This window comes from Zonotrichia leucophrys, chromosome 4 (assembly GCF_028769735.1).
Source record: "Zonotrichia leucophrys gambelii isolate GWCS_2022_RI chromosome 4, RI_Zleu_2.0, whole genome shotgun sequence".
NCBI classification, from domain to species: Eukaryota; Metazoa; Chordata; class Aves; order Passeriformes; family Passerellidae; genus Zonotrichia; species Zonotrichia leucophrys.
In genome coordinates, this window is record NC_088173.1 from 29,210,357 (window position 1) to 29,354,535 (window position 144,179).

The 144,179-nt window shown below is 42.2% G+C and overlaps 2 protein-coding genes and 1 long non-coding RNA gene across 4 annotated transcripts; 1 reads left to right on the plus strand and 2 right to left on the minus strand.

Moving 5' to 3' along the window:
• Window positions 1-22,107: 22,107 nt before the first annotated feature.
• LOC135447369 (uncharacterized) lies at window positions 22,108-24,087 on the minus strand. Its single transcript, XM_064712304.1, has 4 exons — window positions 23,965-24,087; window positions 23,700-23,862; window positions 23,313-23,451; window positions 22,108-22,579 (listed from the first exon to the last, which is right to left on the minus strand). The coding sequence occupies exons 1-4, from the start codon at window positions 24,085-24,087 to the stop codon at window positions 22,150-22,152; spliced, it is 855 nt and encodes a 284-aa protein (XP_064568374.1). The 3' UTR covers window positions 22,108-22,149.
• A 1,141-nt stretch (window positions 24,088-25,228) lies between these two features.
• On the minus strand, window positions 25,229-39,054 carry PITX2 (paired like homeodomain 2). Of its 2 annotated transcripts, XM_064710963.1 has the most exons (5): window positions 38,964-39,050; window positions 36,647-36,702; window positions 28,834-29,097; window positions 27,938-28,143; window positions 25,471-26,172 (listed from the first exon to the last, which is right to left on the minus strand). In XM_064710963.1, the coding sequence occupies exons 2-5, from the start codon at window positions 36,690-36,692 to the stop codon at window positions 25,609-25,611; spliced, it is 1,080 nt and encodes a 359-aa protein (XP_064567033.1). In that variant the 5' UTR covers window positions 36,693-36,702; window positions 38,964-39,050; the 3' UTR covers window positions 25,471-25,608. The 2 variants fall into 2 exon arrangements, with proteins under 2 accessions (XP_064567034.1, XP_064567033.1); XM_064710964.1 differs by lacking the exon at window positions 28,834-29,097 and having other exon boundaries at window positions 25,229-26,172; window positions 38,964-39,054.
• Window positions 39,055-49,270: 10,216 nt separating this feature from the next.
• Window positions 49,271-96,426, plus strand: LOC135447354 (uncharacterized). Its single transcript, XR_010440079.1, has 4 exons — window positions 49,271-49,410; window positions 80,680-80,762; window positions 95,010-95,158; window positions 96,084-96,426. It is a non-coding gene; the product is annotated as an uncharacterized LOC135447354 (long non-coding RNA).
• The last annotated feature ends 47,753 nt before the right edge of the window (window positions 96,427-144,179 follow it).

Below are 144,179 nucleotides of genomic sequence, written 5' to 3' on the forward strand. Positions count from 1 at the left end.
GCAACCCCAACTCTGTCAATCTGTCTTTACAGGAGAGACACTCCTGTCCTCTGACATCTTTGTGACCCTACACCAGTTTTGGTCCAACAGGTGCACACCCTTCTTATACAGGGGTGCAGAGCTGAGCACAGTGTTTCTGGTGGGGTTTCCTGAGAGCAGAGCAGAAGGGGAGAATCCCCTCCCTCACCCTGCTGGCCATACTGCTTTGGATGCAGAACACAGTTTGGCTTTCTGGGCTGCAAACACACATTCCTTGGTCATGTTTAGCTTTCTCATCCACCAACACCCCCAGGTCCTCCTCCTCAGGGCCACTCTCAATCCATTCTCTGTTCAGGCTTTGTGCTTGGGATTGCCATGACCCAGGTGCAGGACCTTGGCACTTGTCCTTGCTGAACTTCATGATGTTCATGCAAGACCACCACTCAAGCCTTTCAAGGTCCCACTGCATGGCATCCCTTCCCTCCAGTGTGTTGGGCACACTACACAGCTCAGTGTTGTTGGCAAACTGCCGGAGAGTGCATGCAATCCCACTGCCCATGTTGCCGACAAAGATGTTAAACAGTGCTGGTCCCAATACCAACCTCTGAGGAATGCCACTGCTCATTAGAAATTAGTGAAAATGCAAGTTATGTTTCAAAAAGCAGCGGGCACTACCGTGATGAATTAAAAGGCCAAACATTCAGAACACAAGACAGTCACAATGAGCTTGCATACATACACATCTGTATAGAAAAGGTGTGCTGGATTCTGGCATGATGGCTGTTTTACCTCAAGCAGTTGGTTGCTATTAAAAAAAAGCTTCCTAGCAAAACCAGGCATGTGTAATTTGCAACAATCATAAATGTCCATAAACTCCCTAACATCATTCTGAGCTATGTATTTTTTAGCTTTTTTTTTTTCACTGATAGCAACTGCGGCATTAAGAAGATATTTCATCTTCTTCAAATTTGTCTTTCTTTTTAGATGTACACACACAAACATGCACACACACTTGTGCTTTGAGGGACTGTGGAAACAACCACCTGTGATTCTGTGGAGTGCCCATGCTCAGCAAAATGCTGAGGGATCATGGCAGGATCCAAACAAGCTTTGGCTGCCTGAGGTGTGGCTGGGAATGGCAAAGCCAGGCAGTGTCCCCTCACTGTTCTGCCAGTAACCCACAACAATGCCCTTAGCATTTCCAAAACAGGCTTATGTTTGTTTTTTTAATCCATTGCTTTGGGGAGTCAAATGTTCTTTTATTCCTCACTGAAAAGAAGTTAGGAAATATTTGTTTAAGAAGCCTGAACACCTGCCTTTGAGTAGTTTCTTCATTTACAGAAGCAGGACTCATCTACCACTGCCTGTGGTGGCTGCTCTCCTGCAGACATGGCTCCGCCCAGAACCCTGGAGAATTGCTACAGTCAGTTAAGCTTTGCTTATAGAAAATGAACCCAGGTTCACAGTCATGATAGTCTCTGCAGCCTCAGCATTCCAGCAACACTTTTGCAGCACAGCAAAGTGAGGCTGGAGAGCAAGGGAGAGTTCAGGAATGCTGTCTCAGGCAGGACAGCAACAAGGCATCAGGTACCTGTCCCTCTCAGCAGCACAGGGCAGCACCTGGCACAAGCAGCGCAGCCCCTCTCCCTCAGCCAGCCAGCCAGCCAGGCTGGAAGCAGAAGCTGGCAGAGGGATGAGCTCCTTCTCATGGCTGGCCTACCATGGGCTATGGAGAACAGAACCTTGCTCCCAGTGGTGGGACAGTGCTCACCCTGGCAGGTCCCTATATGCTCTTATCATGTCTGCTGCCTCTCCTCACACCTACCTCTCGCAGAGCGTGGCCTTGCTCTTACACAGTCTGAGGGGGCTGAGGCCTCTTCCAGACTCTCATCTCACACCAGTTGAGCTGCTGGTTCACTGTTTTAAAGAATAAAGCTTCTCCTGAGAGTGCAGGAGAGGCCCTGTCACTGGGTCACAGCTGAGTGGGTTCTGTGGCCTGGCATTCCAGGCAGCTGCACCCCTCCAGCACCTGGGGTGGCTCTGGCTTCATCTCCCATCCCTGGCTCTCCTAAGGTCATCATTGTGAGGGAGATAGATCTCTTAAGAGTCCAGGAGCCTGCCAAGAGTTTGTGTCTCCACATGGCAGGCAGGGCCACGGGAGGGAGAAGGAAAGGCCCTGCCAGCATCCTGGTAGGTCTGCAGCACACATTGCCCTGCACCAGGCTGGGCAGCACCAAACCTTGGGCAGATCGAACCCCCACACCGCTGGTGCACCCGGGAGGGCAGAGGTGGGTGGCCGGCTGCTCTCCTGCAGCCACTCATCGGACCTAATCCAATCACCCGCTAATGAAATCAGGCTGTGCCGCTAATGAAATCACCGTGCAGCAGCCAGCCGGGCTTCACAGCGCCGCCGCTCTCAGCACAGGCTCGGCCGTGCTGGTGGGCACCCAGAGCCCCCAGGGCTGCCCCGGCACCGCGGGCTCCGGGCCTCTGCCACAGCGGGCCCCGTCCTGCCAGCAGGCACAAGGGAACAGAGAGCAGGATGGCCCCGAACAAGACACCAGTTTCTGGTTTTACTTCCCTGCGAGCGTGGGTTTGCTCGGGGAAGCTGCTGGGAGGGGACACCGCCTCGGCAGAGCCCTCCTCAGGTGCCACACGCCTCCCCAGACCGTGTGGCATGGATGCGCAGGGAAGTGGCTGCTGTGTGCAGCACTCGGGCCATGGCACAGCCGGCTTTGGGGTGATGCTGCTAATGAATGTCTCCCACAAATTAGCAGAGAAGCATCCCAGCACCCAGAGCAGCACCCCGGCCTTGGCCTCCCTGGGATTTATTCCCAAGTGTTTCCCGAGTGTTTATCAAAGCAAGAAAGGGCAACCTTTTCCTTGTGCAATACTTTATTTCTGATACTGTCATGCCAACAGGCTAGAAGGGGATAAAAAGAATGCTAATGCTGTTTCCTTTAAAATATTTTTTTCCCTCAGGAGACTTTTGAAGATGCCACAAAATATGCCATATTAATGATTCTTTTTTACATTAAAAGCTGCTGGATGCTGGGGAACAAATTCATCCAGATCATGTTTGAAGCAAGGTCTACCTTAAACTGGAAGTTTGTTTGGGTTTTTTGAGCAACTTGGACCTAAAAGAAATAAAGGAGATGGTGATAACAGTATTATTTGTATGAAACTTATTCATAGCAAAGGCTTTAGCATTCAGCAAGCTAGTGTGCTCCTCAAAAGGTGTGCTAGTTAATTGGTATGTTGTTTAAGGGAAGATGTTAATGGTGTAGGAGGCATAAGCCTTTGTAAATAATATTATCTTAAATGCAGAAGGCCTTATCATGCACTCCTTGCTCAGGCAAGTCCCCTCTTGGGATCATCGGGAGTTTTGTGTAAGAAGCACAGAATCAAGTCCATAATGACCCAGCTGCTTAATCAAGTGGTACAGAGAAACACGTTCAAGCAGTTTTCAGACACATCTGCTAGACATCAGTACTGCCGTGATCTCACTAGAGGGAGCAATTTATTTTGAAATATTAGTCAATATTAGCTCAGCGCTTAGCTGGGCCACCAGTGGGTCAAAATTAAGAAGACTTTTCTCAAGCAAATACACATTTTAAGATACAAAGATAAACAAGGGGAATAGAGAAATGAAAAGACAGTGATATTAAAAATCCCAGCTTCTGAAACAATGAGTTGTAAACAGAAAAAGGATTTTGTGCAACATATGGAGATGATTTTTGTAATGTTTTTCCTGCTGAAAAATCTACAGTAGAGGTTCTGTTCCTGTTTCCAGTAGAAATTCCTGTTTTCAGGAATTACAAATAATTTTGGTTGGCCCTGGATGTGAGATTTTAAAACATGGATAAGCTATTCCCTTTTTTTATCAGAGGCTGTAAAAGGAAATAAATTCCCAGATGCATCGAGATTCTGAGAAGCATTGCTAGCACTCAGACTCTGTCAACATTTCCATCTAAAACTATTATTTAATGTAGAGTCATAAACACCTTTCTGTAAACATTTATTTAGTGCCTGACAAGATCTCCTCTCTAAAGGGGTGGGGGATGGTGTTGTTCCAAAAAACCAGAGGTTTAAAACATTTTTAATGATATCTTTAAAGGCTGCGTTCTAAATCTGTCACGGTTCAATACTGTCCTTATTCAAATTCTATATTGGGGTAAGTTTGTTCTGGACTCATACAGTGCCTGGCACAGTAAGGTTCTCAGAGACCCAAGGCACTGCAGTGAAAGCAAATAATACAGATTTAATACTGACTGTGTTTATGCAGTCTGACCCTGAGTACTGCTTAGCTCCTGGGTTCTGCTGTCTGGCTCAGCTACGTCTTGACTCTGTGTTGGGGTGAAATGTGGGAATGTGATCCCTGTGCTTTGCCCCCTGCCCACTCTGGAGGGAGGAAAGGGGGTCTGTGGACTAGCAGGGAGCCAGAGTGACCCCCCTGAGGTACAGTAACGTGGAGCACCACTGTCCCACAGGCAAGGCACAGCCACGGGGATTTAATCCCTCCTCACAAAGCCCAAATGATCGGCTTGTGCATCTGTGTGAGCAGGAGCTGGGTCTTTGTTTCACGTGCTCAGCAGTCCCTGTATGCAACATCACCGAGTCTGTTTGCTCTGGTGGGTTTTTGGTTTAAAAAAGCCCTAAACTTGCACCAACTGTGTGATACAATTTGCAGGATGAGAGCTGAAAAGTTATGTTAGTAAATGAAGTAACATCACTGGCACCTCCCAGATGTATAAGCCAGAAATTATTGTTATGAGCAGAAATTACGAGCATCACAGTTAACTGGAGATGTTGTCTGTGCCTTATTGAAGCAAAAATCAGTTGTTATTTTCCAGATCTGACACACACACACAAAGGATGGCTCACGCCCATACCGTTGCTACATTTTGGGAGGCTGGATGGGGGTACATGCTCCACGCTCCCCCAGGCCCTGGCCACGTGCTGGTGCAGGGAGCACAATGGCTTGCTTCAGGAAGCCCTGCTGGCCATACAGCAGGATCCTCCTGGATCTAGCTGCCATTTATCACAGCGTCAGAAAGCGATCCCAAGGAAGGGAAGAGGAAAAGGAGGGCTGTGCAATTTCAATCTCTGTCACGACCTGCAAGAAAAGCCTCGTTTTAGCTGGTGCTGACATTTTACTGTTGAGAAAATCAAATCTCAATTTTCAGTGGAAAATTTTTAAAGAATGGTAAGTGCAAGTGAGTGCAGATGTAAGGCTACCTTCAAACGTGATTGAATAGTGGAAGAAAATAACTTTCTATAGTTTTAATCTCTACTAATCCACAAAGATGGGGTTTACTCGTTGCAGACTAAATGTTTCTGGTAATGCTTTATATAAAAACATCCATCCTCGTTTATTGTACTTGCTTTAGTCTACAGGTGAATAGAGATTTAGTAGATGTTCTGTCAGGCAAGGCGGAGGCAAAATCTGACATACTGGCAGAACGTGACTAATAACCAGCTCATACAGAGTCTTTTTGTTAACCTTGATGTAACTTCTTTGCTAAAGAGCAGGCAAAAATCTGCTTGGTTCTTTCAGCAAAGCACTGAAGCACAAATCTAACCTTAACTATGTGAATATCACCAAGCTTTTATAAGTATAACTAGTGTCAGAAATTTCAAAATATTTTCATATTCATTTAATTGCTGAGGGATCTCCCATTGCTCCAAGAAAATTTCCAGAAAGAAAATTCAGAATATTAAAGGAGATTTTAAAATATTGAACAAGCATGGGTACAAATTGCCTTCACATGCCTGCCTTCAAGTTTACAATAATTTCTGGTCTGGTGGTTCCTGCTAATGCGTATGTGTGTATATATATATATATATTTTTATATATATATATATATATATATATATGTATGTATTTCTGTTTTCTTAGAATTACCACTGTGCCTATCCTTATTGCATTGGATCAGACAGTACTGATGTAATTGAATGGTAAGTAGCACATAGGAGACCATGTAATATCTAAAAATTCCTTTAGCAGCTTATCTCAACTGAGGCAGCAGCAGTAGCCTGGATTCTGGAATGCTTGATTTCTATTGAAAATCCTGAGTGGCTTAAAACCCAATCTAAACAAGTATGTATGTAAAGTGCACTAAAGTGTACATAATCCTTTAATATTCAATAAATCCGTAATATTTAGTTGTCCATTTCATAAGAAACTTCTTTGTGGACGAAGGTTCCCTTGGACTAGCAGCAGGGTTAACAGGATGAAGTTAGCTCTTAACCAATTTATGATTTTGTTTCCCATTAATATCTGTTGCCAAATTAATGGAGACTGAGATTCATAGCATTACAGGCATTTTAGGAAAACATCAGAGGGCTCTGTATTGCTATTATTTTTAAATGTTTGGTATTACATGTAAAGCCAAACATGTTATGTGTAAAAAAAATAAATAGAGATATTGCTTTTTTTTTTTTTTTTGCAATCCTCAACTTAAGCATAAATTTCTTCCTTTCCCACATTTGGTTGGAAGAAGGGGGGTTAAGCCTCTGTATCCACCAAACTACACCTAGTTCACATGAGCAGATTGCTGTACAAAATCCACAAAGGAATCCACTAATCAATTCTTTGGAGGAAAGTGGGTTCATCTATTTTTGCTACAAGGAAAAGTTGTCCTTTGCTAAAAGCCCTTTGCCCTTCGCCAGGTGAATTAGAAGTACACTGCTGTTAGTCTAAGTGGATTAAAAAAGAGCAAAGACTCCTGGTCCATGAAAGCCTGCTCTATAGCTAGATTTTGTACAAACGTAACTGTGTCAGTTGTGTGAGAGACCTGGAGAGGGGGAAGCACAAGGGGGGTCTTTTAACTTCATCTACAGCTCCTGGTATCAATGCACTTACAGTGGCAGGAAGGTGCTTGCAATTCATTCCTTTTCGTGGTGAAGAATAACAACATCGGTATGGGGTCTTTATGTTGGAATAATGGCAGTCACGATATGGGGCAGAGGGGAATGGCTGTGTTTGTGCTCTTATGCTCCAGTGGAGGAAGAGGCACAGCTCCTGTGTGCAGACACAGCCGAAATAATGTGCTTCCCAAGGAAGGCAGCAGTGCTGTTCTGCAGCTATAAAGTGCTGGGCTTAAGAATTTTGCTTGTGAGCATATCAAGGAGCTTGGCATGCTGACTAGATAAATGTTTAAAAATAAGTCTAGTGCCCAAGCTGACAAGCTTGTGCCTTTTTGAATATATTAATCTGAAGAAGAAAATAGATTTATCTGGAAGTTTGTTTCATTTGACTGAGGCTCTCATCAGGGATGTAGCGTGTACTTGTCTTTTTTGTTACTCACCTGAATATTTTTGGTATCTTGAAGCAGGGAAGATAAAGAGAGTTGTATTCTATTAATCACCCTTCTCTTTGTTCTCAAGCTACCTCTGCTCCTTCTATCCTTCTTCCAATCATACCTCCCTTGCCAAATCTTTAGAAAAAAGGTAATCGCTGCTATATTCTTTCAGGGACTCTAGCACTTACTGGTACAACATGTAATTCTTGTGTCTAATTTGCTTTTTTGTCATCTGACTGGGAGCCAGTAAAAAAAAAAAAAAAATTCAAATGGAATTTTATAAGTAACAGATGTGAGGGGTTTTTTTGTGTGTGAAAAATGTTTGGGTTTTAAAATGTTCAAAGTTTTTAAGGAAAAAAACCAATCTAATTCTGCTTGCTTATTTTGATTTTTCTTCTTTTTCTTTTGTTCTTTTCTCTACTCTCCTGAGCTTAGAGGGCAAATAAAATTTTCCCAGGCAAGACAAAGAGGAAGAGTATTGTCTTTGGTTTTATCATGGTGAAGTAAGCACAGAGAGGGTAAAGTCAAGAATTTTCCACAAAATTGGAATACCAGAGAGGTTACATTGTGTTCTTCAGGTACTCACCATTACATGGTACAAATTCCACTGGCATTATTCACCGGTAGCATGTCTACCAATTATTTTCACTGGACAAAATAGGTTTGAAGAAGAATTTTGGAGAAAATTGTGCAGCTTGGTGTTACCTTAGGATCAACACTTTTGATATCCTCCTCTTCTGTATGATTATCTGAGGGGCATTGATTACAAACACCCTCAAACCCCAGTTCCCCACCATTCCCTTCTCTAGCCATCACAACAGTGAGTTGTAATTTCCATGCATAGCTATAACACTGCTCTTGTATAGAGATATAAGCTTCTAACAGCCAGTGCTGTCTCCTGGCAGAGCCACTGTGTGCCCTCAGGACTCCATCCCATGGTCTATTGCTGCTCCATGCCAGGCATGGGAAGTATTTCCCAGCAAGGTCCTGATGTGACCTGGGCTGAGGACATCTCTGGGACAGGTATGTGCACAGTGTGAGTCTAAAGAGTGCTCAGTCCTAAAACATGTAGGTATTGTGCTTGTGGCTGAAGGCTGCACACCAGAACTGCTCTTCAGCCCCCTCTTCCCACCCATGAGTAAACATTCAGCTTGAGGCTTCTCACCTGTGTAGAAAATCCTGTTTTCTTCTCCTGGGATAAGAAGAGAAAGACAAATGCGGCCCAGTTTGCCACACAGAGGGAAGAGAGAAAGGGGTGGGCTGGAACTGGGCTCCTGTGTGCAAAATCCTGGGGATGGAATAATGTCATTCCCAGACCAACTGATAGTGACAGTCTGCATCCTCTCCACATCATCCCTGAGCCCTTCCTGGGTGGAAACAGCAGCCTGGCTTTGCATGGCTGTGGCAGAGGTGATACAGGCAACAGGGCCCACTCAGGCTGAGCTCATCCCCCAGCATGCTCTTCACCATGATGATGGAAAATCTCCTTTAACCAAACTCACTATTGTTGCCTTCATTATCTGTGCTGATTGCCCACTACTCGCACTCACAAACTCCAGACTGGATTAGAACCCATTGCAGTTCTTCCTAATGCCACAGTGCTCTTGTCTGTGCTGTCTCAGGCTGTCATGGTCTTGGGCTGTGAGTGTTCTGATTCAAACAGTGTTTAGTTCCCCACCATCTCTACAGAAAAAGTGCTCAGCCCTCCCTAAATTTCAGCCTGGCCTGGATAAATTAATTCTTTTGTCAAGTTCTGCTTTATAAAAAGTGGTGATTCCAGCTGTCACTTGACCACAAACTCTCTTTAAGATCTTCCAAGCTGGCCAAGGAAAAGCCTGCCCAGCCCAGTGGAGCCTGGGGTGGGTAGCTGGGGTTCAGAAGGACAGCCTGCGGGTCTGTGTGACAGATGCCTGGGTGGTTCCAAGCAGTGAAGCAAGCAGCAGCCCTTGCCATCAGCGCAGGGAGCCGGCTGGGGCGTACTGCAGCCGCTTGCCTTTGTAACACGTCCCTGAACGTTTCCTGCAGCAGCCACAGTTTGATGCATCTACAGGGGTACCACACAAGTAAGCTTCAGATAATTTAGCTCCCTAGCTCTAGGAAGTCTTGCTAGAGTACATCCAAACTAGAATTTCAGAAATTTGACTGATAATATTTGGGAAAGGAAAGAGCATGTTCCTCACACCAGCAGAACCTTTTCAGCAAATTAGCATCCCTGCTCCTAAGCATATATAAGCCATTGCCTTGCAACAGGATGAGTGTTTTTCTCTCTTTGGAAAAATGAGCCAAATTAATTAATTAGATTAATTTCATTAGCCCTGGAAACACTGTATGAGCCATTTATGTTGAATCTTTAACCAAAAGATACAAAAATCAGCAACCAAAGACAAACCACCATCATGAATATTTTTCATATGAAGGAAAGTATGGAAAAATTTTTAAATAGTCATTTACATGAGGCAACTTTACATTCTAATGGGCACAATGTGGTGCTCTATTTCCCAATAACAGCAGTTACTAATACAGGCATCTGTGTCACACCTTTTACTAAAGCACTTCTTCAAGGAGTATATTTCACAAGTAGTTTTAAAAATTATCTCACTTTTCTTAATGCATTAGCAGTGAATATAAATATGCTTCATAATGGGATCTTCCCCCAGCTGCTGAGATCCCATTAGCCAAAGAACCTCCTGTGTTCCTCTCCCCTACACAGGGAAGTTAAGCTGTCCCTATCCTTTTCCTGTTTTTCCCTTGCAAGAAACCAACTGAGTTGCAGGCAAAAATATCAGTGGCTGCTCTGAGGGCGTGAAGGTGTCTAAGAGAATCAAGTCCAGTCTGGGTCTTCATAATAGACCAGCAACATCCTCCCCCTCAGGGGTTTTCAAAGCAGCTACAACCAGCAGTATCCCAGGAATGCAGTTTCCATGCAGCACTTCTTTTTGGTGCAGCATCTAGTCTACTGAACATGATCCTGTAGGACTCACAGCTCACTGGGGAGAAAAAACTTCTCCCAGAATCTTCACAAGCAGATCCCTGGAAGGGTCAAGGGTCTGGATCTGTGCCAAAAGAAGTGGAATCTTCCTGTGAATGAGAAATCATTGTTGCCTTTTGCATATAGATGCATTGAGGTGGGGAGCTTAAGCGACATACCCAGGGTTACAAAGCAACCAAGTGGTAGAGCAGAAACAGACATCTGGCATCCTGACTCCTATTTGTCTCTAGTTTCTATTCTCTCTTTCACTGATGCTTTCAAATCTGTAGTTAACATTGCTGTAATGCATTTAGAAATGAGTACAAATAAGTATTTTTTTCTAGTGGGCAATAAAGATGAGATGATTTTGCACAGTTGTAAAATTCTGTTACATATAAAGGATTCTTTATTTTATAATAGCTATTAGAATGTTTGTTTGTGGGATTTTCTTGGGCTGGAAACTTCAGATGGAGCATTGCTTTGAGCTAATCATTTAGCAAAGGACAAAGATACCTTAGATTGCTGACTCGTCCTATAGTTAATGGTTCTCTCAGGCTTTTCTCTGTCAAATGTGGCAACTATGACATCAAATGTTATCTCTGTAAACACATGCCAACTCAAAATAGCACATGGGGGGGGCAGGGAGGGAGAAGGACAAAAAGTTCCTTATCCTATATTTTAGCCAAGATTATGGTCACCAGCATGTTCCTCTTAGCACAGGAAAAAAAAATGGACTTCAGTTCACCTACACTTCACAGAATATAATTTTCAAAAATAAATGACTGATTTAACAAACCATTTCACTTTCAAATTAGCCACATTAGGGGATCATGCCCTAAGTGCATGAAGTATGGAATTCCTACTTCTGGGAGGTCAGAATTTGAGTTGTTGTATATCACTTGCAGAGGTACACTACAGGCATGAGGACAGCTACAGCTATTAGAGACCTTATTCTAAAGATTTCCCAAGGCAGTAGACTGGCACTTCAGACAACCGGACTGTTTTGTTGATCTGCCACTGATCTGCCATGTGACCTTGAGCAAGTCTTCTCACTTTCCTCTAGCTCTGTTTCTCCTCCTACAATTTGCCTTATCTATTTAAATGGCAGCCTTTCTGAGCAGGGAATTTCTCACCTTGTGCTAGCTAGCAGTGCTTAGCTGAATGTGAACCCGTCTTCCTTGGGATTACTGTATTGCAAAGCCAGCAAGTAACTACCAATTAAAAGCACTAGTATAAAATACTAATAAGGTATTTTTCCAGAGGGGATGTTAGTACAGTCTGAGAAGCAGTGATCCCTCCTTCTCCACTATTTCACTTCTGTTGCTACAAGATGAAGCAACCAGTGCTGCCACTTTACAGTCAAAGTTTCTGGAGGCAAGCCTCAAAACCATGAAGATGTGGGGTCTAGCAGCATGAGGCAGAGCTGGCCAAGCTGTGGCTGCTGAGCTGCACTTGGCTCAGGAGCAGGTCAAATCCACTCCCATGCTGAGTTTTATCAAGGAGGATGAGAGGTGCTCCTAATCCTGGCTGTGAGTGAAAGTGAGCTTGCAGAGCTGCCAAGGCTCTGGCTGCAGTGCTGGAGCTCAGCCGCCCGTGCTGACAGCCCTGGGTTGGCAGTGTGTATTGTCCCAGGGGCTGGGTACCTCTGCTGATGGCCAGCTCCAGGGCTCACAGGCACACAGCCGTGCTGAGCTACAGACAGCAAAGCTCTCTCCCTGTAACCTGCACACACAGTGGGGAGCGGCAGAGGACAAATAACCCAGGTGGTTCCCAGCCCACCAAGACCTCTGTGCCTGAGGAGGTAACGTAGAGGCAGCTGAATGACATGACTGCTCAGCAGCGAAAAGCCACAGCCTGCCCTAGCTTTTCCAGTGTGGATAATTGTCACTGGCACTGTCTCAGTGAAATACACCATGAATAAGAACAGGTACAGAGTGTAGAGGCCTGCTTTAGAGTCCTGGGCTATGGTGCACCTCTCCAGAATTTGTAAGCAGGAGCCTCGTGTGTCTTAATTTACATGTGTGACACCTGTTCCTGAACATTGAAAAAAGTATAAAATTAAACCCTAAATGGACTTTTCTTCATCTTTTGTGGCTTATTATCCCAAGCCATCTCCAAGCAAACAATCTGTACAACCTGTAGAATCACATCCCACCAGACTTTTGGTTAGGGACTTAGATCTATAGACCAGCAGTGCAGGGAAGCTCTGTCTTCCCCCAGAATCAGTGGCATTAAACCCCTTTTGGAGTAGGGAGGTTGTCTGAGGCTGAACCATAATTTTTGGAGGGAAGGTGGCTTTTGGTGGTGATATAATATGTGCTACAGCCTATGTTGACTTTGGCAAAATTTATTGTCCTAGCTAGGAGCTGTTTGTAAGTTTGTCCAAAAATATGGAATGTATTTTACAAGCTAGGTGCGAGTTGTCAGCTTGCAGCACATCCACAGTAGAGCAATTTCCTTGGCATTCTTCCCATAAATTAGACAAATGCCCAGACTATCTAAGGCAGCAGTTCACTGCAGAGAACAGGATTTCTTAACACAGGTATGAGGAGAAATGTGCCTGCCTAACTCATCTGCACAATTTGGGAAGCTGAGGATTTCTCCCAAAAGGCTTGTATGGCACACACTCCTCATGCTCACAGCATCCATTTCCCAGCCAAGCAGACACTTTCCTCCTCCATCTGCAGGCTGGGGAGAGTAAGCACAGGGAGTGAAGCCTGTGCCTGTGCACACACTTGGCAAATCCCAGAGCTTTCTGCCTGGAATCCCCGAGTCAGTAAGCAGCTGGATTTGTATCCCAGTCAGAAGGCAGCTCTCAGAGGAACATCTGGCTCCAGTCTCTATCTTGTCTGCTGTTCCTTCACACATCTACTTCCTTAAAAAGAGCTTACTGGGGTGAGCAAAAGGGAAAACTGGCTCCAGGTCCTTTTGGCTACTTAAAGAGGACCACCCTGATGCACTGTCAAACAAAAGTTATATATTTCCTACAAAAAAATATAATACTTAAATAAGGGAGACAATTAGATGTAGTTGCCTATTGCAATGCAGTTCCAACATCTTTGGGACGACTCGGAAGTTTATATGTGCAAGAATGTGGACTGCTGCTCGCCTTCTCTTCAGTTTGATCTTCCTGGCCGTTAGAGAAAGGGCTCTGCACAGAAAGGAGTGAGTGGAACTTTTGGGTGCTTGGGGGGATTGTGTTAAATATTAAGCAGGGATGTCAGTCTGCCCAGACTTCCAGATGACACCCTTGTTTTGCAAATTGCCCCAAAAGAGGTTAGTGGCAGTATTTTTAGAGGCTCATATTGCTTAGTGTGAATGACAGCAGTTGAGTGTCTTCTGTGACAATTTCCAAATAAGCACAAGCCTAATGAGAAAGGAGAAGAACAAAGACCACTGCTGTGGGGCAACAGATTTGAGGGGAAAAGCTGTGATTTTGTGGTCAGTCAAATATGGAATGTGCTGATGGTTCTGTAAGATTTTCTAATGGAAAAATCATAAGCTGCAAATAGTTAAATCAGAGTTTCTGTTTCTCAGCAAACATCTTAAATTACACATAAAAAATCTCTTAAACACTTTAGCTTAAGAGAGGCCCTGTCTAGCTCTAGATCCTTTGCCTTTTGGGAATTTTGCAGCAGACCACCCACTGGGAAAATGAAAAGTTGGCATCTCTACCACTGTGGCACTTTTTCTGGAGATGAGCCCCTAAAATGCTTTGCACTTTTCCTTGGGAAGACTAAATGAAAAGGTCTGACTTGGTCAACTTGGTTTGACAAAGCAGGGAGGTATCTCATGCCACAGTACCTAAACTATTAGGTACTCTTTTTACATCTGTTTGGACCAAATGTGCTGCTTCACCCCACTACTTACATGTAATGTAATCAGCTCACACTTGTCTACAATTTCACAGAGAGACATGCTGTAGATGCCTTGTCTCAGATAATGAGCTAGTTGTACTAATTATATAAATCTGTCCCAGCCTATTAGAGTCTTTCCTTAATGATATTGCAGTGAGGTGGCTGCTTCATTCTGTGTCAGTTTTTCCTGTAGCTGTGCCTGTCTTTTTGATTGAAACCTTTTGTGGTTCCTTAGTGAAGGTGGCCAATTTCCAGTCTATAGGCAAACAAGCTGCTTTGTCTCCAGATAATTTTATGAAGATTACGTTTCTCACCAGAATAAAAGATATGGAGTTGGAACACTAATCTCATGCTTTAAAAACCCAATAACAACAACAAAAACTAAAATTAAAAATAACTTTTAAAAAATCCACAAAAAATAAAGTGTGCATTATGCATAGGAAGTAGAAGTAGATAGAAATTAGGGATTTAATTTGTCGGCCATATGCTGAAATGCTCTTACCAAGTCAACTGAGCATTTCACAAACACCAATGCACTTTTATCTTTACACCACATGGGAGACAACTGTTGCTCTAGTTAGGCAATTGTTGCTCAAAGGGTAGCTGAAAAAGAACGTCTGCATGGCATATGAACTACACAGGACCTTCCAGGTGCCCATCTCTTTTGGCGCACACCAAGGACCTTATGAAAATACACTGTAATTCCCTCTAAGCTTGCTTGCATGCCTGGGTTCCTTCCTGTAGTTGAATACGTAGGCTTGTTCAACATATTTTTGACTGCTTAAAGCGTTACACCAGTCTAGATGATCAGAATATGCACTTGGATCTGAAGGTCTTGAAGCATCCCAGATCCTTCAGTTTAAACACCATCTTGTCCATGTGTCTGAAACATGAACTAGTGCTGATGTCCTGCATTTCACTGAGTTCAGCATTTATACAGCCTATTTGCAACCTAGTTAGCTAGGCTCAGCTTCAGAACCTGCCAAATTTTAGGACAGGCCAGTAACACCATGGCCAAGGGCCCTCTGTGTAGAAGGATCCAGGAGACAGGGTGTGTCTCTCTGACCCTCTTTGTTAAAGGCAAGAGATAGGGTCACTCTACATTCCCATAGTATCCAGCAATTGTTTCACCCTCTTGGTACTGGGGCCTCAAACCTAACTCAGCCACCACGTCCCTTGGGGTTTTACTGCTTGCTTACAGAGGGAGTTGGTAAGAAGAGTTCATTTCCAGAGATGGAGATGTCCCGTCCATAAACACTTCACAGGGGAATATGAGAGAGTGGGAAGCAGCTGAAAGAGCGTTTACTACTGTGCCTCCAGTCAACAGCAACTCTTGGCAGCAGTCTAAAACAGCAAGAGCCCCTTGGGGTACCGTGTCCAACACCAGTTACTATGCCAGATTGCATGGCAGCAGTTTAATCACAGAGGCCACGGAGCCAGGATTGCATGTCTGATGTCCTGCCTTTAGCAGTTCAGCAGTGCAGGGCTGTAGCATTGTGTGTAGATGAGTGTCAAATACTGTCTTGGGTTTCTTGCCGAGATATCAAGAAATGCTCTTTGCGATTTTATACTTTTCACTCACTTGGCTGAAGTCCATGTTTCTAGCCTCAGATTGCGCATCTCCTAATAGACAGCAGGAGCCTTTTCTTTGTACCTCTCGGAGACCTCTGCACTGAGAACAAATCCTTGAGCAGGCACCTTCTCAAGCACCCTGCAGCTGAAAAAAATGGCAGGACAGGACTGCATTATTTCTTGAGGCTTGTTCTAGGCTTTGTTTTTTCCTTTGTAACAGCCTGACGTTCCTAATCCTCTGGGGTAATCAGGATGGGCATTCTGCCCACAACACTTCACACACTCTGCTGGTATATACATGTAAACTAAATTTTGCAGTGAAATTTATCAGAGGCCATGAAGAATAACAAAGAATAAATTCTGAGTATCTTCATTACCTTTATAGAATCTACGTTTAGACTACCAATTTAGCTGTCCCATTTTCCTTCTGCGGGCTTATTTCAATTAGATTTCTCTTAAGAAAGTGAAAATGTGCCACTAAAATAAATCAGTAAAACAAAATTGCCTGGGTTACATCACCAATGAATTAGATTCAGAATTATCACTCTTGTAACTTACCACCCCTGAGCTGATCTAGAGAGCATACAGATTTGTCTTAATGACAGCACATTGGTTTCGGTGGCATTGTATTCAATTGAGGTTTCTTGTGACAGTCACTGCACAGGACATCTCACAGGAACCAGAAATACCAGAAAATCTCCCACAGGAACCAGAAATACCAGAAAACCTCTTTTCTTCTACTCAAGCTGTTTCATCTTTTCTTATTATTCATTCTTTGGCTTCATTTCTCCAGACAGAAGAGAGAAGTAAGGGAAGCACTCTGCAGCTTCTAATGCAACGTGTTTCTAACATGCATCTGCATAGTGTCTGCTCATATCTGCAACCTCCATACAGGGTCAGCATGGTCTTCATAGCCTGGGCAGGATGGTCTCTTCCTTCCCCCATGAAAAGCCTTCACAGAGTTCCTTTAGAGGGTTTTCTCCATTTTTAATTCATTTATTTCCCTAAACATGAGACATATTCTGGTTCCAAACAGCTGATTGATTTCTTTGGCCAGAGATTAAGTAATCTTCCCATAAGATTAAGGGATTTTTTTTTTTATTCTAGGCACTGTAGAACCTCCAGTTATATTCTCCTTACCCAGCCATGCAAGATTAAATGAGCATGTCTAAGTCTACAAAAAGGGAACCTGTTCCCAGTCCTTCCTCTCCAGCCTTGGAGCCTGGTCCTGAGTCAGCATGTTCTGTGGGCACATGCTCCATTCCTGCTGTCTTCCAGTATGAGTCAAGTAGTTCTCATCCTGTTCAAATGCCATCGGAAGCCAGTGGGATTTATGTATATGCATACATGACCCATGTATTGGATCAACAAGCACATCACAGCTCCTTCCAGCACAAGGAGGAGAACACTACACTGACCAGTGTAGGTCCATAATATTTTCATGCAAACAATGCTTGCTTGGGCCTCCAAGCTATGTTATTTATGTCCCCAGAGCTGCCAGCTCTACCAGAGGGAATTTGAGTGGTCTCAAATAGCAGTGCCTGGCCATCACAAGAATTAAGTACTCCATTGTCCTGGAAAGAATTGTTAGAGCTGTGCTCCAGTTTCAGAAGCCTTTCTGTTCAGAAGACAGAAAAATGCAACATGTCCTGTGCCCTAGATAATTCAAAGGAAAAACCCCCTAAGTTCCTGAGAACCTACAACTGTCATTTAATGAGCAATAAGACCACTCTTTCATGTAATTAATATCCCTTTCTGTTTTGAAAAAAAAAACCCCAAACCAAAGTAAAACAAAACCACCCTGTCAGTAGGAGCCAATGTTTCTGCTTTGTGTCAGAGGGTGGGGTTTTAAACAGCATCTCAGGTGCATGGTCCAGGACTAAAAAACTGACCTGTGCTATGAAACATCCCTCCCCAAGTCCTTTACTTACTGAGCTACAGCTGTTGACATGTGAGAATGGCTGTCGCCCTGATCGTGTCACGCCAACATTATTTGTCAAGGATGTTGCCAGTCACCCACTGATTACAAGCTGAAGTCTCTGACCTCCTGGCTCAGCCAACAGCTACAAGTACATCAAGTAGGACAAAGGTGTCCCTTAACTTCCAAATAAACCATGAGAATAAAGCCCAACTGCCTGTTGGTGTTAACAAAACACATGGAGTATTTTTATCTCTGGAAAGCTATTTCCTATTTGTAATACTACTTGAAACCCTTTCCTAGTTTTCATTTGATGTTTCTTGCATTCATATATTTTATGTATCTTATTTTCATTTTCCAAACATTATTAAAAATGTTCTCAGAGTGACGGGCCTTGTGGTAGGAATTTCTGTTTTGGGAAAAGAATGCCAGAGTTGGAGGTTTTTGCCAGAAGGATGGGAAAGCTGAAGGAAATAACAATGACTGGGGCTAGAGATTTGTCACAGGGAGTTAGAACGTGAAAATTTACAGTCTGGCCATGAGAGAGTCCAGGCTAAAGCCATGAATTTATAGGAACCATTGCCAAAAGCTGGATGCTATTATTTTGCTCAAACTGTTTTGCTTTGCATGAAAAAAAAAAACTAAAAAAAATTTTGAGAAATGCCAGAGACTTTGGCTCTGCATATAGAAGAAAGAGGGCAGAAAAGCCACCTCAGTCTCCACTGCTCTTCCCATCCCAGCTGAAGGGTGGGAAGCACGCATGACCTTCCCTGGAGAAATCATGGGAATTCAACCACCCCAAACCTCATAGGGAGAGTTTCTGCTTGCCTGGGAACTGCCCTTGCACAGAGCACTGCCAGCTCAGACTCTGCTGACTTCAAAGAGCACCAAACGGGCTGGCACCCACTCACACCGACACGTCGTCCCCCAGCCAGGCAAGAAATTCCTTCACTCCTTAGTTCTGCATCCACCAAAGCAGATGCAAGAGTTTGTGGCTCGAAAGGCTGAAAACTGCATCGGCACAGGCTTGTAGATTCCTGCTCCTCTCCAGATAATGCAGTCTTGAAAGTGCCTATCAAGGTTCTACATAAAGGAAAGGCTTTATACTCCATTATGCTTTTACATAAAGGAAAGGCTTTATGCTCCTTTATGCTTTTATTGTCCCAGTGACCTTAATTGTTGGTGGAGTTGGTTTTTTTAATTGAATGAAACAAAGGAGTTCTCTTCACTTTTATCTTAAAACTGTGAGGTCTGGATCTGCTGGAAAATTACTTGTGAGACCTCTGGATCTCTTACTTGCACAGAAGTAGCCACTTATATTTATTGCTTTACATATGGCCACAATCCAGCAAATCACTCAGGCATGTGAATAACTTTCAGCGTGGAAGTAGTCCCCCGTGAGGCAGCGGGACTAGCACCACACTAAATATACGCATCAAGTGATGAGCTCGGCTCCACCCTCGTCTTTTCCCGAGCGCTGCCACTTCTCCATATACACACCCAGCAGGCCAGGGCGCTTGTTCCTCGGGTTCCTTTCCAATTGCATAAATCCCAGTTGCGGATTTGAGCTGTGGGCTGCTGCCCTGATGGCTACACTCCCATTGATCCTTGCCCGCGTCTGCCCACCGAGGCTATGCAGTCCTGTGCTCCAATCAGATTAGATAGTCTTCCTCTTTCTCCTTTAATCCCAAGAAAAATACGTAACGAATTTGCAGGGGGGAGTTTTATAGAGCCTTGCTGCAATGTATGAGTAGCTCTTCTTATCACAGGCGCAGAGACACAGACCCCTGGAAGGGCGGGAGCAGCAGGGACAGCTGCGGGCAGCCCCACCTTGGCTGGCCCCGGGGGATGGGGGCTCCTGCCGCCCTGGAGGGCTGAGGGCCGGGCCTGTCCAGCTCCTGTTTCTCCTCGCCGTAGTTTAGAGGGAGAAAGGCGGCCCCAGCGCCCCGACGGTGGCGACACTCGGTGGTTCCCTGTGGGGCTTCACTCTCCTCACGGGGAGGCGACACTGCATCCCAGGGCATGCGGACCCAGAGTTAGGACCGCAGCCAGCCAGCGGGATTTAGGGGGAGAGGAAAGGGGGCAGAGGAGGGAATGGCAAATACTGCGTGGCAACGGTAAGACGTGAAGCCGAGAGCACTAAGTGCATACCAGGATTTATAGGTGGAGTTTACAGGACGTTTTACTACAACCTGGGAGATGATTCATTTTTATACATAGCCTGTTACACTGCGGGGCCGCTCCAGCCGGTTAATGTTCAACGCGGGCCGGGCTGAGCGCAAGCCCGCGGCCGGGGAAGGGGCTGCGGCCATCGGCCTCGCCACGGCCCCTCAGCCCCTGGATTTGAGGGGGAAAACCTCAACAAAAGGTCAAACAGCAGCAGAGACTGAAAGGCGATCACGCCCCGCCATTCCGATCAGGCGTGGGTTTCACCGTCGGGGTCTGTGCGTGGCCAGTCCCAGCCAAAGCCTCTGGAGCATCCCTCTCATTTGCGGCCAGCGGCTACAGAGCACGGCCCGCACAGCGCTCTGTGTGTGTGTGCGCACATGTGTCTGTGTGTCGGTGTGTAAAATACTCACGTGTGAGCAATAGGTACGCCTGTGTGTGTTACACGTGTATGTGTGCGTGTGTGCGCGGGAGTGAACCTGAGACGCTTCCCCGCTGCATCCCGGCTTGGTGGGGAGCCGCGCTGGGCCGGGGCCGGGTCTCTCGCACACTCTCGCACACTCTTTGCACACTTGCGCACACACAGGGACATGCACAGGGCTCACATGGCTCCTTCCTCAGCGCCGTGCCGGGCAGGCGGCTGCCTCCAAAGGGCGCTCAGCTCTTCGTCACTGCCGGAGCGAGGCACTCGCGGCCTCCTGCTCCGGGTGGGCTACTGGGCAGTTTGTGGCTTTTTTTTTTCTCAATATCTTTTTTTCCTTTTTCTCCTGGTATTGGGTTGTCCATCAGCCGCGTCCATACCCCGCTCCCGATGGGAGCCCAGCCCCGCGAATTGCGCCTCTCGCCCCAAACTCCCAGGGATACACCACTGTGGAGTCGCGGCCGCGCAGGGCCTGCCGAGCCGCGCCCTCCCCGCGTGGGTCCGGCCCCGGCTCTCGCCGAAGCGGTGCCGCGGGACCTGTGCCCACCTGGGTGACGCTGCCTCCCTCCCGTGGGGCCGCCGACCCTGAGGCCCCGCTCGCTCGCTGCCACCGCCGGAGCTGCCGGGCACAGGCTGGTGGCGACCCTGCGAGGTGGCGGGGCCGGGGTCGGGCCGGTGCCCCCCGCGCCGTCACAGCCCGCCCCCCGAGAGGGCAGGCTGGGCTCGGGTCCCTCCGGGGCTGCGGCAGCGTTTGCCCTGCCCCGCCTGGCTCCGCGGCGGGGGGAGCGACCCCCGCTGCCCCCTGCGCTTCAGGGCGGGCCGGGGTGGTCACAGCCGCAAGGGAGAAAGCGACCAAATGAGCCACCTCCATCCCTGAAATCGCGGATCCACCAGAGGGACGTTCGTCGAGCGCGGCCGGAGAGCTGGCTCCCTGCGGAGGGGCGCGGAGCGCTGGCTCCGTTCTGCCTGCTCCCGTCCCGCGGGTCTGCCTGGCACAAGTGGGGCCGAAGTCCCGAAAAGCGGCTTCAAATGCCTTTCTTTTTTTTCATTAAAAACCCCCAACAAAACAAAACATACGCACGAAAAACAACAACAACACCCCAAACAAAAAAATTATTCCCTTACAGCTTAAAATTTGCACGTTAGAGTTTATTTTATTTCTCCTCTCTTCCTCTCTTAGAAGTAGTTGCAGGAGGCCGGAGAAATTAATTCCAAAAGGGGTTTGCATTTAAAAAACTTCAGATTTAGCAATCAATTAGTCCGGCATTGTATGGAGCTCTGAAGGTGTAAATCCTTCCAAGTTTCTGGATTATTGACTGTTCCGCTCTATCGGGTGCCTAATATCCAGACCTACACATGTAATACGCGTACCAAAGCAGACATTTAGCAAGGTAAATTATACGTTCCGAAGAAGCGTGTTAGCGCCAGTGCCGTGAGCCGGTCCCCTGTCCTCCCTCCTTGTTTTAAGCCGCCATGTGAGACCCCCCCGCAGCCCCGTCCGCGGCGGCGGGGGAAGGCGGGCTGAAAACCTGCAAATACCGTCGCCTCCGCTCCAAAACCGAGCATTATTGAAATAAAAAAAAAAAAATGCCCCCGAAACGCGGCTTTATTGAAGAAAAAAAACCCCAAACAACAAACTCTTCCCCGGGCTCAGATGTCAGCTATTTTTCAAAGGAAGTTGTTTCCCTCCAAAAATGCTAATGAATGTCTAAGAGGGAAAAAAAAAATTATTTTATTTTATAGGTAGAAACAACTGTACAGGTATGTAAAGATCGGTATCTCACTGGTTTGGGAAAGTACACGCGGATAAGCGCGGCACGTACGAAAAACAAAGCAGGGAGAGGAGAAGGGGAAGCACAGACAATACCCAAAAGGAGATACATCCATATCTGCGCGTCATTTTGACCTTTGCGGGGCGAGGCACTCCCCTGTGACGGCCGGGGACTCGGGCACGCCGCGGGGGTTCAAAGTGCGGGAGACACCGTCCGAAAACAAAAGAACGGAGCCGGGCCGGGCCGCGGCCCCGGGGCGCCGGTGGGGAGACGGAGCCCGAGAAGCCCGGTCCCGGCTGGAAGGGGCGCGCTCCGGCTCCGCGGCCGCAGCTCCGCTCGGGGGCTGTGGGGGCTGCGGGGGCCAGCGGGACTGTGGATTGGGATGTGGATTGCGATGTGGATTGGGAGGCAGACGGCGCTGCCCGCTCGCACGCCCGGCGCGGGGGGTGCGCAGCAGGCGGCCTGAATCGGCCTTTCCGAGGGGCGAGGGGGCTGCGAGGGGGCGTGAGCCCCTCGTCTAACCACTCTCCCCCCGCCTCTGCAAATAGGTATTTTGCAAATTCCCCATTTCGTTGTGGCTTTTTCTCCCCCTCTTGGCGGCCTCCATTGTTCCAGGTTCACGCTGCCACCGCCGATAAGGAGAAGGAAAGCCCCCGGAAAAAAAAAAAAAAATGAAAGAAAAGAAACCCCACCACGACCCAAGATTTTGATTTACGACCTAATCAAAACATTATATCTTTGGTCAAGTGGCGCAGAAAAATGATGACCCTCAAGGCTTCAGCTAGGGGGAGAAAGAAATTCAGACTACTCTCGGAGTGATTTATGTCCTCTCTGAGCGGTCACGTTGATTTTTCATCGTTTGAGCCATTACACAGTAGAGCGAAAAACTCTGATCCAATTTTTTTTTTTTTTTTTTTGGTCCGGAATCGGTATATATTATTCTTCTAAATGTACATGTGTATACTATGTGCTATATATCTAATATTTCTCCACGCACACACAGATTCTACACATGTATATACCGATATTTTTTAGATACATATGTTTATATTTATATTTATAAAAGAGGACTATAAATAACCAAAGCCACCGAGAAGAAACGAGAGCCGAAAAAAGCGTGTAAAATACCGTGCCGATACCCGCAGCGATCCGCTCGCTGATTTCCAAGCCCGTCCCGCCGGGAGGGTTTGGGCAGAAGAGCTCTCTCGTTTCTCCGGCTCCTCTGATCCCCGAGGGGGCTCCCGGCCTGCCAGCCCTGCGCCGCCGGCACCCTCAGACCTTTCTCCCGCAGCCCGGTGAGAAAGAGGAAGAGAAGGAGGAGGAAGGGGACATTTCTGGCAGCCCCTGGCACTCACCCGGGTGAGGTGTTGACATGGTGCGGAAAAACCGAGGGGAGCGGCGTGGGTCGGAGAGGCGGCGAGGCCGGGCAAGCAGGGGGGGCCTCCCACCTCCCCCCCGTCCCGAACACCGAGGTTCTTTCTCTCCACCGACCCCCTGGCAAGAACACACAGAGGAAAAGAAAATAGAAAGTCGCGTAAAATATTAAAATAATTTTAAAACCCCCAACCTTGCAACAAAATAAGACAGAGAAGAAAGAATCTAATAAAAAAATGGGACGAGGAAGAAAAAAGGGCGGTAAAGAAAATAAAAATAAGGGGTGTTGAAAGAAAATTTAAAAATGATGGGGAAAAAAGTGGAGGCTGGGGTTTGCCCACGCTGCAAGCGGACCCACGGGACAGTACCCTGATTTCGTGTGGGGAAAGCATTGTCCTCGTGGGAAAGCGCAGGGCGCTGACCTCTCCCCTCTCCCTCTCTTCTCCGCTCCTCTTCCCGTGTAAGCGCTGGGGGAAGGAGCCCTCGGCCGTGCCCGCCCGCCCCCGGGCTACCTCGGCCGCTCCTCCCGACCTCACAAAGGCGCGCAGCGAGCGCGCAAAGGCCGCTCCGGGATCACGCTCGCTCTCACCGCGGTTTCCTCCCTGCCGTCCCCTGCGCCCCTCGCCAGTTTACGCGCCTGCGGAATTTCTTCGCGTCTCGATATTCCCTCCGGATCCTGCGGCTGCCCACCCTCTCGGCAGCCCCTCCTCGCCCGCCCGGGGTGTGAGCCGATGGGAGGGCCGAGCAGCAATTCATCTTGATTTGTTTCAATTGTCTGGCGATGGCAAAGTTATAATCCTGTATAATTTCACGAACAAGCAGGTTGAGAATGAATGGGTCAATATTATTTAAAACAAAACACACGAGAGCACGACCTTTCCCTTCAACGACGTGTTGCAGCACGAAGTCGCAGGAAACTCGGGCTAACCTCTCACCCCCCGCGCTCCACGGGGTTGCGGTTATTTGGGCTGCTCTTTGTTTCTCTTCACGTCTGAAAGGGGGATTTGGAAATAGAAATGTAATAGTACATGAAGGATCTGCCCGCTGAAGGGAGAGAAGGTGAGCGCAGGGGGCGGCAAAGGGGACAGATTATTTTGAACGGGAGCAGTTTGTTTGCAAGCTGGCTTTTAAAATGTTTTTCTCCTCCACTCCCTTTTCTTTAATGTAATAAAAGCTTCTTTCACAGCAGGACAAATTTAGGCTCGAGATACAGCTGCTTTGTGGCAGGTAATTCTCGAGTCCAGCGATGTCAAATAATGCATTTTCTCGGGGCTGTGCGGGGAAATAAAAGGACCCAAGGGGTACACGTCCCATGTTTCTCTAGTATGCAACGTTAGAGCTAGAGATTTTTTTTTTTTTTTAACGCGGAAAAAAAAAAAAAAAAAAGCGCCAGCATTTATTTGCATTGCAAAAGTACTACCCCGCGTTGCCAGAGAACGAGATCCAGTGTCAACTATCAGTCAATCATTGCAGACTAGTTGCTACTGCGCAGCTTGGCTCAGTAAATAAAAAAATCCAGACAGAACTGTATGCTGTATATTTTACTCCCATGAAATAAAACACATTTTTTTCATGTTTGCTGAAAAGTAAAACAATAATATTGTACGAAATGTTATACACAGGGCATGTTTTACATTGCAATATCAGAAACATCATTGCATCCACCAGAGGTACTATTCTAAAACTGATATTCACACAATTTTTTTTAATAATTATATGTTAGAAACATACAGTGTCGCATTTAGTATATACATTCCCTTGCTCGCAAGCGAAAGAATCCTAATCGCTTCTGTGTAACATGCTTTATTTTAAAGCCTAACCTTTTAAAAACACTGTTGTGATATTACTAACAACTGCTTTTATAAAATTAATTTGACATTTCGATATATATACATCCTTTCAGTCATTTTTATGTTAACAATGCTAAACTTAAAAAATAACAAGCTTATAGTAACATTAAAATGTCATATCATATCCAGTCAAACATTTGTCCATATATATATATATATATGTCCTTGTAACTGTTGAAATACTCTTAGTGAAAGAAAGATCTCCGAATCTGTAGGAGGTCCTTTGAAAACAAAGGAACTATCTTATTTCAGTGGTTTCCTCTTTTTTTTATTCTTCCTCCTCTCTCTCTCTCTTTCTCTCTCTTCCTCTCTGCCTCTGATTTTTCCTCCTTTCTCTTTCTCTCTAGTGCCCATTACTTTCTCGTGAAATTCTCAGTCTCTGCGGGAAATGGGGAGGGATTCCCAGGCAGTTTCCTACTTGGATGTTTCACACGGGTCTGTCCACCGCGTACTGGCAGGCGCTCAGGTTGGAAGCGGGGTTCTGCACACTGGCATAGCCAAAACTGGAGTGCTGCTTGGCTTTAAGTCTCAGACTCGCCAAGCTCGAGTTACATGTGTCCCTATAAACATACGGAGGTGTTGGAGGAGCATAAGGACAGGCTGGCGTTGGCACTGCAGAATTCAGGGAAGGATTGCTCAAGTTGTTCAAGTTATTCAGGCTGTTGAGGCTGGAGCCGGGCACCCCGGTGACTGCAGAAGGTACCATGCTTGAAGACATACTCATGGAGGATATGGAGTTTGGAGGGGAGAACATGCTCTGAGAAGACAGAGGGTTGACATTCATGGAGTTGAAAAAAGGAAAGCTTTTGGTGGAGAGGGAAGCGGAGGTGAGGCCCTTGGCTGCCCAGTTGTTGTACGAGTAGCCGGGGTACATGTCATCGTAGGGCTGCATGAGGCCGTTAAACTGCGGGCCGAAGCCGTTTTTGCAAAGCTCGGCTTGCTGGTTCCTTTCTCTCTTTCTCCATTTGGCTCTGCGGTTCTTGAACCAAACCTTTGGAAACGGGGGGAGAGGGAGGGAGGGAGGGAGATGCGAGTTAGTCAGGAGCCACCACCACTGCAGCCCTTTGCAGGTTCTCGGGGGCAACAGCCGAGCCTGTCCATATAGAAGTCTTTATACATAAAATTTGTACGAATATATATGTATAGGTTCACCTCCTCCTCTGTGGAGCCCTGCTCTGGGCCAGGGTGTGCTGCCGGGACAGCCGAGCATCCTCGGGGCCGCTTGGCTTTAGCAAGGCAGATTCGTGGCCGCACAATTCCACCCTCACCACGGGGCCCCCCCACTCCCCGCCCGCAGCCCTCCACATAATTTGTGATGCTCTAATTCGCTCCACAGAGGCCAACGCTTCCTTCTTATTCTCTTCCTTTTCTCCTGCCCCCACCCCTTCATTTCTCTTTTGCGTTTTTTTCCTCCCCTTCCCTTCTCTCTTGGCTTTTTCTGTACTGAAGCCACCCAGGAAAAATACAAAAGTGGAAAAGTGAGAGTAAAACGCCTGGAAACCCGCGGAGTATTTAAGGCAATGGTACGAGAAAGGAGAGGGAAGCCAGCAACTAATAAATCCTGGTTTCAGTTTGTTAAAACTACAAGTTCCTCTAGCGTGAAAGCTTCCAGAACCCAAAACCACTTTCTAAACAAACACGTTTCATTGCTCTTTGGAAAAAGAAAAAAAGGGAAAAAGAAAAAAAAGGAAAAAAGAAGGGGGAAAAAAAAAATCACCATTTAACAAAGTGCTAAATGAGATCTAAGGGACCCTCCCCGCGCAGACAATGGGAAAAGCGTGCCCTTTCCCAATCCACATCTGGGTGTCTGACCCATCGGGCAGCCGCCAGCAGCCGCCTTACCGTGTGTATTGAAACCACCCGGGGGTGTTTGTGGTAACCCCCACCCCGGTGGAGCTGGGCGCGGCCGCCCGGGTGCTCCGCGGGGACGGGCCCGTCTGGAGGCCCCGCGCGGACCGACACAAAAACCTCCGCGGCAGCCGCACCGCGACCGGCAGCGCTCCGTGCTCCGGGACACACCGGGCTCGCCCGGGCCCCGCTCCCGCCGGCCCGGGGCTGAGAGCCGGCCCCGCTCGCTGCCGCCCCCGGCTCTCACCGTTTCGCTTTCCTCAAGCCACCTCGGGGAGAGGATTTGTGGGGGATCCCCGAAAATCTGAAGGTTCGCCCGTTTATAGGCTTCTTTTTGGGAGTGTGTGTGTTGGGGTTTGTCGTTTTTCATTTTCCCCCCCAGCGCGGTGTTTGCAGGCGAGCAGGATCCGGCCGCGGTATCTCTGCAGCGCCGCGATGGTCCCATAAATCTCAGAGGGGGGTAGAGGGTGGAGAGAGACGCTCGTCGAATTGTGAAACCCAAAGAAATAGAAAATGCAAGGAAGGGCACGTTGGGAGTGCCTCGGAGTGAAGCAAAAGCTCTTGTGTATTTTACATCTTTTTCTTATTAGACACAGCGCAGGTTGCAGCCTGTTCCAAGTTGCTTTCTTGACTAATGTTTTTATTAGCGTTTCGATCAAAAGGAGAGGGACGCATTGCACGGTGAGGGCGAAACGTGCAGCAAACCATATTTCAGACACACAGAGAGAGATCCCAATCTGTCTCACTTTGACAGAAATGTCCTGCTCTGCCCTGCTTTTGTGCAAAGGCTCTGGAGTTTACATACAAGCCGAAATCGAAAGCAGCTGCAAATATTTCAGCCCTGCTTCCCATTCCCAGCCCACCCTGACCCCCGCTGCTCCGAGCCGGGGTGCCGTGTCAGGACTTACCCTAACCCTGGCCTCGGTGAGGTTGGTCCAGACGGCGATCTCCTCCCGGGTGGACATGTCCGGGTAGCGATTCCGCTGGAAGGTGGCCTCCAGCTCCTGCAACTGCTGGCTGGTGAAGTGAGTCCGCTGCCGCCGCTGCCTCTTCTTCTTGGAGGGGTCCTCGGGCCCCGCATCCTCATTCTTGCTCTGTTGGCTCTTATCCTTTTCTGTAAGTGGGGGAAACAAAAAAACAACAAGGCGGAAAACGAGGGCGCCTCAGCCTCCTCTCCAGCGGCTGGGGAGAAGCGTGTCCCCAGCGCTGCTGGAGCCCGCAGACTGCCCCGAACGCGGCTCGCTGCTGTAATGATTAACCCGCGCCGGCCTCCCGCCGCTGCGGCTGCTCCGCGCCCCGGGCACCCACGGGCGGCTCCTCCCGGTGGAGCAGCCACCGCCGGGCAGCGGCACGGAGCCGCCTCTCCGTACGCAAGCTTTCTGCCTATGTGCATCCGTGTTATTCTCCCGTCTGCATACACGTAATTCGTTTTATTAGCTTACCTACACTGGTGTTACTCGCCCGCCTGTAACAATATTCTTTGTCCGTATATACCCCTATTTGTCCGTCTGCATCGGGATTACTCGCCCATGAAATCCCACGTTATTTGCCGATCTGTATCCATGTAATTCGCCTATCGGTACACATACTACTCGCCTATCCTTACACATGTCATTATCCTCTACGCCGTCACACAGACACCGCACGCGAAAAACCACGAAACGCATCTCGGCTCGGGTGCGGGGTGCTCCCGGGCGGAGGGGCGGCGGCGCATCGCGGTCCGCGGGGCTGCCAGCCGGGCCGGAGCAGGACAGGGCTGCGGGGCGCCCGTCGGGCCGGGTCCCTGCCTCTCACCCCCTCTTACCTGCGGCCTCGGGGCTGGAGGTGTCGGAGATGGTGTGCACCTCCAGCCGGTGCTTGGCGGACTCCAGGGAGGAACGCGCCTGCCCCGGCGCCAGCGCCGTCGCCATGGCCAGCGCGGGCTGGTGGTGATGGCAGGATGATGAAGAGGAGGAGGAGGAGGAAGGTGAGGAGGAGCACAGCTTATTCCCGGCTCCCAGGCGCTCCAGGCTTAACGGGTCCTTCATGCAGTTCATCGGCAAAAGGACGCCAAAGTCTACGTGCGCGCCTGGGGGGTCGATAGGAGAAGGTGTGCGTGTGTCTGTAGGTGTCGGTACGTGTAGGAGGGTCCGCGCAGCGCCCCCTCCGCTGGCGCGGAGCAGCCCCGTGGCTCCGGGGGTCAGGGCTGCCGGCCGGGGAGCCGTTCCTGGGCGAGCGACGTTCGACTAGAGCCCAGGAGGCACGGCGAGCCTCGAAGCCCCCGCCGCCCGGGGGGGCGAGGCGGCGGCGACAGGAGAGCGGGTGAGTCCGGTCCTGTAAGCGCCGTCACGGCGACACGGCAGCTCCCCGGCCGGCGGCCCGCGGCCCCCGGCCCGCCGCGGGGCTCCGCGGGGCGGGGGCGGCGAGGCGCGGCGGCGCTCCGCGGGGCGCTCCTCTCCGCTGCCCGCGCATGGACCCGCGCCGCGGCCGGCCCCGCACCGCATCAGCTCAGCCGCTTCCCTCTTGGCCTGACATCTTAAACCGGCGGCGGCCTTCCCCGCGCCTCACGTCACCCGCCACGCCCCGCCACGCCCCCGCCCCGCCCCTTCGCCGCCCGCCCCGCCCCGCCCGCGCCCCGCCCCGCCCTGCGCTCCCCGCGCCGCCCCCCGCGCTCTCCCGGGGACGGGCGCACCCGGCCCCCCAGCAAACCTGCAAGCCCCCGCCCGGTGTGCCCCGCCGGGCCGCCCGCGCCCCCAGAGCCCGCCCGCCGCCGCCGGCCCGCGGGGCACCCCGCCCGAGCGGCTCCGAGCGCGTCCGCTCCGCGCCTCGCCGCGCTGCCAGAGCTGCGGGGCTGGGAGCGGAGAGCTCGGCACTGCCAGAGCCGCTGCAGGAGGGTGGGGGAAAGCCCGATTCCCTCCTCATGGAGGGGGTGGAAAATAAGCGGGACGGGGGCGCGGCCGGTTAGACGGCAGACCTTGTGCCGGTAACAGCGACATTTAAACACAAACGACAACAACCTGCCCTCTGCCACACAGCTACGGAAAGCTTCACACCGCGCTCGGAGGACCCTGACCCCTTCTAGTTCCCGTGCCCGCCGGCTTTCTGCCCTTCCTCTGCCCGCACTAAAGGCGGGGTACAAGGGGGAAAAATCCTTTCCTTGGTTCCGCCATTCCCGCCCCTTTCCTGCAACCGGGTTCCCAAAAGTGACCCCCCAAAGGAGGCTTTCTCACCCCGGTTTTACCACTTACTTGCACAATACTGCGCGGGACCATTCCTCCCTCTCGGCGTGGACCCCATCCCGCCCCCGCGGGGCGCCCGGAGCAGCCCACGAACCCGAGCCCACGCAAGCCGCTCACAGAATTTGGCCAAGCCCCACACCGATCCGCATGCCAGCACACAACCTTCTCAGACCCCTCTCCGAGGTTTGGGGACAGGATTGGACCCCTCTCCCGGGCAGAGGCAGTAGAGGGACGGGCTACCCTGTCCCGCAGTCCCCGCTCGTGGGACCGCTTGTGGCGCCGGGATGAGGCTGCTGTGGAGCCGTGTCTCGCAGGAAGGAGGTGCGGGGCTTTTCCACGCGTCTAAGGCGGGGACAGGTTGCCCTGCCATGCTGGACAGGTCCTCCTGGGGCAGAGGAATCCGACCCCGAGCCCGCAGAGCCGACACTGGCCCAGCGGAGCTGTGGCCGTCTTAGGGATGGGGATTCCGAAGTAGCCCAGGAGCGGGAAACGCAGGTTTGCGTCTCTATCTTCAATTTATCTGGCTGGTCACTGGTACTGAAAAGTTAGCGAAAGCTTCCCCTTGATGTGGCCCTACACATCCACATCCCAGAGCCCAAACTTTTTTGTGTCCCGTGCCCATCCCGTCCGCCACGTCCCACCCCCACCTCCCTCAAGGGTCTTCCTCAGTCGCTGATTCTCGTTCGAGGAACGTATCATCCGTCGCAATCTTAGTTATCGCTAAATTATACATATTACTTTCGCAGCCTGTTAGTAAAGAAGGTTAAATTAATTTACATTCTGCTCATTATCCGGTGTTTAAATGACGTGTTTTTATCCCTGAGATTTGGCAAAGAATCTCTTTCCTCAGACCCCACAGCGTTTCGATGGAGACAATGCTCTTACATTTGTAGTGGATTTTAATCTGATAAGACTCTAATTTGCTTAAGTCTTTTAAATAGGGGGTTTAAAATGATTCTAGCCGTTTTCTTATTGAATTTCCTCTAATTCCCCCAAGATCATAAAGTATATGTGTAAAGTAAATATTTCCTCCCTTTGCACCGGCAGCAGATGACCTATAACTAAGTCAATATGAATCCAGCTCCATTCTGCACAATTTGTTTACCAATCATATCCCAGTTTCTTCTTAACCTCTCGCTACCTCTGTGGTCCCGCACCTAGAACCGCCCCCCGGCCTTTCCCCGTGGCGGGGCCGTGCCGAAATCGCGGGCAGGGCGCTGCCCCAGCCCTGGCCTCTCAGCGAGGGGCGCCTGGGAGGGGGCGCTGCCCCTCTGCAGCCCCACGTCGGGGTGAAAACAAGTGTGCAAAGCCATGGGGTGGGGGAGCCAGAGGGAGAGGTGATACGAAGGTATCTCCGCCTTCCTCCCCCACTTTTTTCTTTTTAGACGGGGCAATGCATCAATGCATCCCTGTCTTGGACAACACCCGTCACCTTTTTTTTTTTTTTAGCCATTAATTTATTTTCAGTCCTTTTGGGGCAGTGCTGGCTTCTGCCGCCGCGACTCGAAGCGACGAGTCCCTCCCGCGTGCGGAGCGTTTGTTACGCGTTTTATGCCCGGCAGGGCGAGCGCCGGTGCCCGCCGTGCCCGCCGGCCGCAGCCCCGCTCTCTCGGGACGTTTGGCGAGGCAGGCCGCTCCCGGAGCGTTCCCCCGGAGAACGGGGAGAGGAGGAGGAGGGCCCGGCCACCGCACCGCCCTATCGCACCTTCCCCAGCTCCAGCCCCGCGTCCCACAGCCACAGGCGTGACAGATCCTCCAGCAGTCCCCGCGCCCCGAAAAGCAGCGCACAACAGTGGCCCGGGCCCCGGTAGCCCAGAGGGAGAGGCTGTCGGCATTTCCTTACGTGCCTTTGATTAAAACTCCCCCATCCCGGGCAGGAGGGGAGCTACCACACAGCATTAGTTGTCATGGTGACCATAAATCACGTAAATCCAAAAATACCCACCTATAATCTGAGATGAAGCTTTTATTTCCCAAGTGAAATAATATTTTAAAAGCTGTCAGCCAACCGAAAAACAACCTAATTGTAGTCACCCAGGTAATATATTAGCGGTAAAGGTTTCAATTAAAATGTCAAGTGTTTTAAATTTTTTTCTTTTTTTTTTCCTTTTTTTTTTTTTTTTTTTTTTTTTCCTGGTGGAAGTTCCCATCGCCTCTCGGGTTCGGGTCCTGGCCACGCAGCCGCCCCCGCCAGCTCACTCGCGTACCGACTATGCGCGCATTCTGTGTGCGGCTGCCATCACCAAAGAAAACCCCAAAACTATTTTGGGAAGTGTTCTCTTTCCTTTTCCCCCTGAGCTGTAGGGCCCATCGGGGATGCGCCCAGATGGACTAGGAGACTTCCGCCGCCTACGAAAAATGGGGAATCGGGGATGCTCCCCGCTCCGAATCACCTTTTTAATTTCCTGGGAGTTTTGGTGTGGTTTTTTCCCTGTTTGTTGGGTTGGTTGATCGGTTGGGGCTTTTTGTGAGTCTTTTTTTTTTTTCTCTTATTTTTTAGTTTTTCCACATTGTTTTTTGAGTTTATTTGGAATGCCCGGTGCCCGCCCCGGCGCGGCAAGCGGGAGGGCCGACGAGAGCAGGGCCGGGAGCTGAGCGGCTCTGCTGGGGATGCCGTAGGGTGGCCAGACCTACTGCGGGTATTTATTTTCCCACTTTTCCTTTATCGCCTCACGAGATCTTTGTTTCTAGGCGTAATACTCCCCTAAATGGATAAATTGGTTCTTATGTAGAGCCTCCAACTAGTCCTGTTGTCTTTTACCTTTGGCTTGTTGTCTTTCGCCTATCTCGGATTACCGGGTATTCTCCTCGATGAAGAGCCATTAATTACCCATTCAGTCAATATTAGGAAGACTACAGAGCTTTTTACATAGGATTAAGAAGACATCAGATTGTTCCGTTAGTATATTCCTACTCACGAAAAAGCTTTCGTTATACATTTAGTTTTCCCTGGAGTGAGGCTAACAACTGCCGCATATATTATTCTCAGACGCCAACCGCGGAGGGGGAAAATTCTATAAGCGAAGCGCAATAAATAACTTCTAATTTGCGCTTGGCGGGGGGTGCGGAACGGGGCGCGTACCTTCCGAGGGGCCGCGCACCAGCGAAGGGTTTGCGCCCTGGGCAGGGAACATCCCGGCTCCACGGCTCGGGTCACAATTCCGGGGACTAATTTGGCCACGCTGTGCGGAGGGGAAGGTGCCGCTCGGCTCTGCCTGGCGGCCCAGCGGCCGCAGCGATGCTCCGGCTCCGCCTCAGCCCCCCGCCCTCGCTCCCTCCCGCGGGGGCACAGCCTGCGCGCCCACCTCGGCCCGCGGCTCAAAAAAGGCACCGGCGACCTTTGCTTTGCACGCTGCAGTGTCTTCATCCGGCCTGAATGGAAAGCTGAATCAGCGTTAGGTTTTTAAGGTTTTGTTTTTGAAAAGAATGTTCAGTTACGGAATAGTTACACCAATTTCAGACCAATTTTTTTTCCTTATTATTTCCTTTTTTTTTTTTTTCGATAGTGTTGAAACAATCAATTTGGAATGCTGAATGGTGATACGAGACGGAATGTAATTTCAACATTTTATGCTGGAAGCTGCTGTTTCAGCAATACCCAGATTATCGATTACAGGAAAGGATTCCTTAAGTAGAATTCACAGACCTAACAAATCGTATAGATTTTATATATATATATATATGTATATATATATATATATATATATACGTACACACAAATACCTTAAGCATCCTTTCACCCTGCATAAAAATTACTCAAACAACCCCACCACCGACAACCGTTTACAAGTGCCGTGGGTCTGCCGAAGCATGTGCTGAAGTTTTCCTAATTTTGTGGGTCTGGTCACTCGGCAGCAATTTTCCTGTCTCTCTGAAGAAATCTGACACCCGCCGGACTGCGTTTGACACTCTAGGCTGCAATAATATTTTCATACTTTCCCATTTTCCTTTCCTCGGCATGGCCACGGACTCGTTTCTTCTGGAAGAGCCCTCCCCCTCTGCGCCCCATTTCCCGCGGGAAGCCGGCATGCCGTGTACTTTTGGAGGGTCTCCTACTGAATTTCGTTTCCTCCTTTCGCAGAACCACCGATTTGACAAAGCAGTCGCATGTTTTGCTGTTAATGCCAGTGGTTCTAGTTAGCGATCATTCTCCTCGTGGCCACCGACGGTGCCTATCTGGCGAAATTACCTCACCGCCCTCGTAATTTCCCAAACTGAAATGTGACAGAGAGCGGTCCCCAATCACCCCTGCTTCCTTCCCCGCCCCAAGGATCAGACTTTTTGCAAACTAAATCCCAAAAGCATGACGTCCTTACGGTCAGGTAAGACAAAAATCAACGAGTACCGCGCGGGTTTAAGCAAATCAAAGCCAAGATCCCAGCAAATCCCTCTGGTATCACGAGAAAACACCCGTGATTTCTACGATTTACAGCAAGTCGCCCGAGCAGCTCGGGGCGTCTCGGGACTTGCCATTATCCGTCGCACAGAGGCAGGGACTGAGGCACCACACAGGGCTCATCCCCATATCTGCAGGAATATATTCCCATATCGGCAGGGGTATATCCGTATCCGAGGTCGTCGCGCTTCCCTTCCCCGTAAATGGGAGCGTTTTAATGGTCAGGCAACACCGCCGTTGCTTCTGGGACTCGGACGTATGTTTTAATTAATGGCATTAAAGGTGTTTAGATAGCAATTTCCCCTGCAGCCCGGCGAGTAAAAAACAGGCCGGCTGGTACGGTAACAAGGCAGGAAATTTTACATGTACTACAATAATCCTGGTTCATAATTGGTGTTTAAGAAAATAACCATTTGTTTCTCGGCGGAGGAAGTTAAAGTTACCGTGTCAGGGAGCATATGTGGATATTACTTTTATAAATACTTAGTCGAATAAAGCTGACTTGGAAGGGCTCATAAATTTATTATATCAGAAAGGTCCCCACTTTCCCATTAGATCGTGCTAAGGGCTTTGATTAAGACCACCTGTTCATCGGGAAGAAAAGGCAGGGGAGGGTAAAAAGGCCTTTCTTATTTGCAAACCATATATAAAGCAATGTCACCCTTCCTTTCCACATTATTTAACACTTATTACTGGCCGAGGGAAAAAGTGCCAGACCCTGGTAAAGCCTATTTGTGCACAATTTTATATCGTGTATGTTTCCGGGATTAAAAATTATCGGTTCGTAATACTTTGGCGTTTGGAATTACCCCGGATTTTGCTCCCTAACCTTCCTTTAGCTTAAGCGTTTCTTCTTCTAGGGGTTTTGATGTCCAGCTAGCAAATCCTGCCTAAAGTCCCCGGGGGCGGGTGGACTCTAGAAGGGGACGTGGCCTCTTCTGAAATCATTGGATGTTATTTGAGAAATAGCGAGCTGTTTGGCCAAACAGGGTTAATACAGTATTCTTACAAGGAAGTGTTTAACCACGAGACCAGGAATACGTGCATTATTAATTCACTCTAGTTTCCTGTATTATTAATTCAGGTTAATGTATTTTATTTAAACAAAATTACGTTTATCTTGGATTAAACAGTCTCTCGAAATACAGGGCGCTTGTTTTCTTCTTTGCAATATGTTTGCATTGCTGTTTTTCTTTACCACCCCTCGGGCTCGCCTGTCAGACCCCCTGAAAAGGGCAGGGGAAGAGAGACAGGAGCTCGCACTGTTGCAGATGGAGCGCTGTGGGGGTGCCTACCTCTGGGGGCAGGAGAGGGCTGGCGGCTTGTTTACGGGCGCGGGGGTGGTGTCAAAAAATAGAAAATAAAAATAAATACGAGGGCGACGCTGCGGGTGTCTAAACGGCGCGCTGACAGCCATGCTTTTTTGGGGGACACGCGCTCTGGCAGCGGGAGCAGCAGCCGCGGGGGTGCGCGCACCTCCTTTCCCCTTTTCCCGTTTCCCTTTCGCTTTCCCGTCCCGCGGCCGCGCACCTCCCGGCGCAGGCGGCGCCCGGCGCGCCCCGGGCGGACAGCAGAGGGCGCCCTGGCGCCGCGCAGCCGGGCCCGAGCTGCCGCCGCCGCCGCCGCCCCGCAGCGCGCCCGCGGAGAGACCGCCGCAGGTCACTGGCGCTGGGGGCGGCCGCCCGCACACCGTGCTGGCCCGGACACCGTGCTGCCGGCCCGCTCCGTGCGGCCCTCCGGCCCATATACCCCTTTAGATATCCGCCTTCGGAATAGAGACACTCGACGGCGGCGTGTTGCGCGCCTGAGGACGGGGACGCGGCGGGGCGGCGCAGGGGAGAGGTAACTGGCTGGGTGGATGGGTGGGTGTCAGCGGCCGACGCTGCGCAGCCCTTCGCGGAGGCGGCGCCGCTTTCCCGGGGCCGGCCTGCCTGGCCTCGCACCCGCGCAGCGCTCCGCACGGCAGCGGCGCCTCCGGGCCGGCGGGCCTCGGTGTCTCTTACCTAGCTGGACACAGGCGGAGACAAGTTTGCGGCAGTTGGACTCCATTACCCGTTATCTGCAAAAGACGAATGGTTTTAAAACAATTACTTTGGGATTGAAAAATACACGCAAAAACCCGAAGCGCGGCCGCCCCGGGAGCTACGTCGCAACGACGCGGGCTGGATCGCACACATTTCCCCAGCGATACGCGCAGTATCCCCTCTCCTTGCCTCAGCCTCAGGTCCCACCAAAGTCACACCGCAGGACAGGCGCAAACACCCGTGGCTGCTTCCCAGCCCATCGAACCCTCCGGCCTCCCTGCACCTTTGGTTCTTTGGGCACGCGTAGGAGAGTCCCCAAACCTCGTCGCCGAGCTCAGCCGCGGGACAGGCCGACTCCGGTGGCGGGGGTGCCGTAGGACAGCGGGTACAGCAGCCGCTACCCTACCGCGGCGGAAGTTGCGCGGCAGCGGCTGCGCCTCCGCGCTCCCCGGCCGCCACCGCCGCCTCCCTCTATCTGAGAGGTCGGGCAGTAAAATCACAGGATTAGTGCCTGATTGAGATGTCTGTTCGTGAGATATTACAAAATTCATTATCACAGCTCTCTACTAACTCGATATGAAGTAACACAGATGGGATTTTATTAGTCCAGGCTTCAAATGTTTACTTATGATAATTTCGAGGGAAATTTGCATGTCACCATCATTTCGGTAATCTTTCTTCTTCTTCTTCGCTTCTTTTTTAATGTCTGGACCCGGCGCATTATTAGCTGGTGCTTAGAAATCCGGCAGCCTGGAGCCGAGGCATGTTTGGGATGAGCAGCGCCAGACACAGCACCCACCGAGAAGGGCCCCGAGGCTCCGGCCCTTCCACCTTCCGCCGGGCAAGCAGGATAAGGCCGTGGAAAAAGGGGAGGAAAGGGGGGAAATAATAAAAAGAAAAAATAAATATTAAAATAAAAAGGAAAAGGGGGAAAAGGAAACGGGAAGGTGCTGTTATTGGGATTCCTCGTGGTCGTGTCGTGACATGGCGATTTATATTCCCAGATGAACGACGCCAGGGAGGAACTCCGCTCCCTCCAGCAGCCGGGCCTAGCACACGAGCAGTGCCTAAATTAATCGGGAAGGCGATTAAGGGAACCTTAATTCTTCGCCGATGGTCCTTATTTCGGGATCGGTTTCCGTCAAGATTAGTCCTGCGTGACAAATGCCCTCCCCCGCGGCCTGCCTCTATGGCTGATTTATCTCACGAGTGGAGACACACGGCTCCCCCCACGCACACGCCCCGACACCGAGAGGAAGTTTTTCCTCTCTACTGAAATGCCGGTCTCCTCGGAGAAAAGTGCCTTTCTCGAACGGATTATTATTATTCCTTCCTCACCCGTATTGCTCCTTCCCTTTTTCCTCTCCTTATCCTCTTAATTTTCGTTGCCAGACATATCGCAGCATCGGGCCAAGTGGAACGTTTTCCTATTGTCTCCAGCTCGGCGACACAAACGAAAGCAACTCCACTTGCTTTTCCACTTCCCTTTCTCCGAGTACTCAGATTTAAATACCTCCGCACCTCAGCGCGCCCACGGCCCCAGCAAAAGCACTAGCCGTGCGACCTTGCCTTTCTCCGCGGCCGGGCCCTCTCAGCAGCAACCTGCTCGGAGCAACTGCGGTGCGCGGACAGCAAAGCGAGATTATTTTTTTTTCTTTATAGTTATCTATCACTGTTCTTTCTGGGGAAAAAAGAATAAAAATCCACAATGCCCAAAAAACTGGAGCAGCCTGGCAAGGATCTCACCGCCCGAAATGCTGCGGTCCGTGATTTTGGCGGGAGGCTTTCTGCCAGAGGCCCGCGGCCGCTGGCTCTCAAACGAAAGGGGGGTTCCATGCGGGGCCTACCCCTGCGCGGTGCCCGCGGGGCAGCCGTGCCCGCCGTTCTCTCGCTGGCGGTGCCGGTGTGAGACCCCGCGGCCGGCTCGGCAGACCCGCCCGCATCGCTCTCGGGCAGCCCAAACCCGCTCCGCCGCCGCTGCCGCCCCCCGCCCGGCTCCGCGTCTCCGCGCCAGGAAGGCGCTGCCTGCGCGGCCGCTTCCTGGGCGCCCGCCCCGCCGGGGAAGCGGGACCGGCACGGTGAGCAAACGGCGCGGGGGCAGCGCCGCTTCCCTCGCCCACAGCGCTGCGGGACGGGCCGCAGCCGCCCGGTAGGACATCAGCGACCCGAGCCCGCAGGACCCTGCCCGGCCGGCCCGCCGTCCCGCCGCTCGTCCCGGGGTGCGCAGAGCCTGGACCCGCCGGGTTCGCAGCCCCGCGCCCGTCCCGCCGGTACCCCCCGAGCCTCCCGCACTCACCGGGGCCGGTTGCGCTGCCCGCCCCGCTCTCTCGCTGCTGGTGCCTGTGGCTGGCGGGGGCGGCGGGGCCGCGCCGGGCTCCTGCGCTGGCTGCGGGGCCGCGGAGCCGCCGCTGGCTCCCTCCTCCCCGGCCCTCCCGCGCCCCCGCCCCGCCCCGCCCGCCTCCCCGGGCCCTGACGTCACGCCGGCTCCACCGAGCGCTCCCCGCTGCCGCGGGGCCGGGCCGGGCCGGGGCGGGCGGCTCCGCGGCTCTCCGCGGGCACGGGCGCAGCGGCGGCGGTGCAGCCCCCGTCCGCGGAGGGGGCAGGGGGCAGGAGGAAGGACAAAAGTCGGCGGAGGCGGCGCGGCGGCGGGCTAGGTAGCCAGAGGAAAACCGAGGTGAGCGAGGACGGCCGTGGCCTCTCCGCGCCCGCGCAGGGCGCGCCCTGCTCCGCCCGTCTGGGGAGGGGGGCACAAGTAACTGTGGCCGAAGTTTCCCGGGCCGGGCCGGTGGCTGTCCTTGCACCAGGTGTGAAGAGGGATCGGCAACCTATTGGGAGAGGTCTCGGTTTCCTGTTTTAACTCACTTTTTTCATTTTTTTCCCAATTTTTTCTTACTTCTCACATATATATATATATTTGTATTTTTTTTTTAATGCGGGGTGTTCTTGTTCGTGCCTGTATCGGCATCGCGGTGCCGGGATAGCCGAAATGCTGCCGCTCCTCTCTGTTACTCGCACTGCATCATTTACGCGCGATAGCGAGAAAACGCTACTTTCTCTTCCTTTTCCCCAAAGGACACCGAGCTGCCTCCAGGGGGAAATTTATTTTCGATTTTGCGGCGTTTTCCGTGTTTAAGAAAATATCGAAGCTGGATTTCTCTGTTCAGATCAAACTAAAGCGATCGCTTTTTCTCACAGCATTTCCTCGGCTTTGTTTATAGAGGAATCACGAGAAAATAAAATAGGCGCTTTACTAACTCGGAGACTACACTTGATCTCTTTGTGGCTATTTTAAAATTATTTCAGCCTGGAGTGAATTTTAGTTATTTATAGTCGTGGGCAGGGGGCTAGGCGGTTATTGCTGGAGGGGAAAGCGAGCCCTTGGAAGAGGCCAAGTTTTCCGCCGGTCGTTCAGTCAGCCAAGCCGCAGCCGGCAGCACCGCGCTCCACGGTGTGCTCAGAACAGCTTTCATTGCGACGCCGCAGCGGTGGCCGCGCCAAGCGGAGGGGGTGACTTTCTCTCGCAAGAAGAGAAATCATGTGGGAAAATCTAGGGAGAAATAAAATAGTTTACTGCGTCCTTGGCTACCTGCGTTTCTATCCCTGGGAGCGCTCTGCCAGGTGAAATCCAGTTTCTCCGCGCCTCCGAAGAAAGAGCGGGAGTGAGAGGGACTCCCAGCTCCCGCCTCTCACTTTTGTTTATCCGGGAGAAGCAAAGTGCTTGCGCCGGTGCGCATCTTCCCCACACGCCCAGCCCCGTTGTGTGTCGGGCAGGGAAGGCTGGGACCCCCGCTTTGGCAGCGCGGCCGCGGAGCGGGACCGCCCGCCGTTCATCGACCGCCTCCGCGCCGGGCAGCAGCAGTCCCCGTCCGCCCCGGAGAGGCTAAAGTGAGCAGCTGGTGGGAAATGCAAATGGCTTCTGGAGAAACATAAGATACTGGATGATTTTCATTCCCTCCTCGAGTGTGTGGAAGGAGCTGGACATACGTTTCACGCTCCTAATCCTTCTTTTACATTTTTAGTCATACTCCTATTAAACAACTAATTAATGCCTAGAATCACCAGGGAATACATTAGACATGCTGCCGTGGAAGAGGGGGTTCCAGGGTGTCTGGAAACTATGGAGCCGACTTAATACGAGGATTTCATTTTTTTTTTTCCCTTCTGTCAAAGCAATAAATGTAATAATAGATTTCAGGGCGAGCAAAGGGCGCGACGGCTGTATTTATAGCCTATCTCCTCCCTTTCGCCAGCGCAGTGACAACAGCTTTAAAACCCCCGAGGAGGCTCCGGAGCCATTCCTCGGCGGGTGAGGCGGCGGTGGCGGGGGCTTGCAGCTGCCCCGGCCCGGCTGGGACGCGACGAGCCGCGCAGAGCCCTCCGTGCCGGCCCCCTCTTGGGGGGAAGCCGAACCGCTTGGGGAGAAGGTCGGAGTTATTTATCACCCCACCAGACGGGAAAGTTGTTTTCTTAAAACCTATCGCGACTATCCGTTGGCAGGCACCTGGCGCACCAGCCGTGCTCCCGACTGCCGTGGGGCTTTTCCTTGGGTGATCCCGGGTCACAGAGTGGGTGAGACAAAGGAGAATCCGATCAGCTTCCCGCTGCCCAGGGACGAGGGGGAAAAAAAAAGGCAAAAAAGCCTCCCCGAAACAAAAAAACCCCAACCCCCAAAAAAACAACTAACCAACATAAAAAACCTGAAAGCGTATGTAGCGGTGACTGAGCGCAGAGCCCAGCCGTGTTTCGGGCAGCCCTCAGCGTCTGGCGCAGGCCGCCAGCGCTGGGGAACCGGCTGAAAAGGGAGTTATCCTCCGAAGTGCGCGATGGGGCAATTCACGAGCATTTACTTTCTTCATTCCCGGATTATGATCTCAGCCCTCGCAAGCAAACCCTCCCGTCTCCCCCCAGCCTCTCCTCCCACCTCTCTGAGCTCCTTATCTGTCAGCAAACGAGTATGTAAATACCTATAGCTGGCTATGTTTAACACACTCAAACATTATTGATTTGTTGGGCTGCTCGAATATTTTCTTCCTGTCTAGATCTGGTTTGAAATTGCTCATTCAGGCTGTTCGTTCCGATGCTACAATACAGTAATTGTTAAAAAATTAAGCATTTCAAATGGACCCATTGATTTGCATATAAATTAAAATTATTACGCCTCGCGAATTCTAGTGTTTTATAATCATTTCGAAATTAGCGCTTAACCACTTGATCTGAAAGAAAATATAAATGTCTGTATTGACTTACTAATGAATTGCCTAATTAAAACGTCCCGAGGACGTCGTTCGTTAGCAAGATTGTTAAATCGGGTCACATTAGAGGTAGGGATGACGGTGCGAACCGGAGGGAAGCAACCTCTGTTAACACAGAGTAATATAACCAGTGATTCCCATATTTATTTTCCTTTGCTTTGATCCCTTACCCCTCTTCTATTATTTCTTTTAAAAAAATAATTTATTTACGCTTTCTCCCTTTCTCTCCTCTCTTTTTTATTTTTTATTTATTTTTTAAAATAATGGAATAAAAAGAAGAAGAAGCGCAAATATCTGCCTCTGTGCTCCGAGCCTGCGGTCGCCGCTTCCCGGGCGGGCGCGGATCCCTCGGCCGGAGCCGCTCTCGGCTCGCATCTCGCCGGCAGCGAGCGTCTGCTGGAAGCGGGGAAGAGCAATCGCAGCTGGCGAGGCCCGTCCCGCCAAACAGATGCTAACACGGCACTTACCTTCGTCATGAAACTAGGCATAAAAAGGTAGCTCTTCCTAGGAGAGGCAGTGCAAAGGAATGCGAGAAGTTCAGGGAAAAAAAAAAAAAAAAAAGAAAAAGGAAAAAAAAAAAAAAGACCGGCGGTGCGAAAATCTGTAGCCTCGGGGGCTAGCCAGCAACCCCTTTCATTTCAAGCACTTATTGATTTGCTGTTGTCATCTTTGGCGACGCAGAAGGACACTTGAAAGAATTTCTGATGGGGCTCTGATCTGAGAAACGAGGTGACCTGACCAGGCTCTCACCAAATTCTTAATTACCACATCAACTGCCTTAAAAATATAAAAAAGAAGAAGAAGGGAAAAAAAAAAAAAAGGGAAAAAAAGGGGGGAGGGGGAGAAAGGCGGCGGGGGGCGGAGGGGGGGATATTTGACAGCGCCGGAGTTTGCTTATTCGAACTTTTTTAACCACTCAGAAACTCTCCGCGTGTCCTGCTCCCACCGCTGTAGCGGCAGTCCTGCGCCCAGCTGACCCCATCCCCTCCCGCCCCAGCCCCTGCTCCCGCAGGCCCAGCTCTCGGCCCTCCGGCGCAGCGATCCAGCGAGACCGCGGGCGCGGGGCAGCCGCGGGGCGCTGCGGAGGGGCCGGCGCAGCGAAACCACTCTTCCTGCCGGCCGCCAATGCGAGCGGCCCCCGAAGCCCCCTTCCTTTCACCCAGACCGAAAGCAGGTCTGGGGAGCAGCCCTCCGTGGGCCAGGGAGGCTAGCCTGGGAAGAGAGTTGCTAAAGAAAACACTTCAAATGCAGCAGATCTCAGAGGAGATGGGGAGAGAGGTCAAGACAACGGGTGTGTGTGTGTGCATATGTGTGTGTTACGCTCAGCCAGACATGCAAGCCTGAGACTTGTCTGCAGCCAGCTGTTAAGAGTGTCATCAAAACTAGATGTATACACTCCGAGCAGGGGAGCAAAAAGGAAAATTCAGATGAGGAAATCAACACGAAAAACATATTGTCAAAGGCACTGCGAGGCAAATAGTGTTTGGTGTTGCTTGTACACAGGCATACAATGCTGACAGATGACAGCATGCTCTTGGCTGAAGAGAAGTACACTGCCTTTGTCCCACATGGTGTACACACACATGCACACTCCTTCTTCCTACTCTGGCTGCTGTTTCTGCAGGACAAAGCAAAACCCATCTTTTATAAGCATAATTTTCCCCCACCTCCTTTTCTCATTCTGCTTCCCCCCCACCACCCCTCCCATGTGTGGTAGTTCTTTATTTTAGTATCAGAAAGCTGAGGGCTGGGAGTAGCAGCTATTTTGGCATCTGATTCTGTCCACCTAACAGCAGTGGCTGGACCCAGGCTGTGAAAGCCCAGCAGGCTGTTGCTTAGCATTTTGTACCCTTGTTAGCTTTGAAGGGGCATTGTCCTTTCCAAGCAAATGCCAGTCCCACCAGATCACATCTGCCCATCAAATAAGGCTGATGACATCCCTGTTTTCTGTGTCTGCTCCCCCTTCCCGTTTCCAGTGGGTCACCTGCTCAAGTATGGCAACCAGGACCATATAATAATACCCAAGTCTTATACTCTCTGTTGAGCCTCAGCTCCTCAAAATTCTGGTTCTTAGGATGGCACCACTCAGTAGAACACACTAGCCTAACATTCATTTTCAAGCCTCATTTTATGGCTTCAGTAATTTGTGACAGAAATTTTTGGCTCATAGCTTGCTCACATCCTGCATCCAGTGCAGTGTGCTTAACACATCTGTCTTCTCCCTACATGCCTGACACTGCAATACTGCCATTGAATTTCCTTCTCAGTCATGTTGTAGCAAAGGGAATGAATGAAACCACTCCTTGTTATTTTACAGGAGCTGGATTCAAATTCGAAAGGTTTGGGAGTTTAGTAGACAAACCCTAGAAGAGGTGCCACTTGGATATTTTTTTGACATGACTCTCTATGTTGCTTTGAAAATCTTTCCCAAAGCTTATGGAAACCCAGGATCTCTGTGTAGTTTCTTAATTTATTTTCATCCATACTTGGTAAAATTAGACCTTCTGGTAAGTGCTGCAGGTGTAGGCTGAAGACGATGTCACATTTTTCAAAAAACAGGTACTACACTACAACAGTGCTGCCAGTGTTGGAGTGTCACAGTCTCCCTGCCACTTTCATCTGGAAAGCAGGCAAGGTGTCACACTTTCTGTCTGTCACAGCACGGAGGGACCCATCCCTCATGCCACGAGTGCTGGCAGTGTTTGTGCTCACCCTCCTCAGGGAGCCTCTGTCACGTTCATCAAGTGACTGCTTCTCCTGTATTTCACTTGCCTTTGTTGCTGCCAGTCCATCTCTCAAGCTGCAAAATGCTACACCTAAAATGTGTGATCTCTGGCTGTGGCCTTTGTGTGTTTCTGAAAGAGAAGGGGGAGAAATGATGCCAGAATAACCCTAAATTATCTTTATATTGTGGTTTTGTTACAAAACAATACTCTTTCCTCCTTTGGGCACAACACAGTTGTGATTAATCTTATTGAAGCAGATGAAGTAAATGTGCATTACTTGGACTTTCCTCTCACACATGATTTCGTGATCATTCGGTGTGATGATGTGCAATCGATCTGTTCCTGGGTCTTGCTATCTTTGCTGAGCTAGAAGTGGCTGAAAAGGTAGATGCACACTGAAAATACTGTGTCTGATCTCACATCATTCCCCACAGCAAACCTTTCTGTCTCCTTTCTGCCTTCTCTGGGCTGTCCCTGCCCTGCTGCGGGTTCCCCACACCCTCAGTCCCTCACCACAATTGCCGCCCTCACCATGGAAGGCCGCGGAGTGCATCTTCTGTCCTGGCTGATGGAGTTTTTTGGTAAGAATATTTGGGAAGGGGTGTTGTGTGTGCTCAGAAGTTCTGATATGAGTTTTTGGGATGTACAGTCAGGTTTTGGTAGGTGGCAGGACTGTTGCACTCCCTGGCCTTTGGAGATGGCTAGGGCTGGCTGGGACAGGCCCTGGGTGGCCCATGGCTGCCTGAGGGGCCACTGAGGGGCACAGCAGCCTCACTGCAGCCGCTGCTGTGCCTGCTCACCACGGCTGGCACATATACAAACCCACCCAGGAGTGCAGGGGATCACAAACCCCCAGCCCTGCTGGCAGTGGGGTGAGGAGAAGGAGGGCAAAAACCCCCCCAGCACAGGGAGACCTTGCTCTTGTGTTGGAAGGGACCTGTCACTGCCTTCCTCTATGGCGTGAGGTGATGGCATGTGGCCAGAGTCAAGACAGGCTTCAGTGCCTGAGGAGCTGGCTGAGAGCAAGGGAAACAGAGCCGAACAGCAGCCCAGCTGTTTGACTGGGACAGCCTGGGAAGCCCTGTCCCTGTGAGGGGAGGCTCCACCCTGACACTCCTGACCCACCGGGCAGGACTTGCTGCCCCTTGCCAGCCCCTCACCAACCCAGGGTGGTTGCTTGGTGGTCAGGATGGCTGGCCAGGCTGTGCCCCAGCCTTTGGACGGTCTCCATGCTTTAGGAAGGTTAAAGTATTAAGTGGCATTTGGGAAAATCGCTTGAGGAAGGGCAAAGGTGGCAGCACCCGGTGGGTCGTTCTCCATCTGGGAGCGTGGCCAAGCTCTCTTACTGTAATAAACTGTGTCCAAGTGCTGGCTCTATATTAGACACTGCATTTAAAAACTATTTCACTAGCTAAATTTTCCTCACCAGCTGAGGGCTGCTTCCCTATTTTATTTTTATTTTTCCTTTCCTTAATTTTATATGGAGCTATTCTGCCTGCCTCCATCAGAGAAGATGTTGAATGCTTTCAGAAAAATATTTGTTCTGATGGAATTTATGATAAGATCTGTAATTCAAATTTATGGTTAGCTTGATGTGGCAGGTTAGGTAAAAAGGATCCTGATGACATTGTGGCAATCATGAAAAGCCGTATTTTTAGGCAAGTTTGCACAGCTTCTTGAAAAGTGTTTGGAAGCAGAATGTGGGTATAGTCAAATAAAGAATACAGCTGGAAATATGGTTAAAAAGGTTAAAAGAACCCCAGAAAGTCCAACACCTAAGCTAGAGGATAAGTTTATAGGTACACTGTAGGAGTGTCTTAGTATTCCCCAGGCAGAAGAAACACTCACTTTGAGGTCAAACTTGACAAGAAAAGGGAAAATGCTCTTGATATTAATTTTGATTTTGGGAAATTTTTGATTTTGGGAATGAGTGTATTCAAATCACTCCAACAGACAAGAAAGCAGAAGAGGAGAGCTTGCTAGCAGGTTTCTCCCCCACTTTTCTCTGCTTTCAGGAATCTTGCTTACCAGGAGAGCAGAATGTCTGCCAGTTCTGCCAGGGTTGTTTGTACCTTCCTGCTGAACACAGAGGCAGTTTGGTGCAGCAGGAGGCAATCTTCTTCCCAGCTGCTTTCACTGGTGGGTGGTGTTGACAGAATCTCTCGGGGAGATGATGCCACATAAACCAGTTCTCCATTCAGCTGGATCATCCCTTCATCTTTGACTCTGACTGGGGATGCTCCATGAGCCCTCATGGTACACATTTGTGGAGTTGCTTGTGGTATCTACAGCCATTGAGCTCATGACTGAACTCTTTACACACCTGCTTATCTCACCTTTTTCCCTGTCTACTCTCTACCAGCCTTAATTTGCAAGTTTTACCATCCTGGGCAGGGGTTCTGGGCACAAGAATTGTGCTGCCTTTCTCTGTTTAGCATAATACTATTTAAAAGAATGTATTCCCCATGTAAACTTTAGGGAGAAAACAGAGAGACCTTTTAAATTTGGCAGAGTGGTGGAGACTGAAGGAGATCTTTCTGCAGCTGATTTATCTGTCTCTGCCTGCTACTGAGTAGCCATAGCACATTTTGGTTATTGTTTTCCCTCCTGATTTCTGAGACCAAACATTTTCACACAGCCTATTTGTCTTTAACTGGTTTTTCTTTTTGCCTTAGAGCACTGGAAACACAAGGGGCCATGAAAACTTTGTGGCAATTACCTTCCCATGAAAGGAAAGCCCTAAATAAAGCAGGGAGGCTCAGAAAACACTGCATTATAAGAAAAGCCTGGAAGTTATTTCTGTCTTCTCAGATTTTAAAAGCTACTGAATATACCTGTGATTATAAGTGAGCTGTAGGTCAACAAAAATTGCTGTTAGTGCTTTCATTATAATCTCAATTGTTGGGAGTTTACTTAGCACAAACATTTGCTTTGTGGTGAAAGTATGGCATGTAAGCCTTTTGATCTGCAAGCAGTAAAAAAAAAAAAAACCCACCAAATTTTTTGCTTTGTTTTCATTCCCTCCAAACACACTTTATAAACTGCATTACAGCATGAGCGATCTGATGTTTGAGCTATAAAACATGGCAAGAATATAGATGACATTGGCCACTCCCCCTTTGCTTGGTTTGGGAGAAAAATCTTTTTAGAAGGCACGATAAGATCTCTTTTGAGTGTGCTCAGTAGCAGACTGCACTCCTCTGCAAAAAGATGAGAAGCCTGAAATATGGGCTTTGCCTCATATATTGCCTTGTGAGCGATAGGCAGAGACACTCCCTCTGCAGCCCTGAGAGCTGCAAGATGGCAGAGAAAGGCTCAAAATATGGTGAGCATGAAGATTTTAAGATTTTTGAGTTCACATAGGGCAAGGGACCAGTGAAAAGTCCTGAGCTCATGTTCTTTTTTTCCCCTTCCCCCAACCCACCCAGTCATAAAGGCTCCTCTTCTCCCGCAGAAAAGGAAAGCAGCCCACTTGTTGCTTCTCTTTTTTTCCAAAGAAATCAGCAACGCTGTGCTGAACAGCTGGGCTCCTTCTTGGCACTTCACAGACAGGGGGGTGAGAGAAAAAGATTTCCAGATACTTAAGCAGGAGTTGCAGCTGCTGCTATGGCAGAAGTGTTCCTGTGAACGAGCAGGTAAGGATTTCTGTCTGTAGTGCCTGGGCAGGCTGAGGTTTCACAATGGGCACAGAAATGGGCACGATGGGCAGCAGCGTCCATGCCAGCCAGGCTCTGTCCCGCCTGGTACCTGGAAAGGCCAGTCAGTGTCAGTTCACACGGAGTGGAGGCTGCGGCTACCCAGACGGTGTCAAATGACAGTCTGTTTCTTTAGAAAACCTGTCCGTGGGTTTTCCTAATCCGCCGGAGCACAATGAAACACAACACGCTTCACTTTTGGGCTGTTTGTCACGCCTGCTGAGCGGTGGTACGAGCAATAAGTAATGGTGTATTTGCAGGTGATATGATAACATGAAAGGAAGGCATCTTCACATCACTGAGGTATTCCTGAAGGGTGCTTTTTCTGTCCTTGGAAAGATGAACTACAGAGCTGATTGTGATCTTCCCATTCCATCACTCTGCCAGAGGACATACTTTTTGGAGACTTTTTCCTTGTTTCTCTGGTACATCAGCTCTCCTACATCAGCTTTCCAGATTTTTGGTCTTGCACATTTACTCCAGGTTTTCATTCTGGAAATGTTTACATACAATTTATACAAGGATTAGAATTCAGCCTTGTGCATTTTCCTAGTGATACAGAAAACTCACTGTAATGCAGAAATGTACCTTGCCCCATATGATACACATTACTGAAAAAGAGACTTTTTTTAACATCTAAATTTTTAAGAAGAAAAAGAAAATTCTTTTAATAGGTTATAGGCCTATCAAAGGGTGACTTTTTCCCTAGAATGATGCTTCCACACAGAAAATGCTGCCTTTCCAGTTAAAATTTAGCATTGTTACAGGCAACAAAAAAATATTGGTCTTACGACAGGCAGTGCAAGGAAAACAGAGAGCAGCAATCAACAGCACCATTTTCATAACTGCTAACACCTGTTAACTCCAGTCAGGTGTTGGCACTTTAAATACCAGCTCTGGCAGGACTATTTTTGCTGGGGTTGAAGGTCTCTTTGTCTCAGGAAGCTAAAGATTTACAGAATTTTTGCTCCATCCCAAGAATTCATTGTGGAGGAAGAGCTGATTTCAGCAATTCCATCCACTTTCCTTCTACACCACCTGCCTCTTCCTTTCTTGTCCTAAAAGTTACTGTAAGTGTGCATATATATTTACCAGAAAAATCTGATACTTCTGGATCTTTTGATGGATTTGATTTTTTGCTGGAAATTTTTTCTCTTCTACTGAGGTAATGTTTAGTTCCTTAGACTTCTAAATCCTGATAATGAGCAGAACTGGGGTTTGGGTTCATATCCAGAAAAAGCCTTTAAAGCTAAGTAGGTCAGGTCAAGAAGGTGTGCTGTGAATACCTTAAATCCACAGAGCTGGTGTTTTACCTAAATTCTCTGTTTCTCGGGAGGCTTCGTTGTGCAGGCAGTCAAGTTTGTTTATGTCTTCTAGAAACTGCATTATACAAACTGGAGGCAAGTGGAATGCTTCCTTGTTGGTGGAATGCTAACTGTTTTCTGACTGGCTAATATAACAGAATGGGAGTTAGGAAGTGCACCCATGCTTTAGGAGTGGGCTAGGCTGACCTACAGTCAAGAGGATTTTAACTGTGCCTGATGTGGTTGGATTAAAGCCTGTGGACTGGTCTTACTAGCAAAACTAGCAAGCAAATACTTCGACCAAGCATAGAAACTTCTGCTTTTCTATAGTCTCACCCTTTCCTTTGCTCCTAGATTTGGTAATTTCTCTGTATAGCTGAGATATTGTGTTTCCTGAGCTATTGAGCTATCCTTCCCCTAGTTCTTTACCCAGCATAAGGTTTTCAAAGGAAGTGGGCACTAAGAGTATTTGGATAACTGTTTCTGCTCATTGGTACAACTCATTGATCTTGTGGTTTTTTTTCCTCCTGCAAAAGGAAGGCAAATTAATCTCCTTTTCTTCTCCTTTCTGGCTTTTTTACTGGTTTCTTTGACACTGTATTGAGTGTGCTCAGCTTGCTACATTTCCGACTTAATAGTGTTAATATATTGAATATGTGCAAGTGTGTACACAAGAGAATTGTGCCCTGCTTTTATAAGCAAGTAACAGAAAAAATTAGTTAGCTTTATCTTTCTTGTTTTATTACTATCTTAAATACATCAAACTCTTCCCTGTTCCCTTATTAAAGGTTAGACAGTCCCAGTTTTAGCAGTAACATGAAAGATGCTGTTTTTGACCAAGTAAAACTAAATTTTAATGTATTAGTGAACTTTGTATTAGGAGGTTAGTATTTAAAGGATTATTAGCAAACTTCTGATTTCTACATCATTGAACTGCCATATTATGAGAAAGCTTTTGTTTCAATTATGTAAAGATGTTTTTTGAGGTTAAAGCATGTCTGTATGTTTTTGCTGAATGGAAGAAACTGGTTGTACTAATTCAACACACACTGTTTGAAAATAAATTTTTTGTTGTGTAGGCTGGAATACCAATTGAGTATCAGGAGGCTGCTGCATCTTTGAGGGTTTGTTAAATATACTTGTAATGTAGATGTTAGAACATACCCTTCAGTCTTGTAAAAAGTCTGACCTGAGTGGGGAGAGGGAAATATAATGAGAGGAGGTTTAGAAGTGTCAAAATTAGTGTTCAGGTGCTTAACTTCTGATATATCTGGTCCAATCTGAAGATGTGCTAAATGCTTGGCATTCTTATTAGTATTAATGAAATAAAAGTACTGTGGAGTGAAACAGTTGTAAAAATTACTCTTCCTCATCATCTAATTATGATAACAGTGCTACTTTTAGTTTATCCTAGCTGATTGTTACATGAGGAAGTGTTGAAATAAGAGTCTAATGTTTTCTCCTATCTGCAAAATAGAAATACCACATGTTTTTGGTAGTCTGCAGCTGTGAGCCCTGTAACTGGTGAAGGACTCAAATGATTTAACTGTAATCAGAATGCTATTTATTTTTCCTGACTTCTTCTTCACCCCCTCCTCCCCAACACGCACTCTACCTTTTGTCCTTGTCCATAGGATTGCTATTAGGAAGAATAAATGGGATTTTGGGCTCCTGTTAATGTTTATGACCTGGCAGCATACTGACTTCTCTATCGCTGTTGTTTGAAATCTTAGATGCTTTCTCGTGTACCAAGGCTATTTTAAGACTGAGATGCTTTGGTTCACGTGCAAATAGAAGCTGTCAACTGCTCAGCAGAACCAGGATACTTTCAGCTCCCCAGCTGAAGGCTGCCATATACTTTCAGCATGTCCTTGTCCGTCTGAAAAAGTTCACAGCTGGTTAGCTGAATGACGTGGAGGGCTTTTTTTCTTTCGTTAGGCAGCTGGTGCTAACTAGGGACTCAGTAGTGGAAGAGATTAAGAATTATGAGATTCAAGAAGGGACAAAATGTTAATTTAAGCCCACCTAAAAGGCCATATTCGAATGTTTCTGTAAATTGCTATTCAAAACCAGAAGAAGAACTCCTGTTTCCTCTTCTGAATTGAAATTCTCTTTTGATATAGAATTAAAAGTATTCCACTGAAATGGCCCTTTTCTCCATCTCCATAGTGTTTAAATATTTGATTGGACACTGTTTTAGAGAGAGTTCTCTTTGCTTAGAAATTGTTCTACTCCTCCTGAAAGGCAAACTTTTTTGTACGGGCTCTAAGAGGATTCCTAAAATTGCTAGCTAACTGTGAAATGTCCTCTTTTTTTCTTTCTTTTTGGGGAAGGGGGGGGGGTGTCACAAGTAACATACTGATGGATATTGCATTCCTGCTGAGTATTTTCTGTCATTTTACAAGTTTGATTTAAAATAGAGCATCTGCTCTAAAGTAATGCTAGTCAAGGACTTAGTTTCTTGGCCAGGACAAAGCTTGGTTTCCTTTTGTTATTCTGTGTCATCACAGAAAGTAGACTAATGTTATTTTGAGTTTGTCTTACTTTTTTTTTCTAGACATATTGGGCTGAATAGCCCAACATAACAAATTATTCTATGTGCTTTAGTTTCAAATTTTTCATGTAGAATCCAAGTTTTAGCATCAGGAATCAATTAAATGATGGTTTGATTTGACTGAAAAATTAATGGTCCGGAACTGAAACCTCATAGTATTTTTTAAAGTTCTTATTTTCAGTACTCCTGTTTTGAATAAAAGTCTGGACTCAGCCCAGTAACATAAAGCTACATGTTCTCTCATCATCTAAACATACATAATGATTAAATTTAACAGTGATTGTTTTCTCATTGCTACTTTTGGCTGCATAGGTATCTTTCTGCATTCATAAAATTAGTTCCCTGGCCATAAGTGGCACTATACTGACTTGCTGTGAAAAGCTCTTTGCTACTGTCTGTTGTTCTTTTCAGGAAACAATAATTTGCCAAGTACAATTCATATTCAATAATTATATGTCATCTTCAGTGACAACTTGAACATTCAACTCCTGTTTATACTTGAATTGGACATTGATTTTTCATTTTAATGATAAACAGATTGGCATGTAATACATTTGACAATACATCTGCTTAAAATGTGTTAAGATCGCTGACTGAAAAAAAGGGATTTGCAGTGCAGGCTAGTGGAGTTACTCAAGCCAAAAGTAAAATGAGGATGCATGCTACTCTAGGTAATTCCCAACAAAAGGGTGCAGTCCCTTTAATTTAGCATCATTACAGGTATATTTTTAATTGACTTTTCTGGTTTGCTTTTAGTCTGTCGTCTGGCCAGGAGAGGTTCTGCAGCCAAGAATACTGGGAGTATTTAAGAAAAATAGTTATTGTGGCTTTACTTGAAAAATGTTTTTGAGTTTGATATTAGATTTTTTTTTCTCATAGAAAATATTGCAAATGAAAATTGAATTTTGCCTAACTGCAGAGTTTAAGCTCTTGTTACCTCTGCATTCAGTCCTAAATAGTTTCATCTTTGGAGTTCTATATCTGCATATACATATCTTAACATGTTAGTAGAATATGTACTGACTTTGATATATTAAAACCACCTTCTACTAAAGTGGTGCTTTTGGATAAAGACAAAAGTTTCCACAAATACTCTGATTTTTCTGATTGCAATGGTTTACTTAACCCCCTCAAGTTTCTTCAGAACTTAAACAGATACCTTAAATTTGAGTTCTTAAATTTTTTCTGTGAACTTGCATGTAAAGCTGAGTGCTTGACTTTATTATAAGCTAAATGCTATGTAAAAGTGAGTTATCAAGTTTTAGTTTAGTAGGCCCTGTGATGTAAATGCGTTTTTCCAAGTCCAGTATTCCTATGAGACACTAGGTGCAATGTAAAAACGTGGAAATATATATATATATATGCACGTTATGTGTACACTCCAAAGCAAGTGATTGGTGAATGTTTGAAATGCTGTGGACAGAGCAGATTTAACCAGAAAATTACTGACATCTTTTGAAAAAAGCCCCACACAAACTGCAATGGTGGAATTGGTTGTGAAAGCAGCAGACCTCAAGTGAAAATATACTGAAAGAATGTTGTATTTCTAATAAACCCCTTATTGTTTGTACTTTTCAAAGCATGTAATTGAGAGCTTTGGATAATTGTGATATTTGGACTTCTGTGCTTCCTGTCACAGAACATCTTGAGGCTCTTCTTGTTCAGTGAGGCCATCACTTGTTCTGTCCTCAGCATCTTTGTCTGTAGTGATTTTTAAGGCTATTTGTTTCTTCAGACTTTGATAATTGAACAGTTCAGAGTAACAGCTCAGCATGAACAGTTTCAGAGTAGCAGCAGTCATTTTGCTGCTCAAAGTGGAGTGAACCTGAATAGTTTGTCATTACAGAGCCTTTCCTAGGCTGTCCTTGGTGGTGGTGTGAGTGTTTGTGTTCAGGCTTGTATTTTAACATGACGGTGATGCAATGATTCCTCCAAGGATACCATATTTCTGTGGTTAGTTTGTTGCTGGTGCTTATTCTACTTGAACCCCATGCTCTTTGTGACTTACTAATACTCTTCTGTACTTCTATGTTTTCTTTGATCTCACCTCCTTGTATTTGCAGGATGCTGCTTTTATAAGCACTGCTGTTTTTAATCATACAAAGGGTAAATCCATATTCAGGTTGAGTGATCTTTGAGCATGGCCAGTTATCACTTTACTTGCATTTGTGAAGATTCATGGAATACAAGACTCTTTGGATTCAGTATGTTCCTGGGTTTTATGCAGCTGCTACAGTGTAGAATTGAAGTATCCATGCTTGTCTGAAAGAAAAAAAGTAAATTGATTATTGATTAATTGTGGTCAGTTAATGGGGAAAGTGTAGAGGATACTTTAAGAGATGTAGAGATCTACAGGCTTCTGCTTTTGCAGCAGAGAGACATTTTTCAATTAAAGAAAGAACCACACATATTAAAAAATGCAGCTATTAAAGAAAAGAATAAAGAAGCAAGGAGCTGCTCATTAGACTTGATTATATGCAGTGGTGGTAGGTTGTTTCTCCCAAATAAATGTGCCTTTCCTGCCAGTCAGGTGTCTGAGTTAGGATGGGGAGGATAAAAAAGACAAGCTTTCAGGCACATAAGCCTTTCTTCATGCTTGATTAGATGCAGTACTCAATTACTACAGGTCCTGTAGGCACACAGGTCCGGTGCAGTCACTTGTACAGCACTGGGATAGGCTTTTTCATGTAAAACATGCATTTAAGGATATAAAACAACTGAGATGGTATCTTAAATTTGTTCTTAGTAAAATATGTCAGCTTATCTTAATTTTCTCATTAGTGAGATATATGATAAATTACTGGAGACTTAGCTGCTGTGGCATTATTTATGTTAACTGATACAGCATAATAATGTGATGATGAAAAGGACCTGGGAGGAGAAGAGGGAAAGCAGAACTTGGACAGCTATCTACAGAAATGAAAGGAATCTTGACTGCCCATTAGGTTTTAAGTGGTTTTCAAATGTAAAACAGGCATTTTGATTATATTACTAAAAATTAACACACACCCCGCCTCCCAAAAGAACCCCAAACAACCTGCCAAAGGAAAACCTGAGCCTGTGTCATCACTTGACTGTAGGCAGTTCAGTCACTGTTTTGATTTGGATTTTCATCTAGTTCTGAATAGCAAAATTTAGAGTTGTGATTTCAAACAGAGTTTCTTATTTTTTTTTTTCCTTTTGTGACAACATGCTGGTTTCTGAAAAAGGCTAGGACTCTTTGGTGAGTCAGTGCCTGGCTGTTGATATACAGCTCATCAAGGCAGAGATCTAAATGCCAACTGTGAATAGTAAAGAGTCTGTACATTCTATTGGAATACCTTTGCTAGCTACAAATAAAAGGGTAGGAGACGAGCCACCTGGCAGTGTCCCAAGTACATCTCAGGTCATGGAAGACTCCTGGCAGAGACAGAAGGACAGAGAACTCATGTCATATGTGATTGTTGCTGAGGTGAGGGTTGAGATATGTGTGCATTATAGTTGGGGGGCGTGTTGCTGTTTAGAGCACAGCTCCAGAAACAGTGGAGAAAGATAATTTGGTTTATGTCTTGTGTTTGGCACATAGCAACAAGCAGGAATCTTCTTGGCAGACCCTGTGCTCCTCTTCAGAACCACAAAAATAATAGAAATGGGCTGTTGTAAAAGGAAAGATGGATGTCTGTAAAGGGTTCTTGAAACTGGCAAAAATTAAACACCACCAAATAGCTGAGCTGAGCCCTCCCTTCTCCTCCGGATCTCCTGCTGATTTTAATATGATTTGGTTGTTACTTGAGTTGTTCCTATAGTCAGATTACATGTGGGTATTTATAATTATCCCTGCTATTTCTTCTCTTTGTGGATTTTTTTGGTCACACTTGTGTGCATTTTGTCTCTTCAGTTATGTTGTAAACCCTGAATGGTGGGGTGTGGGAAAGATCAGCATTCTCTCTGCTATGCCATGAGTCCAATCTCTGGAAGGTGGCTTTTCACTGTGTTTAAAACATACAATAGAGTAGGAATGAGGATGACTGGTTTTTGTCTACCCGTATTCTTCTCAACCACAGCTGCTTCTCTTCATCCTAGATTTTCAGAGCCAGTGAAACTCTAATCCTAATCTAGCTGGCAGTCTCTTAGGGTGCCATACTGTGGAGTGGGCAAACACTTCTCTGTTTAATTTGTGGCTGGGCACAATGAAAGCAAAGTGGTGCCTGTTGCTGTGTTTGGAGAGCTGCTGGACATTGGTGCATTTGAAATATGAGTCCAAACGTTGCTGCTTGTATCCTTTTCTGCTTAAAGATGCCTGCCCATGTGTCTTTTTGCTCCCACTGCCTAATTCAGCAGCTGTGAGCTGCAGGCAGTAGCACATGTGCATTGGCTAAAATAACCAGCCAGCCTCTCCCTTTGCTCTTGCCAGAGTCTCATGTTGTTGAAAAGAGTTTTTAGGATCAGATCCGGCTTCTCAATTTACATTATTCCTTTGCCCAAGCCCAGCAGGAAGGCCTCATCAGGGTGGCCTGTCCTCTTATTCTTTTCTAGATCAAGTTTAAAAAATAGTAATTTGGGGAATTTAGTACAGTAGCTAAGTGGTTCTTATTTTAACTTTAAAGCAGTATTACATATCAGGAAAATGTCTCTTAGGCTTTAGGGGTTTTTTGTAGGTTCTTTTTTAAGAGCTCATTTTTATTTTTACTCTTTTAAACATGTTAAAATACTGTTTGAGTTTCTACATTCCTTTCACTTTACTGTAGGAAGCAAGGGCTTTTGTTCCTCAGTTGCCCAGTGCAGACTTACAGGGCAGGTAGGTAAAAATGCAGGTGGCTTGCTATTCTCTTGAAACTGATCCCATGTATGTGAATGACATGACTATGAACTTTGTAAATGCAAATATCACCTTTTTAGGGATAGAGACTGGACCCTATGCCCGCAGGAAAGTGCATTCTCCTCTACCTGTAGACACTTGCTTGTATATTCTGGTCCAAACACTTTTATGCCAAGAAGCATCCTGAATCAAATTTTTATTATTAAATTATAAGAACCTGAAAACTGTTTTTATAATAGATGTGTTGAAAGGCCATCAAATTTAGGACCAGGCACAGCTATAATTTTACAGGCATTAGGCATCTGAAATAACTTTGTCTGAAGATTACACCTGGATTTGTCATCTGTTTTCTAGGAAATACTTGAACTGTGTTTTATGCACACAAAAAGACTTACTTCATAAGATAAGGAGCTCTGAGATTTACATTCCAATATTCAACAATACTTTTAAGTGCTTTTTTCATTCTCATAATAGAGCTGTCATAAACTATGTATTTTAAATGTATCAAAATAAATTTATGAAGAAACTCTACATGGAATCTTAATTCTCATATTTGAAGTGGAAAGTGTCCCATAAGGTTAGGTCAGCTTTTTACAAACCACATCTATTAACAGAGAGTCTTGCAGCTTTGCTTATTATTTAAATAGTTGCCTTAAATTACATTTTCATATATGAATGCTTGATGTGTGAGGAAGATTCCCTGGGGTTGCCTCTTGCACTCTGGGAGGAAAAAAATGACGAGTTGCTGTTTCATCAAACAGGCAAAACACTTGCAATATGTTCGGGTGCAGTGGAAGAAATTCTCCTGACAGGCTGGAATGAAGGCAAGGCCTGTAAGGAGGTTGTATTCCAGCAAAAGGATGTGTGTCCAATTCCTGCATCAGCCAGCTGCTGATGTGCACTCCCTTGACATAAGGAACAGCAATGCATCACTGTCGGAATGTCACGCTGGCTTTTAGGGGTCAATTCTGTGTTGCTTGGATGTCTTGTAGTGACCAAAGTTCTGTTATGTAGAGCAGTAAAAGGTTTTTTTCTTTTCATATTTGACTTCAAGCAGTGCTAGATGTCCTATTTCTGAGGGATAATCTGTTTCCTCTGTAATGTGGACAATGTCTTTTGCAGAAAAGGTGTTGAAATTATTCCCTTTGGTTGCTGTAAATGGTATAGAATGTTACCTGCCACAGATCTCTGAGCATGAATTCAGTAATGTAACTGAATCAGCTAAATCATCTCATTGGACTGCATCCTCAAGGAGTGTCAGGAATTGGAGTCTGAAGTAGCTCAGAGAATCACAGTGTGGCTGAGGCAGGGTGGCTGTGGTTGTACCACCACCAGTTTGGCACAGACTGTACACTAAAAGCAGACCCAAATGTTTCTGGTTGTGGTGGGATGTTCTGTATCTATTTTCAGACAGATGCTCTTAGTACAGACTTAACTAACAAGTGTCATTGCCTGAGCCTTACTTTTCAGTGCGAAATTCAGTTCGATGTGTGTGTGCTGTGGGGGATTTGGATGGGGGAGATATGGGGAACAATGCATGTCCAAATGTCACTTTATTTTCAGTTCTCTTTTGTTGGGAAGTTGGGATGATATAGGTGTTTTGAAAACCTCAATCATTAAGGTTACTGTAGAGTTAAATAGTGGTTGCAGAGATTTCCTGTGATCTGGAAAGGCTGTTGTTACAGCAAGCAATATCAAGGGGAAAACTCTCATTAGCTGAATGTTTAAGTGAAGTGTGAGTTGAACCACACATAAATTTAGCAGTGTAAATTATTGTAGTGATAACATAATCCACTGAAGAGACGAGCATTGCCATCATTCTTGTTGGTGATTAATCACTTACCAAATTAGGGAGAAATTGTAAGGAGAGCTGGGTATATTGCTACTTCTCCCAGCAAAGCAAATAAGCAGTGGCTGAAGGAGTTACCTAGCTGTCTGTGGGAGGTAAGTATGCGAGTGGAAAGGAGGAGGGAAATTGGTGACTCTTAATAGGTGGTACATATTCTGTGTATACACTGAATGTAAAACCACCTGCATCTAAAATCTCCATTGTTAATTTTTTTCCTCAGTTTTTAGCAATAAAATGTTATTGACCTTGTAATACGTGATACTTTATCAAGTTCATTCAAAAATATCAATTTATTTAAAGGCTGAAATTTGTGAATTTAGTTATTTCCTACATGCACATTGTAGGGGTTTGTGTCTGCTAAAATCTTGGAGTTCCCTATCCTTTGACTTTACCAGTTTAATAGGTTTCAGATGTAAATAATCTGTGTTGACTATTTGGCTGATTAATTGTTTCACACCTGCTTTCCCCTGGTGTTTTTTTTTTTTTTTTTTTTGAGTGGAATTATCTGGGGAAAACTGCATATCAGATGAAGTTGAAACCTGAAGAGCAAGTGTCAAATAAAACTGATGGGAAAGGCTTGCAAAGGTGGCAAGAGCACAATGAAGATTGCAGTTGGATATGTGAGTGCTTTTTGAAGAATATGTGTGGTTAGTTGTTTCAGAAAAATGTATATCCAGAGAGGCACACAGATTCACGTATACAAAGCATGGAGCATATCTCAAATAATGGATGGGCTTCATTTATCAACTTTATGAAGTCATGTTAATTAGTAAAAATGGAAGCAGGACGGTGGTGGTAACATTATGTCGAACTTACTCTGTTAAAAACACAGAATGTGAATCTGGGTATTTATAAGGGGATCCTGGGAAAGGTACATGTTGGATTGTCCAGATGTTTGAGTTCATGGTCTGTTATTTATCTGTTGCAGGCTGAAACGATGAATAATGGGGATACTATAGACCAGTTGTCCTGGATGTGCTGGGGAGACTGTTTTATTCTAACTGTGAATTGTTTCATTTGCTGAAGGATACAAACTGATGATTTCTTACAATTTATTTAGGCATTTCTAAATAAGTGTAGGAAATCATTCTGCAAACCATAACATTATATTTTTTAGCAACATCTGAAAATGTTTCTAAATAGGCCTAAGCCACTGAAGTCTTCAAAGTTTTATGGAAGGCTGGAATTGACACTAATCAAATTTGCTACTGCAGTTTTTTGAGCTACAGTATGTGTTTGAGCAAAATAACTTGAATTGGAGTAAAAAATTTGCTAAAAAGAAGCTGAAGCAAGACTATGCATGTTTTTCCTGGAAGGAATGGTGAACATTGGTATAATGGATATTTTAAAAGCCACCACTACTGGGCTCTGTTTTTTAATGTCATATGAGTAGCTAAGAATGTCAGTTCAATTGAAATTTTGATTTACCTCCAAAATTTACATAAAATCTGAATAATCAATGCCTATTTGTTTAAGAACAGGTTGAAATTTCTTGATTGTAGAGGGATTTTATTTAAAATTACAAAAGCTGGCTAGAAATAGTGTGTATATTTGGATATCATCTGCAAATTTAGTAGCAAGTTGATAGGTATTAGTCTGGCAAGTGTATACAGATTAGAACATTCTAACTTGTTTTGTTGTTTAATGTACTGAGATTCTTTATTGCATATTTTGTCACAAGTCAATTTTTATTAAAATAGCTGTTGACATGGGAACTCTAACAATCACCTTTGATGGGAATGGGGGCAGTTTCTGTAGTGCTGATTAAAAACAATACCAAACCTTGAGTTGAATTGGAGGGGAGTATTAAATATAATAACTTTTTTCAGCCTGTATTACTTTAATGTCTCTTATTGACTTGGAAAATTTTATCCAACATTTCAAGTGTCCTGTGAGTGTGTTATAGTATGCTTTGTTTAGAAGCCATAATAGCCAATGTTTCCAAAAAAGTGCTTAAAATTTTATTCTGAAATCCAGAGATGGGGAAAACCCAGAATTTAAAAATGGAGTGCTGATGTTCTCTTAGTATCAATCCTAATGAGCATCTTCTTGTGTGCAGTCTGGCAGCTATCAATTCCAAGCCTAGAAGGGCTCACAAAGTCTGCTTAGTGCCTGAAATGAAGCCAGCAAACCACTGTGAGCAGCAGGGATGTGGGAGCAGTCTTAAAACCTCTTGCACCTGCCACATGTGTCCAGTTACTGCAGATCTGAGCAGGAAAAGCTTGCTGGATACCTGTGGGAGGGTGAAACACACTTGTGCTCCTGCTGCACATTATTGCATCTGTCAACATATCATATCTATTGCAAGATTTACATGGCGTTACTGACAAAACATACTCTGTTTGTGCTGCCTGTCAAAGGCCTCCCATTTATTGTTATTGTTCCTTTTTTCCCCTCTTTTTTCTTTTTTCCCTACCCTGCAGACAAGATGGGCAGACAGGTCTTCAGCTACCAGGTAGTGTGAAGTAGCTGTAATGTTGGCTTAACTCATGGCTGAAAGACTCCTCTGTTGACAGAAGGTCACCAGGATAGCACTTCTGCTGCCTGAAAAGGCTTCTGCTTTCCTGTTCAGTGTAAGCACCCTTTCCTGAGCAAAAGTGAGTAGGCTGTAACATTTCCATGTGCTGGGAACTCCTGGCTGCCAGAAGTGGACTCTGAGTCCATATGAAGCTAGGTGTGAACTATTGTGCATGGGACTAGCCCAGGGATAAAGGGGTGAAAATGTGATATGGAGGTGATATAAAACTGCTGCTGCTTCAACTTTTCTTCTCTGAGGAGACACCATAAAAAGACAGCTCAGAATTGAGGCCAAACTCTCTCCAGTGGGGATTTTGCTGCATAATTTCATATGTTGCAGATGAGTGGGTAATAATATAAAAGAGGGGGAAGCCATTATATCACATCCTTGGTATACCTAGTTCTGAGGTATAAGGGATTAATTGGTTTCTATTGTTTTGTCATTTATTATTTGCTTCCTGATTTTTATATAATCTATGGCACCTATTTGATCCAAAGGAATATAGGATTTAAAAAGAAATGTGTTAATATAGGCAGAGAAGCCTTCAGATCACCATGCAGAGAGGTGATGCTAGTTGCTGAATGAACAGTAAAGGCACAACTTCGAAAAAAAATCACCTGAGGTTTGAACATCAGCTGAGCTGAGCAGTGATATGGCTTTTGTGTTGCTGTGGAAGATCAAGTTTACTGAATGTGGATTTTTTTGCCCTAGTGTTAGCAAGAAGTAGCCATTGAGGCTTCATGGAAGATAAAACCTTCAAATATTAATGTACACATCCCTTGCAAGATGCAAAATTTTTTCTGGACGTCTTAGGCATTTTTTGACCTGTCTTTTGATGATAATAATAATAATGTAAATATTCAGCATCAGTATTGCCAATCTTGAGTCAAAATTCCTGCTGCCAGCTTTATGGCAGCCATTCTTTTAGTACTGTTGGATGAGAGGTTGTGAATGGGATTGGTCAGAAGAGCCAGTGGTCGTTTTGTGGTGGTGGGGAAAAGTTTTTATACAAAGGACAAAAATAATCCTAGGAGGCGTTAGTCCATTTGTCTCGGTTGGCAAATGAAAGCTGTAGCTCATCTTCCTCTGTCATCAAAGGAAGTAATTTCAATAATTTCAAGCATTTCATATCTAGATTTTTGTGTTTGGTTTAATTTTAAATATAAAACTTTGTGCCAGGTATTCTGTGGGCTTTTGCCAAAAGTCCCAAACAAATGAAAGCCAAATGAACTTGGGAGATTAGTGCTTTGTGCCTGAGAGGGAATTTTAAGTGGCAAAAATTGTCAAGTTCAGCTCTTGCAGGAGCTGTGGGCAGTGCTGTAAGCACTGTAAAATGGGTATTATAAACCTGAGCAAAGTCAGAGTTTTGTGAATGCATGCAGACTGTCTGAGGATCTTGGACAGATGTTTCAGATGTTAGAACAGGATAGGCTTTGCCCATCCAAACAATCTGTCACTGTGCGTGTGTTCAATAGGCAAATAAGAGGGAACGCCAGCTTTTTTCATGTAAATCTCCGGGGATTTTCCTCTAGGGTTCAGAGCTCTGGCAAAAAGCTGTCTGCAAGAATAATTAAAGGGGGGGGGCAGGGGGGCAGAACCCTACAAAATTTAAACAGAATATCCAGTGTGCAAGCACAGGATATGTACGTCTTTGAATTCAACGCATCAATGCTCACAACCAGAAAAAAATTCTATCCTATAAAAACTTCCTTATAAAATCAAGTATTTTGAGGCTGTCTAAAGGAGCACATAGTTTTGTACTAGGAATCGGTCTGTATCCAGTATGCTTTACATGTATTTGTTGAAGGATACGATACACTTGTATTATTGCACTGATTTCATTCTTGATTTCCCCTTTGGCATACCAGTGGCAGTTTTTCATTGGTTATTCATTTATATTATTGATTAACACCTACTGGACCAATTTATTAGTCCCACTGAATCCATTTTAAGTATTAGGGTTTTCTAATGGAGAAATATCCTTTACAGAATACTAACATGACGCTTGTAAAACATTCATTGACTTCATTTATTTTGCTGTGTATAGCATAAACCATACATCAACAAGTAGATGTAGATGTTCTTTTGTTGCAGGTCTCCAATTTTGCAAGCCTTCTGGCTTTTTTGATATTGAAATCTTACCTGGAGCACAAATGAAAACTATTCTGTTAGACTTGTGGGGCTCCTGTCTATCATGGAGCTGTTAGCAGTCCTTCAATGAAAAAATGTTCCCTGTTCTGGTCTAATTGCACATATGGGCTTGCTTGTAGTGTCTGGGGGAAATGTGGAGATTGCTTCTCATATCTCAGGGGTATGGGCTGAACTGGCTAAAATGAGACAGTTCTCTCTTTCTTCTGGAGTAACTTAAGAGAATGGTTCAAGTACATGGCACAGTGAGAATTTGTCAGGAGAGTTCTTGGAACAAGGCATTGTAACTGTGACATAAAAGCACGGGCTGTATCTTCAGAAACCCCTTATGGGCTGGTAATATTAAGTACTCTGGTTTAGGATTGTGTTCCCTATTGTTCTTCCTGGGGAAATATATTTGCACATCACTAGGTATATATGTATATGTATTTTTTAGTGTTTGAGTTGTCAAAAACCTTGTTGAATGCACCAAAATTAATGATTAAAGGCCTAAAAACTGAATGATAATGAAATTCTACCAGCCTCCAAAGCTTAGATATTGTTCAGTACTTCTGTTGGCCTATTCCAGTAAGGGGCCATCTAGGTTTTTTTCTTATTAGCAGATAAAAATTGCTTTACTCATAAACTTCTACCTTTGCTTCAGCTTGTGATTGACATGCCCCTGATGACTGACAGGTGTGTGCTTACAAGATTTTTGCATGATGCCTGGGGCAGGTGTAAGTATATGGGGGAGAAAGCTAGGGTTCAAAAAAAGGTATGAATAAGGCTAGTGTTCTGAACTTCAGCTGTTCCCCTCCAGAATGGACTAATACTAGAAACTAGCTCTTTGCATTAAAATGTGTACTGCTCTCAGGCCTTTCTGATCTGAAGTGCCTTAAACAAATAAATAAAATATTAAATGTAACAGAGTAAAAGAAATAACCACAGTTAAGGAAATAGCAATTAAGACCGAAAAAAACAAAAGGATTTTTTTATACTCTAATTCTTCAGTAGTCCCTAGATCTCCTTCCAGTAGATCTTTTTGGAATGTTACTTGTACTTTACCAAGGGCACATAACTGGTGAGAGTTTGCAGTAGGGCTGTGATTTAAGATGCAAACAGATGTAGAGCAGTAATGTGGCTGTGGCAGATGAGTAGGTGATGAATCAGGAGAGCTTGGCATAGTACAAAGGATAAATGTTGTCAGTGCAAGTTGTCCTGTTTCTTGTCGCTGAAGACACCTCATTTGGGCTGTGCTCTTCTCACAGAACGAGATGTAATGACTGTCTTCTGACTTGGTAGCTACTTTGAAACTGGGTAAACTGTGGGCTACAATTATCAATTAGTATTCACTGAAGATGAGCATGCAATTCGTGGTGTTATATTGCTTTGAACCCCAACAGTTCATACTTGACACATTTCATGGGTTTAAAAATGAATATTTTAGTAACTGAAAGTGTGCCAAAAAAGTCACATGAACCTCAATTTTTACTTCTTAATGTCCTATTTAGACAACACACATAGTGCAATGAGATTTGCAAAGCTGGAAACCTTTATGCTAGGATATTCCCTAACCTTCATATTCAGTCTCTTCAGGAACATCATTTCTTGCTGTCTGTGGGGTCCAAACAGAGCTTAGGCAAATCTGAGGCCTTGGACTCAGGAGGGAAAGGGCTGAATTAATAAATGTCCATAGACTATGGAAAGAATTTGATGCTGACTAGCATTTTCCTCATGGGCCCCCTTCTGCAGTGAGAAACTGCATTTCACGGGGTATTTGCAGAAAGCTCCATCAGAACAGCTCCACAGAGTTACACGGTCTGGAGAGCTATGAGAGGAACAAATGTTAAGCCTGGTATGGAGTGGAGGGGCTCCATGGAGATAGTGTCTGCTGCACTTTCTAGCAGTCAGTGGATTATTTCTTTATAAAAAAGAGATTGATACATCCCAGTCATCTCTCTTGAACATACACTTTGGTTATTTTCTTCCTCTTCTGCCTTTAGCGTTTCCCACTCTGTTCCTGCCATGGGAGATATGTGTGTGCAGAAGAAATGCAGAAAGGTTGTGTGGTAGACACAATAGTCTGTTTTCTTTGTGGGTTTCAGTGGAAAGCTAAGGGCATGGGTTCTCATAACTGCAATGATTCATGGTCTCAGTAAGAGAGTATAAGCCCAGGCTTTTAATAAGCAAATTAGTTTTTATGCGCTAGTGGCTATATAATTATTTGGACTTACTAATATTTTGGAGCTTACACAAGGTAAAATTCTAGTTTCTTTTTGTTCACTTGATTTCCCCCTGCCTGTGGGAAAGAGTGCTCAGAATGAATGTACAATGTGTGGAGTAAATTCTCATTTGATTTTAATTATTTGCTCTGTATATTCCAGTGCATTTTGTGGGACCCTGAACAGACTGGATGGCAGGTCAATTACAGGATGTCTATACACAGGTGCTGCTGAAACCGGCTTAAAGCATGGCTTTGTTGGGAATAGCTTGCCCTTGTGCTGTCACTGAGCCATTTGTAGGTTCCTCTCTAGGTTTCTGAAGTGCCTGGAATTTTAAAACACACACAACATATATGTATTATTTAGACTTTCAACAAAGGTAATTTCTGGAGACTACATGGCTCTGACTGGGCTGAGCTGAAGCTGGAAGACAGAACCCTTTCATGGCTGTTTACCTGTGAAAGAGCAACTTGGAGCTGCAGATTCAGTTTGTGATTTAACAATCCCTCCTGCCAGATCTCTGCTAACACTAATTAGGGCTGGATCAGTGTGTGCGCTCAGTTGTGCTGTGTTGAGCCAGGCGCAGCACAAGCTGTGCTCTTGCTACCAGCCCAATGCCAGCTGCAGTAGCACAGACGATACCTGATCCAGCATAAAGTGAAGAGTGGTGTAGACAGATGACACCTGATCTCACCCAGTCTGCTGGGACAGCTACTCCTTGAGCATTTTTAACAAATCTGAAATGACCAAGCAATTTTTCACTGGCTCTGCGGTCTGTGTCAGGCTTCAGTGATCCTGATACAGCAGTAAGCATCTTAAAGCAGTATTCTTCATCTTGCAAAACCATACTTATGTTATCTCAGTAAACGTCTGCCTGTGCCCTAAGAAGTTTGAATATACCTTTTAGATAGGGGATTAAAGTCTACAAATTCTAGTTCTGTTTGGACTTTATTATTGCTTAGTTGTCAGCCAGTTTTGTGCCAAATGCTTGTTCCAGTAAATGCTTAAGAGTTTATTACAGTTTTGTTGCCTTCAGTGAGCACTTTACTTACCAGACTAGCACATTAGCTCTTGGCATCTGGATCCTAAGCAAACAAAGTTTTCCATGATGAGAAGGTAAAGACCACAGACATCAGCTATTTTAATTTAATTTGGATTCAGTTGGAGTCTAATTGTAAGCAATATTCTCTTAAGGGTTAAGCACAAATTCAATTGAAAGTTGGACTGAGATCTAAAGCAGGAGGAGGACATTTTTGATATATATTACTATTAATATCTTGGTTTAACATCTGTTATTCAAAAGAGTTTGGATTGATGTTTAATAAGTGACAATTTCTCTGTGTATGTCTGTAAGCCAGTTTGGGGACTCTGGTGTTTCTTTTTGAGGTGCAGTTCTGTGTTAATAATATAGGCGAAGTGTGGCTTGTCTTCTCACAGCACTAAAAGTGAGATAATCCCTGTGTAAGGAATCAGTAAGTATGGTCCGCTTAATCTAGTCCCAGTGTGAAACTGTTGACATTTGTTCTTTTTTTTCTATCATTATGTGACTGGGCCTGTTTTGTGCTGGATTAGGCACAAATCTCCTATGCAGCACATTTGGCATGTTACTAGTAGTTTAACTTCATTAATAATGTATGAAGGAAATGTAATCCATGACAAGGAAGGAAAGAAAAGTATTTTTACAGCTACCAAATCCTCTGGAATGGGTAATTATTCAAGATTTGATGTTATAGTTTACAACTGAGCTTTTTCCACAGAATAAAAAAAAATGCATACATACAAATATAGTAGCACTATAGGAAATATGCTCCTTCCTATCTGAGGTTGTAGGTACTGGTTTAGAATGCATCAAATGTGGAGAGAAGTGTAGATTTAAAAAAGGATATGCTTTATCTTACATGTTGCAACCAGCACTGTTTTGATCTCAGTGAAAACAAGCTCACACTATATAGCAAGTGGGAGAAAAAGGAACGAGTAGCTACTCACTGAATTATGTTGACCTTGCATAAGAAAGAAGATTAATTCCTTGTGTCTGTCAGCTACAGAGCATAGAGCCCATATTGGTCTATGGGCTGCTTCAAACAAATTTTCTTATTTAGAAATTCAATAGCATGCTTGGTATTCCCTCTCACCTGCAAGGCAGTCCTAAACAGCCTCAATGTTTGAGGTGCCTGAAAAGTCGCAGTGTGCTGTGTGGCGCCTAAACCAGCCCCAAAGCAGCAGTCACTTGCAACTACTTTTGTGTTCTGCACTCCTGTCACATTTGTGCTATCAGAGCAACAGCTGGGGAGACTTTTTCAACAAAGATGAGTGTCAGATAATCCTGATGAGATTCCACATCCAACATCTTTTGTAATTATGTCACATTCAGCTGTAATGGAATAATTCAAGCTGAAAGGACAAGCTTTGATCCTTTCTTAAACCTTTCCCTGTGGACTGGCTATCTAAAAGATTTAAAAGATATTTCTGTTACAAGATCTAGTGTTTCCTCAGAGAAGTCGTGTTTCTGAAGCAGTGAGATCTGAAAGAGCAATATTATTTGCCAAATACATCTCTCAGAGCATTTTTGCAAAATAAAGATGTCAATAAGAGTATGCCCTTCCATAACCAACAAGGAAGGTAGATTTTATTTTAATGTTAAGTCATTTGTGTGCACAGAAAATGGGTGTTATTTGTTAATGAATCACAGTGGTGCAATCTATAAATATTGGTGTAAAAATATGTTTGTGCTGAAGGAAATACAAATTTGTTTAGGCAAGGATCATACGTATTTGGAATATCTGTTCAGAGAAGTAAATGTTTCTGAAGCGCCACTCTTTCCAAATAATTAGTTGACACTAGGATTTTTAAAATAAGATTTAGTAGCCAGTTTCCTATTGAATTTCGATACAATTTCAGTACTTTATGCCCCTAGGCTCTTTCAGTAAACTTAATTAACTTGGAAAGGCCTTTGGGTCTGCATAAAAAAGTAGTTCTTCAAAGGAATCTTTCTTATTTCAGGACAATATTTGTAGTCTTTAGTGTTACAGAATATGATGCTAGATATTTTATGTTTCTGAGCAGAATAGTGTGGCTATGGATATGGAAACTGCTGTAGAAGATCTTTCTCTGGGATCCTTTTGGCCTCAGTTTGGAGGATGGAGTTTGGATCCCTAATTTTTCTGTGTGTCAGATTTATGCCAATGTAAATCCCTTGACTTCAGTGAACGTTTTTCATTTGTTTCCTGGCCTCCACTGGAAAGAGAACTGTTTCTTAAGGTTTTCACACATGGACTACATTAAGAGGTCACATTCAGATGATACTCTTCTGGCATTTCCATCAGCCAGGGGTCAATGAAGTGCTATCTGGGCTAAGGGTATGGGGTTGGGCATGTGTTTAGTCAGCTCCAAATTTTCCATCTGTCAGACATGAGAAATTCAATGTCTTTTCGTGCATGCCTGCTTGCTTAGGGTCTAAGAATCAGTGTGGCAGGGGTCATTTCTGAGGGTTGTGCTGGTGGAGTCCTTTGGTATGCCTCCAAACAACCTGGTTCGTGCCTCGCTTCTGTCTGCTGGTGTTTAATGCTCACTCATCTTTATGGTCCTGAATTTGTGAGGCCTAGGATAGAAGCTGACCTCTTCAGAGGTATACAAATGGGAGAGGCCTGCTTTCACACAGTCTCTCCTCCAAGTTTCTGCTACACATGTTGAATGTTATTAATTTTGCCTTAGCTTAAGTTTAGTTAATAAATAAAATCAATAACCAAGGTCCTGGGAGAATATTTTTCTCTCTTTCCCAGGATGTATTTCAGTTTATCTGCAAGCTAATAAATGGTAGTGACTAATGATTGGTATGAGCAAACCTCAAAAGCATCAATTCAGAAAGCAACCTCGAGTTTGGACATTTACCCAAGTTAGTTGTGTCTCTTGAGTGATCAATCTGGTCTGAAAGCTTGAAGGATTTCTTCCTCCATTTTGCTGGTTGAAAGGAATTGTTCTGCCTTGAGTTCAAGAGAGCAAAATTCTGGGATGTAGTGCACAAAGTTGCTCTTGTGCTTCTAAGGATGGATGCTGAGAAGGCTGAACTTTTAACTCTTTCAAATCCATTGTTACTCAATGGGACAGTTGTATGCTGCTATCTAGTGCAGTTAATACCCCTGAAAAAGGCTTGATGTTGCTGAATGGATAGGAAAATAAGCCTTGGATTTTTCTCATGTCATTTGAGTCTGTCCTTGACCATAGTGATTTATTCAGTTGTTCAAGAAGTACCTCTAGAAGTTGTGGAGAGTGGACAAGGTACTAAAAAATTGATGAAAAGGACAGTGCTTGCTTATCTTTTTAAATAGTGAGGGGTTGGTGAGAGGAAAGAGGCATGGCACCTTCTAGACTAGCCAGAGAGGTTTTAATCTTTGGCAAAATTCTGTAGCAAATTAATGCACAATTTGGAAATATCAAGGAAATTGAGGATGAATGGCAGCCAGGAATAACTCAAGATCAAATTATATCTAACTGATATAACTCCCTTCTGTGACAGGGCAAAATATATGTGGATAGAGACAAAGCAATAAATTCCTTTGTATCCTGGATTCAGAAAATCTTTTAAAACAGTCTTATGCAACACTTTTGTAATGAATTTAAGCCTTGTTGCCTAGATGATATTGTTGTAAGGTAGGGTCCCAACCAGCTGGGCAATTGTGTTACAGAGGAGCTATTTGTACCAAAAATAAAAGGGTGTAACAAACAGGTCTATTTGGAGTGAGAGTCTGTCTGAGGATTTCATTACTAACTTGGCTGTTTTATTAAAGGCTGCAATGAAGCAAACTGGCGTGAGCTGCAATTGTTTGAGGGTCGGATCAGAATTCAAAATTAATTCAAAATAATTTTGGTAAATTAGAAGTGATCTGAAAAGTATAGGATGAAATTTAGGTAGGTTGAATGACTTTTTGAGGGTAGTAATTGCTTGCTTTAGTATGGAAGAGAAGCAATGTAGAAAGCAGAGGTTTGTGGAGTAAGATCCAATGCCAAGTCACAAGAGAAACGTGACTTAGCTGTGTTGGTTTATTGATAAAGACTTCAACAGAACTGTAACAGGAAGGACATTGATTTCTTGCCATTGTGAACTTCCAGCTGGAATGCTACGTCCCATTTTGAGCTTACTTTGAGAAAGACTTCACAGAATAGGGAGGCTGGAAAGAACCACTGGAGATGGTTTAGTCCAACCTCCTTACTCAAGCAGGGTTTCCTAGAGCATGTTGCTTAGGATTGCATCTAGATGGCTTTTCAATACCACCAGGGAAGGAGCCTCCATAAAATCTCCCTAGGCATTTGTGAAGTGTTCAGTCACCCTCACAGCAAAGCTCTTTCTCATACTCCAGTTAACTTTCCGTGCATTGGTTTCTGCCCAATGCCTCTTGAAAAGGCATTTTCTGCCCTTTGCACCCTCTTTCCGGATACTTATAGAAATTATTGAGGCTTCCTCTGAATTGTCTTTTTGTGAGGCTGAACAGGGCAAGCTCCCTCAGTCTTTCCCCATAAGTGAGATACTTCAGTCCCTTTTCCCTCTTTGTAACTCTCTGTGGGTCTTGCTGTAGGAGCTCCAGGCATTTCTGTACTGAGGAGCCCAGACCTGGACACAGCACTCCAGATGTGGCTTCACCAGGGCTGAATAGAGGGACAGGATCACCTCTTAATCTGCTGGCAATGCTCTTCCTAATGCACATCAGAATACCCATCAGCCTTTGTGGCCAGAAGGACACTGCTGGCTCATGAACAGCTTGCTGTCCTCCAGGTCCTTCTCAGCAGAGCTGCTTTCCAGCAGGTTGGCTCCCACCCTGTAGTGGTGCACCAGGTTGTTCCTTCCCAGGTGTAGGACCCTGAACCTGCCTTTGAGTTTCAAAGGGTTCTGCTCTGCCCATCCCTCCAGCGCATGAGCTCCTTCTGAAAGTCTGTGCAGCACTCTGGGGTATTGGAAACTCCTCTTAGCTTTGTATCCTCAGCAGATTTGCAGAGGAGGCGCACTTATCCCATCATCCAAGCTGGTGGATAAGCTAAGCAATACTGGATCCAATGTCAAACAGATCCAATGTCTTTGGAGACATCACTAGTTACAGGCCTTCAACTAGGCTGTGATGCTGATAAAAACCCTGAGCCCTGCTATTCAGTCAGTTCTCAATCCAGCTTACTGTCTACTTTTCCACCCTGCAGACTTTGGGTTTGCCTATGAGAATATCATGGGAAATAATATGAAAAGCCTTTGTGGAACTTCGCATAGACAACATTCACTGCTCTCCCCTCATTGATCCAGGTAGTTGTCCCATCATAAATGTAATTGGGTCTGAACTCATTGCAGAGAAATAAAGGAAAAAGCACTAAGCATCTTTGATGCTAGGAGGATGAGACAGGCTGAATTGACTTTGATCTTTAGGCTGATGAAGGCAGTACCAGAGGTGGTGACATAGTGGTCTGCAAGCCTGCTGTGGAACCAGTATAACATTGTTATCTCTATGGTGAGTAGGAGAAGAAGTAATGAACTTGAACTTCAGGAAGATGGATTAGTAGTAGTTTTTGGTGACATTCTCTTGAGAAAAAAAATTGAAATGTTTAAATAACTTGTTGGGAGACCCTGCTCTGTACTTGGAGAGCACTGAAAATAAGTAAGTACCTATTGAGAATGAGTGAAGCATGGTTTATAGTATGCCTGAAGCAAGGCATGGAAATGATCTCTTAATGTCCCTTATGACAATATAAAAAACCTGTGGTCAATTCTCTGTGATAAAACGCTGTATATGTGTATTACCAGAAGTATGTTTAGAGCTTAGATATTGGTATATTGGTGCCCGTGAAACCAATTGGCAAAATTTTCTGGATCGTTTGTATGATCACTGAGAGTCAGTCCTTCAGCTGCTGGAATTAAAGACAGACTGCTGGGGTGAATTTACAGGGATTTGGTCTTGTAACTTTTAAGCATGTCACCCAACCAAAAATTAGTTTAGGCTTAGTGAAAGTGTTCATTAAAGCTTAGGTGTCTATCCAATCCCAAGGGGAAATCCAGATTTATATGCATTGTTTAAAGTTCCACTGAATCGAAGATGTTATTGCAGTTTGGCAAAATCAAAGCAAATGTAACCAGCTCAATGCACTGAAGTGTCATTTCCGCAGCAAACTGACAGTCGTGCATGTGGATAGCACAGGGGAGCTGCCTCTGCATGCTGGTATTTCCTGTGTTAAATCACTTTATATGTTTGGAGATAATGTATTGCCTAGCAGGAAACTAACTTGATTCATTTTACATACTGGAAGGCACAGTATTGGTAAAAGTCCAGCTATTCTAGAAGGATAGGGGCTGACTGTGGTCTGTCAGCTAACTGCAGATTACTTCAGGTTGGGAGGCAGAGCTCATGGTATGTGTGATGCTGCAAAGTGCTGGTGAAAGGCAGGAGACTGTTCAGAGGAAAGCAAGCAAGAAAGACACTCTACTCTTTGACAGGCTACAATGGTAGCAATAAGACTTAAAGACTTCTGATCTAATTCCTGTTTCTTCATCCTACCTGCTGGGGCTTTGATAAGAGCAATTAATCTGTTATTGTAGTGTTTAAACTTTCTCTAGTTGGGAAGCTTTTTGGAATGTTTAACTGGCAATGGAATTCTTCAAATGAATGCAGTTACAGGGCTGAGAAATACTCTGGTGAATTTATTTTATTGGGGTAGTTTGTTGTATATATTGACGGAATGTAATATTAGGTATCTCAAATACTTAATCTACTTTATGAATTGGGGCATTTATCCCAATGTTCCATCACATTTAACTATCATTGGGTAAAGGTGTTACTAGTACACATGTCATGCTGCAGACTGACTTGTAAGCCATGAGGACCAGTGGTACAAGTGAACTAACCTTTTGTATTCCCATCTTCCTAATGTCCTAATACTGCATGTCTGCTTGTTATTGCTGTGGTAAAAAGATGATCATGACTTTGAGGAAAAAAACCACAACTGTATTTTGTGAAAGTCTAGAAAGACACTGTATGATGTGATTTGGAAAATTGATCTATTATATGTTTACTAAAAATATTTTTATATGTGATGGTTAGATTAAGAACATAAGCATAACTATCCTCTTTGGATAGTTACTAGAGTAATCTGTTTAGCAGAGATTAATCTACCTGTTTTAGTGAAGCTATAGCTTGGGGATTTTGAAAAATATTAGACTTGTCAGTTTTTTTATATATTGTACATTTGGCTCAAACACTCACACTCGTGCTTAATTACCTGGATGAATAAATCCCACACTACGCTCCATATTGTGATGTACAGTGCACTCTTAAGGGCACCATCTCTCTATTAGAGACCTTGTTATTTTTACTCTTCAGCATGAAGTCCAGGATTTCTTGCAAATGTAATGCATCTTTAGTAGCAATTTAAATGCAGTAAAATTCTGTGATTTCAAGGCACTTGTAAAGGTCAATATGCTACCAACACTGGACTGTGTTCAAAAGTAATGAGAACTAGTGATTTCAGAACACTTAAAAAGATACTGTGTTTTCATCTTTAGATGCATACAAAATCTACAATTATAAGAATACAATCTATGAATCCTTAAAAAAAAAAAAAGTGGTGATTTTAGACATCTACCCTGTTGGGGGTAAAGCCTCTGAGCCAAAAAAGTGCTATAGTGGAGTGCAAAAGAAGTTTCTTTGCAGAAGGGAGCAAAGGCTCAGTGATCTCAAATGCATATGGGTGAAATTGGTATGTCATGTTAACATAAATTTTAAATTTCTAGAGGAATTTCCCTGGAAATTAATACCCACTGGTCTTTCTATACTGCATAATAGTGGACATGGGCAGTGAATGATTATTTGTTTATTTTCATAATAAATATTAATGAAATGCAAAACTATGCTTCAGAAATCTATAAGTATGTGGTGAACATAATTTTTTTTCATGAACTTTGGACTACTTTTTTTTTATTTTTTTTTTTACTTGTTCTAGATTCCCAGATTTTGCAACTAGAATTAGTGGAATTTCACTAACTTATTTTGTGAGCAAATGGTTAATAAAAAACAATTTCAACATGCATGGGCCTGAAGCTGCATGTGTTGCTCATCAGAAAAAATGTGATTAAAAAAGAAAAAATATAGACATTAATTAAAGCTCTGGTTATAACTGACTAAATATGGAGAAAGATAGATACCTTAATTAAATGTGTGCTATGTTTATGACTGTGTTAGACCCGAAAAACAAATAGCCTTTTTAGAGCTAACATGGTTTGTCCAGGTTGTGCTGCTTTTTCCTATCTCATCTGAATCCAGGCAATACAGCAGATTATTTCTGTTAAAATCAGCTAAAATTACCCATAGCTGTACAAGTCACAAATTTATATCACTACTGTAGCTGTTGATAACTTATGTCAAGTTTTTATTATACCCATGCATGGTTCTCAAATAAGCTGTTTGCTGTGAAGCTTAGCTCACCACTGAGTGACCTCTTGTTCATAATTGTGTGTGCATAAATGAAAGTTCCTCTGTTGCTCTTAAAGTCCACATTTACATAATTTCACATTTCTCAGGGAGAGCTCCATCAGCTTAGTGGGTACAAAATCTCCCTTTTCACTTCTTTCAGTTTAAGTATTTCATGGATATCAAAAATAATGGTGTTAGCCATCAATTTCATTCCTGTGGATCATCCTAGATAAAAAACATAAATTACATTTTAGGTTTGTAAAGTCTATGTTACATTAAAGTTTTAGGTGATTACCACAGAATATGCGCATAAAAGGTAGCCTTAGATCAAGAAGCAGACTATTGACTGAAGCTCTGATTTCTGCTCTTTTTCCTCCCCTGACACAAGCCATTTCTCCCCATATGTTAGAAAGCTGAATCCTTTCTACAAGAAATGGAACTAATCATATTCCTTCCAGCTCCACTGTATTTTCCTAAAGGCTATCCATATCTAATTTCTCCCAGTTCTTCTCAGAGCTGAATGCTTTCTGGAGTGTTGGAATGCCTTTCTAACTTGTCCAGACACTTTTTTTTCTGTTTTTTTTTTTTTTTTTTTTCTCCAAGAGTACTTCAGTCAGATGTAGAAATGAATCTGTTGTAGGGAAGACTAAGCAAATATCCAGTGTGCTTTTAGCCTTATATTATCCTAAATATGCTTCAGGCCTTCCTCAGTTTTTCATAGCCCTAGATTGTCTTCAAGCTTACCTGCCGATGTTGTTTAGAGTAAAACTGTTAATGTGATTGAACTTTCTGAAGTACCTTCATTATCACCAGAATTATCAGCTTCTGAAATGCAGGATATTAACAGCACAGGGTGTGCTTTTTGAGTGTGTTCAGAGTTGGGGAAGTTTCTGCTTCAGTAGGATGCTGACATCCTACTGCTGAGGTCTCCTTCTACCAAGCACTGAACTCTGCATATCTGGAAAGGATCAGAGATGAGAGCCAGGAGAACAAGATTTTTTTTTTTGTATCAAGTAACAGAAGATAAGACACACAAGTGAAATGATGGGAAATATTATTGGTCACTGAATAGGTAGAAAGAAATCAGGGAAAAACAGTCATTAACCAAGTGAGAGAAAAATAACATCTTTTATTAATTCTGCAGGTATTATACAAATTAGGTAATTCTTGTAGACCAACATTTAAAAGTCGCCTCTTAACTGTAGATTTCAAATAATTTGCTAAGGATGGCCAAGTACAATTTGCATGGCTAGACTGGGGAGAGAAGGCATAAAACTGAAGTGATTACTTTAGAGCTCTTCCCATTCTCTAAGCTCTGATTAGAGAAGATGCTATGAAAGACTGTATTTCACTTTTGTTGTTTTTGCTTTCACTTCTTACTGATTTGAAATATTAAAGAATCTTTACAAATGGATTTTCTTGCATGATGGTCCCTGTTTCACATGTATCAAAAGGCAGAGAGACTTTTTCACGTTAATAGGTACTGGCTTGTACTGCTTAAGCCATTAATGTCTGTTCATCTGCTTGGCAAATAGTGTCTTCACATTGTTTCTCCTGCCACTACATTTTTCACGGTTCAGCATGTTCTTAGGGGAAAAGGAGCTAGAAAAGCTCTCATGTTTTCTTGTCCAAGACAAGTGATAGGATTTTACCCCATTCTTTCTTTTTTCAGTGTGATTTCATTTCAATCTCTAAGTACAGTCAGGAATGATATACAATCAGTATGTGTAGAGGCTTTCTCTTTAATGTTCTTTTGTAAAATTGGTTTGTTATTGCTATTTTAATAATATAGCATCACGTGTTAACATCAGTTAATGTGTGATATTCTTTTTACTTGACAAAGTCATAAAGAAGGTCCATCACTGGCATCTTGTGTCTGCAGTGATTGGCAGACTTCAGTATCTGCATTAAAGAGAATTTGCTGAGGGTTGATACAGGATGCTGGGATGTATTTCTCAGGGTCTGAGCATGAATTTAAGCTTAAATTCTAAGAACAATTTGATGTCTCTTGTATTTTTGCTAAATTATATAAAAATGAGGGAGGTAATAAAAGATATAATCCCTACACAGTTGTGCAGGCCTGAAAAGAAATTAAAGAGGTAATGTGAATAGTATTTTTTGCTTTATTAGGATATCAATAAAAGTGATTTGGATAAAGCAGTGAGAAATAACAGTTTCTTCCCTTCTCTTTCTCTGTATTTGGTTAATGGAGAGTTTAAGTGTAACATATTCCAAGTAACTTAAAGATATAAATATTCTTTGTCCTCTTTTTTGATTCTGAGAGATGGTTGCTGTACCACTTGCCCCAAAAGGAGCAGAAAAGCTATGTAGAAGACAATCTGTTCTTTTGCCCTTTCTCACTGAGAAACAAAATCCTACTGAGATGCCCACATTGATCTAAAGAAATAAAACAGTGAACTCTGGCTTTTCCCAACCCAGCTATACAGCCCAGTGATGATACCCGTTCTCTCTGCAATCTAAAGAAATATTTCACATAGAAGCTTTTCAAAAGAACAGTCAAAGGGTTTGGTGGGATAGCCTGTGGTCTAGGCAGGTAATCTTGCATCTCTGGAATTTAATTTAAATTGCTAGTGGGCATATTTGGTCTTTTTTTTTTTTTTTTTTTTGTCCATAAATAAGTGTTTACTTGATGCTTTGTTCCAAGATTGCATTTTGACAGAGGCATCAGATGGACTGTTTAACTTTTTATCAAGCAGAAGAAAACATGTAGTAATTGCCATATTGGATTGTGCTTGTGGTCTGTCTAATGTACTACCATTTCTCTGATGACCATACCAGATGCTTGAGATGAGGATGGTAGTCCCCACAGGAATTAGAGGCTTCTATGAAAATTTCATTCTAATCCCTTCTAATGAGAAATTGAGCTAAAACTGAAGCAGGAGCTTTTATCCTTTCCAGCAGTCTTTTTTAGTTGGTGACTCTAACTCCTCTAAATATTCTTATTTGTGTCCAGATCTGATTTGCCTTTGGATAGTAGTGTTTGGGTTTGTTTTTTTTTTTTAGACTTGTGGCAATAAACTTCATGAATGGTGATAAAATCAGATAAATTCTTCTAATGTAATAGCATGTCCCCTTTCCTCTTAAACCAGTCTTCTCAAATGTATTGCACACCACATTGTGGTTTGCAAAGTAAATAGCAATGTGTAAGGCAGCTACTATCTCCATGTTTTCTCACTGAGAGTAGTCAAAGTATGGTGATACCTAATTGCTGACTCTCCATACAGTCTGAGAGGCTCAGCATCTTCTCCACAGCCATCTTCTCAAGGTCCTGTTTCTTGAGTATTTCAAATTGGGCACTCCAAACCACTGATTTGCAAACTTCCATTGATTCTGTGACTTCTCTAGTGAGCATTGGTTTAATCAGGATATAACTTTATTTTAGACTTGAATACTGTATTACAGCTAAAGCATGTATTTTTAATACTTGTTTGGAACAGTTATGGATTGATAAGTGGGCTATATTTTTAGATTGCTTCAAAGTCCATGGCATGTGATTAGATGCTCCTATTCCCTGGTGAAATCTTAGAGTTAGTTGTCAGTAAGGAAGGTATTTTATAAAGCAAGTTTGTGTGCTGTCTCTAACCATCTTTCCTAGGAGTGGATGACCTGCTTTTGCATGTCTGTGATATATCTGGTTGTGTCATAGAAATCACAGACTCTAACTAGAGTGATGGAACCTCTTTGGTGACAAGCAGTAGTCAGTTATATAATTGCAGTTATATCTGTCTAAGTCTGGATTATTCTCCTCTGTTCTCAAAGATATTACTTAGTATTATTCTGGATGTAGTTGGGACTGTAACTGGTGCAGTTGGCTGTGTAATGTTAGAGCATCTGGTGGGTTGGTTCTTGCTGGAATGTGCCTCCTCCCCTGGGACTGGAAATGCCCTCATGTACCTCGAGAAGTCAGATGCCAGAAAATATCTCTATTTGCAAGAACCATTTGACTGAGATAGGGCTTTGGCTGACACCAGTATCAGCTGCATGAGCTTGCTAGTTGGGAACTTAATGAGTGCAAGATAGTGACATCAGAGGATTGGAGGGAATTCATTCAAGAGACTGCAAATCTCTGCCAAATAGATTGTCTCTGAAGAAAAAGATCTGTAAATTCCTTAATTACAGTAATCATCTCTTGAGTTTATCCTAGAGCTCTACAGGAAGAAAACTTGACCATGATTATTGAAAATGTAAATGCTACTGGTCACCTACCATTCCCAGCTTCTGGATTACACTTTATGTTTTGTTAAACCCATTATGTATGTCTCTGTACATAATTAAATACCACATTCTTTATCCAGCAATTAAATTGAATACATTGTACAAAGTATTAAAATGGACTGAATTCATAATTTAAAGACGAGGATATAGCTTGGTGCCGTTAAAAACTGAGCTTATTAGGAAAAACCTTTTTGATGACTTCAGCACTGAAATGGTACTTACAGTGTAGCCTTGGTGCATAAAGTCCTTCAACCCTCTTGTGGAAGTATCTGGCTGATTTCTACCCCCAGTCCCCCTTATTTTCCCATTTTTGGATTCTTTCCTACTGGTTACAGTATCATTGCTTAAATATATTTTTCATCACAGTCATGGCACTTTATGAAGCCATGGATTCTATTACAAAATATGCTTCATGGATGTTTTAAAAAAAGATCTCGGGGCTGTGAGGAAAATACAGTGAATGACCACAGTGGACATCAATGTAAAATTTGTACTTCCAGTGGCCTCAAAGATGGGGTGATTTTTTTTTTCCTTTTTTTTTGGCTAAGGTTTTGGTACAGGAGAGCTTTAGAAAGGGATTTGGAGGGGAAAATTGGTGAAGCTTTGAGAACGCTTGAATGTAAGTTTCATACAACAGAACACTTCTGTGCCCCCAGTAGCATTTCAGAGGAGTAATGTAGGTAAAAAATGTGAAGGAATGAGTGTGGAAAACCATTTTTTTCTCCGTATTTGCTTGCTTCAAAGATGCACTTGCATGTAGTAATTTTTTCTACACTGGAAATTCATTTGTGGCTGAGTATTAGCAACAATATTGTAGAAAACTGACTCAGGGTACTAGCGTAAGGCTATGTAAATATTTATTTTAAATGGTGAAAAAAACTAAAAAGACAATCCCCCAAAAAACTTCCTAATGACTTTCTGCCTTTTCTATTTGGAGTAAAGAAGAGCAAAGATACTGTGAACACTTTACAGGAACTTAACAGCTCCAGTGTATTTTAAGAAGACTTTTTATACTACAGAATTTGAAAACATAAAGGTTAAATAATAGAGAATGGTTAAGCTATTCCAGAAATGTGTGTATGTCTTGTTTAAACAAAAGTGTATCCTGGTTAAATTTGAAGTTGTTTGAGAAGAAGATTAGTCAAGGCAAGCTCTGCTTGGGCTTCCCATTCATAATTTTGTAGCTGTTAAAAGTAACTCAGTTGATTTAACCTGTACTGAAATGAACTTCTTAAAGACAGAAGAGTCCAAAGTTGTTGCAGTGTCTGAGTAATCAGTGCTATTTTCTCTGTAGATCCTGTTGAAGAGATGGATATTTGTGTTCGTCACAGAGCTGGAAGACTGAAGTTTCCTAGGTTTTGGTTGCTCTAAAGAGAGGTTTGTTATCTTTGATGGGAATTTTCAAGCTTATATAAAGCTTTAGTATTTGTAACTTTTAAAGTTATAGACTATAAAAAAAGTATTTAATCTGCTTTTCATCCTGTATTTTTCCAATCACTGTAAGATATCAAATATTAGACTTGTGTTCAAATGCTTTATTTTTGTGTCTTAAGAAATTACTGTATCTACCAGGAGATTAATTTTACTGAAATAATGCTTGCTTCTTAGACAAAATATTTTTCTGGGTTTGGATCTAAACTTCTGGGAAAGCCTTAGGAACTAAAGTATTTTTCTCATCTTATACAATAATCACATGATCCGAAACTGGTAGAAACACCTTTTCTGGATTTTTCTAATACTTTGGGTTCATGCTTGCTTTCTAGGTATTGCTAGAATAACATCATAGTTACACTGGTTATTTTTTAGCCTCACTGCAAAAGAAATGAGAAAAGTACCGTAGATATAATGATGGCAATCCAGGCCTTCCCTAAAGGTTGCATTACTTTGTGACTGCTTGGTCTCTGCACAGAAGCAGAGCAAGCTTTCAACAAGCTTCAGCTGTGGGTATCCCTTCCACTTGGGCAGATGGTGTGGTGCACATCTTGACACAGCTTGGATGCAGATGGAGGTGGGACAAAAAAGTGGGAGGGCAGAAAATAAGCTATGAAAAAGAAGACCAGGAGTGAGGAGGCCAAAAGCACACTAAGCTTGTTATTGAACAAGTCTTGAAGTCCCAAAGTGAGTCTAATGGTGTCAGGATACAAACAGGCTGGTATAATCATTGGGCAGCTCGAAAGAGGGATGAGGCTGTTGTTACCTCCCACCTCAGTGGAGAGGGCCAAGGGCCTTGCGCAGATATAAGAATCTTCACTGATTTTCTGATTTACTACCAAACCGTTTCTACACGTAACTCATCAAGGTCCTCTGTTTTCAAAAACTTCTGTATGGGTTTGCAGGCATCACTTACAGGCAGGAGTAAATTAGTGGGGGGCATATACTGACAGGGAGGGAATTCTTCCCAGTCAGGTTAATGATTTCCTAGATTATTGGTTTGAATTCTGTTTTAACATAGACTTGCTTTTCCTGGTAGACATACTATTCCTCTCCTTCTAAAACCTGCTAATGCTATTGGGCTTTTGTTACAGACAAATAAACTTCAGTGTAGAGATGGACTTGAGTAGACCAGAGAACATTTGCATCTTATGCATCATACCTTCCCTGCTATGTTGTTTAGGGTGTAAAATTAATACCTGATCTAAACTCACTGTGGCTGTGTGGCTCTGCATGCTTGACTATGCAGCCATGGGTGTATGGATTTCCTGTTTTCAGTAAGGCATGGAGCATGCACATATTATTGAGAAATGCATTTTTAATTTTTCTTTGGTAAATCAACTGTGGTATCTGTGAAACACCAAGAGCCATAACATGTAATTCTAGAAATCTGCAGGAGTCTCCAGACAGTTCAAAATGCCAACAGTCTCCAGCATTTGCAACCCTGCTTGAGTCAGAAACAATAGAAGAGCTGTGCTTGCAACTTTGCCCATTTCTTTTTTTTTCTTGCTGGTGGAATACTGTAGATTTTAGTAGTAATGACTTTCATATGAAATAACATTTAAGTAATTATCTGAAATTATTTGCAGAAACTGTATAAAGCTGTAAAGTTAAACCAACAAATGCATTTAGATAAAAACCACTTGTGTTCTATCAAAGGAATTGTCTTTTTCACAGCATACCTGCAGATGACAATTCCTGAATATAGAAAAACCCAGGTATTAACAAAGCTGAGGGCAATCCCTTCTGTGAAGACTAGTTATAAGATGTGAGGAATGGATATTATATACATGGGGCTTCAGAGATAATTGTTTGACATGACTTTCTAGAACACCTAGCACAGGTTTTTACTTATGAGCAAGAAATAGTGACAAAAAATGCTTATAAAGGCCAGAAAAACCCAAACCCACCTTTTATTCACTCAAGATCATTCACATCAAAGGAACCCATCATTTCTTTTATGCAAATACTGTGGGGATTGCTTCACCCAGGACTGGAAAGCAGCCAGGCTGCATAGCATGACAGCTACTCAGCAGTCCACAGCAAAGCTATACACCACGAAGGAGCAGGAATGGATTGCTGGTTTTAAATCTGATACACATTTGCAGCAAATGTTCAGAAAGCACTTTATTTCTCTGTTTTGACCATATCTTCTCTAATGTGCAGTTTCACGAGTCTTATGTTATAGCCTCAAATCTTCACTTTTTTCCCTGTATAAAGTATTAAAGTAGAATGTCTCTACATAATTAAATGGTCATACAGAACTGTGTGCCTACTCCATCTCTTAATAGCTGCAAAATGGCATCCTTACCTTTGCAACCAGTATAGGAGATTTCTCTATGCTTGTTTACTAGACATTATTTCCAAAAGAAGCTAAAGGGTTTTTTGATTTTGGAATTTTCTCACAACATCTCTAGCACCTCTTAATTTTTTTCTGTCATGTGTGACTTCTCAGGCCTGCACATTGAAGAAAATTACTGAATTCTTCCAGCCTGAAGTCTTTCTTTTAAGAAAAAGAAAGATGAGCAGAACTGCAGCCTGCTTAATTTTCAAACACTAAAAATCAAACCTTGCAACTTGTTAATTTCAAAATAACCTTTCTTATAATAAAATTTTTACTGCTGATAGTATTCTCCATTTTTCCTCAAGCATTTTCCAGCTGGCTTGAGGCAATGGATATTCTGGCTTTCCAAACAGAATCTTGATTCCTATGGGGCTTCAGGTCCCACCACATGCAGATATAGAATCATTAAGTGTTCTCCACAGAAGATCTTTCCACTGAGCGTTAGTGAGCAAACCTGAAATTAGCAAGAAGGGTAGCTACACCGTTTATATCTTATATAAGAAAAAGTGAGCAGGATCTAAGGAATTAACTGAAATGAGAATGTATGCAGTCTCATTCTTTCCTATCAGGAAGAAAACTCTCAGATGAGAAGTTATTTAATCATGTACCTTTTCCAGAACCTGAAGTTATATCATCTCAGTTTATTTTTAGACTTCCATTTTTAAATATCAAACATGATCCCTGCAACAGAGTTGCATTGATGTGTATTTAAATACTTCTCTACAACAAGTTAAAAAAAAACAACTTCCTGCAGGACAAAGCAGATGCAAAGACTTCTTTCCAAAGAAATGTCAAAGTGCAGGTGACATCCCCTTCATTGTGAGATGTCTGGTTGCTTCTTGCTTTTTGAATATCAGAGTATATGCAGAGCACACAGGGAGTAATGTTCCTTGTTCTTCAGAGCTTTTACAGACTATAAACGCAGCAGAATATTTATTTCTTTTTTTTTGAGAGGGTGTTGGGGTAATGTTCTCTTTAGAAATTCTGCTTTTGAATTACAGTAAGATGAGGTGGTCAAGATTTCCTTTTTGAGTTGTGAGCAAGGAAATATGTGTCACAGTTTAATCTGAATGTGTTAAATATGTACTTGTCATAGCAAATAGTTTCACTAATTGGGTGTACAAGACTGTTTCAGTTATGGCATCTTCTATCACTTCATGAGGCATTTGGATTTTCCAGAACAGTTCTTAGTTATCCTCTCTACATGTAAAAATATGTTTTTAGAATTGTCTCAGTGATTTTGGAGTTCAGCTGTATTAAGGCAAGTCTATACCTTGTGTTTGCAATCACTTTTTTCCAAAAATGTCCTTTAAAATTAGAGCCTTTAGTTTTGGCCTTGCAATTTTCATAGCAAAAAATGTAGAATTATGGAGTAACAGGCTGAAAAGGTAACAGGATGGATCAGTCCTGCAAGGCAGCATGTGGCTTAGTTGTGGAGTTCTGTGTCATGGTACTACGCAAGAGATGCCTTTAGAGAGATTTGATACATCAATAAAAGTTAGAAACTTGGGTAACTATTAGATGCAGTGGCTAGAATGAAAGCTGTTGTGTACTCCTGAAAACATTGAAGGCACTGGGATATGTGGGGTAAAGGTTGCTTTTCTTTAAATTAGATTAACATTTTTTTAAAATTAGATCTTTTTTACTTGGTCAGACACCTCCCTATTACCCTTGCTACGCCTTTATTTGATTTGCTCTTGGTTTCTCATATTTGTATCAGTATGCTTCTAATTGGCTTGGATAGGAGCCTAATGCTGGCTCCACAGATGGCTGAAGCCACAACGGTCAGGCTTTTGCTTCTTTTTTTTCGTCTTTATAACAAGAAATTGCAAGACATGGTGTATTTGTGGGCCCCAGGTAAACTTAAATCTTAACCAATGATATGTTAGAGAAACACTTGGAAAATCAGGAAAAAAGTTCACAAAAAGGAGAAGAGGAGCAAAATACTCAATAGATGTCCAAAATATGTATTTAGAACTGTAACTCACCCTAGATCTTGATAGGTTTATGCACAGCTATGTTCTTGATTGTCTTACAAAGCAGGATCACAAAGCTGCTTTTTCAGTGATGAATGCTGTATTATCTGATCCCAAAGTGATAAAAATGAGTGTGTGACCAGCTAGAGATGATTGATAAATTGTTTAGGTGAAACTCTAGATTAGTTTTCTTTGAAACACATTATTCTTTGAGGAGCAATTTCTCTGGAGCTCTATTTGCTTACAAGGCTAGAAAAGAGGAAAAAACCATGTATGTCTGCATGTTTAGACTTCTGCTGATTTCTTGAAAGCACAGTTTTTTGAGTTTTCTATTCTGCAAACAAGAATGGCAGAACAAAGATTTTGCAGCCTGTCAGAGAAAGAATGGATATGCTAGAGATACACTTGGTATCTCTACTCAAACCTTGCAAGGGTGGAAAAGGACCTGGAGAATACTCATTTGCAGTCCCTTATGAGGGCTTGTCAAGGTTGCCACAGCACTGTGGTTCATGGACACCAGAAGGAAATTCCTGCCATGCCAGCAGCGGGAGCACACCAGGTATTTCTACTCAGCCATGGCTGATAGCTTATGTCTCTTTTATGTTGTTCTCAGTAGAATTGGTCACTTTGCTGGATTTTGGAAGGAAGAGCAATACTGGTAATAGCTACAAGGGAGTTTCAACAGTGTGTTTCCATCTTTACTATTGGCTCTCTGTGGTATTTGCATTGCTAACAAACTCAGTCAGACTTCTATAAACATGAATTGTGTGTTGCATTCATTTCCTCTCCTCCCCCTGTCCACCTCTGCATGTGTAATGACTGAAACCAAAATGTTTTAGAAAGTATTGAACTAGGATGTGGGTGCTTTTTTCTGAGTTGTTTTGCTTGATTTTCCTCACCCCTAATTTCCTTTGACCCTGTCTCCTACATCTTTGATAGGGAGCTCCTCAGGTTGCATCCCTTATAGACAATTTTGGTCACATGCAGTTCAAGGTTGTTGAACTTGCACTGCTTGTGCAGCTCAGGTGTGTTTCCTTGTAGGAAACATCCTGTTGCAAATAGTTTCTCATTAGAGGCTTGTTAATCTAGTTTCCCAGAATTTTTTTCTTGTGAAAAGCTGATTTAGAGAGTTGATATGTTTATTTTTTTTGCCATTATGAATTCTAAGTTAAGTAAAATCATTGCCTTTGAAGAACTAGTAACACAGTTATGTACAGTGATTTAGTAGATCAAGGTGCCTTACAGAGATACAGATAATGAAAGAATATTGTGCTCCAGGCAGGTTGTACTAACCGAGCCCTACCTTCTACAGAGGCTATTGGACTTTAAAGGCCCCTCTACCAGCCTGTGTCCATAGCCCGTAGGTTTAGAGAGCTGGACTGCGATCAGAGGACCAACGGTTGTTACAGATTTGTATATTTTTAGCGCTCTGTGTCATGCTAATTGATGGACGTAGATTGGCATTATACATTAGGCTTGATTCCTGGGATATATTTGGCTTATTTAACAATGCTATCTTTAGAATATCATCAGCTTGCTAATCCTCATTAGTTGTATGAATGGCATATCTTGGTGTCATTTAACTAGATGAATTGGTTTTGCCAGCCTATACTACTCTACTGGGGTTTTTTTTAAGCTCATGTAGTAGCCTTTTAAAGTATAATAAAACTAAGAATTTTTCTTTGTATCTTATTTTAAGCCTGTGTTGTTATTAAAAGGGTGAAATTTTAATGGTTTTTTTGGTCACAACGTTCAATCTGTTCATTTACTACCTTTGCATTTATCTCTCAACATAGCTCTGTGACTTCTGCTGTGACTGAATATTATGTAACTGTGGGATTAGTTTGATATGTTGCGCTATAAGGAAAAGAAGGAAACATACCTTCTGCAGCTTATCAAGGTCATCATTACAATTTGCAATATGGCTTGGCTAAAATAAGTCAGACAAATATCATATTCTGATAGTAGTTGAACTCTTCAGGTATTTAAGGATGGGCACTGTAGCCTAGATGAAAGCCACATCTGGGACTTTGTGATGTCTCAGCGTATTGAGATGCAGATAGGCAGAATCATAAGTAACAGTATAAATATTATTTATAACCTGCCTGCTTTCTCAGCAACTGTACCTTGACCACATACAACAGTCTTCTGTTTGTTTCCTAGTAATTTGTTAATAATTCGTCAAGTTAAGCTCATGCTCTCACTGTTCAGCTGATGTTTGGGTGAATGTTCTACAAGTGCTCCCAGATCTTTCTGAATATAGTTTTCTGAATATAATTACCATTATCATTACAATGAATGCAAAGCTTGTTTTGAAGTAGCTATGTTATTTTGCCACTTTGCTGATTAGTGTTTTTTGGGCTATTTACAAATATCATGGGTGTAACATTTTATACAAATTCTTCTAGGATTTCACAGTAAAAATTGATTTGTAAACTATTTACCCCTGATTTTTTAAAAGAAAAATAATCCACATTGTGAGATGTGGTGGCTTCTTCAGAGCATCATGTAAGAGATGTTATAATCGGGGTATGAGTGGCATATGAACTATTAACCTGCAGATGTGTGAGTCGGTTAATCTGCCACTAAGAAGTTTTTTGGTTTTGTTTTTGATTTTTTTTTTTGTTTCAATTAACCTGTGCTCTTTCAGTTACGTTCTTCAGTCTAAATCACTTCAGTGTGGTACAGCTGCTCTAATTGAGCTAAATTGAAAACACAGGTGAACTTAGGATTTAATAGTGTGATTGTGGAATAACAAGATATTGAGGACAGGACTCTGCTGATTCAGACAGGAGTTTGTTCCTTCACGTGGGAGAGAAGTGTAGGATAGCAGTGTGATGGGTTCATGGTGGTATTGACCTTAAGGATGCTTTTCCTTTTTAGGTCTGCAAAAAAGACAAATGTGAAATTGGTAAATCTAAAAAATTATTCCAGGAAAGTGGATGAAAGTGTGGGTATGAAGACACTTATGTTGTATTATTACCCCAGAGCACTCTAGCACCTTTGTTTAAAGGAATTATAGACATAATATGACTTTTTAAAAAAAATACATTTGGATTTCTTTGTTCAGTAACAAAATGGAAAGGTAAGATGGGACAGTGAGATACCATGGTGACACTAAACACTGAATGAGCAAATTATGTGGCCAGCAGAAATGCTGTGTGATGTAATCTAATCTGCTTGTTAGTGCAACCAAGAAAATGCTTGAGAAATTAATTTGAAAAATAAGTGGAAAAAGATGTTTAGGATGTTGTAGAGCAATCTAGGTTGAAAAGGATCTCTGAAGATGACCTGGTCCAATCCTACTGTGAAGCAGAGCCAGTTGTGGCTCTTGAAGTGTTTCTCATAGCTGTGCTTATAGCAAGATGCTTAATGTGTCACATAAGAGAAACAATGGCTTTTAGTTGTTCCAGAATGATGGGTAGAAATGGACCTTCCTACATAAAGGCTATTCATATGAGCAATGCCTAAATTTAATCTGATAGCTAACACTGTGGTACTCCAAAGACTGCAAAAGCAGAATAAATAAAGTACCATGGTTCCACATAAATTTTTATTTCAGTGTAACCTTTTATTGTTGTATTTTTAATTTTTAAAAATGAAATAGCATTTAAACCGCCTAATGAGGCCAGAGCCAATGGAATGTTTTGAAAGAGAAGAATGTTTTGGCAATTCTGCTTGATACATGTCAGAATATTTAGAGTCTGATCCAGGTTAGAATTGAAACCATATCCCCCTTCTCCCATGAAGTTATACATTGTTAAGGCTGCTTCCAAAAACAAAATATCTCTATCTGGTTTTTCTCTCTGTCCTGAGTGCTTAAACAAGTTAAGTGTGGTTTATGTGTGAAGAATAAGTGTCTTCTTATTTATGTGTGAAAAATAAGTTAGGTTCCTTCCAAGTACAAGTTAATCACAGAGATAACTTTGCTTGATGTAATTTTTTGGGGGCATCCTAGGAGAAAATGGGTGGGGAAGAGAGGAGCACAACTGCTGTTAAAATGCTTGACTTCAGCAACAGCAGCTCAAAATGCTAATGAAAGGACATTAATTTTAATGTCACTTGAAGAAATTAAAGTATATTTGACCTTTTGAGCGTCAAATACATGGTGCATCCTACCTCTGGGGAAGTGTGTTTACATAATGAAAGGTTCCTAGGGCTGAACATCAAAACAGGCTTGCTCAATGTCTGGAGCAAATCACCTTGCCCATGGTGATGATTTTATGTTTTTTTCTCCGTTACAGAGGCTGTGTGCTAGCTTTTGAAATAAAATGTGGGACACTGCCATGTCTGTTGTTGTTGCCAAGTATTTACACTGACCTGTTTCCATCACTTACTCAGAACACATTTTCAGTCTGGCTGAGTACAGTGCAGATGTGAAACAGTTGGATATTCTTAAATATGGTGTGGGGTTTTTTTGTTGTTGTTTTTTTGAAGACACTGATGTGAGGCTCATACAGCCCTGACACAGAGGATGAGGAATGAGATGCGCTGGCAGTTGAAAGTGAGAGCTGATTGCATTGTGACAAGGAGACATCTTGAGTAAGAATTCTAAGGTAATCCAGTAGCCCTAAAGAGTTCTGAAGATAATCAGTGAGACTAGGACTGGGAAAAGGCCAAGGCAAGATATTCAGTGGATTTCCCACAATTTTATGGTTTTATTATCAAAATGAGTTTTAGTTTGTCTTCCTGTTCTCATGCATCCCTTGCATACAATGAGACAAAACTAGTTTTGGGAAGAGAAGTAGGAAAAGCTTGTGTGGTGAAGTGGTTTTGGTGTTATGAGAGAAGGCCTCTTTCTTTGGTCTGTAGACCTGCCCGTGCATGGGGACGCATCCTGCAAACTATTGAGCCACTGTAGGACAGACATATAATGAAGGTTCAAAAGGCCAGAAATTTTTTAAACTATGGATGTTAAAACAAGTTTTAATGTTTACCATGGAGCCTGAAACAACCCAGTGTGAAATGCTGTGTCAGTGACTTGTGCAGCTGCGGTGCGAATTTACAACTGGTATATATTTAGCAGACTGGGGAAGAATTACTTCCCGTATTTTCCTATGAGCAATCAAAGATGCCAAAAAATATGATGTTTGTAAGGTCCCAGGAAACCTCTGCTATAAACAGAAGTTGAATGTAGGTTTCCCAAATCCTTATCCAGTGCTGAACTGATAAAAAAATTGGATATTCATACAAATCACTTTGACTGAATTTTCCTAACATAATAATGATCCTTCCAGAGGTGCTGTAGGTTGTGTAGCAGGAGGTTCCTTTCTTTTTGGGGTTGCTTTGCAAAAACATCTATTGCAAGTTGTAGTTTACTTTTTATGATATTGTATAAGCTAAGGGTACAACCCCAGTGAAGTGTAGTGCTTCTCAGATTTAAAACACCAGCTCTTCTTCATTGTGGAGACCTTCAGCCTTCAACCCCAAAGAAAATCCTGTTGGGACAATGGATTAGTTTACAGCTAATATTGTCTAAATAAAAAAATCAGATGCCACAATAGAGCTGGACTGAGAGAATGGATCACATTTCTCTTTAGTCTTTTAATATTTTCAGGATTCTTTGTTAGCAAGCCTATTGTGAGTATTCCACTGGTAATACCCATCATCTGAGATACCCTCTTCCTGATTCCATGGCTTACTCCAAAACAGTCTCTTGAGTATGAAGCTCTCTTCTTAATAAGTACCATCTTTCAAGCTGATGTTGATTGGCATTAGGCCATGTTTGCCTCTCCTGGGCATGTTTCAGTCTCCAATATTTTGTTTTCATTGGGTTTTACTGCTTTAGCTTTTTCTCACTTTTAAGTTCTCCAATAATTTAGGCTCTCCTGTGATTCTGCCAGCCTTTTTGTACTTAAAACCAAGCTCAGTCACTTGGCAGGTTTTCCCAAATGCTCAGGTTCTGAAAATATCCCCCTGACTCTGAAGCAAAATATGCAGAGGGGTGACTTTTTCAAGTCACGTTTTATGTTTCATCCCTTAGAGCCACTTTCTGTTACAAGTCGGAATTGCTTCAGGTTGGCTGTTTAAACAGCTCTGCCTAAGCACTGACATTTCTTAGAGTGAGAGTAGGACTGAATGAAATGTTATGGAAATTTACTTTGCTGCTTTATTCAATGGGGAAAACCAGCTGTTGATATTTTGCAGGAGATCATAGAATTGTGCAATGATTTGGGTTGGAAGGCACCTTAAAATTATCTAGTTGCAGCCCCTTTGTTATGGACAGGGACATCATCTGCTAGACCACATTGCTCAGTGCTCCATCCAACATGCTATTGAACATTTACAGAGATGGCATTCACAACTTCTCTGGGAAACCTGTTCCAGTGCCTCACCACCCTCATGGTTAAGCATTTCTCCCTCTAATCCAAACTAACTCTCAGTTTGAATCCATTCCCCCTTGTCCTGTCACTACACCCCTTGTAAAATCTTTCTGGTAGGCTCCCTAGAGGTACTGGAAGGCCACAATTAGGTCACCACGAAGACTTTATTTTCCAGGCTAAACAAACCCAATGCCCTTGGTCTTCCTTCATAGAAGAGGTCTTGCATTCCTCTGATCAACCTGGTGGCCTCTTCTGGACTTGGACAGGTCCATGTCCTTCCTGTGCTGGGAACTCCAGAGCTGGATGCAGCCCTGCAGGTGGGGTCTCATCAGAGTGGAGCAGGAGGGTAGGATTACCTCCCTTGATGTGTTGGACAGGTTTGGCTTTCTGAGCTGCAAGTTTACATTGCTGGGCCTTGTCCAGCCTCTCCTCCATCAGAACCTCCAGGCTGGTCCATTCATCCCCCAGCCTGTGGTGAAAAGCAATTTAGTCTGTAGGTGCACAAAGCCAGTAGTGCTCTCCTTTATGTACATGTGTAGCGAAGCTGGTTATAGTGACTAGAAAAAAATCTTATTTACATCTGTTTCTGTATAGTGAAGTAGGTTGCAATTAATTAGGAAGTTTCTGGTGTGGTAAAAATCATCATATAGGAGGAATGCAAACATATGATTTTCAAAGAGGAATTGAATTCCATATGTGTTATGCCCTCTCCCAGCTAGGAATTAATTGCAACTTTAAAACAGATTTGATTATGTCTGTTTAAAAATTAAAAAAAAAATCAGCAACAAACCCCAACTCCCTCCTCTCTGCCATGCATAGCCACATTTTCAATACTGAGGATATTTAAATGATTCTAATTTAAACTTTTCTTTCATTACTTTGCTCGAGTTGAGAGAGTGCTTTGATCAGCCTTTGAGTTATATAATTTATTAGAGTTAAGGGAAGAGGATAACCCTCAGATGTCTTCTGTGGTAAAGCACTGATGCTGAAAATGTTAAATGTTTGCAGACTAAGAACAGCTTAGCTGGAAAGGCCAAAAAAGAATAAATAAAATGTGACATGTTTTATTTTGTTATTTATTCCCTAGTAAGAATACAAAACAAAAGTAAAAATAAATCACATCTTTTTCAAAACATGGGCATGAGTTGTCTGGAATGCACCTCTTTGTGGTAGTATTCTCCCACAACAAATATGATGTCAGGACACATGCAGTTAGCTTTAAGGTTGTCAGTACAGCAATTTTGTTAAATTTTTCTAGCTTCTTAATATATACATTGTAAATCCCATGAAGGACACTTGTATATCCTTATTGGCACATATCAGAGGTGGCTGCTTTGCTGCATTCTGTCAATTTGTGGTTCTGGTTGCACTTCCCATAGCTTGGTACTTGCTGCTTTCCTAAGGTGTTTCAATCAGTTGTGCTGTGTTTAAGTGTGGTATAAATCTGAGCACCTAAATCCATAATTCTTTGGCTGCTGGTGCTGACAGGATAATTAGGAACAAGAGCATTCAGATTTGCCTTTCTAATTCATTGTGCGGGCACAAATTAAAGCAGATGAAAACATCGTGTGCAGGCGATGTGTTGGCTGACAGGGTGAGTTAGAGTGAGGAAAAGGACTATGCAACAAGAGTTGTATAGATCTGGGTGACACCCTCTCTCCGAGCTGCAGAAGCAACTAAGGTGGTATAGCTGCTTTTTGAGTAGCATGATCTTCCCACTTAAGTCCAGTAAATGGATAAGAATAACTGGCCCTCTCTCAGGTGCTGCTGAGCATCAGTTAAGCTTACTGAAATGACACACCCTATGAAATAATGTTAGAGCCTGGCTGTTTTATAGAGGGAAATAATGTGCAAAATTGGAAAATGGAAATGCTGAGGTCACTCTGTGAATAGTATATTTTAATGCACAGTGCTTGAAATTCAGTCCTAGCTTGTGAGAATATCAGCCCTGAAAGATGCTGATGGACTTGCAAGTGTGATGTTTATTGCTCATCATCCTCATTGTTTGCTTAGTGAGGGAATACATCACAGCAGAGTTACTACCAAGAGTTACAGCAACAGCTTATGCTGCTGTTGTCTTCTCAGAGTGAAGCTATTGGGATGGCAGGCTTCTTTGTACCTGTATCAGACCTTTTCATGTTGTTAGGTGATTTACTTGGCCTACTAATTTAGTGTTCATTTACACCAGTTAGCAATCAACAGTAATTTAATTCTGTTCTTTACTTGGCTACCTGGCAGGCTCTGGGGTCCTTTCTCTTTCTAAATCTTAACAGTGGTTTAAACAGAACAATTTATGTATGCTTAGTTTTGCCTCAGTGTTGAGTGCTTGCCAAGATGATTTAAGGCACTCCTGATCTTATGCTTCTGTGTAGAGTTATGTCAAAATCTGGCTGTAGGTTAGGTTCTTATTAGTGTTACTAATTTCTGTTTGAACCACATACAAGCAGAGGATAGGTGCAGGATGGTGTAAGTGTGCTAACATCATCTTCATTTCCAGAGGGAGAAGATGTAAAACATGTGGTAGTGCTATTTACACAATAACAAGCTGCATAGGAAGGGTAAAGTGATGTTTGAGTAGAAGGTGGAAAATGGTAATATGTCATCTGCCAGTTGCAAGGGAGGAGAAAGTATAACAAAATGTGGATTAGTCTGAGGTGTAAGTATGACTAAATGGAATATGTTTGAGTCTTATGGGACATGCAACCAGAACTGCAAACACAAGATGCAGAGGACTAAGGGCCAGGAGAAACATTCTGATCTGATCTGATCTAACTGCCTGTATTCATCAGGACAAAAAACCTGATAGAAACAACACACAGGCATTGATCCCCACTGCTTGTTTTAATTTGAAACACATCTTCCCAAAACAGTCTTGATTTGAAACAATCAAAACTTTTCCATTTCTATTTTAGTTGCTACCAAGATTAATCAACTTCACTGTTCAAAAACCAAAACAATACTATTTTATTTTATTTTCATTTGCTGGTTTTTTTTGCAGGGTACTATTTATAATTTTAGCATTGGTTCAAAGAAATCCTTTAGGATTTTTTACTTTTTATGAGAAGATACCAGCATAGTCTGGTTTAATAAATTAAGCAGCTATAACCTTTAAAGTCTGAGAATTTTCTCCAGCCTTTAAAATGTTTTTTTTTTTTTTATTCTTTCCTGCACCTACTTAAACTTTCAACAAATTTTAAAAATAGTCTGCATCCCAGATCTTTATGCAGTATTTTTAATTATTTGGTTTCAACCAGAAAAACCTACCTTTTGCCTTTTCTTTCTCTCTGCATCTGCCAACTCTTTTTGAATGGGCAAAGTAGCTGTCTTCATAAACAATTAAACTAATTTTTAAATCAGGTCTCTGGGATTTTCAATTTTCAGTTGTAATTTCTGCCTACATCTTTCCTTTCTCTCAGGTTATTGTATAGTTTCCTCAGTTTCAGGGAACTGTGTAAAGCTCAGTGACAAGACTGTGATTTGCTTAATTCTTCCTCCATATTTTACTTTCTCAACTGATCCCTACTGTGTTTTCTCTTTGTGTGCCTTGCAGCCTTAACATTCTTCAGCCAATTTCCATCAGATGACCCATAAGAAATGGGATTTTTCCATTCATATAATCTGTTCAACAAGACTGCGATATGAAGATCCATGCTACCAAAATCCTCAGCTTCACCAGCCATACTGTTCACCTCATGGCAGGTGAGCAGTGATGTATTTCTTAGACAGGAATTTGGCTTGGTTTTTCTTCTTCAACTCTTTCATAGTCCATGAAGTTCTTTAATGTGTCATTCATTCATGAATTCTTTTCCATTTGATGACGTGCAATGGAAAAAATGTGGTCATTAATAGAGATATAGAAGATAAATGAAGACTCAATAAGAATATGATTTGAAGCAAAACTTTTTTCTGTCCTGCCTTGTTTTTTTTTTTTTTCTCTGTTATCAAAATAATTTGGTTTTTATTCCAGTTTAGGATAGTTGGTTACTGCTTTTGGTAAGAACTTTGGACGGATTGTGGAAAACATCATGTCATCAAGTTTTTTTTTGAATTTGTCTTAAATCTTATGGGATGTGATTTAATAATTTTCTGAAATTAGTTGTCAGTACTAACTCTATATCCCCTTGTATATATCCAGCTACCTTATTTTGTTTGAATAATTCCTGCTGCCTATAATTCCTTGGTCTAGTGGTATACTGTATGATGGTGTTTCAGTTGAGTGATTTTTTTTAATTTTCCAGGAGCCCACAAATTTGAATAAGCTTCTTTGTTTTGACTTTAGATAAGAAAAAATAGCTATTATGACTGTCTTTTGCATACCTCACTCCATAATTTTTTCCTGTGTGCTGCCTTTATTTGCTTCTTTTCTGAAATATGTCCAGCTGCTTCAGCTTCCAACCTTATGGAAAGTCCTCCCCCCTGTATTCCTTCATTCTCATCAGCTTTTTATTTGTACCCTCTGATTTTGCAATATTTTTAAAAAATAGAGGGATTGTGTGTAAGTAGTAAATCCACTGTGAATTCTAAATATTGGATATCTAAGTGAGAAAGAAACAGGCCAAATGGAACTTCAGTTAAAACAAATAGTACACTTGGAAATTATATTTTCATTCCAATCTTTAAATAGATGGGGAAAGAAGTCAAAGTGAAGTTGGAATATCATTTGGGAGAATACAACACAAGACTGGCTGAATTACGAAGAAGAGAAACAACTTCTTGATTTTTCAAGGGAACAGAAAACCAGATTCCTGAAAATGTGAGATTTTCCTGAGGTCATGCCTCTTTGTTACTAGGTGACTTGATATACTGGGCACTCTGGGGTCTGTTGAGAAGTTTCTCTTGATGTGTGTGTTTGCAGTGGGGAGCAAAGCAATTACGGCAGTAGGCTAGGAATATGTAAGCTATGGGGGCAGTGGAGAGAAGTCCAAAGAAGGAGCTGGATCAGAAAACCACCTGTTGAATGTGTATGACTTGACACGTTGGAAGAAGGGGCTTGTTTCGGTTTTTACCTCTTTGATTTTAAGATGTGCTGGGTGTGCACACAAATGTTCATGGAAGTGCATTCCTCTGCAAGAAGCCTGTGCAGCAGCTGGGCTTTGTCCCTGTGCATTGTCAGCATGCAGTGCTTAGCAGACTTCTGCAAAAATTCCTATATCACAGTGGTATATCATTTTTAGAGGAAGAAGGATTTGAGGCAAGTTGCATGGGGTATTGATGGTCCTCAGCCTGCCCTGTTTGGTTGGTTCCCTGTGTTGGGTGACCATCCTTCCCTCGGATGTGCACAAGTGATGGCAATGTAACAGCAACTTTCTTATTCTCATATGGGACCAGGATTTTGAGTTTGAGTGTCAATACCTCGTTTCAGACAGTCAGTTGAAGGGACAGCATATGAAGGAAAGGATGATGTTGACTTTGTACTTTAAGGTTTCTTAGAACTCTTTATTGTGTCTTTTTCTCTGCTGCATTGCCCCGATGAGTTCTTAAATGCTTTGCACAAGTTTGTGTATGGGCAGAAAAGGGATCTTTTTTTTTTTTTTTTTTTTCCTAACCCTAAGCATCTTTCAATTGACTTCAATTTTCAGTGCTTAAAGCAAGTGTTCAGGCAGACTTATGGGGAGAGCTCTGTGGGAAGGTACACCAAGTTGGTTTGGGACTCTTGCAATTCAAGACTCCCTTCTGTCATTGATCTGGTCAGGAGAAGTGCAACTTTGCAGCTTAGGGCCCTGTGGCTTGTGGATCTTTGCTGGACAATGAGAGAGAGAGAGGCCCATGGTATACAGCAGCAGAGGCCCAGTTAGAAAATAAAAGTGCTTTCTTCCTTGCATGCTTTGACTTACAGGATAGGAATACTTGAGCTCCACAGGCACACACAAACAATATGCTTCAGGGAAAGACCACAAATATGCTAAAAATCATAATCTGATAAATTCAGATGCTTTCAAAATACAAATGTCCTGTCAATTTTTTTATAACAAAAATGATCACTTAAGACTTTACCAGAGCTTAAATATTCACAATGTAAACATCAACAAAACTGATGATTGTTTCAGCACCTAATGTGCCTTTCACTGTGGAAACAAATATTTTGGCACCCTATCTTTCCATAAGATATTTCTAATAGGAACCTACAGTGCCGAATCACCGTTTGGTTAGACAGCTGAAGTAAAGCAGATTAGATATGCAGATATGGAGACTTCTTTTCCAGACGCTTTTCCATTTCTGAAACTCATTTTGTTATCGCTATTTTAATCTTTTCAATGCAATCAGAAATTTCTTTCCAAACTCCTGAGCCCATCTTCTCTTGAAGAATGCAATAGTTTATGACTTCTCAATTTTTTTCCCACCCTAAACCAGCTGCAGGCTTCACTTTTTCTCCTTCTTCCCTCCCTCCCAGATGAAAATCCCAGAATCTTTCGTCTTGGCAAGAAAGTGCAGCACTTTTTTGCTGTGGGTTGTTGGGGGCTGGGTGTAGAGGAGTGAAATGGAATTGGGTTTCCATGCCTGCCTGTACTGCATGTGCAACCAAAAGCAGCTGTTATGGAGTACCCAGCTGCATTAGTGGGGCTAATTTGGTACACGATTGGTGATGCGCCCCTTACTGCTGCTTTGTCATGGTGCTGGCAAGGTCTGAGTTAGTTTCTTAGCCAGTTCTGCTCAGTATAGGATCCCTCTCCTGGAGACTGTTTCTGAATATGGTTTCTTATTTAAGATGCACTGATCTTAGTAATTTATGCTATTGTTCCATAGATGTATCATTTTTCTGTGGCTTCATGTTTCTACTGCCATTCAGATCATATTAAACATGGTTTTTCCTTTTTAAATACTAACATCTAGGATTAATTTAATCCCACATTTTTTCCTGGATAACTCAAAGTTTTGGATGAATCACTCCCAAAAAAATATGAACATGTCCAAACCTCAGCCTAAATGTGAAATTAAACCAGGATTCAATAGGTTTGGAGTAAAGCCTGCTCTTGGGCCCTCCTCAGAGTACACACTGAATCAATGTTGAATCTGTCCTAACAAGTCTGACAGCCTTGCTGCATTGCCTAGTACCTTTGGATCCTCGGTGTTTGGGAGTTTCTTCTGCGTGATCCATATCTGAAGCATAGCAAACTCAGACAAGCAAAACTTCTGAGAATTAGATGGAATTAGTTAAATAATGGAAAGGGATCATTTCTGAAACCTGATGTTGCCAATTTGTAGCTTGTTTTTCTTGCAGGTATGACTTTTCAGTACGTTTTTCAACAAAGGGAAACGTTTCCAGAGAATTTTGCACTTTAGGTTCCAACTATTTTAACAGAAAGAGTTGAAAGCAGTTGAGCTCCCTAGCAAGAGAAATATGGGAAGGCACCAAATAAAGTGAGCAACTGAGTGTGACATGCATTCAATTCATGGCACACCTACAAAGGAAGGAACTTTTAATTTCTCTCTAAGGCTGAGTTAGGGCACCACTTTATCAATGTTCTTCTGCTTTGCAGTTGTTTGGAAATTCCCTGAATTTTCTCTTAGATCTAAATAGGACTGCTTGTGCAGTGTTCTTTTATCAGTTAGCATTACCCTTTTTTTATATATGGAAACTGTACTCCACTTTTTTTAAGAGACATCTGAGGAACCATGAGAAGTTCTATGTTACATATAAAACTGTAGTATAGCATAGTAAGCAATATAAGTATTATTCAGCTATAAATCAGCAGAAAAGCTTACACTTTCATTACACTAAAACAGAACCATCTGCAATGCCACCTAATATGGATGAAAGGAGCACACTGGAACTGGCAGTTGTTAAACGGGAAAGAGAAAAGTAAGGGTTGTAAAGGCCTTGGCAATTTCACTGAAAGGGACATAATTATTTTTCTACAAATTGATCTTTAGTTTTATAAAAAAAGGAACATGTAATTGATCTGGGGATAGGAAGAAAAAGATAGTAAAGAAAGCAAGAATTAGGGGAAGAAGAGCAGAAACTTCAAATTGCTCAGAAGTTATTTGAGTTGAACTATATTTTGTAATCCACCACTAAGAGTGATTATTTGCTTACCTTGTAAGCATCTGAATTTTTTTTTGGTTCTCCACTAACAGTGTAAATTCCTATATTTCCTTTTTTGAAGTTATAATGGGTTCGTCATATGGCTGCTGTTTTTCTTCTGGTCTGTTTTTGTTCTCGCTGAGGATCTCCTTTTCTCCTGTTTTTCACAAACTTTGCAGTCTCTGCTTCCAAGATATGTGTATCTCTTTCACCTTGTTTCTTGATAGGAATCCTTTATCTCTGCCTTTCATCTCTCTTGCTTTCCAGTATGGAAGGTATATTTTATTCCTCCTCTTCTTCCTGCCCTTATGATGGGCTGTTATCTATCACTTACCCTATTCTGACAGACAAGTTGCAACCCTTACAAAGGTCAGACCTTGGGGTGAGATTTGTGTCCGTCTCTGTCTTCAGAGAAATGAGAAGCTTGTGGCTGTGCTTCTTTCTGAATTGCATAGTAACGCAGTGCAGGAAAAAAAGGGAGGTGTAACAGGTAAGTCATCTGTTGTCCTGACACAAGGCTCCAACAGGGTAAAGTTAAGCAAGGTGAGCTGTGATCCTTATGTGAGAGTGTTCTGTAGCTCATTGTCTCTCCTTTGGTTTGGTTCATAACAATTTTTATCTAAATAAACTTGATATTTATGTCTCGGTGTATATGCTATCATGAAATACACTGTTTTAATTGTGAGTGTTAGTTTGGGTTGTTGAATGCAGTGTCCTTGCCCTTAACCAAAATAAAAACCAGACACAGTGCACACACACAGTGCAGGGAGGAGCATGGATATAACCTTATGATAATATTTCATCTAATATAGTTGAAGCCACTGGTATTCACCAGCATTGGGCTGTGGGCCAAAATTCAGCCTCAGTGCTCTTCTAGGGGCTGCATAAAGTTGTCCTGTTGGCTACACTCCCCCTTTTTCTCCTCCCTCCCCCTCCTCTTCCCTCTGCTTCAGTGTCTGAATTAAGCAGTTTGGCAGACAGGAGAATTAACTCTTGTAAGCCTGGGAAAGAATGTGGAGGTAAGAGATTCCAGAAAGGCTGAGGTCTTCCAGGCTGCATGTAATTGTTGCTGCTGTAAATAATAATTGCTTTATGCCTAACATTTGGGAAAGCCTGGGGTCAATTGTGTGTTGATGTTGTACAGCCTTCTGAAAATAGTGGAGGAAAGTAGTCTTTGGCAACGATAGCTCTGCAATAAAGCAAAGGTGAAGGGACACCAGCACCTGTTCTCATCATTGCTGTCTCCTTCACCACACTCAAAGCACCACCACTTTCACTGTCACGGCGGCATCATCTTTGTTCTGTCCAAGAACCTGATTTTCTTACAGTGTTCATATTTTTGTAAAGACTAGGGTTGCAGGATCTCAAATACCTGTTCCCTGACAAAGGGGGAGCCCTCATGACAAGTTTTGGGGGTTGCTGAGAAGGCAAACGGCATCCTGGCTTGTAACAGGAATAGTGTGGCCAATCAAACTAGGAAGGGGTTGCCCTCTCTATGTGGCACTGAGGAGGCTGCACCTTGAGTGCTGTGTCCAGCTCTCGGCCCCTCACCACCGGAAAGACATTGAGGTGGTGGAGTGAGTCCAGAGAAGGGCAGTGGAATTGGTGAAGGATCTGGAGCACAAGTCCTGTGAGCAGTGGCTGTGCGAGCTCAGGGTGTTCAGTCAGGAGAAGAGGAGACTTGGGAAAGCTGACTCTGTTTAACTGCCTAAAAAGAAGGTTGTAGTGAGGCAGGGGGATGGTCCCTTCTCCTACATAACAAGGCATAGGATGAGAGGAAGTGGTCTCAAGTTGTGCCTGAGGAGGTTTAGGTTGAAGAAAAGATTTCTTCACAGAAAGGATTATCAAACATTGGAACAGACTGCATGGGGAAGTGATGGACTCACTATCCCTGGAGGTTTTCAAAAGATGTATAGAGGTGGCACTTAGGGACAAGGTTTAGTTGTAGACTTGCCAGTGGTGGGCTAACAGTTGCACTCAATAATCTTAAAGGTCTTTGCAAATCTAAATTATTCCGTGATCCCTTAAGTACCCCTGGACATGGTTAAATGAGCATTATTATTCTAGAATTTTAAAGCTTCCTTCGCTGTTTGTTTTTATTCTGATGTTTGAATGTAATTTTGGGCCAGTGAACTCTAGTCCTGACCATCTCTTCAGTGTACATACAATACGTTTTTCTTTATCCCTTATCTGTTGTTCTCCCTTCTTGATATCTTGTATTTTTTTTTCTTTCACATTAATCTCTTACTTTTTCCCCTTCATATTATTCTATTGTCTTTTACTCTTCAAATCTTTATTTGCATGCTCTCCCCATTGTTACTTGATATTCACCCTATTTCTCTTTACCATGTAAGTGTTTTCATTGCTTACATCAACTCTCAGGTCAGCATGCTCTCTTTGTTTTCAGACAGAAACCTTTTCACTCTGCTGGGAAGATGCAGCAGCCTTGCTTTATTGGACAAACTGGGAAGTGGTTTGTGTAGTAATTTCTCGGTGGTGGGTCAGCATCGGCTTCTGTGAGCTCCTGGCTCTCTGAGAGGTGCTATGCTGCCTGCTCCATGGTGTGTCTTTGCTTATTGCCAGATCACAGGGACTGTGTCTTGAAACTGCTGAAGAGAGAGTGGAAGATGCTGGCTACTGCCCCCAGAGCTGCAGCCAGCAGTTTGTGTGGGGGATGTGTTTTCCAGTAATTCAGTATTCTCAGTATTTTTGTAAACTCCGCTGAGAAGGAATGATTTCCTTCTGCTGACCTATCAGGATGGGGCCAGAACTTCAGCTGGGGTTTGGGCCTGCTGCAGAGCAGTACCTTTAGTAAGAAAGGCTCAAATTGTTTGGCTTCTGAAAATGTATTTTTACAGCCCTGATTTTTCTAGGATGATGGTTATCTCTGTGCTGACTATGTCAGCAAATAAGAAGGACGTCACTGCTGCCATTTAGCAATCCTATTTTTGTTTTTGAGAGTGTGTGGGCAAAGCAAGACCTGGACAGAGGCATAAAACCTCTGGGCAGGAAAGGTGTCTCCGTGACAGCTTGTGCTGCCAATGGGGTGTTTGTTCTGCAGCGTGGTGTAGCTTCAGGCTGTGCAGTGGCTTTAGCTCAGCAAGTGCTGCTTGCCTGGAGCACAACTGATTGCTTTGGAGCTTTTGCATTAATAAAAGTTAGTCCTACGGCCACATCTCCATCTTCTCACTCCAGAACAGTCTGCTGTTGTACCAGTGGAATTACTGTGTGCTCTAGACCTTAAATCCATAAATTGCTAATGCCAGACTGTTACGATGAACAGCTTTTTGATATCCTTTACATGTTAAAAAGTACTCAGGCCTGTTGACAAAGCAAAGAAATGGTGTCAAAAATAATTTTAAAACCTTTTGACCTGCAAGGTTTAAGAGAATTAGGCACAGATTCTTTGCTTTAAGCCTCTTGGTGACAAGAAATATGGTCCTATGCTAGCCAGTTTGATTGACAGTGACGTTTGTAGTTTCAGCTGCTAATACACTATGCTCCTTGTATATTCCTAGTGTGTAAATTTAGAAGAAAATTTGTCACCTGGGTTGATGGATTATGCATAAGTGAGACAATGTGGTTAAAATTCTAAAGCATAAATGAAAAAGCATAAACTTTACATAACTCATAAAGCAATGCTTAATACTCATAATGAAGTATCCTTATTTTAATCAAGGGAAACTGTCAGACTTTCAAACAAGCAAAGATTATGCAGCTGGCATGGTGTGTGGGGCTTTTTATAGCTCCATGCTACTAACCTGCATCATTGGATTTTTGACAACCATAATAAAATGTATTGGAAAATTGATTAGTTTTAAGAGACTCCTCATAGCCAGCTGCTTTTATTTGTAAATGTCATGTATTCAGCCATTGCAGGCTTCATCTCTTCAAGAGGAATTCTTGGCTGAATGTGAACCTTTGCATAGGTATAAAAGCACTCTTGTTTCATATTCTTGAATTAGTTTTGAGCATTTTCATGTGTATTTGCAGAAGTAAAATTTTCCTAAAAGCTTTCCCACCATAAATAGTTGCATATTTACTTATTCCCACCATGCCATAATCACAAATTATTTGTGCTCTTGAGAGGTCATAAATTTGTAATAATACCAAGATGACTTTGTAATTGATATTTTCAGAAAATTCCAGAGTTGTTTTTCAAGGAAAAGAGCACAGTTAAATTATTGATTTTTTGGGTAGAGAAAAGAGAATTTACCATGAAAAATGTGTTATCACCTCTTGAAATATGCAGTAAAATTGGCATTTTCAGCATTCTGCTCTTATCTTTATTTGCTGATAGAGAGAATATCCAGATTTTTTTAGCTTTAAGGGAAAGGCTATGGTTAGGTTCATATTACTCAGCATTTAATAAATATGAAGTACAAGAAAAGGGAGACATAGCCCTGTACCTCTCACAGGTTTTAAGGAAAGCACTTTTCATTGCATAAAGTAATCTAAATGAATGAAAGTTCAAAACAGCATCTCTTTTAATCTGCCTTTTATTCACATAAAATTCGGTCTCCTGAAGCCCTTTTATAGACTAAGCTATCCTGCTGACCTGGGGGGGTTCTGTATAAAGTGAAGGACTTGCCTGTAAACCGGTATGTTTTTTGTAAACCACTCTGAAGCAGTTTCTGTGGGGCCACATCGTGCGCTTTTGGTGTATACTGAGTCCTAATAGATGTCGATGGCAATTTCATGCATGTTTTGCTGTGTCCTTCAGTATTGTTTTGTTCTATGGAGATATTATTGCAGAGTGTTTTGTTTCTGATGTTTTTTTTTAATTTTTTAAAATTTTTTTAAAATAATGTGATGAGCTTTCTGTGGCTGATGGCTGGCATTTAACATAAAAAGCCTAGATTCAGAAGATAGAAAAATGGATATGAACATAGATATCAGCATGACTATGATTATTTTATTTGGTTTTAGCAATGAGGAATTCAATTAGATGTATTTTATTATTTGTTCTGTTAGCTCACATATTTGCTTTGTTACTTTAGAAACCAGCTTCTGAACCCAAGCATGCCCACAGCTGAAATGAGGTGGATTCTCAGATGAAATGTTTTAAAGTGTTACTTATCATCAATGGATTGTTTAACTACCTGCAGTAGCTTCTTTCATATTCTTGAGTCTCTGCTGTATTCTAGACTGGAAGGTCCAATTGTCACATTACTTTGTGGCAGTTTGTGCATTTCTCACCTGTTCATCGAAAGCCTAGAAAGTCATTTGGCAGCATTGGTTAGAAGAGAAAGGTTACATTCACTGCATGTACCTATTCACACCATGTACCTATAGTTTGACAACATATACCATTTATTAAACCTTCTGGCTCAGAAAAAAGGTGCAAAGAATGTTGCTATAATAAGACAACATAAAAAATAGCAATAAGTTCTAAAAGAGAAGATGACTAGCCTGTGTTTCATTTGGCGTGGAGGTTACTTCTCTAGTTTTTAGTAGACTTTTACTTCTATACCTGGAGGAATTCTATTTATGGCTAGATTCTATGGACCAGACTTATTTATATTGTATGGATAAAATAATTTAAGTAAAAAGAGAAATAAATGTAATTTTTATTGTTTTGTAGAGAGAAATTGCCCTTAACTTATTTCGTTCTTTGAGCTTGATGAGGTTTTTCAAAGATGGGAAGTTGGAAAGAGACTATTTAAATAAGATTCCTTGAGCTCCTAGCTGTTGTAGGTGCTGTTCATAGAGTTTTAACCCTTCACTCTATGAATATTGAGCTTCATACCTTTTCAGGTTGCCTAATTTAGTGTAAAAAAGTTATCTAGTCTGTGTGAGGAGATGCCAAGACAAAACCATATTATTGGTTGACTACCAATTTTCTTGAAAAAAATGTCTTTGCCCTCACTTCAATTTGTTTTCCTTCAGCATTCAGATGTAGATTTCTATTATAATTTTCAATCACTTGGTTAATTTTGGACTCTTGATACATTCCCAGAGTGGAAAATAAATCTCTTGGTCACTCGCCCTTTGTGCATTCTGAGGATTCTGCTCTGTTAGAGATCATCCCCAGTATGCACAGTATTTTAAGATCAGTTTTGACACACTTGAAAAGTCAAGTTCACCTTCCCCCCATATGAAAAGAACCCACAGATTTGTTTTCCTGCAGGCTGGCATTTAAGAACCTATGTCAAGCTGTCCATGTCAGCTCCATTTAGCAACCTCAAAGATTATGAAAGCCGCATTCACACCTCAATATTTCTCTACCATTTTTCCCTTTTGCCTTTTCTAGTTGTTATGATTTTTAATTTTTTTTTCTAATAATAACTCTGATGCAGAAAAAGATCCTAACATATTATCTCTAAAAAAAAATAATTAAAATACATAATTTTTCTGTTCTTTGTGCATCTGATGGAATGTAAGGATTCATGAAAATATATCCTGTCAAGTGAGAGAAAAATGTTATTCCTAGACCAGCTGCAAAGTGTAAATACAATCTGTGGTGTAAATTTTTCAAGTTCAAAACTGACAGATAATGGTACAAAGCTTCTTATGAGCAAGCAGTTCTAAAAATAAAGTAGTAAATGGGAATCCTTATTTTGCATGACAAATGAACAGAAATATTAACAGTTGATGGCTATGGTTGTCATCCAATTTATAGCTTTTCATTTTTTCAGTTAGAATTTAAAAATGCCAACAAAAGCAGATGTGTAATTAACCCTTTAAGGCCTTCCAAGTCTTGCCAGATTCTGGGTTGATTGTGTAAGGAAGACCACACCTTTAACTCTTCTGTTTTGAGGGTTGAGATTTATTCTAAGAGGAAAGCTGGGGAAGTAGCTTGGCTGATAAGGGTAGACTGATGTGCCAGGACTTGATTTCTCTATGCTGTAGAAACTGGTGCTACTGATGTAATGCTGGAATCATGTCAATGTTGTGTAACTTTTACTTTGAGACACACTGCTCTGCTTACATTGAAAGATTGAGGCATGTGTTTTCTTCCTTCAGAGCTCTTGCTGCTTAGGTATTTGTTATAGGCTTTAGAGGTCAAGCAAATTCCTGAAATGGACTGAATAATAGATTGACTTGGTTTGATTTTATTGTTGTTGTTGAAGTCAGTGGTTTGCTGAATTAGAGAAAAGTCAGGCATCTCTGTCTGTTTAATGAAACTATTTCTGAAGTGAAGGGGAAGTAATAGAAATAGGAAGTAATTAATTTCTGATGTTGTATAATAGCCCATCAAGACTTCAAATTATGTCAAAACCAACATAGTGCCCTAATGTTATAGAGTACAAATGTCAGTCTCTCAAACTGTGGTTTTTTCTCATTTCTGCATCTCTTGGTCTCATAATAAAGTGGTTTTCTAGCTTTCAGAGGTTCAGTACCCTTGATTCCAAATGCTGGATTATCCTGGACAGAATTATTGAAATAACATGCCTCTAAGAGATAATAGTGCAATTCAGAGAAATGAAGTAACTCATGCTGCAGATGAACTGAATGTTTAACTTCATGTTTTAATAAGTAAAACCAGAAACATACCTTGTTTCCCATGTGCAGAATCTGTCCTGAGTCTGTCATAATGCAGGGAATCTGTCCACAAGCCTATTATCAATCCCTGCTGACAACTATGATGCTGCAGTATCATCAGTGTAATCCCTAGATATTTGACAGAATAGGGTTAAATAGCTCTTGTAAATTGTCATTTACCCTTTGTGCCTTCCCATTTGGATGGGAGTGCATTGAAACTGAACTCTGAGGAAATCAGCTGCATCTGAAGGAAGAACACAGAGAAATTGGTGTGAACATGCTGTGTGTTCCCAGCAAGCTAAGCAGGAAAGTAAAGAGATCAGGAGTTGAGGCTGAGAGAACTGGCTGTGCAAAACAGGGAGAACGCACAATTCAAAGGGTGGGCTGCAGGAACGGAAACCTGGCTGCCCATCTATGTTCTCGCTTCTTGATGAGCAAAAGAAGAAATTATTATTGTAAATTTCCAACTTTGCTTGCAATGGACTGTTTTGGGTCCTTGATAATTGTACATTTAGTGAATGGATTGTGAAAGGTCTGAAAATTTATGTTCATATCAACCCGTAGTCAAACATACAAGAGTATAAGATCATTAGTGCCCTTCTACTGAGAACCCCACTGGCATGTTTTGCTTTCTATCAGGATGCCAGTGAGAGAAACACTGCTGGGGCCTAAAGCAGCTCAAGGACTTGTGAGCACATGTGCCTGGAAAGTGACTCTCCACTGCAACAGCCTGTGGGGTGTCCTTGTGGGTTGTTATTTTATGGAAACCCTGATTTTAAGCTAGCTGCAGATGGTAAAGTGACATCATCATACCACAAAGAAAAGAAATGCTTGCCACTTATTTCTGTTACATGGTAACCACATTTCTTTCCCCCATTTTTGCATATATTTTATTATAGAATTGCTTTCTTCAAGGAAGTTAAAAAATAAGTGTTGGGGGAAAACTAAAATTGTGAAATACATCAATTTTTGTTCATTAATATTTTCTTTCCAAGAGCTCTTTGCCCAGTTAGCTTTTATCTGCCCAATATTTACTGAACTCGATGCAGTAGCTTGTTAAAATACATAAAATGATACAAAAGAAAAAAAAATCCAAACACGAAGCCTTTCTCCTGTTCTGTTTAAAACCCCACTCCATTTAAGATAACTGAGAGCTCTGTGCCACAAGGAGGACACAGCGCTTTTGAAAGGAAGATATTTCCTTGTTATAGTAATAAGTTTTCCATTTAGAACATCCAGCTACTCTCAAGCTTCTACCAGCAAAGTAAAAGAATACTGTGCACCCGTCGACTAATTTTAGCTAACACAAACCAAACATTTCCCTCTTCAACCAAATGACCTTGTGGCCACCTAGAAGTGCTTATGTGAAACAGCACAGAGGCTGTTGGGAGGTGTTGATCCTGGCAGGGGGATGATTTCATGGGGCTCTGCTGATGTCCTGAGTCAGGTGATGTGGCTCACAGACCCAGGAGGCAGGCAGTCAAGTTCATCTAGGCCATGAACTTGAAGTGCCCTGATGGAAACAGCAGGAGTGCCCCATGGCAACAAGTGTTTTGAAATGAGAAGTCTGTAAAACTGTCTTCAGACTGGATCAGCCTGTCCACTTTAATAATAATGTTAAAGTGGGGCATGATTGTAAATTACACAGATTTTAAAAGAGGAGGATGGTGGTAGTCTGCTTCATGGCCTGGGAAGCACCAGCAATGAAGACTGGTGAGCTTTAAGTTAAGAATCACTCACCTCTGCTCATTGCTGAAGAATAGCCTTTCCAATATGAGGAAGCACAACAGCAGTGCCAGAGGAGCATCTCCACAAATGCACACCAACTTCTGAGTTGCCCCGTTTGCAGGGAGTAAATGCCTGACAGCTGATTTCAGCAGGTTTGAACCTACTCTGCAGCTGGAGATTGGGAGCAAGGAAGAACGTGGCTTTGTCTCATGGTGTTGCTTGACATAAACCTTGTGTGTGCATCCTGTTTTGATGATCAGGGAATGTTGCCGTTACATTTCTACCATTCGCCTAGAATCAATGCTTTTAGAATAGTACTGCTCCCTCTCTTGAAACAAGCAAGAAAATCCAAACCAAAAACCGTATCAATGTTAATATTGATATCCTTATACATCTTAATTGAGTGACACGAACCTCAGAACTAGTTTCAGGGTACTTTTTTCACTACAGAGATTCTGAGGTTGATGGCTCTGGAGGGTAGAAGGGGCCATTAATTGCACTGCAGAAGGCAGCGAGTTTCCCTGGTGGTTCTTGCAGCTGGTTAAGTAACTTGTGACCAAAGTAGCTGAGTGTGGTTTTTGAACACATAGGAGGGATCTCCTCTTATTGATCACAAGAGAGATGATTGTTGTAGTTGTCTTTTTGTGCAAAGCAGTATCTGATGTGGAATAAGAGTCTAAACAGTAAATGGGTGCAAGGAGGATCTCGGGGACATACTGCTAACACAGTCTTCCAGTGGGAATGCAAACCATGTATGTGGGCAGAATAAAAATTCTGCTACAAACTTTTCTTCAGCATTTATAGAGAAAAGGAATATTTTATGTCTTCCTGGAGCTGGATGTAGTGTAATTGAGAGATTGAGGGTATGACAAAAGGTTTGGGAGGTCAGAGCTAAGTTGTTTTGGCAGAGATGTTGTAGGGAAATGTGCAAATATCTATTGTTAATCCTGTTATTGAAGGATGCCATTGCATTGGCTGGAAGAGGCATTAAACATATTCCTCACACAGCTCTGGCAGTGGATCTCCTTCCCACTGTAAAAACTTCCGAATATTGTGATCTCATTCTTGTGTTTGTGTTTATGTATGATGGACAGGGCTGCTAACACTACCTGTGCTTAAGGTTGCTTAACACTTTCAGACAGAAGGTTGTGTTTTTAACTGCCTGTGCTAATGCTGCCAAAGCTTAAACAATTCGGGCTGAGATTTTCCAGACGGGTGTCTTCATTCAGGGGAGGTGGGGAGGGGAAGGATTTCAGCCAGGCCTATATTGGTGTACTTCTTAGAATAAGCTGACAGAAAATGACATTTTTTTTCATATTACAAAGGGAAAAGGTCCTGCATCTTGCTTCACTTGGAGGGGTAGGGTGAGAAACCTTACAGCCTATGTTTTTCCACTTGAAATCTGGCAGGCAACGTTTGATCTTGGGGAGAGGAGAGAGAAGTAAATGATAAAGAAATGAAAAATTGCACCTTAGTATAAAGATAAATTTTACAATGTCTATCTTATGAGACTAATTTAATTTTCACATAAAACTTTAGTTCTGGTATTTTCCTGCATCTTTGAATGCCTGACTGTGCAGCCTTAATGTTATTTCAATGTGCAAAAAATGTGATATGACTACTTTTTTTTTTTCATAACAAAGTGAGCTAAGCAAGGCCTCCATCCATTGATATAATTTTGGCATTTATGCCATTCAGCTGCTCTGCCAAAGCCTTCAGATCTTTTCCCCTGAAGCAAATGGAGTGATGTACAGTGGCTGCCGTTGTGCATGGGCATCTCAGCAGGTAGAGCCCAATCAGCTACACTTTACAAGCAGGTATTAGAGCTCTTCCTTAAAACCACAGCACTGCTGAGACACAGACCTCTTAGGCTTTAATACAAGCTCTGTCTGGATTGGTGCTTAGGTACAAGCCTTTTCCCTCATTTCCTTCCTTTTCTGAACTGCAATGCTTATAATATTTTTCAGTACATTCTCCTTCCAAAATACCTTCAGAGTAAAAAGAAGCTTCAAGAAAGCCTGGGGTCAGGAAGTAATTTTTATTCCTCCTTCACTCACAGCATGTTAACTAACTTTTGTGGTTTTGTACTTCTTTTTTTCATGTATATAAGGAAAAATCTAAACATGATTGAGCAAAATGTTTGCTTTTGCAACACTTGAGCTCTGGTAGTGGTGGTTAAGCAGATGATAGGTGCTTGTATGAGATGTTGCATCAGGGAAACCAAAGGAGAGCCACAGGAAAAAGTGTCTGCACGGTCCTAGAGAAATGAATTATTTACTCTAGTGAGGGAATTTGTCAGCAGCACTACAGCATACCACAGTTCTTTATCATGAATAATAGAGGGAATTAAAAAACATTTACTCTTCAGTAAAAAAGGATTTAGACCTGGTAAGATGACAAGAAAAGCACAGTGGGAAGACAAGGCAGCAGTTTTCATTTTTTGATTAAAGTATCTGAACTCTAAGAATATTGGGTTGTTATTTATAGTCTTATTTTCTGTGTATTATTTTTGGAAGTACAGTATGGTTGTTTCACTTCTTAAAGATTGTGATGGAGTATGCACAGCAGACTGCAGGCTTATCAGTTTGATCTAGATTTTTTGCCAAAGAGTATGCTTGAAATAGTCTTGATCTCTTTCTCTTCTTCTAGTTCTTCTCCCACTTTCCAAGTGTCCGGACAGTAAAGACTAGAAAGTAAGTAGAATTACAAGAAGAATGAATTTATCCCATTAACCTTTAAAAATAAAGTTATGCAGAACAACTTCTGATGAAATCACTCAACAGTAAGTCCCTTTTTACTGGGAGATACATTGAGACGAGAAAAAGGGCTTTATTCCACATGTGTGTGTATGTATATATTTGAACTTTGTTCCTGGCTCTCTTAATTGCTCTTTCTTAAAAATAAATTGACTGCTTCAGAGTTTTTTAGGGACTTCACCTAAGTTTTATCTAAGTCCAAGCTGCAGGCAGCTTCGAGGACTGACTCCATTTCTCCTGCTTCTCTGTGCAACATCTGCAGAGCATAAATAAAAAATTGCTCTAATAAAAAGAAATAAGAGGTGTTTCTTAATTTTATCTCTGTGAGAAAGAGGTAATTTTCTTATTTAATCCTGAATATCAAAGGTTTTGTAGCATCACTGCATATCTGAATTTCCTTTCATTTTTTATGAATTCTATCTTGTAAGCCATATCTGGAGTAGGCATGCCCTTCCAGCCTTATTTATTCTAAGGTTGTTCCACCTACAAATAACACATGTTCTTTAATTAAATCTTCAGCCAAAAACTTTCTTGTGCAGTATAATCATATAAACCTTGCTATCTCTTCCTTTCGGGTTTACAATTACTGTAATTGATGTGAATATATCAACCATAAAATGACATAAAAATATATAGGTAGCACAGGAAAAAGGTTTCTCTTGTTTGCTTGTGGCAGAGTTTGACTGTGCCAAATAGTCTCCTCAGTGCTACAGAAAAGAGGGTACTGCTTTGTTCAAAAGTCCCTGTCTTTCTCTACTCAGACCTCTGGAAATCCCCACAGAAAACTTTATCTGTAGGAGCATCCTCAAGACTTTTTTTTGTGAACATGGGGCAAAGTTGTTACCTTGGACTGCAAAATTATTTAGATTAACTTCACAGCTGTCTTTCAGGGCAAGTTATGGGCTGTGAATGATCACTTACTGCTCATGTCTAAGTTTTCTACCCAGATTTTTGGCTGTGCTGGATACAATTGCCGCCATAGTGAAAGGAAGCAAATCAAACAAGGGTATCAAATTTGGCTAATCTTTTTTAATCAGAATATTTGATACAAAGTTAGAATGATGATTATTAATATTTTAAAGAAAAATAATTTGTATAATTTTCTTATGTTAATAGTATCTATGAAAAGGATATTTGATTTTTTTCTTTCATATGTTAGATTAGCTGCATATCCTGGTGTGACTCAATTAGAATAGTAGGAATTTTCCCAGTTAATACTCTGATCTGCCCTTTGACCTAGACGATGACAATGGTGAAAAAAATCTGGTGTGGGAGCATCCTATTTTCACCCTTACCTTTTCTTTTTTTCCCCCACAAAATATCTCCCCTCTACTCCTTAAATAATTTGTTAGCCCCCCCCATTTTTTTTTTCCCCAGAGAAAAGGCCATCAGAAGCAGCTAAGGTGTGATACTGTGTAGCTCTTACCCCACTGGATAACTGGGTTTGTTGGGGCTTTCTGTGGGATCCTCTGAGTTTGAGTAGACCATCATTTGTTTGTCCTGATTCCACTCGGATATTTTACAATTAAATATGTGGGGGTTGACTTTCACTCAATAAAGCACTTACACATTTATTTAATCTGAGGTAAACTAACATCACCTGGAATCAGTTGCATTGCTTATACATGTGAAATAGAGCACACCTTCTTGAGTCATGGCAGGCTCTGTTCTTATCAGGATTTATTCTAGAGCAGAATTAATAGTTGATTTTCTGCCCTCTTCCTACTAAATGTACTTGCTACAAGAGCTTTTCAGAAGATCATGTCCTTCACTTTGTATTTCCATCTGTCTCATAACCTTCATTATTTGGTTTGGGGGTATTATTGCTTATCTGTACCTCTTTGCTACAATCTTTCAGTTTTAAGCTCTTTGGGGGCAGTACTGTCTTTTTATAGCATGACTGTGAGTACAGCAGCAATCTTCAGGGTCGTGCAGCCCTGACTAGGGCTTGTTGATGCAATTTGATTATTCTAATAATCAGATGGATTCTGTTCTGCACACAAGGTTGTTTTCAGGCTGCATTTTCTCTCTGTCTCTAATTTTTGCATGTGTGTAGCCTTTTTCTGTGTCTCAAAGGGAGCAACTGGCAAAGATATGCACTTGGGAAGGATTTTCTTTTCTGGCTGCAAAAGGGTCAGTTCTCATTAGCTCAGTGTATTGAGAATGAGGTGCAGAAATGCACTTTCCTGTATAAAGGTCCCCCAAACACTTATGCAAGAGCTGCACTCTATGCTTGCTACAGTCTGAGGCAGGTGAGGAGTTTCTGAAACATGCAGGTTGTTCCTGCCAAAGTGTGCAGCTTTTCTCTGTGGGTACTGGTGTAAGAGCTAACAATAGATTAAACCTTTTTTGTTGTTACTCCTGCAATTTGATTGCCAGTGCATTTGTAAAGCCAGTTGGCGTATGTCATAAAATCTGATTGATTGAACAGTTAATCCTTGAAAGCTTCCCTCTGGAATATTGCCAAGGTCAACAAGGGATAGTGCCCATGTATACATGTCACAGAAATTACCTATTTTGCCATTTTTATCTCCCCCTTTACGGCTATGAACATGCAGAGCATTCTGGTCTTGTCATGCAAAGCATTCTTTTCCTCAAAGTATTGGTTTTAGTGATGTGTGTTCTGCTTTGTTCAAGAGAATTTCTTAACTATGACAGAAATGATCAGTGAATTTGAGTACTTCTTATAAACTATGATCTTGGGTTTTTTTGCACTTCAGAACAGTTTGTGGAGTGGGTTATCTTATGGAAAAGAAATACTGTGAACATTTTTGGAAAATCAGTTATTTTCACATTTCCTGTGAGGTTTTTCATGTCTTGAACACAAGTTGTCATTTATGTAAATGTCCCACTCTGGAGATTTTACTCAGTGCCACAGAGGTGCCTTCTGAATGCCATATTTGTTAAATTTGTGAAATGAGGTGCTGTTCAGGGGAATAAAAAACTACATGTTGCTTATGCACTGTAAGCTAAATGGAAGAGTTTCCACATTACTGCTGTTTTTAAGCAAAGCTTATTGTTTTTCTCTTTGGCCTTAGGCACCGCCCTCGTGAATTTTTTCAGTTTTTGTCAATAATTCAGTTGCTTACCCCTGATATACATTAGATTTATGCCAAAGTTTGCAGAAAACCCAAGCAATTCTTGGAAGACCCAAACCCCATGTCTTCTTCTAAGGTTGTCAGAAATATTTAAAACGCCTTAATAGTGGTTCCCAGGCACTAATGTCCTATTATGCTTCTCTGAAACAGAATGAATGACCTCCTGAGACCTTGTCATAGTACACAAGTGTTCCTAGGTGACTCTGGCAAATAGATAACCTGTTGTGTCAGCTCTCACTGAACTGAGCCAAGGTCTCTGTACCCTTCCTGGCTATGTGAAGAGATGATCCTTGTGCTGTGGATGGCATTCTGTGCTGCATTCCAGGAACATGGCCTTTCTTGACAGCTGTCACATATCACAAATATCCACTGAGCTCTTCATGTGAACCAGTAGGGGAAACAGGAAACATATAAGAAAATTTTGGTAACTCATTTACCATAAGTCACTATAATTGAAACATGCGGTTTCATAAGATAGAAATGGAAAGGGAGGGAAGCTGTGATCATCACTGAATTTTGTCAGTGAGCAGGGAACATGATATAAAGAATTACTGATATTGGCCAGAATGAAAATCCCTGTCCTTTGTGGAACATTGTGACAAAGATTCACCCCTCGTTGTTCTTAGGAAGTTTGCTTTGGGAAATGGCTATGCCTTGGTCTTCTAAGGAAAAGAAATTAAAAATCAGTAATTAGACCACTACAGAAATGGTGCAGTATAAATCAAAATGTGGCAGAAAGTTTGCAATGCAATACTAATTGTTGCACCCAAATATAGTCTTGTGGGACCACTCTACAGTGTTTCCAGTACTAGACTTGTTCTGCTGGTTTTAGAAATGCAGAGGTTTAAAGCTTTTGCAAAATATAATTTATGCCCTTTAGGTACCTAAGAAGTTAGGAAAGAAAATCCAAATAATTTTAGTTAGATGGGAATTTCTATACTCCTTGCTTTTTTGTTCATTTGCTTTTAGTAGGTAGGACATACTGCTTGTGGGAAAGTCTTTGAATTACTTTCACCACAAGCCAAGATCACGCATGATTTAGAGGGAGCAATAGCTGAACAGCAGTCTGCATTGTAATTGTAAAAGGAAAAGACATAAAATGCAGTCAAATTTATCAGTAAAGACACTGCTGCCAGCTCTGAAAAGCACCTGGCTAGGTATTAAACGACACAAACATGATCCCCTTACTGAGCAGTATTTTATAGACTGTAGTTGAGAGCCAAAGAAAACAGCTTTTGTAGCTTTTAGGTGTCCATAAACAGCTAGATAATATGAGGGAGCCAGAACAGGGGATAAACAAGACAGCTAAGTATCAGCTTGCCACATTGCCTTTCAGAGCTCCCCAAATACCCAACTGAACTTGGAGTGTGTTACTTCCCCAGCATTCCTATTGCTTTCCATGATTCCTGGAGGTGGCGTCCCTAGCGTCAGAGAGAGAGAGAGTCAATGGAGCAATGTCATGATATAAACTCAGGCTGTGTCCTGTCATCTGTATAATTGCTGGGATTGCATAGCTGACCATATTTCATGTGAGTTGGCAGTGACCACGGGTCTGTAGTCAGGACAGGGATTTGGAAGAAGAGCTGCACCTATGGTCTCTGATCTCCCTCTTGTAGCTGCTGCCAGCATTCAAAGCATTGCAAACGAGTTTCATAAACAAATCTCATTAAATGTTTTTAGACAGAGGAAAGCACATAGCCATAAATAGAAAACTGATAAGTGGGCAACTGTTAAAAATAGCTCAGTAAGAAACGGTAAGTGGAGAAATAATATGGATGTGATAGCATAAGGAATATTCTACACACATACTTGAAGCCTTTAGCAGTTGCCAAAACTCTGATGAAGTGAATGAAGAGCAAATGGGTTGTATTTCAAACACATACCATTACACTGAGCAACAGTAACGTTTTATTGCTTCAGTCACATTTTTTGACTGAAGTAATAAAATTTGTAAAAGATAAAGAAAAATAAAGGATTTATCTCTCCCTCCTGTCATATTCTCCCTTCCCCCCATTTCAAATTCAAAACAGATTTCATGGTTAACCGTATTGGACCTCAAGTTATGGAGATGTTTAAAAATTCACTTGACAGATTCAGAGAAACATGCAGTTTAGTACACAACTAGAGTAATAAGAAATACTTTTTAGCAATTTTATGGTCATAGCTTATGTCATAAGCATAAGCTTAAGTAAGAGAAGAAACTGCTACAGAGCTGGTTTCAGCCACAGTCCCACAAAGATTTAAGTGTTTATTAGGTCATGTCCTGTAGAAGTAGTCAAAGGTAAATAAATTACAAGGTGCAAAAAAGCTGGTCAGATGTTAAATTTTTTGGGTTTCTATTTTATTCAGTTTTGGCATTAGCAATTACACTAAATAATCTGAATGATCTTATTCAAATTGAGCTGATTTGCAGGTGTTGCTCTATGCTACTGCCTTGTAAAATGGAATTGACTTTTCCAGCTGTAATTGTGCATTCCCCATAAGCAATTATGTAGTCTTCTGTTTTTTAATCTGTTGGTTGTTTTAAAATGACAGAGAAACTGCAATGTATTCCTAACCTGAAAATAAGCCATCAGAGTATTAGCACTTGTGAATGCTTAGCTTATTTCATTTTAAAGCAATACCATCCCACCACTGATGAATATTGATAAACATAATGACTAATCCCCTAGTGCATGCAGTTTCCTAAAATTTAAGTGATGTGCATTTTAATTCTATTGTTCAAAGCCAAAATTTGAAATGCAATCTTATGTGCATGCATTCACCTTTCTGCTGCTGTTCTTGCTGAAATATCAGTGTGAAATAAAAAACTGTTTACACTAAAAAGTTTTTCCCGGAGTGTCCTCATACAGGGATAAGGATGGAAAGTCTAATGTGGAGTGAATGATCTTAGAAGCAAAGCGCTCCCCTTATCATGAAAAGTGTACCTAACATTTTTCTCTCGCTCTCCTCTTTATTTTTGATCTGGACTGAAAAGAAACATAAATTATAACACAGATGCTTTGTTCTGTAGGTTCTTCTTTCAGGTCTTTTCCCAGAGGGTAGTGGTGAGCAGTCTGCTTTAGTGTCCCTGCCAGCTGTAGTGCTTGTATGCACTGTGTCCTCTGCTTGGGGGCATATGAAGCACTCAGCTTTGTGGCAGAGGACTATGCAGGTAACAGCTGAATATTGTTGCTGTTTTTGGTGCCAGGGATATATGTTGCAATTGAACATTTCAAGAACCTGTTTGTGAAATATTTCAGTAGCCACCAATTTGCTTTAAATGCTTCATTTTTGCAGAGTGCCTTCTAACCCTAGAGAATAACAGTGGGTTAGTGACATGCCATCCTGATTTTGGTTTGAGATCCAGTCACTTGCTCAATCCTGAGCTAGGTTTTTGCATCATGGCTGAGGCATTACAGTATCATAGTTCTTATTCCTTAACAAGGGCTTTCTAATGGAACTGTTTAATGATCCAAGGTATATTGATACAGTGGTGTAATAAGCAGTCTAGACTTATGAAGAACCTGTAATAGAGTACCATAAGCAGTGCTTACAAGCAGGAGCAAACATTCTGCTGAGTAATTACCTGTACATGCATCCATGTCTTAATTTCTATTCAAAACTGTGAGCAGCAGAACTAAATACCTGAGCTGGATCTAACTGTGCAATTCTGTTCTACTCTTTCACATCTCTATGGGTTTTTGTTTTCCCATTTCCTGTTCTTTGTGGGAACTCAGAAAGAACTTTGTGTGTTAGTACTTTTTACTTGGAAGAGGAGCCAAAGCAGTGGTGATCTTCAAATGAGTTCTGTTAATACATGTAACTGTACATGTAGCCAAAAGAGAGTATGTGAAAATTCTTTGTAGATGTCCTGTGACTTCACTCACGCTTCAGTGATTAATTGAAATGGATAATTCTTTTAGAAAGGTATATGTTTTCCTTGTTAATCTATGTGCTAATCTGTGTTCCTCTGACAACTTAATAAGCAAAGGGGTTACGTTATGGTTGTAAAGCAGATAAACCAAAACCAGACTGCTACCTAATGAAATGTCACTTTTATTTTTTTTTTCTTTTAGAACAGACAAGTTTGCATTATGTTCTTGCTTTGAAGTGTAGCATTAGTTGCACATCTGTCAGTATTTCCCTTCAACTAGAAGGACCATTTCGTAACTTCCTTTAATTACTAAGCAGCAAATACTCAGACTTATGTAAACAATTTGAATTTGGGAAACCTGGAGTACTGTATGGAAGCCATTCTCTCTTTTTTTTTTTTTCTTGTTGTATGGACTTGTTTCTGTGTTAGTGCGTGGCTCATGAGGGATTGAAAAAGTGGACTGCTGCCATGTTGTCTTGTGCAGTCTCTCAAAGAAAGAAGTTGATTCATGCCTGTTCTACAAAACAAAGCATAGTTATACAGCAGAAAAATATTTTGGCCTTGGGATCCTGAACTTCCTTGATAAAAGACACCTTAGCCCAGGATATCCTCTGCTCTGTTTCTTTCTCCATTCACAATTTTATGTTCTAGACATGTTGGACTCAAATTATTAACTTTTTGGGTTTTCATTCTGAAATATTCTCTGTTGAACTAAGTAGAGCTGGAGATCTAATTTAGTAACCTTGAGCCTATTGCAAGAGCTGTAAACCTGGTTTCTTGCTTTGGATTATAGACAGACTGCCATTCTCATGCACCTCTTTGGGTTTAAAGAGTAACCTTGTCTGAATATGGTTTCCCTGAAGTACCAACGATGCTTTTTCTGTCATCAGAATCTCTTTGGTCAAAAGTCTGGTAAGGTTCAGAGTTACCTGCACTCATCAGATAAATGAGGCTGTTCTTGAAGTGTACTGCTAGCAAAAAGAAGACTTTAGCTTTGACTATATAGAACTGAGAGGTCTTATACATATATAGACCCATATGCATAATTATGGCTATGTATTCATTTAGGAACAGGACCAGCAATGCAACTCGTGCAGCTGAATCCTTAGACTCAAGTATTCTCTATAACTTGCAAGAATAACATGTTCCACTACAATAAGCACTCACCATGACAATTGCTGCTGTAATTGATAAGTAGTGCTTAGTTCATAACAGCAGTTATCTTTTTCCCTTACGGCATCAAATTAAATAGCAGTAAAGTGATCCCTCTATTACTGAGTCGTAACACGATGAACTAAATAGTAGTGTCATGTCTATTTTCAGAAGCTTTGTTGCTAAAAACAGATCTTTACTCTGTGGACTGCTTTAGCCGTTCCCAAAGTGACAGCATTTCATTAGAAATAGCTTGCTGGGCCTTCTTGCCCAGTTCTCCACTCCTAGTGCCTGGTCCCTGAGAGCAGACAGCTGGGGGAGTTTGGTGTTTTGAAGGTTATGATCACAGCAATTTTGTAAGTGCTTTATTTCAGTTCTGTTCTGGTTGTGCTGGGGACAGGTGCGGTCTGGTTCTGATTTCACAGTTCTTAATTTCTTATCTGACCTGGTAGTTAATCAAGGGCATGAGAGAGGAACAAGGGAAAGTGGGAAAGGAACAGCCTGAGACAGGCAGACAGAGTGTAATGCTGAGCATCTGACTTTGCTCATCCAGGAACTGGCAGATCTGCCTGTCATTCAGTGCTTCTCTGTGTACTGACACTGCCCTGTGCAAAATGGATTTCTGAGAGTTAACCATCATGTTCTTCTTTTCCAAAGGGTCTTCTGTAGGATTTCATTTGCAGAGCACAGAGGGCAATATCTAGGGTAATTCCAGGGCTTAGTGACTGTGATCTTTTGTCAACTCTACTTGTGAGTGAAATTAAACTTGGTATGAGCACCCACAATCTGAGCTTGTGCAACACAATTCCTGGCCAATGAGTGAAAAATCATAAACCTGACAAGTATTTATGAGAAAGAAAAATGAGATGTCATATTATAAGAGGAATATATTCATTAAATCTACCAATTTCACAGAAACCAAGAATTCCCTCTTCAGTAAAAGGCTTTGAGTAGGTTTATAAAGTCAGATATTCTTTTATGAGTTGTAACTTTTTTATGCTAAAACAGCGTGTTTAAATTCAGGTCAGTATTTTCTAAGGGAACAAATAACAAAAAAGACTGAGTTAATGTGATTTTACAGTAGCCACTCTGGTTTTCAAAGGATATTGGCCAATGTCTGTGAATCATCTTATTGCAGCTGGAGCCGTACCTTGAAAAAAACCTTACAAAAGCAGTAAGCCTGCCAGGGGTAAACCTTGAATGTCAGTGGCCTTCTGCTACTTCCCATCATCAGAGGATTTGATGCAGCAGGAATATAGCAAAGACTTCAAAGAACAATTTCCAATAGTCTTTCCCACATGAGCAAGATTGTTCCTGGAAGACTCAGGGTGTGAACTCCACGGAGCCTTCTTCCCTGCCTACTAGAGCAGAAAGGTGTCTTTCCTGTCAGAGTAAAGATAGACCCCCAAACTGAAAATCTGGCCCTCTTCAGCTTCTTGAGGGCATTCACTTATGCAGACAGGTTTTCAGGAGTAGTAGGCAGTGTGCTGGTGTTGTGAGTGACTGAATGGTATATGTAGGCAATGTAATTAAACTTAATATCAGTTCCTAAGGCAAAATGAATTCCACTGCTACTAGCAGTAAGTATTTGCCAGTGTTGAGCTTCCAGTGCAAAGTTTTCCAAAGAAACCAAAGCACTGGGTGAGACAACCTATAGCAGCACATGTTGGAATTAGCCAACTTGTTCCCTGGGAGAGGGCCCTAGCTTGCTGCAGCTTCAATTACTTCATCAGCTTCATGTGTTAATCTTTATAAATGGTGAGCTTCAGATCATTTTGGCAAAAGGGATGTAGTGCAGGAGGTGGCTAAGCCGTTCATGGGATCCAGTGTGTCAGTATGGATGGACACGTTAGGGATGATAAAGGCAGGCAGAAAAGACTAGAGTAGAAGCAAAGTTCAGCTGTATTTGTACCAGATGAATGTCATAAACCAACACCTAAGTATAACTGGGCTGGTGTTAGCAGGTTAGATTGGCACCTGCTGCTGACAGAGAGGGGCTCTGTGCTCTTCCCAGCCCAGTGGGTGTCACATCTACCTCACTCCGTTCTCCGGCCTCTTGCTGCTTTCCATATGACGGCAGCATGCTGTGGAGAAGCTGCTTATACGGTTGCTGTTGCCTTGGTTCCAGCTGCTATTGGTTAGAAAAACAGGAGGTTTGGATTTCTTTAGTTGATTTTTTGTTTGTTAGATTGGTGGTTTTGTTTGCTTGGTTTGAGAGGTTTTTTATTAGCACTTTAAACACCATTTTGTATGAGTGAGGTAACGATTGTAATCCTTATTCCAAGGTAGTTTGCAGGGAGTTACTCCTCAGTTTTGTTGCAACCATTTTTTCAGATGCTACCCAAATGCCAATCCTTTGTTTTTCTGACACTCATTCTTGGGTAACCATAAACTGTCCTTGTGGTAACTAAAACTGTGAAGGGTGGAAAAAGCATGAATGGGGACGGAAGAAAGATGAAGACTTTAACTGCTCAGATCCCTCTACTTCCTAGTTTTCTTTAACAGATAACAAACAAACACAGGTAGAGATTCATGGAGTGGAAAGGTGCATGCATCCCTTTGTGATAAGGTCATGGATGCTAAGGCATAAAAACCTATAAAAGATTTAAAAAATAATCTGTACATGGTGTGTGGGATTCATGTTAGACTCACAAATTCAGGAGACACTTCTGATATGTAAAATAACCACACACCAAAGTGTACTTAGTTCCTTGAGAGCAATACAGCTTTCCTATTATACCTAGAAAAACTAGCTCCAAATGGCAGCCTTGACTTTATTATTGTAAACTTAGGATTAGCATTAGATGTCCTTTCAGTGAAATTAATTCACCAGCATCATGAAGAAATATGAAGTCTAAAAACATACAATCGTATATGGCTGAGTAACTGTAGTTAAAGCCTCAAAACCCTATTTTTCAAAGTGGAATTTCAGCTCTGTTGTCCAAGTAAATCAGTTTTTCACTTAAAAGTAATGAAAGCCTTTAGCTGTAGCCTAAATGTAAAACTCTTGAGAGAGAGGTTTTATTGTGTGAGAACTTACTTTAATAAATGTAAACCCTCACCAAATTATATCACTTTTGTTTATTTGCCCCTGGCCCACATTTAGATTGATATGTGGGAACTTTGGTGTTTCCTATCACACAAAAAATGACAGTATGTCTTCAAAGGAAAACTGGACCTCAGTCCTCTGTGAGGTTACATCTTGCAGTACTAATCAGTCATCATCCTTATGGTGTACAGAGATCAAAATACAAAATCCTTAACTGTTCCTCCATTTCTGGACTTTTGAGTGCTTGCAGTAATACATTTTAATGTTCAACAGGGTTTCTGCTGGATAGTCAGGGTAGCGGTGACAAAGTCTATCACCACTTACAAATGTAACGATTAAGTTCAAAGCCTTGGGACAAGGTTGTTTGTTAGCAAAGACAGCTTGGAAACTGAGACAAAGTATTAACAATCAGGGAGCAAAGGGTGATGTGTTGTGACAGCTAGAGGCATTGTGCTAATAGCCTGGTAACCCAGCTGGAACAGCCGCTATTTGTATGTTTCTCTGCCTCTTATTCAGATTATTTCCTCCTGTGGTAAACGAGGGTTTACTTTGGGTTCTTCCTGTTGTGCCATATAACTGGAAAAAAAAAGGTGAATAAATGCTGTGTACAAATAAAGCACTTTTAGAAAGCTACCTAGGTTTCTATTTGCCTGGAAAGAGTGACCTACTTGATTTAACTTTTTAGGTCAATTTTAGGTTTTCAAAAATTTTCGGAGTTTGATTTTTTTTTTTTTGTTTGTTTAAGTCTTTGTGGTGGCTGAATGACAGGTTCCCTTGACTCACCCAGCACCATGCTTGCTGATTGTCAGGCATGGAAATCCCATGGAAGAAGAACTGGTGTGCCCTAGCCGGCCACAGTCCAGGCAGTGAGGAGCACAGGGTGCCCAAGGGACACGCTCAGCAAAGGTTGAATTACCTGTCAGGGCCTTGAGGACATGTGTGGCAGAGGGCACTTTGCTGCCCTGGAATGGAGCAGCACGCTCCTTTTTGTTGCACGCTGTTGACAGCAGGACACTGGATACCCTCAGGAAAGCTGATAGCCTTTTAGACAGCGTGTTGCCGCTCCGAGTGCTGGCACCACACCTTCCCCCTTTCCCTCCCTCCTCCCTTTTCTCTGTCAACCTTCTGAGTGCTGAGTTTCGGTGCTCTTCAGGAGGTGCTGCACAATGTCCCGTGGTGGCTCAGGTGCTGATGTTCTTCCAGACCAGGTTGATGTCCCAAATGCAACAAGCAGGAGCAAGGTGCCTGGTGGAGCACTATCTACTGGAATGCTGGGGTACTAGGAGGGCTCTGAGTGGGAGTGCTGGCAGCCTGGCAGAGATTTGCCATGAACCTCCCCCTGGGCAGGCTGCGCATGTTGAAAGCTGCCTGCTGTGAGCTCTGCTGCCCTGCCTGGCTTCCACTGCTGGGATGGGTGTGGGTAGTGGGGACCCTTCCCCTTTGCTAAAGTTGAAATGCTCCCCCCAACATCTTTCTGCTACCTAGGTATTTCGGTCCTTTTCTTTTGTGGTATAGTGGACACACTTCTAGGAAAAAAACACACCAAGGTTATTCTTAGAAGTTGCCAATAATGCTCAGAGGTCTAAGGAGTAAAGAATTTAATTTGTCTTCATGCCAAGGCCTTGACATAAATGGTTGGGGGTGGGCTTGTGTTGTAGCCTTTTTCTTTGTCAGAACAAAGTTGAAAGCACTGGAGTAGTACTTTGACACAGCAAGATGACTTTAGACAAACTGTAATTTTAAAAATCTCTATTTTTAATGTATTTCCTAGAAAACAAGCTCTGTCTGCCTTTCAGGCTGGTCAGAAGCTGAAGATTCTCTCTGTGTGCTAGAACCACTTTGGGACAGATACAGGTGCAACATCAGTGAATTTGGGCAATGTGTAATAATCCAATTGGCTATCACCAAAAGGTGGCAGCGTCTACATCTGCTTTTCATTATAGACCATGCTGCTAGTTAAGTCAAATAGCCTAGATTTAGGTGCAGTGGGAACAGGGCAATTGGTGCTGGGTGAGTAACAACGGCAGTTCCATGTTTGCTTAGTCCTGATGTTTTGTTGGCCAACCCAAATGAGGATGAATAGCCAGACAAACAGATTAATGCTACTGATGGGCTCTGAGAAGCTATCCATGTCTATATTTCATCTCTTCATGGTGGCCCCAAGCTAATCCCTGGGTCAGGACACTTCCACATCTGGGGATTCAAAGCCCTGGTCTGAGTGTGAGACTGCCCAGGAACGAGGGTGCTGGGAAGCGTCGGCACTGGTGTTTTACAGCAGGAAACAAGAAATGCAGGCTCAGCAGCGCTGTGTCATAAGACACACAGCAAAATGCTCAAGTTATGCTATAAAGGAAAACACAGTTTATGCATCCTGATGATGATTATCTTCCCCTCTCTCTTAGAAATAGCCTCTGTGTAGCAAAAAAAAAAAGCATCTGTACATATTTGTATTTTTTACTTTGCTGGTAAACCATTCTTCATTTGATGAAATGTCTGATGATTTTCTTCAGATTTTGTATCATTTTTAGTAATCATACGAAAAAAAAAGTATTTAGCCAGCTTGAATGAATTCTTTTATCTTTCCTTGAAGGATAAATTTTTACCAGAGTCCCTTAATGCTTTTCCTTTAGAGAAATATTAGGTAAGATTGCTCTGTTGCCCTTTTAATTTCCTTGTACCTTTTTCTGAACGGCTGTGTTGCCCCAAGGTAACATGTTAATTAAATTAAGATAAAAACTATGTTTCAGTGCAGAAATAGAATTGGGCATGTTTGTTTGTTCTATGAAGGAATTTTCTTTTTTGCTTTTTATCTTATAAGGCTCTTGTAAAGTGCAATGCTGACTGAAATCTTTGCAAACAACACTTTGCATGCTGGGGCCTGATGTTTTAGTGCTGTTGAAATCAATAGATTCATTTGTAAAGAAGGAGAAAGGAGTTTCTTTGCTTTGAAAGTCTCTTCTAGTAGTTTACCTGCAGAGACTGGTATTGTGGGGGTTTAAGTGCCTCTCTGTTTCACAGCATCAACTGAAGTCAATGTTAATTGTATACTCATGTACTCAGAGACTGGCATTTAGAATTTTATACATACATTGAGATTATTTTCAGTTTCTGAATCTTATTTTTATGTTATATAACAGGCTATGTCCATGCCTTGTAGACAAGAAATCTAATGTTGGGGACAAGCAGCCTTAGAAAACAACACTCCTTTGTGATTGCTTTTGTTGTGTGTTTACAGGAGCAGTGTAAAATTTTCGAAGTGATTAATATTACATGTGGAATCCCAATGAAAAATAATATAGACTTTGCCTCTGATCAAAGTGTTACAAAGGTAAATAACTGAAAATAATGCTGTTTGTTGAGAAAGGTGTTGTCCTAGCCTTAGAGGCTCCCTGGGTTTCCTCAGCTGGTACCAAATCCATCCCTGGAACAATACAATGCACTAGTGGTTTTTGGATAGTGCTTTTTGGTGTAGGATTAAGTAATTCATATAATTCAGAGCAATGTTGAGTAATAATAATATTGATCAAATGAATTGCTGGACCCACAGAAAATCTTTTGATTAGTACATAACTAAAATGAGAAATATTTATGTACTATAACCATTTGTGGACTCTTGTTCCTTAAGGAAAGGGATTATTTTGGCTAAAAGTTCATGTAATACTTTCAGTTGTTTCTGCTTTTAAATAACCATTATATTTCAATGTGTAATTTAAATAAGTGACTACTGTTTTCTTGTTTATTATGTTTCTTTCTTATGTTTATCAGAACATGCCAGGTTTATGGCACAATATGTAACAGCAAAACCAAAATGTGGTTTTATGTGTTTTTATATCAGAACTTGTCCTTTGCAACCAAAATTTGATGGAAATGTTTCTGAGATTTAGAAATTTTTTATCTCCTTTATCCACATCTCACAAGCATCACCATTTAACTAATTTTGTATGTGATATTTATACACTTTGCAATTTTTTTTCACTTAAGTAGAAATTAAGTGGTTGGATCAAGATTATATTAGAAAATGATAAATTCAATATTAACATTAAAAGTGAAAGTTCATGTAAAGTCTTGAAACAAGGTTAAAATTTTTGTTCTGGTCTTTGGAGTTTTTCATCCTTATTTTAAAATATTTTCAAAAATAATGGGAAAGAGGAATGCTCATTGTTATTGTCTAATTTATTGGATCAAGATCTACAAGACTGTCAAAATTCCTGACATTTCTTATTAAGCACTTTGAAATTGTATCCCTACAATTAGAACCTTTAAGAAATGTACATAGAAATTTTTTCTTTTTCTGAAGGAAATGAGCAACCTTAATGTGCCATGACAATAAATTCTACAGGAATTGACCGTGTTAAACCTCCCTGGCAAAAAAAGATGGGCTATGTTTCCCATTGCCTCTCATTTTCATTGGGAAAAACCACTAGACTCCAAGCCCCCCAGTTTCAGCTATTTATATTCAGATGATGACTAGTTCTTTGTAACTCCTTGTTTATCAACCCCTTTCCATCCTGGGTCACTATTTAGTGAAAAGTGTATACCTGTTGATTAGACCAGGAATCCTCACTTTTCATTCATAACCTCTTCATAATGTGGAACCACTGCTTTAAACCCCAAGCTTATTTCACTCCATAGGTCTTAGTGTGATCTCTCTTTCCAAAAACAAGTAAACCCTGAAAGCTCAAGGGTTAAAAAAGATACCTTCTTACTCTAAGACCTCTGTGTTCCTCCTCCTAGTATCTGATACTTGGTGACCACAGAAAACCTCTTGCCTACAGCTCTGTGAGTAATCTTGCTTTGGGAGCATGCATGGAGATGTTCCCAATGCTCCCTACCTGTGTGCAGGAATGACACTATTATGGAATATCTATAGGAATAAATATGACTCTGCCCCGCTTCCCTGATGAGTGTCTCCTTCACTTAGTCTCTGCTGTGGTGCTTGCAGTATCTTTACTGTAGGGCTGATGGCACCCAAGAGTTCTGCAGCTCCTAGAGGTCCATCCAGTGTGTCCTGGGTTCTCCTGCATCTCTGTATACACAATACAGGGAGTGTTATTGGGTTTATTTCTTATATGGATATCACCTATGTCTGAGCTGCAATCAGAAGTGGCACTGAGGGCATTTTAAATCTGGTTGGGTATCTGACAACGCAGCAATTGGCACTGTGGGAATGGTACAGGTTGCAGCAGGCCACCCAGGATTTTTTCAAGGATTCATTTGGCTTGGTCTGTAGGTCATTGTCTTGACTGGGCCCACCAGCCACATTAGGAAAGTTGTATTAATCTTCATATACTCTGCAAAATACGATTCTAAGTATGTAGAAACTCTGCTTCATCCAAGTATGCCTGGTGAATCACAGACTCTACTATGAAATTTTTTGGAAGAACTGTCTGATTGCCAAGAATGAGACACTTCTCTGTCCCCAGTTTTTAGGGAAGGAAAAGAGCAAAAGACAGGAAAGCATCTGGAATGACATATAAAGTTGTGGTTTTTTTTTTTTTTGTATTGAAGTAAAAATGCTTCAGGCACAGCACTTATTTTTTGGTATTACAACTTGATTCTCAGTTATCAGACTCTGGAAAGCATCTTCCAAATGCTCTTAAACTGTATTCTGCACTTTAGAAAGTAGTTGGAGTGATTAGGGAATATCCCAGAAACAACAGGCAAACATTCTCCAAAACATCACATTTTCAACTTTTCCATGATTTTTAGCAGCCTCCAATATTTTATTTTAAAAACTTTAACATGAAAGTCTCTTCTTGCATAATACTAATGGTAATTACATCATGAAAGTAGAAAGCAACCTGACCTGACATAGTTTCCATTTATGTTATAAATATAGTTTCCCCATGTAAATCTTTTGGCATTTGCTTTATTAGTCTGTAGAAAGTTGCTCCTGCAAAGTCTGAGGCCATGAATGCAAGCATCCTGTCTCCAGAGAGCAGCTGAAAACCCCACCTGTTCAGACAAGCACTGAAGGAAGATGACAGATTTCAGTGTGACTGGTTCGTGCAGATGCCCTCACATATTTATCCATTCATAGCCTACGCTCTGTCTTTTCCTGCCACTTAGCCAGGATCGGAGGGAGGTTGAGCCTTTTCTGCCCTATTAACTTTGGCATGTTTGCTTTGCTTTTATCTCCCAGTCTCCTCTCCCCAGTAGCAACTGCCTTGCCCTCAGTCCGGAGGATGGCCCCATGACTCCTTTGTTTAACTGCTGTTATAAGCTGCTGCACAAATTGCTTGGCAGAGGGTGATTTGTAGTGACAAGACTTGAACCTTATCCCTGGAGATTCACCAGATACCTCTGCAATGCTCTGCATCTCTCAGGATGGGGAATAGGAAGCCCAGCTCCCACTTCCAAGCCTGATCTTGCATCATTCCAGCTATTGCATAACAGCTTAGCTGAGATGCAATGGCATGTCCTCCTTCTTTCTGTTCCATTAATGTGGCTCTGCTTGCTCATGGGAGGTGAGTGGATCCCCCTTTCCCGTTATTTATGGATCAGTACGCACACAGTGACTTAGACACATCCTTTAGGAATTATAGTGATAGATCAATCAGACCAGCAAAAAGGATAAATCTTTTTAAATCTTTTCAGAAGAAGTGGGTAATTTTTAAAAGAAGAATCTATGGGGTAAACATCTTGTGTATGCCTTTAAGTGTCGTGGTTTAACTCACAGTTTACAAATATTGAGAAAATGGCAGAGGATTATTTTGGAAGACCATTTAACTTGTGTCTACTTTTCTTTGCTTTCAAATTTCATGTTTTGTTTCTCTTTATCTCATTTTTTTACTGAATCTGTGATACGTATCAATTTTCTGTGGCAGACTCGTTGCTGTTCCCTAGCTTTGCCTAACTTTCATCTCTTATTTTGAAATCTGATGAAGATTGCATGATCTATTTTAGTCCTTTAACATTTGAAAGTTTTCTTTTAGTGATGATCTTGCGTTTATGTTTTTAAATTGTGTCTGATACCTCTTCTTCCTGCTAGAACTAAACAAGCACTCTTCTCTTTCCCACCATGCCTTAGGGTCCCATAATCTCAGAGCTGATGTCTCCCTAACCTCTCAAGCCTTTAAACAATAACAACAACAACAAAATAATTATAGACCTCCTCTCTTGCTCATCTTTCTGCTGCAGAAATAATTAAATTCCAGGCAGAGGGATGTGAGTATGTGGAGTTGCATGGCAGCTTTTGGCCCATAGGCTGTAAAATTACCAAGTGTCTTTTCTACTGTCCTGAGGGTGGGTTTGCAACACTTAAAGGTGGCTATGGGAAGAAGCTGATGGAAGTTCTGTAGCTGAATTTGGGAGAAGGAATCACCATGGGCAACACCCCATTATTGACCATGACTAAATCCCAGAGATTGACCCAGTTTGTCCTAGTGGCCATGAGGTTACTTCCAAGTAAATGAATAAATGAACGTAATTTCTTTAACATCCCTGGATTAACCTTCTTGTATTTTGCTGCTCTGATTATTTTGATGCTAAGATACAATGAATAGTTAAGAAAGTTGAAGGTGTTGGTAATTTTCCTACCTTGTGATCTTGAAGAGCTGTCTTTGTGATAAGATGGGTGACAAAAAGGGGTGTCTTCATATTTTCTGTCTGCTTCATTTTAGCCTTCAAGAAATTATTTTTTGCTCTGACTTATCCAGGGAATGGCCTACAGTTTCACAAGTCAGCTTTATTTTGTCAGAGCTCACGGCAAGCTAATGGCCTCAGGACTAAAATCCCAAGAGAAATAAAACACCAATGGTTTTGAGATAAGAGGTTCTCTTATAGACTTGAATGCTTTCTTTATACTTATAAGAATATGTGCAACTTTTAAGAATTATGAGTGGACATTGAGACTAAAGTAATTCAATTGAAAAACATGGGTAGGGTTCCTGTATGCTTCACTAGAGACACTGAGCATCCAGCCAAGTAACCAAACTAGCTGATTTATGTCTGGAGAAAGAAAGTCTGGTCTTGGACATGACTAGTATTTTTATGCATATGCCTCATCAGTGTATTGGTTATTTATATTGTAGGAATTTGGAAGACCCACCAAAAAAAAAAAAATCATCACCTTAAAACACACAAAACTGAAACAGTTACAACCTCAAAACAAAAAAGATTATTTTTTTGCATAACTTCTGATTCTCTGATAAATTTGGAATACTGAAAAATTGTTGGTACAATGAGTATATTGTTCCATTACATGTTGTGCACATATTTTCTTTAGCACCTGGGACATTAAGGATGTCACATTCACTATATTTTTAAAATGCATGTAAAACATCTGCTCAAAAAATTGGAAGAAATTTTTCTTTGTGTATTAAAAGTGTCACAAAATCACCAGCACAAAAGCACAGATGTTCTGTGGCTGACACACAGGCTTGGGAGTGCTTGTTTCTGCATCAAGATATTGTCGAACTAGATAAAACAGCTACACATTTTTTTTCTGTCTGAGATCTAAGGAGATGAATGACAGGACTTATAATAATGGTAAATATGCTTGGGGCAATGCAGAGGCCAAAGAACATGACCCTGCATTTGTAGAACACTGTTTTCTGGGAGAATCTTAAGAATTTTTAGAAGACTCAAACATGCATGGGAACATTTGGGATGGTTTCAGTTTTTTCTTTTTTTATCTCTTTGGAATAACTTATAAATATTTAAGTATGCCCCTGTGACATGTCTGGTCCTGTGTGAAAAAAAACTTAAAGGAATATATTTTAGAATTGTATCCCAAGTGTTTATAAGGACCAGGTTAAGGTTGTAAGGTTAGAAATGCCCCCAAAAGCATTAATTTATAACAGTGCTGGAATTCTTATATGTGACTAACAAGGAAAATCCTGCTTTACAGGCAGAAGATAATCTGCATGCTTCAGAGAATGAAATAAGTGCGATAAAATGGCGAAAAGAACTGCCAAGTCCACCATCGAACCATGTCCCTCAGTGCCACCTCCTACATTTCTTTTAAACACCTGCAGGCATGGTGACACTACAACTTCCTTGTGCAGACTGTTCTAATGCTTAATGACTCTTTCTGTGAAGAAATTTCTTTTAATATCCAACCTAAGCCTGACCTAGTGCAGCTTGAGGCTGTTTTCTCTTGTCCTATTGCTTGTTGAAGAGAGAAACCTCACTGAAAGCTCCTTTCAGTAGCTGTAGAGAGTGATGTCTTCCCCGAGCCTCCTTTTGCCCAGACTAAACAGCCCCAGCTTCCTCAGATGCTCCTCATAAGACTTGGGCTCTAGAGGCTGTCTCCATTGCCCTTCTCTGGATGTGCTCCTGCTCCTTAAAGTCCTTCTTGTAGTGAAGGGCCCAGAACTGGACGCAGTATTTGATGTTTGGCCTCACAGTTCCATGTACTGTGTACATGTAGGGAGAGCAATCACTGCCCTGGTCCTGCTGAACATACTACTTCTGATACAGGCCAGGATACTCTTGGTGGCCTTAGCCACTTGGGAAAGTGCTGCTCATGCTCAGCACTCCCAGATAATTTTTTGCAGGGCAGTTTTGCAGCCACTCTGCCTCAAGTCTGTAGTGTTTGTTGCATGGGAGTATTGTGATCCACGGCAGGACCCTTGTTTAACCCTTCACCTTGTTGAACCTCATCCAAATGGCTTTGGACAATGGGTACAACCTGTCCAGATCCCTCTGCAGAGCTTCCCTATCCTCCAGCAGATCAACACTCATCCAAATGAGTGTCATCTGTGAACTGACTGGTGGTGTACTCGATATCCTTGTCCCAGTCATTGAAAAATATTTTAAACAGGTCTGACTCCGATACTGAGCCCTGGGGAACCTCACTAGTCATTATCTGTCAGCTGGAGGTAAATACCCCAAATACACCAATACCCCCTGGCCCCGGCCACCTAGCCAGTTTTTTCACCCAGTGAACAGTGCACCTGACCAAGCTGTGAGCATTCAGTTTCTCCAGGAGAATTCTGTGGGAATCTGTGACAAAGGCTTTAGTGAAGTTCAGTAAACAACAACTGTGTCCTTCCCTTTACTAGACAGGACTGCTGCTAAAGATAGGAAGTGATTTGGTGAGAATTTCCACCAGCTCCCTCAGCACCCTTGGGTGGATCCTATCAGCTCCATAGGCTTGAGTGTGTCTAAGATGTGTATCGGGTTTCTGACCTTTGTCCTTTGGATTATGGGGTCTTCATTCTGCTCTGTGTCTTCCTGCTCAGGGGACTGGCTACCCACAGAACAAGTGTTAGTTATTATTAAAGACTGAGGCAAATAAGATATGAAGTACCTCAGCCTTTTTCTCAGGCTTTGTCGCTCCTAATCCAGTAAGGATGGAGGTTCTTAAGCTCTCTTTTTTGTTGCTGATGTATCTATAGAGACACTTTTTATTTTCTTTTATGGCAACAGCCACAGTAATAAAGAACAATAGGAGCTGTATTGTAGGGCAGATGGAAGTTTCAGTGCAGAGCTAAGTCGCACAGCAGGAAAAGAACACTGAGGAAAACACGTGTGTGATGAAGAAAGTAAATATAAATGAGGTGACACTGACACTTCTCACTGAAGGTATGTTAGTGTTTAAATGGCTCCTGCAGTTTCCTTTATTGTTTGGAGAAGAACAGTGTCTGCACTAGCAGGCTCAAAGCTGAGCTGCAGTTTAACACAAGCAAGCTGTCAGCTACTTGCTCACATCATCAATGCTCATATAAATACACCAAAATGACCAAACTGGTCAGTGTCTGAAAAGTATCATGTAGGGGGATTTATCAATCACAGGAGATAGGAGTGAGCCCACAGTAGTTGAATTGTTTGATGTGCTGTTTAATGATGTTATCAATTTGGTTATTGGAAAGGTGACTCACCAATAAAAAGGTTGTGTTCACACATGAACTGGAGTGAACTCAATTGCATGGAGCATAGGGAAAAATACAATGAAAGCATGAGATTGTTGGGGTTTTTTATTAGACGCCTTTCTGGCTTAATTATGAAATTCTAAAGAACCTCTAGATCTTCTTGAAAAATAATTTTTTTCTCCAGTTGACCTTTATTTCCAGATATTCACTTACAATAATTTTAGAATAGCACTGATAATTCCACTTCACAGTGTTCTCGGACCTCCAGGTAAATCTTTCTAACGGTATGTAATTACTTAAGGGTTTATTTTACAACATACTCATACATATGGATATCTCCATATTGTCTTAAGGGTCACAGAAATCAACTGAATTCCTTCTACTGACATCAGCTGAAAGCTTAGAATACTAAAGGAGGCTAGATCGTCTCATTGTAGTTCCCATGAAGTATTACAGGAATGTAATAAAAGTGTGCAATTGTGTTGGGTGGTACCAATTTCCAAAATTTGTGACTGGAATAATTGGGCATTTTGGTGTGTGTGTTTTTTTTTCTCCCTTGTTTGTTTTTTGTTTGTTTTTTTGTTTTAAATATGGCACAACATGTCATTTGCATATTGCTGGAAATATATTTGGAACTTTTTGGAATTAATTGAGAAAGCACTCGTTTTTTTATACCTACAGGTTAATCTTTTATTTAGATGTATGCATCTTGACAAATGCTTTAGCTTCTGAGGTAATGCACTCATTCATGCTATTTATTAATATAGCACTTGAACACTTTAGTCATAATATCATGACACCTAGTGTCTCTTTTTGTATTTTATTTATGAGCAAGGCAGTGCTATAATCTCATACATTTAGGCATATAATCTCATACATTTAGGCAGTTTTAGGTCTGTGTTGTTTTGGTCTTGTCCATAAATGAGCTCTACAGCAGAGATGATCATCCAACATACATGGCAATTATCTTTTTCAAAGACTTCAGCACTTGTTTCCTTGTTTGTAAGGAACAACAGGTCAAAAAAGCAAGGAAAGCAAAAGGAAGATCCTACTACATGGTTTCCTTTACTCAAAGCTTTTGTAATCTCCATTAAAAGCCACCATCCCTGTTTTCTCCATCCTGTGCCAAGGGAGCAATGGAACTGCAGAAGGCCCCTTGGTAAGGGAGGGTCAGCGTGTGTCCCAAGGGGCCAAGTGTCTGCAAGTGTCCTCTCAAGGAGTAGGCTGTCTACAATGACAAAGTGATGGCTTGCAACACCTGAGGACAAACCAGATGGATTCCAGGCCTGGTGACAATTATTGTGTCCACTCCCTTTCACAATGAAATTTGTAGGCTGAGGAGGAGGACAGAAAGTACTTTCCAAAAGCCCAAATGTTGGCTATACTTTAGTTGAATAGATTACACACATCAGTTGCAATCTTGCATTTGAATATTTCTACTTAACTTTTTTCAGGTAATTTGGTGTGAATTCCATGTTGTTTAAGTCCAGCATGTTTTCATGCTACTTCGTGTCTCATTAATTTTTATCTCTCAGTAGCAGAGAGAAGGAAGGTGGGGACTGTTTGCAGGATCTGGTGATGGTGGCAACGTTTGTTTTCAGTTGGCACACAGGTGCTATTGCTGAACATATTTCCAGACCTTAAGCTGACTCTTTAATCAGCTTTCAAACTTTTTGGGTAAACAATCTACTAGAGTCACTTGACAGTAGTACTGCTGTTGTATTTTCTTACTCCAAGAACTGTCAGATTGGACTGGACTCAGCCATGTTTGCTGTTGGAGTTCCCAGTGTTTGTTTAAAAAAGGAATATTCTGAGAGCACAAGAGGTCTGTTATCGTTTTCATCTGCATACATAACTTTCAATGACTGTAATGGGAAATACGGAGAGGGAACAGATTGCCTAAGAATGTCTGTCTTTAAAGCAATTAGTTTGATAAATGACTTGACTGGTCAGAAAGACAACAGAAGAGAGACTTATCTGTGAAGAGGTACTAAACCACAGTGACCATTTAGTACTCCTCTGCATTGAAAAACATGTAAAGTTTTTTGTCTCTACAGTGCTTTATTTTTTCTGGTACTAAGCTATGTATTGAAGCCTTTGAAACAGTTGCTATTATTCTCTGCTTTTAAAGCTAAGGGAAATGGAGGCAGGAAGCTTCAGGGGTTCTCCAGATAGAGAAGTCATAGGATCTTATCGGAGGAATTTCTGGGGGTTCTTCATTCAGTCACTGTTGGACAATTGGTTACTGGGCTGAGTGGGGTGAGCAGCACCCCAAGTTACATATAGGTTATGCAGATGCAACAAATTCTGAGAGCATTCAACTTGGATATCCTTCAGCTGCTGTGGCTGAAGTCCACAGTGTGATGCAAATGTCGCATCAGATGACTCATGTCACTATCAGCTGTTGTTTCCATAGAAAATGATTGAAAATTAGTGATTTTAATGAGATTTTACACAAATAGGTCTGTGTTATCTGCTGCACAAAACTTAAAGGAATGCTGGGAATGAAGTCCTGTTTTCTGGTTTTCTCCTACTGGTTTCTCAAGAGGTCTTCAGATGCTCAGGAAAGACAAGTACTGTAAACAGTTAAGCATATAAATGACAACACACACTTTAGTTTCTAACATCAATAAATAATGAAAAGATATTTTAGTTTACATTTTCATATTTTCAGGGTTTCTACCAACAAAGTGGGTTTGTTTTTTTTTTTTCTTTCCTGTCTATGAAAGAACAGCTGGTGGTGTGAGATTGGTGCAATTCTTTGGTAAAATATTTTTCCATTGATGTATGGTGTTTAATAAAGGGTTTGTTTTTCAACAAAAAAAAAGTACTCATCCCCTTAGAATTTTTCAGGGAAAAGTCACCAAACACGCAAATCTGTAACCACGGTTCTTAAAATAGACAGTTCAGCTTAATTTCAGCATTTTGATATTATAACCTCAGATTTCAAAATAAAAGTGTAGAAAAAACACTTTAAAAATGTTAACTTTCAAGTTGCTATGAAATTATTTTTAATATGTTTTCCTTTCTATTTGGGACAAATTTCATGATGTTCAGGTTTTCTCTGGAGCATAAATCCTGAGCCTAAACCAGTAGAGGATGGTTTTATCTTGAACATCCAAGTTTGCATTCAAGAAAATGTTTGCTTTATATAAAATGCTGAATAATTGCTACCGGTCTGTGTGCAGCTTTAATTTTGTGAGCCTCTAAGAATATCTCTACTTCAATTTGAGTCAGTGAGAAGAGTTTTGAAGTAAGATATTTGTCATTTAACAATACAGGGAAACACACGGGAAGAGAGGTGTAGTTTCCAATGAAATGCAGGAGGACACCTGTAGTGTTGGGTAGTAAGCTGAACATGACAATTTTTAAAAGCCAGATTCTCAATTATTATCCCTATTCTTCTATTACCCCTTCCTCTTTGCTGTGGCACCACTTAGATGAGGCTTTCGAGCAATTCCAGCAACAAATGCAAATAATAATACATTAAAAGAGGATTTTTCAAGAGAGATTTTTGTTCCCGAGTTCCTCACTTTGCTCTTGAACATGTCACATAATTTGGTTCTTCCTTCTTGGTTTTGTCTGTTCTAAGTTTAGCTCACGATAACCTCTTACAATTAGAGAAACCTGAGTGGTAAATTGTAGGGTCCCAGGAGGTTGCAAAAATCTGTTCATCAGGATCTCATGACATAACAAGGTGTTTACAGTATAGTGAGTTTAGGTGCAAAATCTTTGTCAGCCAAACGAGATAGGGACTTACACATTGCAGGTTTTGTGTATTTGTGTCAAAAATGTGTAAATGAACACAAATTTCTTTCCAAAAGAGTTATGGTTCATCCAGGGCTCAATGCTCTCTCTGTGTTTCTTACTGAATCAACTTAATGCCATGGCATTTCCTTACTAGATTTGCATTTGCAAGCTGAAACACGATTTAAAACTGAAAACCACATCTATATGACAAGTTATTTTGCTTCTGCCTGTGACACCATAGATCAAGACCTGGATGGTTTTTTTTTTCGTTGCGGTATTTTTTTTGTTTGTTTGTTTTTTTGAAAGGGGTGAGAAATGTTCATCAGTAGAAATCCAGTACAACTTTATACCCAACAATATAAGATTTTTACTCTCGCTCATGATGCTTGTCCTTCTGTGGACAGACTAATTATTTGTTTTTCTTTAGTTTGGGCCTTACGTCCTTTTGGCTTGGTGTTTGTTTTCTTCGTCTCAGCAAGACTGTTCATTAAGTTGCTACTAAAATCATGAAATGCATGTCTAGATCCCCAAACCTCTTTACATCTGGAGTGTATTCACTGTTTCTTTTTTTTTTTTTTTTTAAATAAGCTTATCTCCGGTCATCAACGTGATGTCTATTTATGGATACAGGCTGGCTCCTTTCTGAGTCAATATGAGTTTTGCTATTGTCTCCAGTGGAAGTTGGGGTTGTGCACTTGAGCATAAAAAGTTTGATTGGGTCTTTAATTAAGTTTGTGAAAATCATTAGAGGATGATAACCTTTCATCCCTCCTGACCTCTGCTGGATTTTGAACTGGCTACCTAAAGGTTAAAAATTCTGTATTCCTTTTGCAATGCTTTGATCCAGGGACCCCATTTTATTTTCAAATCCTTTAAATTTCCCGTTTTCTGGCTTCATTTTAAATGGTGGTGGGTAGTTCTTCTGCTTTAATTTCCTGCTCGTCATTCTTCCCCATTCATCCCCTCTAAACAAGGCTGCTCATGAGATTCAGTCTGGTTATTAGGCAGCCTTGCTGTAACACTCCCTTTGAGGCTTTGTCTTCTCCAGAGTAGACAAGAGAAGATCTTTGTGCAGAAGAAGTCTTGAATAATGCAGTTTTGTGTGTTGAGAAACACTTGAATAAATCCTATACGTTAGGCTTTAGCACAGTTTGGAATCTGGTAAAAACATCCATTCAGAAATTAGGGAAATGGGTGTTAAACTGACTTGAGGTGAAGGCAAGGAAGTGTGAGCTAAGCCTTTCTGATATTTAAAAAGTTTCTCCCAAATCTTGTGAAAAAATCTTATCAGTACTTGGGCAATTCTCAATCCTGCTATGCAACCTATACCCTGATATCAAGGTGTCTGCCTATGTTTTACACATCAGAGATTACGTCTGAGGTTTCGTTATTCTGAAATAAGGGACAAATTTCTCATTTCTTTCCACACAGTTAGGAAAAGAGGCTTTCTGATCCAGACATTTGAGCGGCCTGTTCTGGGATAAAAGCCTTCTCATTAGATTGTAAGGGTTTTAAAAAAATGAACTCTGCTTTCAATCTTAGCTGCAAACCTTTTTGGGGTCAAACTTGCTTTATTTACTTTGAATTCCAGATTAAGATGGAAAATTGCAGTGAAAGGTGCTCACTAGGAAAGTCTCTCTAGGATTCCCACCTGACTTTAGTTTGGATTAAAGTTTGGGTAAATTGTTAATTTTCCTGCACTCTTTGACTTATCCTACTGTAGAACCAGAACAACTTATATTGGATCAGCAGATTTTGACTGCTTTCTAGCTTTAAAGTGTCCTGAACTCAAATCCAGATGCTAACACTAGCAAAGTCTCAAAAGCTTGACTACACATTTGGATTCAAAGACAAATGTTGTGACTTGTATTAATTTTAAAATATCCTGGCTAAGCCTATCCTTCCTTCTCCAACACTCCCTAATTTCATTAGGAAAAACACCGACTTAAACTTGTTGATGGAAAATTGAAATTATTTAAAAGTTATGACTCTTTTCTTTCTTCTCTGCTGTGTGGTGATTCTTCCGCTGTGTTGATTTATTGAAAATGAAGTGCTCTTTTTCTAGTATTCTGTCCTCACAACTGGAAAATCCTATCTGATATTTGTTAACAAATTGATCACTCCATTAACAGTTTTAAGCTCTGAGTTTGACTCTTAAGTGTCCAAATAAATCCTAGAAATCAAGGCTGACTCCATTTATCTATCATTGATGTTTTAACATGTTCAATCACTGTTATACTGGGAAATACAAGAGGTTGGGGTAATCATCAGTAAGCCACCAGCTCTAATGCCTTTTCTAGCCATGAAAGATTCTTATATCTTTCAAACATCTTATTGCTACTACAATACTAATCTTTTTAGCCTTTCCACTAGTTGCTTCTAAAATCTGGAAGGCAGTTGTTCAGATCAATCCTCTTTTATTGAGGTAAAGGTAGCCTTCTTCTGGTGACTACAGCAGCCTGCCGGAGCTACGAATGGTAGCAATTTGGATTCTTGGATATAGATGGAGAAGCTAAAGGGTGATGGTTCCACAGCTGGTAAAAATGGAAGTTACGGTAAATAATTTTCATCTTAATTTTTTTATTAAAAGAAGAAAAAAATTGAAAAATATTTAAAAGCATAAAGAAATTCTTGTTTTTTGGACTGTGATTTGTACAAACCATTAATCTGAATCAACTATTTGCATGTTAAACTAAAGCTCTGAAGAGAAGATGTAAATATTCCAGATATTATTTGCTCTTCAATAGGAAACATTAAAGCGGTATGAATTTTTTTTCCTTGTTTTGCTTTTCTTTTAGTAGCCAACCAAAGCTAATGAACTTTAGCATTGTCTGAAGTCATTGAACTTTCATTTGTGCAAGTAAACTGTCTCATTCCATGCAATAGGAAATCCTTTACACAAGTGTAGCCTAGTTTTACTCTTTAATCAGACTCAAACAGGACACCAAAGGCAGTGACGTTATCTTACATCCCAGAAAAACACAGAATGGGATGGGTGGGATTTCTTTGAAGTACCACAGTATCTACTTCTTCAGTTAGTCACATTCCCATTAATAATATGGCTTGAACAAAACCAAGGCTAGGTGATTTATATAGTGGAATGCTGCTTAGCCTGTCTCAGGTTCAGTAAATGTTTCACTGCACAGTAAAGTTACTGTGGCAGTACCCTGTAGTGCTTTTTAAGTACAATTTTGCATGCTACTGCTTGGTGAAGGCAGGATGGGTGCTTACTGTTAGTAAAGGTGAGGGAACTGATGCAGGAAAATCCCTCTTAAATTATTTACCAAATGTTCCCTTTGGTTTAATTGCTTTTCATGAGTTGCTACTCAAACTAAAGTCTGTTTTAATGGTCACACCTCCAAAATAATTTTATATCAAAAGACAGTGTTCGGGATTTTAAATGTTCTTTTATCATTTTTTCTGTAGATCTAATCAGTAAATAACAAATTGACAAAAGAGGCAAAGAAGTATCTTTGATTTTAGACGGACGATTAGAAATGAAGATAAGATCTTAGATTTTCTAGGTGTAAGCATGACAGTTTTTGAATTTGCATAAGGAAGAAGAAACAATTAGGAGAAATAAGAAACATTTGCATCTTTTTACTTAGCAGCTTAATTTCTGCATGTTTGTTTGAACCCCATCTAATTTCTGAAGGTTTTGCAGGCTGTCACTTGATACATTCATCAATCCTGTCCTGAGTTGCTAATGTTTTCTTAACTGAATTTTTAAAGGTCTCTAGTCAGTCAACAGTTCTGCCTCAAACAAACCCTCTCAAGTTTGGATTTCTTGCAATTTAAAGGTGCAATACAGGCAATTTCAAAAGCCTAGAGATTTCTTTTGTTTGACAGACTTCACAATATTGGAGAAGAGTCACAGAAAATCCCCTTTATATAATATCAGACATAATTCATGGAAGAATCAAGCCAATAAACCTGCCATAGGAAGAGGGGCAGCTTCTCTGCTATGTTCCATCCCCTTCTGCATTGACCTGGGAGAACAGGAGTGATTAGTTTTGTGAACATAAACTTACACAGTTGATATCATTTTGGGACATAAGTCATTGCTGGTACACAAGCCCTTTGTTTTGAGGCAAATAAAAGTGTGATGTTGAAAAATATACAAGTTAGTGGATTTACACAACTACTGCCCTTTTGAACCTAATGCTTTACAGAAAAAATAAGGCTCAACCCAAATTGTGCTTCAGTCTCTGCTGTATATGTCAAGTATCTGCTAATGTCTGCTGAGGGCTGATTCATTCCTGTTCTCATATGTACCTCTCCTACCATAAAAATGCAGGACTTCTCAAGCACATTGCTAGCTAGGGACTCAACTGTAGCCTTTCCCCATGGACCTGATATCTTATGGTTTTGTAGTTTCTAGGGGGAAGGAAAGAAATTTTGCACCTTTTTTTTGTCATATTGCACAAAATAGAACTATTTTAAGCCAATAAATTGAACACAGATATTACAAAATTGTCCCTTGTAAATTTAGGGGATGGGTCAGGGTGTTCAGACAAACTTGTTGAAGTTTCTCGGTATTTTGACACATCTAATAAAATCCTACACATTGTATAAAGCTGGAAAGATATCACAGGAACCAGAGATGTTAACAAAATAAAACAATAATAACTGAAGTGCAAGTTTAAACATGTGATGAACTAGTATAAAACACTTAAATACACAGTGTACTGCATTGCTTATGATTGCTGTAGGGGAAGAAGAATTATAGCCATCCATGCCTTTAAAAATCAGGTAAATGGGATCTTTCACCATGATAACTGAGTGGCCAGAAAAGAGGAGCAAAATGGTAGTGCATGTGGAGTTCAAGTCCTACCAAAAGGCACTGGGGTTAAACTTTGGGTATATTGCCCACTGTTTAAATATGAACTATTCAAAAGAAAGATACAGAAGTTTAAAATAACAGCATGCAGGTTTCTTTATAGAATTTAAAGAATGAAAAACACTTGAAAAAATATCAGCAGGCAGGGGCAGGAAGAACAAACGGTAACCAAATTGGTTCCTGTGACAAACCATAACATTTACTTTAAAGCATCAGCGTGCTAGTCAGTAAAAGTCAAGCTACTACTCTTTTAATAGATCCCAGGCCTTCTTAAACTCACTGGTCTGCAAGTATTACCCAGGTCAAGAGCAGGTCAAAAAGTGAAAACCCATGTGAAAGTAAACTTTAAATATCTGCTTTTCAAGAGCTATAGCAGAATGTTTCTGCTATAGTAAATATATTTCCTCTGTTTATATGGTATTATACAGTGTACTGAACTTACAAAATTGATCCTTTCCGCATTGTTTGTTCACTTAAGAATTAAGAATCTCCCTCATTAGTGTTTTGTATAAGCCAAATTTATTTTACTCTTAAGGTTGTGGGGATTTAATTTTAATTGTCATGGCATTTGACTAGATTTTTTCTACAGACAATATCCCCATTACTTACTGTAACTTCCACTCCATTTACCAGACCACATCTCTCAGTTAAAGACCTCTTTTTTAACTATGTGTATACAAGTGCATTTAGGCAAGTTGGATTTCTAGCCGTGCTGCCTGATGGTAATACAACATCAAGATAGATCCAGGGAGCTGAAAATAAAATCCTGGGCTTAATTCCAAAATTTCAGACAATACTGCAGCGATACAAGGTATATTTTTAAAATCCCTCTTCCCTATTTTATGTTACTGGAATACCATGGGTTTTGTTTTGGTGTGTTTGATTTTTTGTGTTCTTTAAAGATTTAAAAATATCAGCATTGTATGTTGGCATTTTCAATTTGTGGTCTGATTCCTGTTTAGAATTGATGTCTTCTTTGAGCTCCACAGAGTGAGGAGAATGTGACTCCCTGTTTTGAATTTATTTGCCTAGTAGAATGTGTATTAATTTGGTCTGCAATACACTTGCTTCAGCTTTTGCTGGAGTGAAAGGTCATAGTCTGAAGCTGGTTTTCATTTTGTTTTATATGTGTTAATGTAATACCTTATGAATTACCCTGGATTTTTTTTCTGACAGCTAAAAAGCATAATCATTTTTCCTTCCAGGAGGACTGAAAGAAAAGCAATAATTCCTATTTGGGAGATGATTTAAATTGTTTTCCCTCATCTTTTCCTCCTTCATATGTAAGTAGTGAGTGAGATTCTGGTTCTGCTTAAGTTGGTGGCAAGGCTCCCATGGATTTCCATTGGGCTGGGATATTGCTAACGGTTACTGTAGTTGTCAGGGCTGTTGTGCTTACACATGAGAGTTTTGCCAGCTCAGTAAAATAGCACAGATCTGAAATGAGCTGAGCAGTTTTGCTATTCCACAAGGGCCCATTCTGCTGTTATGGAAGCAGAAGTCCCAATAAAGGGACTTCCTATTTTTCAAGGATGATGAGACTTAAGAGGAGGAAAAATAATGCAAACTCTATCTTTCATGCAGTTGTCTTTAAGTTTGATGCAAATTTATGCTAAACACATGCCTGATATGAGACAACAAAATGTGAAATTGTAAGTGATGGGGCAGATACAACCTGCATTTGAGATTTTTGTTTTGCCTCTAGCTCTCTTAGTGTTCAAATAATGATACATGGTTTTTTATTGGTTGGGAAGAAGAGAACTGGATGGAAACCTAGGGAGGTAGATGTTATGCCAGAAAATATATTATTTTGTCTTGCTTGCTGCTATTTTTGAAAGCTGTGATGTTGCAGATGTTTAAAATAAGAACCTGTGCACTTGCAAATTAAATGTCCAGAAAGTAGGGGGGAAACTGAAGTTCAGACACAAATTTGGATCACAGTAAAAGAACTGTTCTCTGTCTTCAGAAGAATAGAGTAAAAAGCCAGAACCCGACACAAGTCGATGAATCCAGATTGCTGTAGAATATACTTCTAATAAAAATTACACTTGCCTGCCTTCAGTGCATTTTGGGGGAAAACTCCACCATTAATTTTGCTTTTCCAAATGCAGAAAGAAGTGCAGAATGGAAGTTCCCATGTAAATGATGGGAGCTCAGGGAGGAAGA

Excerpts from the sequence above, each read along its gene's own strand:
- LOC135447369 (XM_064712304.1), bottom strand. The coding sequence starts at position 24,087 with ATGAATTGCTGCTCGGCCCTCCCATCGGCTCACACCCCGGGCGGGCGA. Across the intron at positions 23,863-23,964 it reads CGAAGAAATTCCGCAGGCGC|GTCGGGAGGAGCGGCCGAGG; the intron begins GTAAACTGGCGA and ends CGCCTTTGTGAG. Across the intron at positions 23,452-23,699 it reads TTTCCCCACACGAAATCAGG|GGGGTCGGTGGAGAGAAAGA; the intron begins GTACTGTCCCGT and ends TGTTCTTGCCAG.
- PITX2 (XM_064710963.1), bottom strand. The coding sequence starts at position 36,692 with ATGGAGTCCAACTGCCGCAAACTTGTCTCCGCCTGTGTCCAGCTAG. Across the intron at positions 28,144-28,833 it reads CTCCAGCCCCGAGGCCGCAG|AAAAGGATAAGAGCCAACAG; the intron begins GTAAGAGGGGGT and ends CCCCACTTACAG. Across the intron at positions 26,173-27,937 it reads TCACCGAGGCCAGGGTTAGG|GTTTGGTTCAAGAACCGCAG; the intron begins GTAAGTCCTGAC and ends CCGTTTCCAAAG.